This window comes from Xylocopa sonorina, chromosome 1 (genome assembly GCF_050948175.1).
Source record: "Xylocopa sonorina isolate GNS202 chromosome 1, iyXylSono1_principal, whole genome shotgun sequence".
Taxonomy (NCBI): domain Eukaryota; kingdom Metazoa; phylum Arthropoda; class Insecta; order Hymenoptera; family Apidae; genus Xylocopa; species Xylocopa sonorina.
The window spans coordinates 1,108,468-1,230,363 of record NC_135193.1 but is presented as its reverse complement, the minus strand read 5'-3'; the positions used below and the strand labels follow the sequence as shown (position 1 = coordinate 1,230,363).

Here is a 121,896-nt window from a genome sequence, read left to right as displayed (position 1 = left end):
ATAAATCAAAATCTTACATATTAGTTTTAAATAACAGTACTTGCACCCGAGAGCTACAATACCTTAAAACAAATAAGTGGTTTGGTTTGCTATAGAATAAAGCGACTACTCCCGACGGTAAGTGGACACCATATCTTATTTCTAATATCGTATCACATCTATTCCTCGATTACAAATCGGACCGTCTGACATCGATCCGTACAGCTCATTTAAAACTCGCTCATTCTCAAACCATAACAATAAAAAAAAGAGAGAATACAAGAAACACTAATCCCTTCAAAGAACCAAAAAAAACCTATTAAATATACCAAATGGATAATAAAACTCTAAAATTGTAGCCATTATAAAATAACACGTGTCTTTTACCGCTCGCTCGAAGCGGAACACGCATCGCAAACGAATCACCAACAAGACGTTAAAAGCCAACTAATTAAATATAAATATTCATTATCGGTAATTAAAATCTGCGTCTCATTTAGCCGAATGAGAAAAAGAAACCGGGACGAATACGTATAACAGCGATGCAGGCTTAGCTCAATTCAACTAAATTGCAGTTAAAATTAAAAAGAAGTAAACCCAGCTGCCGGACGTGGGAAACTATTTCATCGGGATACGCTACTCGACACCGCTAACTAAATTACAAAGTAACGAACAAGAATTGTCAGTTGAGAATTGCAAAGACGAACGTGGAAGGAGAACGCAGGAAATCCAAAATGTGGAGAGTGAAAACTGCTAATCCTAGGCCTCCAAGCTCTCAGGCGCAGAATATACCATAATATCAGTAAATGCATGTTTCTTCAGAGTAATGAGTGTACACGCGAGAATCAAATGAAAATGTGTACCAGTAAGAGGGAACAAAATTAACGATGAAAGGGAAATGATCGTTGCATAAAAAAAAGAAAAAAGATGAAACTTTGCCTCGCGATCGAAAAATGCACACGAAATCGAGAAACAAACCCATCATCATCGCTACGACGGTTAAACGATCGCTGCACACTAGCGTTTCGGGGTGTAGTCGATATCTTTTGAACTAGGCCAGTCCGATGGAACTTTCTCACGTTATTTGAATTTTTGCCACTAAGCAAATTCTCACCGTCTTCTTTTAACTCTTTCTTAAACATCCAACGCGTACACGCATACGAACAGACCTTTGAAAAGTGCGCATGTTGAACAAGCAAGCGGACATTTGTAAAAATCGCGGTTTCTCTTCAATTTCCTTGCATCTGCCGCGAAAAGTATTATGATAATATAATAGTTGCAGTAATTCGCCCTTTCACAGTGAAATACGAGAACAGAATAAATTTCATGTCTAAAATTGAATTTCACAAAGTGCAATTAAGAAACTGAGTATTTCTAAACGATTCCATGAAATCAGCCGAGAAATAATTCTCTGAATATGGCGAGCAGGAACATTCGCACTAAAGAATAGATATCTTACTCTGCTATTTATTACACTGTAAAAGGGTTATCGAGTAACTCTTTGCAAGATTATGTCGTTCGTTGTCATCAAGTACTGATGAAGATATTTCGTAATAGATTATACTCGCTACTTTCTGGCATAGTATTCCTAAGCATAGTCATAGTTGCTGTTCATCAACTATACTTACTGCGCGGTATGGTTTAATTATTGATTATTCGCAACAACGATATCAGCGTACTCGTTCGTTAAGTATTTAGAGCGAGCCATTTCTTAACACGCTGATCGAACATGACAGACGGTCTAGTAATCAGCCATTACAGCAGCTGGTTTCGCAATGAAAAAGTTAAATGGCGCGTGAAACTGATAGGAAATGATGGCAATGCCATGCGTCTCGAAACGGAAAAACGTCTTCCATCGAGGTCTTCAATCGAGCTAAACCTTACAATAGAACTCCATTTATTTCGACTCTACGAGACTGTCATCGTATCAACAGCTCGTACAGGGTTGAATTAATCCAAAAATACTAATATCTATCGTTACTATTTAAATAGTATAATATCCTTTTAATGCATACTAACAAAAGTTAACAAACTTTACACGTATTGAATATCTCTAGAAGAAATTTTCGCCCTAGATTCAACTAATCTAAACTTATATTTAGTTACTATTTCGAATATCGTAATATATGTAGAAAAAACTTACTGAAAATAGCCATTAGTCAATTAATAAGCATATAAATAAGCAGTTCTTTACTCGGTATCAAGATGGCGGGCTCTAAGACCTCGCAACGGCCCCAGGATTTCTTAAACCTGCGCCAGATCCAATCAACTAGCTCGCGATCGTATAAATGGAGTTCTACCGTACTTAAGTCTACCGCAAGGACTTGACTAATTCAAAACGATTATCATTCTACGATGTCGTAGCTGCTCGCAACGATCCATCTATTTCTCAGGCTCGGTATTAAATTCACAGCCGGTTACAATATGATCATTGGTTTCGAATGCTTAAGCATACGCCGTACACCGTCGCATAAAAAATTTGCTAAAGGCAACCGCTATTTGCGCGATCCAATACAGAATTCACTCTCGAATAGAAGGATATAACGCGTTCCCACACGTTCAAATAATTTAAATAGTCGCGGTCCTATATAATACAACGTACAATGATAATCCGTCATGCTTGCCACTGGTGTCGTAATTTAAGAGGAAAATAAAAGCGAAAATAACGAACGGATCGAAGTAGAACGCGATGAGAATAAATTAAGTGTTTGTAACATATGTAAGTATACAATATATAAGTACTTAAGCGTACGATTCTAAATAGGAGAGAAATAAACGTCGCCGGGCGTATTGGCTCCTTCCACTATTGTTTAAACGCGTTGTCTCCAGCACGATTCGACTCTGTGACGAGAAACGCGAGGAAAAACGTGGTCTCCCCTTGCGGTTAGCTTCATCGTTATACTCTTTTAAATATGACGAATGGATATACTCGCGTTTATTCTAACGTGCACGTTTGGGTGTTATGTGTGTCTATCTGTGTGTATGTTTCACCGTGCGTGTAAGGATACATTCAACAATGCTAAGCGACATACAAATGTTCACCTCTAATTTTCATCTTACCATTTTCGAACGTCGATCGAGAGAAGCTAGAGCTCGTGGAATGATTACACGTTGTCGCGTTAACGCGTGCACACATTTGCAGACGCACGCGAAGTATCTGGATGGTGGAGGATTGACCGCGATAATTCGCGACATTCTGCGAACCAAAACTGTACAAATAAAGATAAATTTTGAAAGCTATTGTTGAAAGCCATTGAAGGCTACTTACATTCCTTCTGCATCGTTTCGATATTGTATTTTACAATTTTCAAGATACTGCAATATAATTTTTATAGGTAATATACGTTAAATATATTATTATAGCGCAAAAATTGTGTTAATAGATATCCAGAAATTAAGGATTGATTAAAAGTTGCAATTTCTTCTGTGGCCATTTACAAAATTTTGGCAAAATGATGACAAGCTGCAATTAAAGCTTCTCATCTTTTTTAAATCAGCGACACACGAATGTCGTAGCAACGGGACAATCTATCAGTGTCTACAAACACGTGCACGCCTTTATGTACAACCTCCAGCATAATAGAATGATCAACGAAAGGGATATGTTTATGGAGTGATTAGATGCGTGTAGATGCACTTATGGACGCAATGTATGTTTGAGAAGAAAACTGTTGATCGCTCGTTTTTCTGTACAATGCGAGGAGAGAAGATCGGATACACCGCGGTTTTTCTTCCTTTAGCCTTCAATGTAGCTTGCAGCAGTGTGAATAGCCTTCTGTTCTTCGCGTTGAAACGAGAATGAACGCAAAGAATGTTAACTCGAACTTCTTTTCGTTCTTCCCCATTTTTTTCTTTTTTTAATTCGAATACACGTTCGAAGCACAACAGACCAATTCTCGCCTTCCTATACTTTGTACGTCTTCTTTCTTTGCATTCTATTTCCAAACGGACAGTCGCTAGCCACGAAGCCATAAATTATTGTCCCGTGTCAAGCACGAGCAGCAACATCGAGTACTTCTTTACGGTGCGTCTGATTAATCGAGAAAAAAAAGCAGCTGGAATGTGCTGTTACACGTTAAACGATCCAGATACAGTGGACGTCAGCCAATGTTTTGACCAAACAATGCAGAGTCCCGAATTTATCGTCCTGGCGTAATCGTTTCGCGGATTGTTCTTTCTCTCTCTCCCCCCCCCCCCTCTCTCCCTCCCTCCCTCTCTCTCTCTTTCTTACGTGGTACCATTTACTGTGCACGAACGTAATACTTCCGGTCCTGAAACAGAAGAGGATACACCGTTTCTAGAGAGATCGATCTGAGAAATCTTCGAAGAATCCCGTGCCTTCGATTCTGATGAGATCTGAACGATGAAATAGTTTAAACTTTAAAATTTAAATGGTAAAATTTAAGGAAAAAAAGCAGAAAATTTCGAAACGTACAAATTTAAACATAAATTTAACCCTTCGCGCATCTACGAATTTAAATGTTTGAAAGAAATTTGAATTTTTGCAAGTTGGCAAACTACAAAATCCAGTATAAACAAGTTTTTAATGGTATTTCATAAGTCTGTGGGAATTTGAAAGTGCGAAGTATAGAAATCTGAATGTTTGATTTTTAAAAAATCGCGAACGAACGTGCGAGAAAATAAGAAAGAAAAAAAGGAAATAGATGCAAATGAAGTTATTTCATATCGAAGGCACAAGATTCGCGCGAGACTTCAATAAAAATATTACGAGAGCTGAAAAGAGTGTGACATTAATTCGTATGGTACCATGGCAGGCAAAATATCGACATAACATTTACAGTAATTAATTACTGCTCGGTGGTGGTTTTAAACGTATGTACAACAAGCCAAATATTACAACGTACCATGCTAGCTACGGACTTTACACAAATGGAGCAGTAATTAATCGCCAGGACACTCGACGATAATTATCAATCGTGATCTCCGAGTTATGTTCCAAAAAAAAAAAGAAAAGAAGAATGGTAAAAATATCGTCTGCACCGTGGCAACGTCTAAAATTAAAGTGGTGAGTCGGACGATGGTGAATTGGCGATGGTACGAGAAAAAAAAGTAATTAATCATCTGTGTATCGACACAAAACATTAGGGAGGGAAAATAAAAAGTAAAAGACAAGGAATAATTGACAGAGAGAGAAGAAAAAAAAAGAAAACAAAAATTATTCTACAAAATCTACGGATACGCACCTGCTACAGAGCACCCGGTTTAGTTTCGTCCCGGTAATTCGCTTGTCCAGACGAAATCGTACTCCAGAGTGGACATCCTTTTATCTAAGTCCCGGCCCGCAGAGTACTCAAATCAAAGCGAAACAAAACGACAACGCAGATATCGAAAAAACGACTGGTAATGACGGTTAAAAAACACAAATGGCGTGCGAGGGGTAATCAACAATGCAAATGCAGTTATACATATATACGCATTCTCTGTTTCGTACAAAGGTTCCTACACATCGGTTTAGGTGGTAGTAACAAATACATCAGGTCAGTCTGAAAACTTTCGCTGTTTCCGTGTTGTGTGGATCGCAATTCGCTGGCTTTGCTGCAAGTGTGATTAATTACAATTTCTCAAGCCCCAACACATATCGCCGAATAACATTGATACGTTAAAAGAAAATCTTTCCTTCGTGCTTTTCGAAATACTCTTCCAACGTCTTGTACGTTTCACGACGTGCGTATGCTTTTCCTTAATGTCTGATGAGTCCATTGAAAAAATTCTATTAGATCGTACGCAATAGGATGATTCTAAGTTTCACTAAACAGTGTATTATGAAATTGATCGATTAATATAGCGTAGTGTTTAAAACGGTATTACAATTATATTTGTATAAAAGTCGAGTGGAAGCGATAGACGAGGGTTTCAAAGGACAGTGATCAATGTTACTCTGATGAGAAAAATGGTGTCTGAAGGAAAACTGTTTTCGAAGAAGAAACATTGAAAATGCTTTCAAGTAGCACTTCGATTTCGCAGATCATAATCATCTTTTCATCGACGAGGAATACATTTCTATATATCGTGTTGGCAAGGAAGAATATTGGCGGAATTGTACAGTTTCGTTGTTCGAAATTGCGAAAACTTTTAGCATGACCCAATAATAAGAGAGAAAGGGACACAAAGGTAGATAAAACGTGATGAGGATCCCACGGTATACCACGACCCCCCTCGAGTCGAGTAACAATCAAGATGTCCATGTTCAGTTAGAAAATAATTTATTCGTTCGCTCGTTAAAGTCTCAAGGCGTTACTTATTATTAAATAATTCATATTTCCGCAACAACTGATCGCGAGTTCGAACATTATAATTGGATAATATCGTGACATTTCGTTTATAGACAGAAAGTTCGAAGTCTCGGAACGCAATGGGAGACGAATAAAAAGTGGGATACAAGGTGCCCCGAGCACTAGTAAAAATTGTAAAAAGTACCCTTTCGTCCGTAAGTTCTTGAGATCTACTTTTTAAAATACAATCATTTGTCGTGCAAACGAGAATCGTTTAAGAATAATAATAATAGTAATAACAATAACAATAATAATAATAATAATAATAATAATAATAATAATAATAATAATAATAATAATAATAATAATAATAATAATAATAATAATAATAATAATAATAATAATAATAATAATAGTACTAATATAACATACGTATATATATATATAATATATATATATATTTATATTTATATTTATATTTATATATATAACCCATATATATATATATATATAACCTAGCGAATTGCACGGCACTGAATGCCTAATAAATATATGTAATACTTTTCCGAACGGGTTGTTTTATTATTTAAATGAATAAAATGATAAAACGTTCAAAATTTATAGACACCTCACAACGCGCTAAAGGAAACAATATGGCGGCGGTCGAATGCAACTCTAAGCCAAACAGGAGAAAGAACGAGTGTATAATTGAACGCATATGTTAATTACATAGAAATAGACGAACGAGCGTAAAAAATAACACCGATGATGACTCGAGCCCTGAAGCTCAAAAAAGACCGTGGCTGGGTCTGATTGAAAGTCAAGAATAGACAATTGTATCGTAAGAACGACCAATCGCAGAGAGAAAATTAATGGGTTTTTCAAAATCATTCGACTCGCTTATTAAATTTTCAAATCGTCACCTTTGCAAATCTATACTGTACTATATAGTTAAGCAAAAGCCGTTGCTAACAATTGTACTACTTGTAATAATAATAATAGTAATAATAGTAATAGTAGTAGTTTGTGTGCGTGGTTTCACGATGTTCTGGCTTACGAGAGAAACAGCATGAGCATTAAAAAAGGAAAAGGAGAAAGGAGTTCGTTTTAAAAACTGGTACTCTTTTCGCTCGCACGAACGATTGGCGTTATACTCTGCTCTCCAGTCAAGGGTAACTCGCGAGAAGCGATAGTGTAATTTTTGTTACGAAAATAATTGTCTGTGGAAGCTTAGTCGTTTAGTTTACTCTAATTGCTTACTACACGGTTGTGTATAATACAAGCGTACGATGTTTCGAACAGTTCTAGATGGTGATAATTACAGATAAATAAAATGCAACGAAATGCTTCGTAGAAAGCACCTCTTCAATTCGGATATCGATTCACTTTCATCGATTTGTTTTTCTCGAAAAAGAAAAGATCGACACGCAGAAATAAATGAAAAGAACGTCGTTATCACAGCTTGCGTGTAGAAGTGATCTGTAAAAAGCTGTTTTACTTTTTCTACATGTTACTCTCCAAGACGACAATTAAAAATGTATTAAAAGAAACGGATAATAAAATGGAGATAGCAACGATCGGTTACCGAAATTCTTGTACAGTAAATATAGTAAAAAACGAGTGCAGTATCAGGTGCTTTCGTCATTGTTAATCAGGGATACCTGGTTGCGAGAAAGAACGGTGAAATGCCCAGAAAAATCTCGGACCACCCAATTCCTATATCCGACGAACTATACACTCCTATAAATGCTTGCATTTTAGAGGAATCATGCGAAGAGAAAGGTACAGTTGAGGAGACACGCGTTAACTACATTTTTCTCAGTACTGAACGGACGTGCTCGAAATAACTCTTCTCTTTTTATATTTTTCTAATTTGATCGACCTATCCTCTGTCCAAACATCGTACGAACTTTAATACTATTGTAAACGACCTCCTATAAATTTGTACATTTAGGATTTTAAACCATTTTCCTGGAAATTATTGTAGTCACATTGATAATTTTTTAAAAGTCGTTTCAGAAATAAATTTATTACAATTTAATCGTTTGATTAAAGGATCAGGATCAAAATTTACTTATGTTCGAACAGAAAAACATGGTTATCGAAATTAGAATGACCAAATCTGTAGAAGGGTATTCAACAAATTCTGAATACTGGTTCAGGAGAACGGTGCAAACCTACACGAAACCTCGCACGACGCTCGAGTCGAACACATAAGAAAAATGCCAGAAAGTATATTTGTTTAAATACACGCGTCACGACTTAGCGCCGAGAAGAACGAGCAGAAACGTTAGGAACTGTGGTACAATTAACGCGTGTCATCGCAACTGTACCCGCCCTCTTCGAGAGGCTCTCGCTACGTGGAATTTAAAAATGGACACCTAAATCGTACATTTCTTTTAACTAGGCAATCCGTTCTTGTCCTAGAGGTACGTATAATAAACGCAGTCGTACACCGGAAGTACGCCGCGCGGCGACTGAGCGAATAGATCGAACGAGAAAAAAGAAAAAGAGAACGCTACGAACGAAGGATTTATCCTACATAGAAGAGTGAATCCCGAAAGCTTGGAAGATCTTGTTTTTAAAACCGTGTCTGTTAGAACTAGCGTCGTTGTGGCCGGACTGTCCCTCGTGTAGCTCCCTTTGTACCAGCGGCAGCGAGCCCTGTGATTGTGTGTCGTGTCGCCGATTCATCAGAACAGGCCGGATAACGAAAAAAGAACAAAAAAAGAAAGAAGAAAAGGATAGTAGACGAGACTAATTCGTGTGCTACGAACATGCAGTGCGTACTAAAACTGAATTGGTCACGTTTTTAATGTGAACGAGAACTTACCTCGTCGTGTTGCTCGTGTTCGCTGTTGGCCAGACTTGACCGCGAGCCGCGTCTCGTCGATCCCTTCTCCTCCCCTAGAATCTGAGCGACTTTCCCTTGTTTTACGAACTCCAATGTCTGTTTCGAGGGGAAACGGAAATGGTTACTCAAGTAATCAGTACTTCCGCGATGCTCGCGATTAACCCTATAACTACCAAGTTACCATTCCGGTTGTGAAATTTTTTTCATATAACGGCGTAAACTTAGATAAATCTTGTTCTTTCTCGCTGTGATAGCGTTTCTCACGTAAGGATGCATAACAATGCAACTATTGTCGATCCAATGAGACGAAGCGATCAATATAAAGAGAAGAGTACACGTGATGGACGCATGAACAGAATCGGTTCGCAGATTCCAGATTCTCGCGATGAGTGACAATCGATTGGCAGTCCAAGCTGCAACCGCAGCAAGTGATCGCATGAACGTCCATATTATCTACTGCCTCGTCACGTAGGATGCATTATAAATGTACTTTGCTTTGCGCAACAAGTCCTCTGAGACAGTAAAATTTAAATGGGACTGGACAGATTTGTTAGAAAATTTCAGATATTAATGCTTTGCGGAGTCTTCGTATATTTCATGTTAACACATTCGCAGTTAAATGTCTAAAGATATTTTAACATGTGTGTATTAAAACTGCAACAATTAGTTTCTAAAATTCCTCGCAAAACAAGAATTCTCGTTTCCCGATGCGAACGTGTTTAGATACTCTGATCCAGTATTTTCGTTATACTCCATTTCTAAATGGTATTGCCCATTATTTCTGCGAAACGCGTCAGCAGCGCTGCACACAATAAGTATCAGTGAGGGAAATATCTACTTGCTGTAGTATTTTGTTAAATTGAAATAATCCTGATCCCTGCATTATTAGACTACAATTGTAAGCTGAGTGTGTTACGCAAGCAATTATGAACTCTGAGGCACTTCGATTTAGAGTATGATTCAATAGTCAAAACATTGAAAAGGCTTGATAGATTTTTGACAAAGCTAGCTGAGCGCACATCAAAGGCATTAACGAAATCCTGTTTCGTATAAGACAAAACATACAAACTTATACAAACGATTATCAACTAAGTAGGATGGCTTCCACATGATGACAACTTATAACAATGAGCGCATTATATTTCAATCAGAAATGTTACAGTTCTCTCAAATCTATTCAGACGATATTGGAACTCATAATCGAGACTGTGCTTGACTATGTTTGCCAAAGAAATGAAATAAACGTTGGGATTCTTCACCGATCCTTAGTAGTTATAGGGTTAGAACGATCTTTCAATGCTTTAAACACATTCTAAGCTGATGTATTCTTCTATGTTCTTCAGAAGATGCGAATCGTTCTTGCAGTACCGATATGACTTACAAGCGTCAGCTTAAACGACTGCGATATTGCATGACTCACATGAATCATTAACGCAAGCTTCGAATGTGCTAAAACAACATCAACAACTCTCTATTCGATTTAACGATCTTGACAGGGCGCAATACATCCAAGAAACTAATCTCTTCGCATCACGTACTAGATAATTTTCTTTCTGATCGTTTTTATACGTCTTCAAGTTTCTTTCACCGTGCTATATGTTCCGTTACTTCTATCGTGAAAGTCTAGACAGTAGTTTGTAGTCTAACAATTGCTTCGCTTACCTCTCTTCGTGACCTCAAAGCGCAATCCTCAAGAGTTTCTGCCGCCTCGTATTTCCCTTGCCTTCGGTATAACGCAGCAAGATTCTTCAGGGTAGTCGTGACTGTAGGCGAGTCCACCTTGGCTGCTTTATGCCAGCCTCCATATTCTCCGTATGGAGCGTTCTCTTTATTTCTATGTTTATTCTCTTCCCTTTCTTCCGCAACCTGAAACGAGCACGTTGTTTTTCCATCACTCAGTGGATTCTAGCACCTTCCGTGTCACCGTTACATCCGGTAACCGTAAGTAACCCTCGCAATACCAGAGGAAAGGATTCGTCGAACGACAAGTCGAGAGATCGTAAATTAGAACTCGTTTCTTGGTGCAGAAGATACCCAAGTAAAAACGTTTATTATCATATATTTAACTTTGACCTTTGGTGTACACGAATTGGATTAAGCGGAAAAAAAGAATAGAAAGAACTGCGCGTAAAATGTAAAAAAACCATTGGCTACCTTATTTACAAAATATAACATACTTGAACGTCATAAAATTTTGTACAAACAAGAAATTATTTGACTTAAATGCACGAGAGCATCGTTAATTCGAAGAACGCCCCTTGGTATTGCATTGATCGGCTTTGGACTCGGTATTGCAAAGATCGGAAAGCACTGAAGGCGTCCTTACCTGCCAGATTGGTTTATTATCACTAGCAATAGCACCAAACTCCTTCTCGTGTGCTCTAGTCAACACCTGTTTGTACAAAATCTCCGCGTCCTTGTATTTGGCCTGTTTCAAGTAGCACGAGGCCAGATTATTCTTCGTCTTGGCGACGTTAGGATCGTCCGGGCCGAGTTTACTTTCGTAGATCTCCAACGCGCGCAAATAGTAGCGTTCCACTTCCTCGTACTTGGTCTGGTTCTGGCAGAGCAACGCGAGATTGTTTAGCTGCTTCGCGACGTCCGGATGATCGCGTCCGAGGACCTTCTCTCGGATATCCAGGGCGCGTTTGCACAACGGCTCCGCCTCCTTGTATTTGCCTCGCTTACCGTACAAAACGGCCAGGTTGTTCAACGTAGCAGCGACAGCCGGGTGGTTCTCGCCAAGCGTCTTTTCGCGAATCGCCAGCGCGTCGTTCAACAGGTTCGCTGCCTCTTTGTATTTGTTCTGATCTCTGTATACTAACGCAAGTATGTTCAACATCGTGGCGACGTCCGGGTGGTCGTGGCCGGAGGTCTTCTCGAGATCCTCCAACGCCTGTTTGCAGAGCGGCACGGCCACCTCGTAGCGGCCTTGGCTCGCGTATTGTATAACCAAATTGTGCAGCGTACGCAAGCGCGCGGGTATCTCGTATCCCGCGTTTACTTGTTGTGCAAATTGTGAAGGCGGTGTAGGCGATATCGCTGCAATAGAAAAACGCCGAACATTGCAAACAAAGTGACCCTTATCGCGGTGTCGTTAAGCCTGTGCGAACGCAGAATCTCTCCGCTTCTCGATTGGTACAATGAAATTCTCAATATACGATGTTGCGTATCGTTAGTCTTGTAGTATACAGAACTTTAAGGAAACGATTTAAATCGTCATCAAAGAACTTCATCGAGGTTCATCATCCTGGGAAGTTCTTCTATTCTTCATAATAAATAGTCCTTTAAGAGTTTTAGGATCTCTTCCGCGTTATTCGCACAGACTTAACGGATGAACTTCAAACACCTGCAAGAGATGCTTGATAAAACAATGAAAAAGCGAACGTACACTTACTGTTTCGATCGTCTGCATCATCATCAGGGAACAGATCAACCACAGGATCGTCTGGCTGTCTGTCTTTAGCGTTTTCATCGTCCGCGGAGGGATCCGGATCGTACTGTTTTATGCTTGCCATGAAATCTAATTGTTTCTTTTGTTCCTCCAACTGGGCTACCTGGTAAAACGTTACATGCGTTAGTCCCTTGTTTAAAAAAATGTTACATATTATCTATTGGTATGCGCCTCCGAGTGTCGTCCACACCCTTTTGAACTCCTGAAGAGCGAAGTAGCCTGAAAAGGGTGGAAAGATATTTTACACGAACGTCGTATCGTCGAAGTTCAAGTTTCGTGCACACATATGGATTGATCCTTAGGAAACGCCGAGTTTACGGCTACTGAGTAACGACTACTGAGAACGCAAAAAATCAAATTGTAATATTGAAACGAAATTGCTGAAAACATTTCACGAATGTGTAACGAACGCGACCTTCGAGGAGCCCGTGTATATTATTGCATTAGATGAACGCAACGCTATCATCCCCATCGTGTTGCGCTTCTGAAATGCTCCCGATTCAATTACTTACTGCTTGCTCGCTGGCTTGCAACTTTTGCTGCGTTCCAGCCAATTCGTCCCTCAACCAGGCGTTCTCTTGGCACAGCCTCCTCACTTGCGTCCTCAACTTCTGTTTCTCGGCCTCCACCATTTGCAAGTGGTTCGCAAGGGCCATCATGACCTGTGCCTCGCCGAGGCCCAGCTCTATCATCTCGATGTTCTTCGACAGCAAGCTAGCTTTGTCTCTCGCCACCGGCGCATCTTGGGTCTGAAGGGCCTGTAAAAGTCCGCCGTGCTCCACACGGAGGGCTTCCAACCCCTGTGCCACAATTCTGGCACCAGCCATAATTTCTTCCTGCGTCATGGCCGTCATTCTACCAATGTTTTCTATTTTTTTGCTGGAAATTAAAAACAGCCGGTTACACATACATAGTAAACATCGAATCGGACGTAAAATTAAAGAATTTCGTTAGCCATTCTTTATTTCAAGTATTACTTTGAATATTATTTTATTTTAGGTATCACGTTCTCGTTAGTACTGTTAGACAGTAGGAACATGTATCGTTCTTTAATCGAGGAAAGATGTGAGTCGAACGTGCAACGTTCTATCGCAATTTATTTCAATCGAAATCGATTGTTATGCAGTTGTCGCAACGATAACACCGCAGAGTGATAATGAGGCTGCGTTTTGCGCAGCCTTCTACGATCGCGACCAAAGGCAGAAAGCATAAAGAAAAAGGTAAAGCTAGGCGGTGTACAGGCGGTATTTGGAACGACTTGGTTTACGCGCCAATAATTAACCGCAATCAAAAATAGGCATCGCCAAGTATTTCAACCGAGGCAACCAGAACGTATCCGGCATTCGCACACGTACAGAGAACGTTTTCGTACTCAAACTGGCCGGAGTGATTCCGTTCCTACGTAAACATACGATCCCCTATTACGGCCTAACGTTCGTTCGTACGAGCGAAAATGGCTTTAGGAACACTCAAACACCGATTACCAAGTAGAGTTAATTCGAAATAAAAACTTACCCCATGTTAGGGCCACGTAAAACCTACAGAAATCAATGGTTTTGCATGGACGCGCATGCGCGGTAGTCACGGCGCTTCTGGTGTTCGTAGGTGTGACAGAACGTACCGAGTAAAAGTGAATTTTCGAGAAGGAAAGACTAATCGGCGGTATTCGCGCGCCTCGCGAATAATTATTGTCGATGGAACGAAACGTTCGCGCGACGAATCGCTGGATGACACGGTGGAGTACGAAATTCAATTGAAAATAAGATCGTTCCGATAGAAAACTTACCCCATGTCAGAACCGCGTTAAAACCCAGACGGAATCAATGGCTGGGTAATGCCGCGCAAGCGCGAATACCATGGCCTGTTCTTTTATGCGACATAATGTATATAGATGTAGAGAAGGGAGACGGTGAATTTTCAACGGATAAAGAGAGAGAGAGAGAGGGGGGAGAGGGGGGAGGAAGGGAGAGAGAGATGGAGATGGAGAAATAGAAAATTCGCGACGTCGTACTCAATCGATAAGGATGACCGGAAGTATAGATTCCTGGGGGGAAACGAGGAAATTACTGACTCGTCGGCGTGCCAGGTCAAATTCTGCATTTTAGGTTTCTACACCTGTAAACCTTGACCTCGTGCAATCGTCCCACCAAACAAGCCTTGACCTCGGCTATTACGACTGAAACGTCGCATCGTTTTAAGGGACAGATTCGAGGAAGAATGTCTCGTTCTCGTCGACGATAGTTTTCCGATGAACTGATTCATCAGAAAGACTTGGACTTAAAAGAACGATTGAACCTTGTTGCACGCAATTGTGAGCAGGGTAATCTTCACGAATCGATTATACTATATAAAGAATCTGAGAGAAGCGTGAAGAGTTAAAGCACGAATGTCTCGGGTCGTATCGACTTTTGGTGGAGCTTATATTACAAAGTACCGGTAGCGAAAATGAATATCTCAGCCGATGTTGTGAACGATGTGCTATGAAATTTGTCATGTCAAACAAATATAACATATTCCTTAATGTCGAGACATCTGAACGCTCCTCGATTTTCGAGAAGTATCATTTCGTTCCGTTCGCGCATGCAGTCGCGAGGTTTTTCTTAATGGCGCATATCGTGCTGCTGGAAAAACTGCGATGAAAAAACAGGCTGTAGGTGAGGTTTCTAATGAAAGTGCGCGGCAATTAGAGCTTGGTATGTTTACGTAAAACCGTGTAGCGGTGTAGGAATGCCTGATTCGACAAGGTGTTAATAAAAAAGGAAAAGAAATGGAAAAAACTAGATAGCAATCGAAATGGTTTGTAGAAGGATTCGTAAGTAGGGGAAACTACTCACATTCTATAAGCGTTCAGCGTTTTTGACATATCTGTTCTACCCATCGGTAATGTTGGACTCTGTTGGACCTACCTAATTTCGTGTACAAAAAAAAGTTTAACTTTCTACTATATCGATCTGTCTGTCGTTTCTTCGCGGACAGTCGCAGCCGTATTGTCACTCTCAGTCGATCGGATCTGTCGTAAAAAAGTCATTTATCCCGTGTCCAAAACCGTACAAAAATAGAATCTGTACAATATATGTATATGTATATATCTATATACACTACAGCGTGTCCCGTAATGTGATTTCTAAAGGGGGCCACCTCGCGGAATCGCGTTTAATTCTTTACTGAGAGGGCTAACGTTTGGCTTCGCACCCTCTACACGAAAGACCGACACGGCAGGGTACGGAAGGGGATGCGGTACGATTGCGCATGCGCCCACGATTTCATGGGTGTTCCTACAACTGCACAAAATAGGTGCACTGGACACCGGCATGTCGGATATACTTGCTGTGCACGACGGAATGAACGATACGTTTCTACTTTAAGAAAAGTGCTTCGTGCTTACCGTCGTTACTGCCCTATACGCAAATAAACGTCAGTCGGTCAGTAGGAATAACCGGGGGTGGATAAGGGTGGATATGCGATGAATGAACCTTCTAAGAGAGGGTGCTGCGCGTGTATGACACTTAACGCTTCGTAAAGGGCTGGGAGACACGTATCTACACGCACGTCCACCTACAATATCCCTGACCAAACTCTTTTTGGAGAAAAGAATATATAATTCGCTTGTAAAAGTACAGACTTGAAACCGATTTCGAACTACTTCCTTCCTCTACTTCTGCCCTGTTACCTTCCTTCTTTTAGTAATTAATTGCGTTAAACCGAACCGCGGTTACATGGACATAAAAGCATATCGCATTAATACAAGTAACACCGCGTAGATACGTATCATGATAGACAAACGCCGACACAGAATAGCGCCGTTAATAATTTTTTTAACCAATTAATTCGTCTGGAGTTTGTGGACCGTTTTAGGAGTTGCACGGGCAGCAGGGAACGCACATAGAGCGCGAGTTCTCGCAACCTTTCTCGTTTCTCGCAGGGGAACAGAAACCGACGATAGCCGGATGACTCACGGCATGACGACAGAACGTTACAAGTACTGTACCATGTGCGCCCGTTCGTAGAGGAGCGTACAACATGCAACCGCATCCATGCAACACCTATAAAAAATTGCCTTTCACGAATTTCATTCGACGATTCTATCGGGAAGAACGCCACGGTGTAATTAAATTAGCGATTTTTCGAAAGCTTCCACACTTTTCGATCGCATTCGATCCAGAAACTTTATTTATCGTTCAAAAAGTAACAAACAAGGCTGTTCGTAACAATACAAGACTTGGAGCATAAAAACGCTTCTGAGAAAGTAGCGCTGTCACGATTGATTAGGTAGCCTTTCAAGGATGCCATCTTATGGGTCGGGCGTGCATGTATACGTGTTAGAAATCGATAAGGCTATTGGGAAGAGCACGTGCGTGAGCATTTGACGTAAAACAGGGTGGACGATGTTTGTCTTATAGATTTAATACGATCATCTCATGTTACAAAACGCTTTTTATTTTATTAAAAGTATCCTTAATGGTATTGGTAAACGTTATAATAAAATATCTACAAATATACAAGATACAATCATTTTCGAATGCGCTCGAAGTTGTTTGAAAAGTTCGAGCTGAAGGTAGCGGTAGCGTGGCTTCGTTTGCACTCTCTAGATTAGATGCGCAAATTGAATGCTCAGCGAAGAGAATTTTTAAATTAGATTTTCGAAAGTATAAAATAGAAAGAGGTCAACGACAGCGCGGCGAAGTGCATTGCATTATTTTTCAGTCGCAAATGGTCATGGATGAGGCGAGACAATTGAAGATCTATATTTGTAAGGGGGATATAACGGCTTGGAACACTATGATTGGGATCCATATCGTATAACAATTGCATATTCGTTTTAAGTTTCACTTGTCTATAGCGGTAACAGTAAATGGGAAATGCGGTAACAGTATATAGAACGCTAGTTAGGAACTGCATGATGCGAGTTCTTGAAATATCTGAATAAATAATTCAACCAGCTCATCGAGACTATTCCATGAACGTTTCATAATTTCGTAGAGGTTAGGGATTCCAAGCACACGATAAAACAGTCGAATAAACGTCCATACAAGTATCCATTATTCCTGTTAAATGGTAAAATACACAAGGAACGGAAAAATATTTACAAATGGCAGATTTATTCAGTTTACAATTGGACGTTCCGCTTTGACGATCTTATCATCATCTGTCATCTTGTGCACAATCTTCGGTTATCTGCGCGTATTTATGTAATCACACTTAAAGAATGCACAAGGATACGCCGAACAATGATGCACCGTGAAACAATTTCTCTCGCCGCGAGTTCCGATACCATTTTTAGAAGATTAGTGAAAATTTCGATGGAACGCGCTCCTTTCTAAAGCCGCGTCAGAATAGGGATAATTATCATCACAATCATCGTCATGGTCACTGATTTTCTGTGATGGTTCCGAAGAGTCTTACAGGAACTGAATTAAAAACGATTTACTTCCGACGATCGTCTATCGAAGGCGTGGCAATTCGAGACCAAATAGATCAAACGATTTTCGACTCGCACGGGGTGCAAAAGTCGGAGCTTATATTTGAAATGCCTGGACGATCGAAAACTCACCCTTGCGAACGGTCCACGCAGGAATTTCCCCCTGTTCAGTGTATCATCCCACTTTCTTGATAAAGAACAGGATGCCTCGACGTTTCGAGGGCGAACCTTTAAGAGAATCGTTTTTCAGTGGGCAAACAGATTTCGGGAGGTTCAGCTCGTGCAATATTTGACCAAATCCGTGGAACGAAATGCAATGACACGACGGTCAGTGATACCGCCGAAAAAAACGGATTCCACTCACCGATCTCTATCGCGAATTCACTGTGAAACGACGGTCACGATGCGGAGGAACGTCGATCGAACTTTCGTCTGACTATCGTCCCCAGCGACAAGGTGGAACGCGATAAAGGAGACACTAAACTTTGTTTCCGCAGGTTTGATGACAGACTAAGATGGCGAAAACCGTGGAACTTAATAAGAGCACAGTAATCACATATTTCACGATTCGGATACCGAGTGGAGCACCGAGGGTGATTTTCACTCTCGCGACACCCTGGACGTCCGTTAAATTCCGTACGAATCGAAAATTCGTGCCTCGGAACGGATAAATTGCCGAGAAAATCTCCAGAATGTAAGTCGACCGTTGGCCGATAGTAAAACCGCGACTGAAGCGACTCTATCCGACAGCAACGCCAGTTACCGGAATTTTCTACGTTTCGTATCGATTTCTATGAAGCGACATTTTATCTTCAACTCGATTATATAGTTTTTTATGCTCGTGCAATGGTGTTGAACGATTGGTATTCAGAGAAATACGATTAGATAAAAGCCTAAGGCTTAATCAAACCTACAAAACTTACAGCAATTACAACGAATCTGCAGCTCATATGACACCAACTAGACGGAGCCAACCAATGAGAAAGATAGTTACTAGATAAAACTACTTCCCATTGGACGATCGTCGATTTATGTTTGCTCAATGTTGCACGAAACGACAGAACTTAAAAAACTATCGTATGGTTAAAATTACTAGTATGTTACAATATTTGAAAGCACAAAAGGAAAAAGAAGTGTTCATGCTTGAGGTTTTGTTGTTCCAAGGAAAGAGCTGCACCAAGGAGCCATTTTTAATTAAAGCAGAGGTTTATCCCTGTGCGGTGGAAATCAGAATACACCCACGGTATCCATCGGTAGAAGGGGGAAGAAAGGGTTAAGGAAGATGTAGATCTATCCATATACATTGTTAGTTATTAACTTGGATTAGTCACCACTATAGTCAACCTAATATTGAATTACACGTAGCGTCATCTTTATAGAAAGTACTCAAACCGGTCGCATATCATTATCGTCAAGGAAATTAATTACTGATAGACTAGCTTCAGCTCTTCAAGGAAAGCTGAAACTGAATGTCAACCAGTTTGACCATTTTCTACCGAGATGATGCCACTGATCTGTAAGTAGTTTCTCAAATATAAAATTGAATAGAAACAAATCAAATTATCAATAAATTCGGAGAAAATAGTAAAGAAACGTTGCGATGTCTGTAAAGATATTTTGTTAATTAATACGTGTTCAGTACATGTATTTTGATACATTATACGCACATACATAATGCATGCGAACTATATGATAAATTGTACGTCTTACCGCTTTGTCGCTAAGGGCATACAAGCGATTGAAGTACAGAAGATAAATCTGTGAAAAAAGTTTATCTTTTCTTTAAATCACAAACTGTCTTTTTATGTGAATCATTATTGATTCACCTATTTCAAAGGAATCGTATCAATTATGGATGGCTGAGTAAACTGTAATGGGTGTTTGTAATACCTATTTTTATTGCGTTGCTGGTACCGCGTGATTATAACTCGGAGGATACGCATACAAAATGAAAACGAAATTACTACATTGCGATAAACCATATTTATTTGAATAATTATTATTTGAATAGTAAATAGATACAATAGAGAACGCTTTCAGCAGGCCAACTTCCCAATAACGCCAGAGAACTATCAAAATCTTTTCTTTCTTCTAAAAGAGCGACGCGCATTAAGTTATAGAAGCATCGGCTCTCGTTCATTTCGAAAATCTCAATAATTAATTAGGAATAATGATATAGGTAATTCGCAAATCGCCTTATTAAAAAACAATAAAAATTATTACCGTACAGATAAATATTGTCAACTTGGGAACAGTTAAAATTTCTCATATACATATAATGGCATTTATAAATCACTTCCTTGGCCTAAAATAACAAAAAAACACTATATTATAATAAGAGATTGCATTGCGGCTCTTTGTATCATGTGAGAATAGATCGTTAGCGTCATCCTCTATCGGACATGTTCTTCCTCTAATTTTCCACGCCCGAGTATATGAGCATCTTTCTATCTTGTTTTCTTTCTAAATGGCATCGATATCAAAATCATCTTCATCACCAGAGCCTTCGTTGACTACAGCAGGCTTCTGCGCAGGCGGTGGCTGTTGCGGTTTCAGCGATTGTTTAGCTCTATCATCGTATTCAATCTACAAAACAAAAACGAAAAAACAATAATTGTAACTATACACAGTTCTAAACTTCTTATTCAAAACGCACGATCTTTACCTCCAAATCATCGTCTTCTTCCTCTGATTCAGAATCCTCTTCCTCTGCTTCCTGCAACCAGGTTAAGAACGGTGCTGCTTTCTCGTGAATTTCTTTCGATATCAAATCCTTTGATACCAAATCTTTTGATATATTTTTTCTTGTCACCTTGTTCGACCACTCGAACAAAGCTTTTTCCTCTAAAATATCAGCATCGTAAAACAGCTGAAATAATAAGCAGAAACAGTTTGTTAACTCGTTTGTGATCGATATTATATATAAACACATAGCGTTTTAACTCGCTAAGCACTGATCAAACATATTTGTATTCGTTAAAAATGGTTCAACGGTTTAAAATGTACGTACAGATAACGCGCGTACATCTTTTTAAAGATTGCTTTTAAAGCCTGCAGTTAACGATAAAGACTGTAAAGATTAGCCTGTACAGATAGAACGAACATTAAAATTGTTTTAGTGTAATTATCGCGATAAGAAGTGACGTAGATTGGCTCGTAGTATTCGTTAAGAATCAATTCAGAATCAGTGTGCCAGCAATGGCTACGGCTGCAGTAAACGATCTCACCTTCAAAATGCCAGGTACTTTCGGCATCAAAGCGTCCTTGTGCAAAGCTATCACCTGCTCGATTCCCTTGATCAAATACTTTTGCGCCTTGATATCGTCATGGGTGAAACGCAGAAGAAGCACGCGATATTTCTTCGCTTGGGCGGCGATATTCTGATCGAAGAGCAATTCAGCCAAGATCAACGGTGCTTTCGTCTTTATCTCCAAACGCTCAGCCTCCGAGATTAACTCTTTGTGGTTGTCTAATTGCCCGGCATCGCGACGACACTTCACCAGCTTGTAAAACATATCCATCCTTTCCTTTTCAGTCTTATCGAGATCGTCGCTGATGGTCATACCCTTGGCGCCCTCCGTTAGATCCTGCAGACGTGCTCTGACCGCCTCCTCCGACACGTCGACCGCCCAATTATCGTCGTCTCCGTTCTCGTCCGCCATCTTTTGAGGAGCCTCGACCACGATGTCGGTGGTGGTCGTATCGTTCTCCGGAGAACCAGATCGATCGCCGTTGGCAGTAGCGGTAGTCGTAGTGGTGGTGGTATTTGTTTCGCCGTTGGCGCGTTTCGAGCGTTTCCCACGTTTTCCCTCGGTTAATGAACTGCCTTGGACCGCAGGATTCAAGCTTGGCGGGTTCTTTAATATGTAGGTGTTCAATTTGTGATTACTTTCCAATAGACCGTGATAGCCGCACGCTTTGCATCCCTGCGAGATGGTACCCTTCTTCGAGCTGACCATCAGCTCGGTTTCAGGATTGTCGCAGGCCGGGCAAAGCACGTATTTACGGATGAACCCGTCGAGGAGGTCTTGCAGTTTGGTAGCGTCGTGCGAGCCGTTTACGATGAACCGCTCGTTTTTGAAGTCGAATTGGGTCTGGGCGCCGAGCTCGCAGCCAAAGTACTTGGTCGGGTAGGTGGCGGGCCGTCCAATCGCTTTCGCGACGTCGACCATGTTCACGATAACCGTTTTGATGCCGTTACCCTTGCCCTCCACTTTGGCCTGGATCCGCGGCATTTTATAGCGATAGAACGCATCGCTCACATTACGGTTCACGTTGACGCTCCCCATGGTGACGGCTGGCGTTTCCGTCTCTTGCACCTGGCTAACTTGATATCCCTACCGAGCGACAACAGCAATTTCTGGCGAGACGTCGTTGTGAAAATACGTTCCTGGCGAATGGTGAAAACGCGAGTGTCTTGGACTGTCGAAAGCTACCCAAAGCTTTTTTCTGGCCGTTCTACTCTTGCTCTCGTCCCGGATACAACGCGGTCCCCAGTACTTTGTTCTGTTCAAGTAGGTAACGTCTTCGTCCTCGTTCTTCTGGATCTACTTCCCACGTTTCCCAGCGGCAGTTTGATTGCTGCGCAGCGACGTTGCCAGGCAATGGCTACCCGATGGTAGCTCGTTACGTGTCGAGTCAGGGTGATTTTCGTTGTCTGCGGTAACGTGTGCCGCACTAACCACTGACGCCAGTCACGTTTCTCTGAACGGCTGTAGCTTCCGATGTCTATTACTAGAAATCGAATTTTCAATCACTGTCGAACGTGCTCAACTTTATTATTTAGATACAGCCCATTATTCTCTGGCCTCCTTAACCCTTTTCCTATTATCCGATCCTCAATTCCAGTCAACTGGATATGGAGAATCCTACAACATTCTTAAGCACCCTTTTTACCAATGGTCATAGCATCTTTCGGATTAAGAGAACTACATCTGTAGCGATTAAATTACAATTTTAGGATTACGCAAACAAAACGAGACGCCACTGAAATGAATATATTATTCACTGGGACTCTTTTTCCTCCATTTAAGGTATTCATAATCATCCAATTTAAAGACAGTCGCAGATCTATCTTAGACATACGTTAAATTTGCTTCCCTAGAATTAAAAAGGCCAACGAGTAATAAGTGTGAATCGTACGGTTGGATGGGAACCTGGAAAATTTTGAGGTCCTGTGCTTAGGCAGGACCAGGTGGTTCAGAAATCGTTGGGTGGTATCTTGATGCAAATATTGCCTCGGTTTGGTGGGCAGAGGGGGATAGTCTTCAATGATCATACACGCTGCCTGTCCGTCGCTTGTGCCCCTAATAAAGCCTGGGTACCAGGTTGGTGTGGTTAGCTCACAGGTGGCTCGTAAAGAACGATTGGACCGGCCGAAGGTGATGATGTTGCCGTTTAGAAATCGCTTGGACAATGTCCTACTACCGCCGCCTTTGCTGTACACCGATCCTTTCCCTCTGGATGATATCCTGGATGTTTCTGCAATCAAATGTACAATTATTATTATTATTATTATTATTATTATTATTATTATTATTATTATTAACCATCCACAATTAAATGCGTACAGTACATTTACATACAAACTTCATATATGTTCCACAACCTTTCCAATCTTAACGACTGAAACCTTTGAGCAAGGTCAATGTAAGAACTCTTTTTACTACTTAGAAAGGTAATAAATGATTTATTAAGTAATTACTTTTCACTAAAAGAAACAAGTATGTTCAAGAAAAGGGTTTTAAATATCAAATTAAAAAATTACAAAATTTACTAAAATAACGAATGATGATAATGTCTGATTTTAGATAATATATTACAATTAATATTAATTGTATATATATGCTAGAATGAATTTTAGTAGGAATAAAAATTAAAAGAAGCCTACAAATACTCGACTCGCTTTTAAAAAGCATTGCACAATCGATCCTCCGTCACGAAAAACCAAGCAAGAACGAACCTACGTCCGGTGAGCCTAATCATCGCAAGCCAAGGAAACGCGTGGCACGCCTCGCAGACATCGGGACCCGATTTACGTTTCACGCTCATATATAACCAATCTTGGCACGTCCATCCGCGTACGAGTAACCGAGGCGAGAGATCGAGAGAGGGTATGTCTGGACCCGCTAAAGACGCTCGCAAAACAGGAGCATCGGGGTGTGATTTTCAGCGTGCGGTTCGTGGATCATTTATATGCGTTTCGGTTGTTATTCTCTCAGTCGTTAGTGAATTTAGGATGGATTTGTAATACCATTTAGCTCGTGACGATTTAACGTTTGTCAAGCCGGTGCAGGGGGTTGCTCGACCATGCGAAAATCATGATAGTGAAAAGGGGTACGTCTCGAGGTATCACCACCGGAAACGACGCGAGGAGGACACTTCTACGAGCATCGTTCACCAGAAATGGAACAACCGAACGGCAGATAGGTGATAAAAGACGAATGTGGTTCGCGGCGAGTCGATCTACTCATCCATGGATATTTTCGTGTGCTAACTTTCATTATTCAACACGCTGACTGTGCTACCTGTATCGGCAGTGTCAGATGAGAATGTTCATTTATGTAGGAGCTTTTATTCTCGTGAAGGAAGAATCTCAATTGCCCAGCTTCGATTTCGACGAATTTTTAGTAGCTTTTCGGGAAATATTGCTGTGTATATGAAATCAGTCTGTCGAAGTCACTTTTAATTAAGTGAACCGTACGAATATTTCATTTCAAAGTTGGTAATTGTCACACATAGAAATATTAGAAATTATTGATCATAATAATAATAAAGGTATTTTATTCAATCTATATCTTGTGTGTTAATGCTTACAATATATTGTTTAAATTTTCCAAATTTCAACACAATATTCATTTACAGCATTGGTACGTGTCCAAGAGTAAGTTTCTTCAGCGGAAATATTTCAGAATGTAAATCAAGTGCTCTAGGACTTTCGAATTACTAGCCAACTGGCTGTTTTACTTTGTCACCGTGACTAGGATAAATTCATTTCATATTCATGGTATTTTTATCATGCGTGACAGCTAATATTTTATGTATCGTTAGAAACCACTACAGCATCATCTTACGAAAACTCGTTGAAATAGCAATTGATCAATCGTAATTCTTCCGTTACTGGCGAAACATTCTTTACTTCAAGCGTTGATAAAAAAAATATTTCTAGATATCCACAGGAAATTAAGAATCATCATATATCGTGATTATAGAAAAAAATTTAATTTGAAAAATAAGTACCGTTAATTATATAAGTATTATATTTAGCTAATCTTGAGTAACATTTAGAAATTCCATTTATGGTTTAGAGTAACCATTAATTCAACGTAGCGGATATAAATAATAAAACGGTTTGGGTATTTTCGCGTGCAAAGAACGAATAATTCCTCGCGATAAAGTACATATCTCACAAATAACGATTTGATTTCCCAGCAATCTTTAGACACGAGGATTAGTAAGATCCTTCGGCCAAATGAGCTTTAACGTGAGCGTGATCGAGTCACGGATATTACAATAAATACAGCCACGTTACGTAAACTAGACATGCCATTCAATCTATAGCCTCTCGAATTTTTCATATGGCCAAAATGGCTTCGCGGTTTGGCATAGAAGAGCAGACGCGGAGAGGTCCGATTTTTTCTCCATCAATATCGCGCTAAGCCACGAGTACCTCGCGTACCAATTCTAAGGCCCCGTTTCCTGAAAATTTCCTATTTAAAATTCATAAAAACTGCAGAGAAGAACATTTTTTTAAATCCTTTCGACGGAAGTATTTTTTGAGTCCTTTCGACGAAAGTATTTTCAGAATCCATTCTCTTTCGAAAAAAATATTGTCTTCGAATAATCTTTGCTACCTTTAATTTTTATTATAATCTATTATATATTGTTGTAGTATATTTCACATACACGTTACGTAAAAAGATCTATTTCCAGATGTACAACAAATTTTCAGTAATTTTCAATTTTTCCTATACATACTCTTTCATATATTTTATAAATATAGCTACAGTTTTTTTTTTCTTAACATGCAACGTTGTTACTACTAAATATTTACTATCGAAATTGAAAATTGATTTTCTCGCTCGCTTTCGCATTTGACATAAAAGCTCCGGCAACGACTCACCTGTCAAGCGTGATTGGAAAACACGGAAGCGATCGAAAACAACTATGGTTGCGTATTAGCTGTAATATCAGCGATCATTCGCGACACGAAGCCAGACAGGAATCGCTACGCCGTGAACACACTTCCGGCTACGTACATCGATTACAGACGATGAGGAGCAGAGAAATGATATTCGCGAAAGTGTTCCCATAAAATCAAACAAATTTTTTCCGATGAAATAATAGTCGACAATTATTCAAATCTAGCATTGTTTAATTTACTTTAAAAATAACTAAAATACCGAAAAAAGTAAATGAATTAATCTGGTCCTGTCGGATACAGATTTAACGTAATAATCCTGTTATAATCAGAATTTAAAATTGATCCCTTTTAATGCGGCAAAACTAAACGTTTATGATTACTACGATTACCCGTATGAAAATGGTAAATTGAAGATTATCTCGATGAAATTTTCAATTGGAGCGGCTAAGGCTGTAAACAGAAAATTGAATATTCCTGGTAAGTTGGTAATGGCGGCTAAAGTCATTTCGCTGGTGCATGCTCCAATTACGGAGCAACGTAACACGGGAATTTGGCGTTTGAAATCCTTTTGTAGAATTAATTATCTTTTCAAAATAAAACCCGTTGAATTTTCACAAAATTTACATTTGATTTGAAATCGAAACGAACGATGATATTCCAGAAATTAAGGAGGAAGGTAAAATAATAGAAGGAAGTAGTGGAACTTATTTTTCATAGATTTTATCGACCTATGCAGGGTAGAGTAGAGTATCGGTCTGGGTAGGTCGAAGAAATCCTATTATGTAAAAACAGAACGTAATCCGCTTCTAAGCTGCACACAATGCCACGACTCCTGTTGTAATCATTAAAGACGACCGATCGACGTCAACAAAATTGTGTCAATGGATAAGACATAATTGTTAAGCTTTAAAATTCACATAATACTTCAGCATCGAGAAGAATCATGAAACATGTTTCTTTTCACTTTCTATATAAATGTTTTCTTGACTGGCAGACCGTATTTTAATCTGCTTCTGGACACTATATTCACGAATGCCGAGAAAATTGTCTAAGATGAATCTACATTTTTAAAGAGAAGTCATGGTGTCTATAGAAGAGTATGGTAGCAATAGGGAAAAAGATCACAGAGTAAAGTATTTAACGAGGAGTGTTTGCAGAAATAATGTCGTCGTTAACTCGCGATGAGAAGTCGAGATACTGAGTTACAATATCTGGGTTGTAGTAATCGAGTGCAATCTAAAGTTGTAACAATGAATTGCAATAGCGACCTAAAATTGAAAATTATGGTACTAAGTTTGCTGCGTTTTGCCGTTGCGGTCAATTGAAGTCTGAAATTGTGACACCAGGTTGGAACGTTTAGCTGCAGTAGTAAATTGGGATTTAAAGTTCGCGATCTGAAAATGAAGATGTAAAGTTGTAACGGGGAACCCTAAATTAAACTCGGTCTTTATTTATCGTCAATTGCTGAAAAATCTTACTTTTTTATTAATTCAATGCTAATTTAATTAATTAATTGTTGGATCGTTTATAATAACGATGCGAGCTTCCATATAAATGAATTGCTTAAACGTGCGAATATTAAATTGAAGCACTCAAGTAAATGAGACACTCTTTTAAATATATTTAATCAGTTCAAATCTCAACCGCACGTCTCTCTACTTAATGTAAATTATAATATAATTAAAGAGAAGTAATGATAACCAGTCAAGGAACAGTGAAGCATAATAAACTTCTATTTTTAATTAACCCTCACGAGAACAACCTTTCTTTGTACGCGTGGCCTACTAAAGGAGGACAAAGAGAATATATTTTACGCTTTGTAAAAATTATTCTCTGCCTTATCTCTCTGCATATTCTTTATTTTGTGAATTTGTCTAAAATTTATACGTGACATTTTTATTCTTTTCTTCAGTCTTTAAATGACAACACATTATTTATGTAAGACGAGGTTTAAAAATGTATTGACCCACATTCACACTAGACCAATACTATGTCCGAAGAGTTGGTTCGCGGTTAAAAAATAAAAAATGTCTCCCTGAAGCCGAAATCCGCATCCTCCGGTACTGAAAAGCTCCAGCTATGTGCTTTATCAGCGGCCACCCCTTAAAATATTCACAGTTCTCACGTGTATCGAGCGGTTTCATGTCCGACACGCGGCGTAAAACAACGGCGGGAGAATTCTAACCGCGATACAGAGTATCGATGCCCGTTTATGAATACGCCAGCCGAGCCGTTAAACGAGCTCCTCCCGCATCGATCCCTTCCCGACACAGAGGGTGGATTTCTTGCCCGCCGCGTACAGCGAAACTCTAACCTCACACTCAGAAGTCTCTTCTAATATAATTTTGTTCGGATGGTAATAAGTAGCTAGTGAAAAAGAAAAAGGTAGAGTGGAGTAATTAACAGTATTATAGAACACAGTGACGTAATTAAATTTCTCGCGCGCCTCCATGACTGTTAATGAAACGACAGAGAAGACTTTTTTTTATCGTAAAGAAAATAAAGTCGTGGGTATGGGAGTAGATGGAGTGTGCTTGAATATGTACTCGAATTAGTGAGCATATTGTTAAGTTGTATGACTTAATTATTGTTGTAGTTTGTGGGATGAGTTTCAATCGTCTAAAAATGCTATTAATGGCATGCTTTGAAGTAATGATTATAATATTAGCGAAAGGCAATAACTGTGTTTATATGGGTCGAAAATCTAGTCAAACTCAATCAAATACTTTGAAATAATATTAACATATTGAATGAATTGTCTACAGACAAAAATGACTAGTTCCAGTTTTAGAATTTTTTAAATTTTAAACCAAAATCCTCGACTAATGTTTAACTTTATAAGTTTACCAATTTTCAATATCCCCCACCACAATATCTCACACTTCTTGTTTTACAAAGAATGAATTAACCATCGATGACACTCGGAAGAATCCCTAGACTTGCAAACGTACTAATCAACTTCACTTTGGATCAAGAACAGTCATATAACTCGAAGTATCCATCATCGTGAAACTTCCATGACCTGCGCAGCGCAACAAAAGAGACGATCGCATAAAGTGAACAGAATCTTGTTGCATCAAAATCTTCCTACAATAAAAGTGCTATTCATTCGACGAGCATTCAATAACACAGAGCAATGTCCTACAAATATGCAATTACGTGCATCACAGTCGGACAATGACGCAGTTCTCCACGTGTGATATTCGCAAAGTATACGAGCAACGAACGCAACAAACGCAACAGACGCAACGAACGCAACATACGCAGACACAATGGGCAAACAAGAGCAAGCCAGATATGTATTTTGACTCGACAGGAACAGCTCGAAGGGGGCATCACGTCACGTTTATCCACTTCCTTCAATCCCTATGGCGATTGTTCATTCCCCAGGCTTATCAGTCAGCGAACCAAGAGATACGCCGGGTCGAAGAGGATCGATAAAAATATTCACTAGTGAACTGATTCTCTAAACGCGACCCTTGCGCTACCTTTCTTCTTCGACTTTCGCGAAGACACCCTTCGCGGATCCCACGCAGGGTGCTTCTCGCAGGTTTCCATGTGAACTTAGTCGACTTTCTCCTGTGTGGTTAAAATATATATATATATATATATATATATATATATATATATATATATATATATTTTGGAAAGCCGAGTAAATGATTTGTGAAAAAATATGGGGGACAATATGCAACGTGAGGGGTGGCACAATGGTTTCTGTTGTAGTTGAGGAAAGTAATGATTCTATGCAATGGACTCATCGAATGAGAACAAATTAATTTTAGAACATTATGAGTTGATTTATAAAAGATTGTTTAAATTAATTAAGAAATCTATATATTAATGAGAAAAATTATGAAGCTACTATCAACCCTTTTCCCATATATACATTGAATTGGTCTGTGGAGATCAGTCTGTTGGAGTACATTTTAATTTTTGCTTATATAGAAGGGTGAAAAAGAAATTTACAATATAATAATTTGAACTTCAATAGAATTAATCTTACGAGTCGCGATGTTGTGTCATCACTTAACCAGTCTTGCAATTTTCATTCCAAGATAATTGATACATGTACCTCGCGAACCATAAGCTTCATAGTTTAATCGAGCAAATCACAGCGTTTGACGAAATTAGAGAAAATTGCAATCAAATGTAGTCAATAATTAGTACCCACTGCATACCATTGAAAGTACCCAACACTTTCAAATGGAAACGTAACCATTTCGCGTTATAATCCTAATTCTGTACTGTATATTGCAAAACGATTTACTCTCCGTTCTAGCTAGAAAAGGCATTTACATAGATCTTGAACAAAAACTTGATAATACATCTTTCAAGATATTTCGAAAAGACAGAACTTTTTAGGAAAAGCGAGGGTAATTTGATAGGACTGGAAAGAATGGTTGGCCAGGGGATCAATAGTCATTCCCCGTACGAAATTGCAGGCTGCTAGGTTACGATTATTAAAGCGACGCGCACGCACATATTGAAACCCACCGAACATAATATTAGAGAAGTCGTGGAGATCGGATCGTTCATCGAGCAGCTTTATCGACGCTGAATGTGCGAAACCACTCTCACCATAACGCGATAAAACGAAATCCGCGTTGGTAGCTGATGCGCGTTCAATAGAAACGAGACTAGGTACTACCATCGAGGATGGTGATATCATGTGAACGGTGCCTCGTAGTAGCCGTATTCAAACTCAAAAACTAAGGAGCAGGCTTGCACACGGCCACGTTGCACTGTGTCACGGAGTGCGCAAAGAGGCCACGTCAATGCACATTACGCTGACTCGTAGGAGTTGCCACGAAGAGGAGAACGCGGACTCGGAAGATTCTCGATGAATGAAAATCAACCACTATGCTGATTGCAACTGGTAATTATTGCCCCGCCACTATTTCAAAACTAAAGAATTTCGGGTCGTCGGCTTCTACAACTTTTTTCACGGTTCAAAGGCACATCCGATGGAACAGAAATTTACTCGCTGTTTGAATACTGTGAAAGCTTCAAGTTCACTTCGAGTGACATTTTAAGAAATGTTTAACAAATTTTTTCTGCCGCTTATAAAGTCTGTATTCAAAGGCTGGAATATTTTGGGGAAATAAATTTTTCAATATGCTAATATAAATAAAGTCGTAATTACATTGCTTCTCTTAAATTTCTGAGGTTAAATTTAATTATAAAGTTTGTTATACATGTGCTAAATTGTTGAAAAATATAAGTTTGCGCTGCTACGATAATTAAAATGGCAATCGTTAGAGAGAGAAACTTGTTACTATAGTTCTGGATGAATGAAGGTTCTGGACAAACGGAAATTTTCCATTACGGTTACTCTGTGTTACCATTCCCAAAGTTTTAAGATTAACCTAAGCGATTAGAAGATTGTCAGTACAGTACCTTGAAAGAGGCGCAAATCATTTTAAATCAGCATCCGTCAATACATTCTGTATAACCGAATTCCTTCAAGATAACAAAATAGAACGCAGTAATTATCTATACCATTGTTTGTAAATTAAGAACTTGTACTTCGTCATTGAACGTCTTTAAGAATCAGAAGATGCTTAACGAATGGAGCATTGCCAATATGCAACCGGAAGGAGCCATCGAAGATGGAGAAAAGTTTGGAATTTAGAAATAGATGAAGAAGAGGATAATTTACAAGAACTTAAATTTGATCGTAAGTTGCTTTCAAGATTTGAAAGTTCCTTGGTGAATGAACATCCATATCGACGCATATACTTGAATTACAAATCTGAAGCTTTAAATTCGGGATTAAGAACTTACTCTCTAACTCTATCTAGTCGATAACTTACTAATCCACATCCAGATCGGTAGAACACAACGCGTAAGCACGTCAACGCACGGCCGTTCGTTTCGAAAGATTCCGGATCAATGAACGCAAATGTGTCAGCACAACAATTGCGATTGCAATTGGTCCTACTCTGACCAACCTCCTTGCAACCTCGAAATGAAACCACCCCCAGCTCCCAATCGAACGAACCCGCACCCCCTTCCCCTCAAAAAAAGGAAGCCAAAGTATTCTACACGTTGAGGAATCTCAGATGTGTCCGGAGAATACGATCGTATCCAGCATAGTGTTTTATCAGCGTGCAATGTCTCGAGTCCCCAGGAACGGTAGTATCGAGCGGAGAGCGCGGAGAGACTAGGCAGGGCCCGGAAGATCTTTACCTGCTCGGTACAGACGCATAAGTCGTGATTTGCGACAGTCGTGGCTGCGGTTGCTGGTGGTCTCTGGTTGTCCCTAGCACGTCTCCCTCGAGACCCACAGCGGAGAGCTAGAGGTATCGCGGTAGAGCGTATCGGCCAGTTCCGATGGGCAGCCAAAAACGGTCCCCGTTCCCTTACTGGCCTCGCAGACACGGCTCTCCCTCTGTTATGGTCGCAAGTATCCGTTTGAGGATTATAAGGTTCGACTCACGGATGCGCGTTACGATCACGACGTACTGCGGACGATACGTGTGTTGTACGGTTGCTCTCTGCCGGCTGCCGTGGCTCTCCTCGATGTCCTCCTCGACGTGCGCGCCCGGATCGGCCTCCGGCCGCGCGCAAGCGTCCTCAGCGCGTGAGGATACGCCACGTATATTGATCGGATAGCGGCCCGATCCGGACGTAACGAACCTCGACGCCGAATTTCTGCATAGGTTACGCGCGCGACAGGCAAGGTCAGATCTCGTCGCGGTCCTCCGCGACAGGGGTACACCGCGGAGGACGCTACCTGGGCTGTTCTACGGACCGTTGAACCCAGGGGTAGAACGACGGTTCTACGGGTGCGCGATCGAACGTGCATATGTACTTCTTTAGTTAGTTTTTAGTGAGACCCAATCGAGAGCAGAGAAAGGGGAACTCGAGGGTGGAGTATACATAGTGATCGGAACGATCGGTGCGCGTTCGACGGTCCTGCGTACGTTATGTGCGGTTAATCAGTGTCGGATGGGATTGGGACGAATTGTGTCGTAGCTCTGGTTCGATGGAGCTGGACAATGGAGTTGGCGGTTTGATGTTGGCACGGATTTCACATTTCGATACACTTGGCAAGCTAACCGATGTTCTTTTTATTAAGAATTGATTAAAGGAGGCAAGTAGAAGACGACGGGAAAAGTAAAAACATGAATTTGAGAGATATTGAGTTCTTATTGATTTTTAAACAGTGGATTTCACTCAGTTATATAGAGAAGAAATAATATTGTACTTTTAATATAGATGGAGATAGATTTCAATTGATTAAATTACTTTAATAATTTCTAGTTCGCACAATAATTTGTAAACAAATTTCTAGACACATGATAGGGAATCGGTGTTTGAAAAAACTGTAGTAGTTTCTTAAACAGACTTGTGAAAAGATTCATAATGAATCTTTTCACATTTGATATTATTATACAGTTCATAATAAAACTATTATATTTCTGTTTAACAATAAATTTAATCTGTGCATTCTTAATTATAACATGAAACTGCATAGAATATTCAATAGATCCATTAAGTATTCCATTAAATCACAACAAACAACTATGTGCCACTTTCGCTACGATAGAAATAATGAATTTTAAGTTCATTTAGAGCATTTTACGTTATAATTTCCTTCAACATGGCCAAACAAGACGCTTTGATTGTATCACGTGGAATTTGCATTATAACCGACCAGTCCTGGATCAAATCTAATTAGAGCGGTTCTTGGTCATGGGGACCAGCGTATACTGTAGATATTTTCTCCCCAAAACAGTGGGAAACGTTTGTCGTAGCATGTATTGATCAGGGCTAACCGTCTGATTAAAGCTCGATAAGCAGCAACGAGAAATTCCCATTCTAATAGCTTATTAATTTCAAGGAAACAATCACTAGGTACAGGCTTATTTCTGTTAAGCAAATCAGTTGTTTTGCATTCTGAATAGATAATAAAGTCTTGGACAGATGTACCAGTTACGAAAGAAAAGTCTCGATTACTATAAGCTGCGTTATACTTGTTAGAAAACCTTGAATCATTACAAAAGTCAATGAGAAATAACCATAATCTATGACTAAACTAAAATTTACATTTAGTCGAAAAATGTTCAGAAACCGTAATTCTAATATCTTCAAGTCTTTCTGAAACAGTATCAAACCATTATATTTCTAATAAAATGACAATTTTTCTTAAAAATATCACAAATACGTAAATAAACTTATACCCGATAGCAGAGCTAACAGATCACTATTTCTCGAACTATTTTCTACAGTGACCTCAAAAATATTAGAATTCTTTTATTCAATCAAAATGGACACCAGAATACAAGAACCTATTCTAGCATCGTCAAATTTCTCAAACACGATCAAACCATGAAACCTGCCAAGGTGTTTCCAAAAATTCTTTTTAAAGTATCACAAAGTTTCACGAATTCTTCAATACCAACTTTACCATATCTTTCAAACTAGATGAAAAGACCTTAGTTTCTAAAGTCTTCTATTCAATCTACTTATCCTCTGTCACGAAAAACGCAAGATAACCCAAACGAACCAAACGAACCGTTTACCTCAATTAACCAAACTTTTGCTTTGGAGCACGGTTGAACAATCATCTTTTCAAACAATTCTCCACCGATTTGTTCGGAAACACCGAACACCTACCACTGACTGGAGCTACCTCTCGACGATCCAACACGGCGAGCCAAAGAGGAACGAAATGTAGCTCGAGGTCTCTTAAAGTCATCCATTGTCGGATCAAGTGTAACGTCTTTCTAACGTAACGAGGAACATCACATCGGTGCAACAGATTATGCATTATGCCGGGCGTTTATTATCCATCTAGCAGCGGTCATGCATAATGCAATTTCTGGTTACGATCAGTCGTGGGACCCGCGAGGATACGTTTCGGGCAAGTCGCGGGAAGACGTATTGCGTCCGAGACAGATCCGCGGTGATAAACCACCGCGTGCGACTCCTTATGCAAATGGGTTCCGCCTCGAACCCCGCTCGAAACGTTTCATTACAGGTGTTCCGTTACGTACTATCGTGCGCGCGCGCGCTCAAGTTTGGTCATTTCGCCGTGGGTCACGTTGTGTACACGCGAAAGGCGGATTAATCGGGGTAATAAAAAGAGGGAAGGTATAACAGGCGTACGCGCGTTTCTTCCCAAGGCTTATTTTCCATGAGGAACGTCGAAATCTGAAAAGGTGGGCAGGTCGTAAAGTGGTCTCGTGTGTACGGTATTCGTAAAGATGCGATGCTATGTTTGTGGTATGATTTGTATGTTATTCCGCCTTTGAGAGGCGGTTTGCGCAAGGTAAATTGCTATATTGATACCTTAATAATCCAAACAGTATGTAACGCGATCTGCATGTACAGGACAATCCATCTAAGGGTCGTCGCGAACTACGAAGCAACTACACGAGTACTATTGCATAATACTATAGGGCGTGTGGCATTTGGATTCGTGGATAATACAGATCGTATATTATTCTGAACACACACCGTGATACGCGTAAAACGTTAATCTTCTATGTAGAGGGTGATTCATGAAAGCTAGATATACCATCCTGTATTCCCAGTGTGAAGATAAGAGGATATTATTCCACTGTTTGTAAAATGATTTATACTCTGATGTATATTATTAACCGTAATTCCGTTCGTTGTCTTGTATTTATAGAATGATTCATACACGGCGTTGTTCGAAAAAGTAATTCGATATCCATGATAGTCTGTGATGTAAGTTTCTCATTCAATCAAGCGAAAGGGTGCAAATTCTCTAAAATAAGTGACAAACATATCGACTAGAATTATTAGAATATCCTATATCAAGCAAAATGTGTATTTCTTCGTTTAAAAACGAGAATGTTGAAATTCTTAAGAATCAACAACGATTTAAATAAAAGAATATTCGTCGAAATACTTGTTCTACATTGCCTTCTTGTACATTTCCTTGGGACAAAACGCGCCATTAATTTTCTTCCTCTGTGAAAGATAAGATACCCGTTACGAAATCCTTATCAGTCGAAAACACAGTTGCTCGCTAATTTACATTGAAATATATTTTACGGACTAATGTAGTTCGGCGAAATGGCGGAAAAAGTTTCGTAGGGAGGTAAAATCGATGCAAGCGACACGTGGCAGGAACAGGAAATGGGCAGAGACCAAGGAAACTGCAATCGATCACGGTCGGCTGCAATTTCGAGCATCCCCGAAAATGACGCAACGAAACATAGCTCTATGCTAATTCTTACGTCCACACGGAACTTCCGGTGCGCCATACAAGCGGAGCGTAAACTATTTTTGCACCGCGTTGACTACAGCCCGAGGCAAGGTCGGTATTTCCGTTTCTTTTTCGGAATTCTAACATTAGAATCCTAACAATAACCGTCCTACAACATCAGTTTCCATAATTCCTTCATTTTCCTTTACAAATTACACTTTGTCACGAATACATAAATACGATTATTTTATATAATTATCGTTCAAATAATATTAACTATAAAACTATAACGATATTGGCTAAGTCAATTTTGATTGTATAGGTGTTATGAAAGATGTTGGAGGCTTAGAATTCAACGGTACAGACTGTCTATTCGACAGCCACACTTGAAGTGTTATTGCAACCAACATAATTTATGCAATCTTTGCTCTTGAATAGTTCTGACGTCACTAATTTTACATATGTATGTAGCTTTCATTCTCGATCGTATGACACGTGAAAAAAGCTTTCTAAATATAGAAAAGAACATAAACTTATGCAGTAAATTCATATTATCAATTTTATGTTGATACATTTCTAATTAGACTAATTTATTTACAGTGAGCGACAGTGGGAGAGATATCTCATTAATACACAAAGGCTATAACTTACACGTAAATATACATATATCATAAATATTGTTCTTAAGCGAAACCGACAGAACTGTTCTAGTTAGCTAACATTGTGCTTGTCAGCGCATCATCAACATAAATGCAAATGCCCATTACATTTTCTGGAGTTCCTTGAATTCTTTATTACGGAATAATATCCGTTTCTATGTACTTAACGGAAAAATGTAATCATTCTGTAGTATCGTGAAATAAACTTCGTTCATTTGCACAAGCTGGCTTCAACCCTTTGGCAGTACAACAAAACGATGTGGAATACACAAGAAAAATTATTTTGAACATTTACTTCGTTTATTACCTAGGTCTTTTACGTTTCTTTTATGAATCAACTGAAAAAACTACGCATTTCATATTATTGATACATAATAAATTTTATCAGTCATTACATATAAATAACACATTTTAACCTGATTACATTGTTTAATTTCAGTTAACAGAATGAAAAATGGAAAAAGAGAATACAAATAAGATCAGTTATTGTTGAACTTTATTTGATGATTGAAACTTTATAGATACAACAATTATCTCTTGTTAGAATGCATGAATGACTGGTTTGATTTGTATTGCTTATATTAAGTTGTTTTTAAAAAACTTTCGAGTAAGATAAAGACACGAATCTTTCGAACGTTCTGATTAATATCAAAATAAGAACCGTTCCCAGTTTCGTTTTCTAAATGGAAATATCTAAATGGAAAAAACATTTTTAACATTTCGATATGGCCATGTTGAAGATAAAGACTTGTATGCTTTTTTACCTGGCAGAACAAACGAGTCACGGTCAAGAACTGGGATAAAACAGACGCGAGGCAAGGACAAGTTTTACAAGTTTACTGTAGCACGAGCCATAGCAATTTCGTTATCACTGCTCATGTTACACTCCTCGTTTCAGCGGCAAAACTTGAACAGTGCTCGAGCCAAGGGTCCCTTGGTGTCCACCATTCAAACCCCCTTGAAATATTCAAATGTTCGATCAAGATATGAAAATTGCAAAATATTGACTGGTAAATACAAATTCTCCATCCAAGACAATCAAATGTTTTGTTTTCCATACAAAAATCTTCAACGGTTCAAACGACAAAACTTTCTCAACATTCGAACGCTCCAAACGCGTTGCCACATCTTTCTAAATATTTAAAGCCGTTTAAAATACTGAAACATGCAATTTCAATAGACACTTCGTATGATCCAAGGAAATCTCGTAAATCGCAAAAGAGAATGTAATTCGATTAATTGTCAAGAGAAAAATTTCAAGTAATCCGTAGGAGTGGAAGGAGAGCGTAAACCAAGTAAACCGAGATGAAACAATAAAACAGTCGAATTTACCCACGGAAGGGCTCAGAGCTTAAAGATGGCAGTAACATATAGAAAACTAGGGGGAGGGAGGAGGAGAACGGAAACGGAGCAGCATGATAACACAAGATACGGTCGAATCGATTGCAATGGGTAACGCAAGAAGGGAGAACAATGCGAAATCGAGGCGCAGAAATACTGGCGCGGCCGATTAATAACGTTTCATGGGGTCGTGTTACACGAACTTGACACATACGGAAACGGTTTGCATATGAGGAATCGATCGAGATCGACCCTAATTATCTGTTCGAGGGACCATCAAATTTTCGACCGTAAAATCGTTATCCGAAACGACTTTCACTCGGAATACGAGCGTTGCATAAGAGTCAAGAATAATATGTATCTTGAAAACAGCCACGACTGGATCCCTCAATCGTTCGTTTATCCAATTTTTCAGAGTGGAACGTGATTTCTTTGTTTTTAGTCCCTCAACTACAATTTGACACTTAAATATTCTACATTCACTCCAAAAACCAATTTTTATACGAGTATACCGTTATCAACTAATTAATGTTATCTTAATTAATTAAAATATAGTGTTTACTTGACTAGTTTTTGCTAATTGCTAAAGAAATTGTATTCAATTCTTCCGATAAGAAGTGCCGTGGAAAATTTTCCCGATTAAGAAAAATTCGAAGACCAATATTTAATTCACCATCGACACAAACCACAGATTAAACATTTAGTATCGATATGTCACTGCTACCACTCAACCGAGAAAATGTATAAACACGACAGATTAAAAATGATCGAGTAGAAATCGCAAGAATGTTGTTTAGCTTCGTTATATTCCGTGTGAACAAAGATTAAAGGAGATCGACATCTGATCTTGGAACACTATTTAAGAACAGCCATGAGAATGAAAGAAACTGATTAAGAGGTATTACTTTACATCGCTATCGAACCACGATGCACGCTGAATAGTCAGAACATACAGACAGGCCATCTTAAGCCACAGATAAATGAAAAAAATAAGGCAAGCATACACGAAGGGAACGAAAGGTCGAATTACTCGAAGCCTGTTCGAAGAATCTGTTTTGAAACCAGACGCTTCGTATTCTGACGATCAAAGACTACGTAACGATGGAACAAAGTTAGACTGATAGGTTCGTTTGGCTACATTTGTGTTCCGTATTTTTACGGAAAAAATGTTTCAAAATCACGGTCATTACGAAATACTGGTACATTCTTTTTGCTATTAATAATATTGAAGCCGGGAGCATGCAGATATCTGCCTGCGTGAATAAATCAACAACCTAACCTAACTCATGTTACTCGTAAACAAATGATGTAAAATGATGCAGAGGGCATCTAATCTTTAAAACGACATTTTAATGTCACGTTAGTTAACTTTTTGTTGGTAAAAGTAAAAAATATTTAATTTTAAAAATTGCATACAAGAGAACGTAAAACATTTTTTATTACAGAATATATTTATTTTTTTTGAATCAATGAAATATCTGTACTGTTATCTAATCTCTGTCAAATTATTTATAGAATTTTTACTTATTTTCTATTCGTAATAAAGTTTCTGCAAAATATTAAATATTCTAAATCATTATGTTACAATTTTATACATTACTTTCAAATTTCTAATTTAGAAATGAAAATTGAATAAACTGTATGTATTTATGTGAAGAAAATAACGTTCAAATACTGCTTGTTGAACGAGGTCGAACAAAATTAACGTCGAAGAAAAACGTAAATATTGTACGAACAGGAAGCGACACAAATCGAGATAAATATCAACCTTTTACTATTTTGACCCAAACCAATTTAAATAGTAGCTAGTTGAATTCGAAGCAACAGTATTAATTACTTAATTTATAGATAATATTAAATAAAAATTATCCAATTTTTAAATAATAATTTTTAGATGAAAAACTGTCTTGATTCTGGGGTCTTTTAAAATTTGCAAAATTGAAAAATGATCTAAAGATATTTCCAATTACATAATTGTGTTTTACGAGAAATCTATATCCTTTGTTATATACTTAATGAAAACGGATTCAACCATGTAGTTCCGGTTCGTTGGCAAGAAAATAGGAAGCTCCATTAATCGAGACCGAACACAATCGTTACACATAAAAGCCAGATAAAGGCTTAAATTACATCAATCTAGATAATGCGAAAAATTTGAAAAAAATTAGTCTATATTCAATGAGAATGATGCGAGACAAAGATAACATGGTAATGATAAATTTCAGTACATGTTTTTTAATTGCTTAATATCCAAGGAAATATTCCACCAACTAGTACTACACCAGGTTTTTAAAGTAATAAGGGTAAATGATGTAAATAAAAGACGTCGATATATCATAAATAATATAATAGGAGAATATAAATGTTTAATCAAAGAATATGTACAACAAAAAGACGTACAAACTGTACGTACGAAGAAAAGAAGTTTCTCTGATAATTATTATTTGCCAAGCGATCTGACTCGATAATTTACAGTTTTTCGAATCTATTTCGAGAAAACACTCGATGCTCACGTCGTCGACTCTCAATCGGTAAACACTAACGATGCAAACATGTAAAAATAATAGTTTTATGCCAAGGAAACACGGTCGAACATGATAAACGTACAAAATACTAGTACTCGCCGATTCGTTGCAAGCACGAAAGTAATACAATACTTGTATCAAATTATGGATGAAAGACTGTAATCGAACTGATCGAAGATATAATACGATATGAATCTATACATTTTTATCGACAGTGTCAAAGTTTAAATGCACATTCCCAGGTAAGCCGGTCAATTTCTTCCGTGGAATATTCAAATTATTTTAATTGCTAATCGACAGATGACGTTATATTTTGCATAAAACGTAAAAATAAAAATTCAAATCAAGCTTATGCATGTGAAGTGCACAAAAAGCGGAAACAAATTCCAAACTCTACGTACACGTTATTACAATAAATAAACATTGTTCATTAACAGTGTCTCATATAATTGAACACTGACATCGTTACATCTCGATAATTTCGATGAATTTCTACATTTTTCTAGAGACAATCGTTTCACTTGTTTCCATAGTCAACGGCAAGCTAAGCATGATTCATCGAAACATCACATTATACATCTGTTATCGCAATCTCATGGTTCGACATAATCAGCCGTTTTGGGTGCGTTCAGCAAGTAATTCGGTAGAACAATATCGATTTATCGTTACGTCGCAACGGAAACGAAATACAACGAACGAGACGTGACGATGAGAAGTCAAAGAGGAATAATGTGATTATTAATCGTCGTTCGTGAAAGAGGGCGTAAAAATATGTACAAGAGACGATAGGAACGGGCAATTTCCATAGAAAACGTGCTAGTCGCGAATCGCGCACGATCTCGTGTCCAAAATGGCTGATCGCTAAAATTAGCGTCGGAAGCAAACGAAACGATACCAGATAGGACCGTCGTCGTTGCTACCATGCCCTGGCTCCACTCACCTTGACGTCGAAGAAAAGTCATATAAAATGGTATCGCCCTGCTGGACGGCCGCCTTCTAGCGTAAAAATTGAACGGGTGTCCGTGGGTGTATCGAGACAGATGGATCGCTCTGTCGGGTGCACCCCAGTGTCTCGTCTTTACGTCTTTCTACGATGGTTGCCTACGAAAGTCGGTTGGTTGAAACGGTCAGTCGCGTATACGTGACACCGTGGCCAATGTTTCTCTGCTTGCTAGCTTCCTCTTAGCTTTCCTATTCGTTGACAAGCAACCCAGCCTCACGAATGGATTATCAGCTTCGGTTGAGAATCCTCTCGCGGCTCTACGTGCTATGCGTAACTTTTTCGCCTGCGCGACGTGTACACGAAACGTTCCGGCTTCTAAGACGGCTACTGCCTGAATACAACTGCAATCGTTCCTCGAGGCCAGGGCCGTAAACGTGACTCGAGACTCCCTACAAGAGTGATAGCGGCGCCCCTATCTTCTTGTCAGTATTTATTTTTTACCCGATCGTCACATGGCCTCGCATTATCATCGACATATTATGATGCAATGGAATTTTGCGGTTTCACTTCTCTCCTTTAGTCCCTGAAGTATCGTCGATAAATCTCTTGTCCATTACCGCTGAGCATAATATTATTTCGTAAACACATGACTATTTACAAAGATAATTTAATTTTAAAGAAGTTTTAATAGGTCGCGCATGATTAGCGAATAGAAAACGATCAATCCGGCTGAAATTGCATAAAAAATCACGGCGACACGGTGGTCTTATCTAATCGTAGATTAATGGCCATATCTAAATGACGAAACCACTTGAAAAACAGATAGGAACTTTAAAAATTTCTTACAATATACTGGATACATTCTATATATATATTGTTGAATCCTTAATTGTAATTATACAAATCGTTAACTCTATACAGTGAAATTATTGCTTGCTTTGCGAACGTTTCGATACTCAATCCTCTAGCGAGCGTTTCATGAAATCACCGCCAAAATCAAATGCACTCTACTCATTGATAATTTATCAAAAGATTCCTTTATTTCCTTCAAGTTCAAGAGCATATACGAACTTTTTTCGAACGTTCTGACGTAATAGCAGAAGTCACGATAATTGTAGCAACATTGCGTTAATCGACAACATAACCTCTACCTTAGTACAAAAAATAACTGTGCACGTGATGCGTCCTAGAATTTTTATTGCGTGTACATGTATCGATTTGGACTGAGTATAATTATTAGAATTGTACAATTTATATCGAGTCAAATAAATGGTGGTAAATATCCATATAACGTGGTTAACATTTAACAACAAAAGCTTCGATAATTAAGAGAACGAATTTACAAAAATCATTAACAAAATTGAAATCTACTACGAAAAATGACCTCGCCATTCACCTGTATAACATGTCGCGTAGCGTTCAGAGATTTAGAGATACAAAGGCAACATTACAAATCGGATTGGCATAGGTACAATTTAAAAAGAAAAGTCGCGGAATTGCCACCAGTGTCTGTGGAAGAATTTCAAAAGAGGGTGATCGCGCAAAGGAACAAGGATGACAAAGAAAGAGAGGAAGAAACGATGAACTGTAAAGTATGCAGAAAGAGCTTCAATACGAGAAATCAATATGAGAATCACTTATTGTCAAAGAAGCACAAGGAAAAATCTGCAAAACAAAGTATTGCTTTTGATATTACAAGTGAAGAGTTCAACGATGATGCTGGCCCTTCACCTGATTCTGTAAATAAGAAAGCTACGAATGAAGTAGCTTCTATGAAAAGGTCAAGAGAAGATATGGAGATAGATTCTGACATAGAATCTCTTGATTCTGACGAATGGATGGAAGATGCTGAAAATCCAGTCACAAACAACAATTGTTTATTCTGTAATCATCATAGTAGATCTTTGGTACGCAATCTGAAACACATGACAGTTGCACACTCTTTCTTCGTGCCAGATCCTGAATATTGCACAGACATTAAAGGGTTGCTTGTATATCTTGGAGAAAAGATATTTGCTGGGTACATGTGCATTTGGTGTAACAATTCTGGTAAATCAATCAAAATTTTTGCTTTTATCGCGCAATTAGAAGTCTTGATTTTCTTTTATTAAAACAAAATCATGATATTTAGTTATTCAGTAGAAAGTATATCTATCTAACATTATGATTATGCATTGCATTGCTGCTGCTATATGTGTTTGCATTAATAAGACATATAAAAGCTTTTAATAATATATTGAAGTTAATAATTGAACTATATTTGTTTGCATAATTAATAGGAAGATGTTTCCAAAGTGCTGAAGCTGCTAGAGCGCACATGATTGATAAAGGTCACTGCAAAATGTTACACGAAGGAGATGCACTCGCAGAATATGCAGAGTTCTATGATTATTCGTCCAGTTATCCTGATGCAGAAATTGGTGACCCAGATGCAGAGGTTGAAATACCAGAATTGGATGATAGTGATTATCAACTGGTATTACCATCGGGAAATATCATTGGACATAGATCTCTGCTGAGGTATTATAAGCAGAACTTAAATACAAACAGAGCACTTGCAGTATCAAAAAGTGACAAATTACGTAAAGTATTGTCACAGTATAGGGCTCTGGGTTGGACAGAAACACAAAAAGAGGCTGCTATTAAGAAAGCCAGAGATATTAAGTATATGCAAAGAATACAAGCTAAATACTCCACGCAATTGCAGTTTAAAGCAAATAAGTTGCAAAAACATTTTAGACCTCAAGTGAACTTCTAGATTCCCTTATTACATGTATAAATATTGTTACAAGACTGCATTCCTCTTTTTAAATTATATATAATTTTTACAAAAAGTTTAATTGTTAGGTATGTTTGTTGCATTACATATTTATACATTTATCATTGGAATAAAGTTGTACTTATGTAATTGAATTCTGCATTTAACATAATAGTTTAAAAGTTGTTTGAAAGGATATACATATATATTATGAGGCATTAGTCATTAGTCATTAAACTGTAATATTTATTTGGCGGATACTCTTACAAAATAACTTGTAATATATTTTCATAACACGTAACACCAACAAAAATAATACTTCTCGTAACTTTGTATTTTATATTCGTATGGACCCATCCAGTAGATTCCTATAACCATGAGCTAAATCACTGTTTTTCGATAAATTTCTTAGACGCGGACCAAGAGATAGTCCGTGTTCTACTGGTCTCTCGTGATGGCTGTAAAAAAACCGTGTACACAATTGAGATTGTTGAACATTTTGTGTACTCTATACATATACATGTATACTTTCAATTTACCACCAATGGACTGTAGAATTGTACAAAGGAGTTAACAAATATCAAACTATATACAACATTTGACACACGATTTCCATCATGATACAGTATGTATCGTCGATACGTTGACATTTATTTTTTATATACGAAAACCTGAATTTCTATTTCATAAATCTTTTGCCATACAAACCAGAGCAGTTCTTTTTGTTCTGAATCAGCAGAATGCAGAACAAAAGTCCAATGAAGAAAATGTTAAATGGATTTTCATTCTTGCATTTGTCAACTCAAATACATATATATAAACATTTGTTGTTGTTCTAATAACAGCTCATCATTCAGAACACAGACAAAGGGCAGTAACCGATGCCTCGAATTATTAATACTTTTTAAGAAGAGTAACATGCGGTCCGCCCACTTTTCTTTTTCTTTGTTTATGTATATATGTATATATATATAAATGTGTCTTTGTGAGACAAATATATATATATTAGAGACTTGTTATTGTCACACAACGATACACATAGTTCATACTACTGCTCTTTCGTAAAATTTTTTATTTTTGCTGCTTGTTAAAGATTTTTCGAAATTAATGCAGAATTTACGTTTCTTAATTCAACACCTTCACCATCAGCTTTAAAGCCTGATGAGGAGGTGCCGGTCTGATTGATTCATCGAGATCCATGTACGGTATCTCTGCCTCTACCTGAAAACCATGCTTTAGACATACTTTTTGCGAAAACATTCCCGTCGCATCAGCTTTGAACACCTGCAAATACATAATCAATTGTAACATAGTATACGGAAACATCTCCGATTACACAGAAACATTTACATACATTTCGAACGAAGAATACACACTGCGTGCAAAAGTACCTCTCGGGAAAGTAACGAGTGCATTACAATTTTACATCTTGATAAACGAAAATCATCCCATGCATATTAATCGTAGCACATGCTGAAAGAAAAGCAAAATGTAAACTTTTCGCAGAACAACATTTTTTTTTACAATAGACCGTGCTTTAAACATACAAGCAGACACATAATCTATTTTTCAACAAATTCTTCTGTTCTCTTTTAAGAATATGCAAATATTAATGGACAATTTATTCGTTTATTGTTTGTATAACTGAAAATAATGTTCAATACAGACAATTTTATAAATTATAATTAAAATTTAGGTTTATGCTGTAAAGTCGAAATAAGCTACCGATATAAGAAACGATACGATTAAATCACAGAACACAGTGTTACAAAAATCTTCTATCAAACTTAAATGCATGCTCCAACGATCATTGTTTGAAACAGTTCAGGAAGTAAATCACACTCGGTGTTACCTTAAAGCCAGCGTTTCTCGCTGTTTCTATACTATCCGCCATCAGAACGTTTGCCAGACCTTTCCCGCGGAAGTTCTCATCGACGCTGAGAATTCGGCACTCGAACAGCTCGTACACATTGTACTTAGAAAAAAGATCAACTTTTTCGTTAACTTTGTAGAGGAGTCCGAATATAATTTTGAATTTTTCGTCGTCCAGTTCGGCGAGACGGCGTTCAGCCTCTTCGCGCTCTCCTTTCTTCAGGATACCGTTCAAAGCCATACCAGCTATCTGATAGGATAGTTCTTATGATCGACAATGAACTTAACGTTCAAGGTCCGTGTATACACATAACGTCGTAGGGAAACATTCCTCCGTCAATGAAATATTTATAACGCGAATATTTATAAGTCGACAAATTCAACAAAATTACAGAACGTCTTTATTGCGGAAAGAAAAGGAGTACAGAATTGGCCCTCTTTGATTCAGCTTACCATCCCATTCTGATCCACCAGCATCCTCGAGTAGCCTTGTTTTAAAGTAAGCAAGCAATGTCTCTCCAGCTCGTACTGGCTCTCACCTCTCTCGCATAGTCCTACTGCGTGGTTTAGTGGTTCATCAGAGAAAAAGTTCCATTTTAAATGGTGGATCGCGTCGTCGAAACGATTTTCTGCCACTTGCACAACCCTTAAATGACCGGACGACATCTTTGGGGTGGTCACGGCACAAATTTTCCGCGCACTGAAAGGATTTTCCATGCGCGCAACACCCTTTAGTTGGGAGACTTGACTCATATGGGAAAAGGTTCATATATTGATTGACCCAGTTCAACAAATTTAACAGCTATAATGATTATGCATTTCTCTTAATTAATTCTTAACGTTAAATCTGCGCTAATTGTATCTAAATGATATGTTCAGGATTTTGAGTAGAGAGTAAGAAATTTAGGAACACGTCGAATTGCTGTTCCTATGTATCAATAAAATTAATATTCACTCTTTAATAAAATTCTTTGATGAAATCATTAGAAATCAAAGGATACAAAAGCAATAGATATTGTCTAAGGCAGGTAGAGAGGATGCAGTGATGATGAATAAATAATATAATACAAAAGAATAAGTACATATTTATATATGTACATATTTATTCTCCATAAACTAGATAGTTCATTTTATAACCTTTCGTAATGTTTTTCTGATGTTGCAACCATTATCAATATAATAGCACGTTGAACGCGTTTAAAAATAATACGATCTCAATAAATATCAAGTCAATGCTTTGCAGCTAATGAAAGATATCATTAACATAATTAATTAATAATACAATGAGTAATTTCATATCGTAAAAATAATAAATGTTAACAGTATTATGGAATATTAACATTCGCTTATGTATATTTTTTTATATTTTAATAATAACCATATTCTTCATAACATAGCAGTACTGTGGATCAGTATTGTTTGAAGGATTTTGGAGAAATAACAAAATTTGTTTTCATGCTTCATTCAGATTCGTTCTTTAACACATTCGCTCATAATCGAAACACACTTTCGTTTTAATACTTCAGAACGTGAAAACAAATTATTTACAGCATTTAGAACAGAAGATCTTCATCCCCTTCATCTAGCATATTCGCAGCTTCCACATCTTTGCCAGCAGCTTTCATCTGCGCTCTAATTACTTCAAGCTGTAAAGAAAAGTTAAACATTACAAAACATGCTCACTAACAGTATTGAAAAATACAATGGTTTCTAGAATAGGAACAGTACTTTAGCTTTTGCTTGCTTCTTTTTGTCTTGGATCTTCTTTAATCGATAGAACTCCTCTCTTTCCAATTCATCCAGTTCGGAAATAATATAAGCAAGAGTTCTCTCGATTCTTGGAATGATAACATGTTCAATAGCATTCACACGGCGGTTTGTGATTTTAATAACTTCATCCAGAGTTACAAAACTTGTCTGCAAGGATGCTAATTCTACTAATAACTTGACTGCTTTTTGATAATTTTTTTTCAATTTTGCTAGCTGTTGGCCACCTCTCGCCAAACCTGCTAATTCATATGTATCTGTGCCGTCTTGATAAGACTCAAACACTGGAAGATTAACACCAGCAACGTTATCTTTCTTAGACCGAATTTTAATTTGTGCTTTTGTTACATTCTGAAGAACTACATGATTGAAGTCTCCGGTTGCAAACTTAGCTTCAGCTAATGAAAAAGCTGCCTCTTTCATCACTTCTCCCATAAGAGTTTTCGTCTAAATACAAAAATAGATCAAACTATTGTAAATGAGATAGAGTACATAAGTGACATATGTAATGTGAAAATTTGTTGTACCTCAATAATTTTACCCAAAATCAATCTGAAACGCATTTGCAGTGCATCTGCTTTCTTTTTTAACAATCCATGACCTTTTTGAGCCCCTTGTAAACGAGACTTCATTAGCATTTGCGCTCTGCAATAAAAACACAAATTTTAAATCTTCACCATTTTTATCATTATAAAAATTACATAAAAGTTGTACAGTTTTATACGCACAGTATATACTAATATTTTTTTCATTTTGCTGGAACTTGAAGGTTAACCAGATATCAAGGTCAACCTTGTTCTATTAAATGAAATACTACATTTTTTAGGGCATTAATTGATGCAATTCATATAAAATCACATCTTTATAAAAGAATTATTAAACTATTCATGTTAAAAGCCAATACTTCATTTTTGTATTCCATTAACCTTCCTAATAAATATAACTATCATTACTATATCTTGGACTACATAAAACTATATAACTTTTACTATATAATTTTTACGAAATTTTAATTTGTTACGAAACAAAAATATTTCAGGCGAAAAAGTGGAACTTCTTTTATATTACTGTCATTTTTAATCACTGTAATGAGATAAGTAAGCAATGTATAAACTTGATGTTTTTTGAGAACAGTGAAAAAGTTCATTACAGTTCATAACAAATAATCATGCATCGATAATATATGTATAAAATTCTATACTTAAAAACATCATTTCAATGTTTCATATGAACTAGAATAGGGTTACACCCATCTAGCGATGAATGATAATTGTTTCACTTAATGTAATGTTAATGACGAAATTCGTTAAACAAATGGAAAATAAAGCTTGATTAACAAACGAGACGAGTTTATACAGTTTAAAGAGAAAATACGCACCCCCGAGAAGGGAAAATCGCAAGTTTATCTTTCCCAGACATAACTGTAAGAACTATCAAGCAGACAGGAATAAAACTGATCAGCTGACTCGTGGGACCGGAAGTTTCAAGATATCTATACAGTTACGTAAAAGATGTGCGCGTAATTTAAATAATTGTAAATACAATCAAGAGGAAAGCACAAAAGTTTGATACGATACACCGAGTGTATAAAATAATTGAATAACAAAATGTATTAATTCCACATTGATGGCCACTAAATTAACATAACAATATAACACAAAGACAGGATGAAATGATTAAAATTGAAGGTAAAAATTCTCAATGGCACAAGAACGCAAAACTTCTTACTCATTTGAAGAAATGAAACATTGTTTTATACAGCGATTAATAAAAGAAGATCGTTGTTTTCGCGTTACTGACAACGATTCAAATAACACATTTAGAATAGATGTGCGCGCTGTCAATCCGCATAGCACACGTAGAAGTTGCTGGCAAGCGGGAATAATAAGAGCCTACGAAGATATCATCTCGAGAATGAATATTAATCATCTTTAAATATAGGTTTGTGTATATCCAACACGTAAAATGGTCAATGATTGTTAAATATGGGAACTCCATTACAGGTATACGTGTATGTTCTTTTTGCTAAATTATAATCAATTAAAGGAAAAAACATGATTCACACGCCTGATATCTCCAAAGATTTTATTCTAAATACAGCAGTTCGCGAAGCTACGAATATTTTGCTAAGGCCATATATGCCGGTAGTATTAGAGTCATGTTCAAATCCAAATGATTATGAAACTAAATACGAAACGATTAATCGTATTAAAGATAGATGGATATTACATTCGCAAGATTTTTTATTAAGGATGGCAACAATTGCCTGGGACTTCTTAAATATTTTGACCATGTTTCAAAGCAATTTGACGAAACAATGTATAGAAGAAGAGATTCCAAACAATGACATTTAACAGAATTGAGGCATTTTTTGTAATGCAGCTTCTATTGCTAATGTGAATTGGCAGCCTACTTAACAAAAGAAGAAAGAAGTATAAGATATCTCAGTGTAATTGATATAAGTATTTTTAATAAAAATATACAAGGCAACTTTATGTACAATATTTCATAACAGAGACGATTGTCCAGGTTTTAATACTTGTCTTACATTTATGTTTATTCTGGCTTCGGAAATGTAGCTTGTTGCTTTGATCCAATCATCATGATCCCATTTAGCATGCTGATAGTTATCATATAATTCTTCATTCTCCCATGTTGCATCACTGTCTAATAAAATTTTTGGTATGCCATGATATCTCAAACGAGACATCCCAGACATCACTACTATATCCCCACTCCTTAAAAACATTGCATTAGGTGTATCCTCTTGGGTAAGTCCTCCAATTAAAAATATCGCAGTTTGACCAAAACTTATTGAGAATAAGGGTGCTTCAATGTTAACCTCAGAGTGATCAGTATGACCTGCTAAGGTCGAGTTCATTCTATAATAATTAACAATTGCTGCTTCTGCTTTAAAATCATTAAAACCTAGAGCTTGTGCCAAAAATGAAGCCAACAATGACAATTCATTGGGTATTTCTGTTTTGCATGCTTCTGAATATAGTTTTGTGTCCCAGTTGTGATGATACCCCAATGTTGCCCATCTTAATTTTGATATTAAATCTTTTCTTTTATTAAATTTCCTGCAATTAGAGTAAAAATTATGTATATTATAAATGTCAACATTTCCTTTTTCTTTTTCAATACACATTTTACCTAAAACATACGTCCCACCAATCTTCATCATCATTCAAAACATTATGGGGATCTAAATTTAATTTATATGGCCTTTTTGTGTACTCTTTTAAAGATTTTATTATCCAATACCGTTGGCCATGGATAGTAAATGGATTTTTTATAAAAATCAATCCTGGAATTTCTGGAAATTCGAATATTTTCCATTCTTTCACTGGCTTTAATCCTAATTCATATTCACACTGCTGCTCGAGTAACTTTCCTCTAAAACCAATAACCTAGAAAACATCATCATTTTACTTACGTAAAATACATGATTTTATAATTTAATACGTACTCTGTTGCAATCAGGATTATTTAAATCGATTACATCTTTTAAATCAGGACGTGGGTTCCGTCTTTTGTAATATTTGAAACTATCTCTGAACATTACTTCAAACCATGGGCGACGCCATGATTGTTAATTCGTATTCACGTCGATGGAGAGCGCTGGCATAGTTCGTCAGTTGGATTCGTGCAATTTGAAAGTAGATTTTAACGCAGATTCTTATGCGAGATATGATTAAATGCTTCGAATGTTTGAATAAGAATGTCATTTTGACTCGGTTCGCGATGGTGACAATCGAAAGTACCGATCTTCCGAGTCTTGATCATCCGATTGCAACTTTCCATTGATGCCTCCCCTGTAAAAAGTACTTTCTTAGAACGACAGACCTCAGCGAATAAGTAAGCAATCGAAGATGAATTTACGATGCGACATGTGACTAAGTGCCGTGCAGAAATGATCGATAAATAGACACATGAACGGTATATTCTGCATTACGATTATTGGAGTCGTTTAGCATAATACCATCATCATCGGTTGAACATTAATAGCCAGATACGTATCGAAAATGTTTATGAGTTTCATGCATAGCTTTTTTTCTGAAACGCGCCCAAATCCCTGCACCCCTCTACCAGCGTACACACACGGTAATGAGCCGTGACTAATTTTAGAGCGTAATTTTCGCATAATAACACTGCCGGGAAATCTATGATTTCATAGAGCGAAGAGAGGCAGGTCGGCCAACTTCAAGGCTTTTCGAAAGCTTCGAGCAAATTAATAGCGCGAAGCCGCGTTAATAATCGTCCATTACATTCGCTCCTATTCTCCATAAATTCCACCCACTCGGTCAGTCGACTCACGAATGATTGTTCACCTGTGGCTCGAAGAATACGAGCAAACCTTGTTCCAGTTACTGAATTGGATCTTCGGTTCAATCACTTCATCCATCCTGCGATCTTTCGCCAATCAGATTATTTCAAATGCTTACTATCATATTACGTTGTACTGTTATCCGAGTGGAAAGGAAAATTTCAAATTTATAAACGCTAGATAAAAGACATTCAAACACATTTGTAGAGAGATAGATAATATTCGTCGTGATATTAATTACAGGCGAAGAATGCTGAAAGCATCGAGAGAAAGGGTGGAAGTTTAACACGCGGGAACTTGAGTACGCCGGTGCATTAAGGGAGCGCGTATTCTCTGACAGTTTCATGTCAACAAATGTCGTGCCCGCGAGTCGCGCCCAGCCGTAAGCCAAACTCGCTCCAAACGATCGCATCGTATTCGCGAGATCGACCAATCACGCGTATCTGTCACGTCACTGCAGACCAATCGCGTGCGTCCCCGGTGACGATAGTCGCTAAATATAGCTCGTATATATCTAGGCCGGCTGTAACCGCGAATTATCTACAGTCGTGCGCCGGCAGCCGACGGAGAAGGACGGTTTGGGGCGTATCGGGACGCTGTGTTGTCGTTCGTATTGAAAAGGTAGGACCCGTGCACGCACCGAAACAACCGTCTTCTCTGCACGTGATAAAGCTCTTTGTAGGTCGAGTCGTGTACGGCTATTCTTGTAATACAGTTCGGGGGATGCAATAAAGTGTATTAAGGCTGAAGGCACTAACTTCATTCGGACTTTCTCGTAGATTGGATTGTCAAGTATTTCCGAATTGGATACGCGCGGTTTATGTTACATTTATTAGTGACGTTTATTTATCGATTTATCTAAAGTAGCCCTTTTCGTATCTATGTCTTTGAAAAGTTATTATTTTGAATAATCAAGTGTTTTGGTTAAATATTGAACAATTTGGATTCTTTTATCTAAACTGTAAACGCAGTGAAACACAGGTGTCAAAATTATTAATAGTAATTTTTTTCGTCTAATAACACGAAAATCGGGTTCGCGGTTAGTCAAGGTCATGCGACTATCAAGTGGAGCTTTATTACGAATATGTTGCATTATTACTGCAAGAATCGAGAGAATAATATGTTAAACGTGACGTTTACGTCTCTATGTATATTTAATATTATCGTTCTTCGAGGATACATTTCTATCTCGATTCTTGTCATATATCATTTTGCTACCCAATATTTTTTAATAATCCCAGTAGATTCGTAAAAAAAATTCAGAAAATCGCACGAACGACCTTTTCACTCGTTTTTGCATACTAACTTTTTATTTTCCTCGAATTTAATTCGAAAACGATTGTTGTATGAAAAAACCAAACTAGCATCCATAAATCGCATTTTCATGAATATGAAGTTGGCTGTGTGAAGTTGAGTATTGGTTACCACGTTCACGCGATACGGGTCGGAAGAGGTGCAGCAAAATTGTTGATATATACGAAACTCGTAACGTATATCAAAGCAAGTAACGCGAAAAGTGTGTCGTTCCTGCGATTTGTCACGATACGGTGGGTCCGTTTCGAGATATTCTCAACTGGCAGAGAGTCATGACACCTGAGGATGCACCCGTAATAATGCGTGATTAGTGTCACGGAGTACTTTTTGTGTAGTGGGGAATCTTAAATATAGCAAAACAGAACATTGGCAACATTGTCATGAATCTAGTAAAGACTATATAGTATCCTCACACGGTACCAATATTCTTGATTGCACAATATCTTGCCTCGAACTAAACATTGAAGCTAGATATACAGTATTTGTTGCGACATTTTTTAGTTCTTCCAATTTTTGTCCCTCGATACGTCCGAAATATACTGGACGCTGCGTCGGTAAGAAAGAACGTCTACGGTTTCACGATCACTCGAGCATCTCTTTCATACGTACGCAAATGAAAGTATAATGTTTATATTGGCATGTAAAGTGGAGTTAAGTAGGATCACAAATAACCGTAATCATAAAACCTCATATTACGCCGGCTTAAACGCGCAGTGCGTTTATTATGAACGACTTAGTGTTTACTGGAAATGTATGCTCACAAGGGAACATATTTATCCGTGGAAAAACAAACCTCACGAATACCTTAACAGTTCTTTAATTGAATCATTTTTTTTTCATTCCCCAGATCATTTTCGAATGTAAAAAAGAGTTTTTACTCTTATCCAGAGCTTTTGTATTTAGCATTAAAGTTTTAACAATTTATAGCATAATTTGTTAATTTTATAGTTTAATAATTTATAATTTATAATTTAATAAATAATTTAATAAATAATTTATAATTTTATAGTTGATTCAAAGAGTATTTTTATGTTAATTTCCTTTTTCATTTTTATTTGCTACATTCTAACAAATAACTGCATACGTTGTTGTTAAAAAAAAGCATAGATGTTTCGCATCATCGCAATGTTTAATAAAAATACAAATGAATATTGAAAGAAGTGCAGGACAAATTAATGGGTAAATATTGACGTACCTTTACATAAACAATTTGTTATATATTGTTGAAATAGTTAACAAAATGTACATGTAACGAGTAGCCGTTGTCATAAAATAGATGCCCATTTGATACAATGTCGTCGTAGACACAAGTCGCTTAAATTGAAATCTAATCAAGGGAGTAGTTAACAAAATTATATCGAATATCTTCTATAAGTAACACGGACAGAATCTTTATTATTCACGTTTACGAAGCTACAAATCTTAAATGTTTACTTTCATTTGTAAACATCCTCTGTGCAGCTGATAACTATTATACAACAATAATCTTATCTTGGCATTCAGTATGCAAACGAGTGGATCTTCCCAAGGTACTGGGCGTGATAATTAATCACAAGGTTGGACATCGTAATAACTGTATGACTTCTCGCACATCGTTACTTTTACTTATTATTATTTTCATCAAACGTTTTACAACCATTCCCAAAAATATCCTTCCGCTAGGATCTTTGATATTTTAATTTTCACACGATACTTCAGCTTTTGAAAAAAAATTCAAACTTTCGTTCATTATACCTACTGTTTTTTTTTACTTTCATTTTTTCAAATTTTTAAGAACAGCTTCCAAAAAATTCTCTCGTCAGGATCTTAAATTTATATCTTTGCTGACCAAAATTTTAACTTTTCGTACATCTCTCTTTTCCATCACTTTCTATTCCCATTTTAATCAAGGTTTGAAAAAAATGTTTGTGAAAAAAATTCTCTCACACGGATCATCGATCTAAGAATTTTCCCAAAATGCTTCAGCCTGCGTAAAAAAAAAACTAGTTTTATTTCTTATTCAAAATCCAAGATACCCACGCCACTATTGGAATCGTTCATCTCAATGAGCATTAAATTAAATGAAAGACAAAAAGCTTTCGAAATCCACGAAAAGTTTGATTTCGCCCTTATTGAAAAGGACGAACGAAATAATCCAAAGGAACTTTGGAGCGCGTTATCACCCCACGGTTTGGAGTAATTATCGCTGGTGGGTCGACGGGGATTCCTCGCTCCTTCACGACCGTGACCTTACTGACATTTCACTCTAAGATCGTCGACGGCATCGAAACTCGCCCATACAGGATCTGCACATATGTCGGAATACCGTGCGCATTTCCATAACGCCGAAGGCCATCAAATATTGCAACTAGACGAATACCTTCGGCCTCAGTCATCTATTTATCTCGCTTTCATCGGCCATTTCTTTTTCACCAACTCTTAACGTAATTCACATTGATTTTCTAATCTTTGTCCGAGCTCATTTTCTGCGAATGATATAATATTAGCGGTTCTAGTCCCGGTGGCTTGGCTCGGATTAACATCAATCCACCACGTCAGAATTGTACGAATGGATATTTTGGAAGCATTTATCCTGTTTACAATCGGGTTATTCCAGAACTAATAGCTTGTTGCATTCTCGTAAGTTTTTTGACGGAAACATTATGAATGGAAAGATAAAGAAAGTAATTATAAGTTTGGTTTTATTCCGAAGATAAAATATAGAAGGATTTTAATGGGAGGATCTACTATAATTTATAACCTTTGCGAATTTGATAAAAACAGGACCAATGGTTAGCGATACTTGAATTAACTGTTAATAAAAACAGGAATTTCCGCAGAAGATGAAAAAGATTTGATAAATCAGCTGCGGGAAAGGAAAGAATGCAGATGCATGTTTCGTACCAAAATCAACAATTATGTCAACTGATATTGAATAAAGAATTACATAGAGCAGGGGTGGAACCTGCGCATGTGCATCACAGAAGTTTTATACGGCCTACTTGAAATGGCCAAAGTGAAACAGTGTTATGTTTGCAGCCTTAGAAGCATGCACGAAAGAATTTCTAAAATGTTAAACGTATAATAAAACGTTCGACATTCGCAGTTGCATGAAAAGTTACTCGCCTCGAGTGAATTTCGATCTAGGTCGTTCGTAATTCGAGGCACAGAAGGCGGCGAATCCACGGATCCACTATTTTAAAACCGTCGTCTCCGTGGTCCATGCGTAAATACACAGAAAAGAGCATGGCTTAATTGAATTTACCGCGGTCAAGGAAAAACGGTGGACGCGGACAAAAGCTCTCGTGCATGCGGTTGATTTATTGCCGCACATGCGCGCGCGCGCGCGCCTAGAAAGGCCGGGCGAGTCGCCTTCTTACACACAGCTGATTACAAAGTCGGGAGATGATATAACTGGATTTGCAAGTTGTCACGGTGAAAGGGTCCCGGCGGGGGAGGCCATTGTTGTTCAAGGGCGTTAATGTACCGATTTCATTTAAAATTATAATCGTGCATCGCAGAGAAATGGCGATAGGAAGGAATCGCGCGTACGCGAGCGCGCGATACTGCGTAGCGGTTTCAAAGTCGGTAAGTTTTTCTGCACGAACGATCGAGATCGGTCGAACAGATATCGAGAGAGGTATAATTATCAATTTCGAACTGCAGCCTCGCGGTTTTTATTGGCCTATATAGCGTTCGGTATTTCGGTCGCTATTCTCATATTTTTTTCAGTGCACCAGTTCCGTTGCGTCTCGCATTAAATCGCGTGTGAGATTTCCCTGTGTTATTTTTATTACGTACTTTACATACTTTTCTAATTTCATTACCATACACCTTTATTATTGGATTGGATATTTATGCAGTTTAATAGTTTGTATTTACAAATTAAATTAGACAAATGGGACTTAAAGGAACATACTACCCTATGAACATCATAATGCATGTATATTACAGGCATGCTGTATTTTTTTCCATATTTAAATTCCCTCTAAACGCATAAATATCATTCTATATTCATAAATATTTCTTTAGATTACAAAAGTCAATAGAATTTCTTGATTAGTTCTTGTTGTGAAATACACTGCTATCATCTTCCATTCGATTCCCATATGCATCTATCTTTAGAAAAATGTTTCTCAATTTCAAGAAAAATGAAATACTAATGATGCATATCACTATAACGTCAGCTTGTTTATATTTATCTTGAAATTAAGACATTTCTTTAAGGAAAGAATAGAGAAAATGATTGAATTTGGTCAAAAGTGAGCTGAGGGTTTTAGTAAACTTAGTAGTATACAATTCCTTTTTAGTATTTGATTATTGGATGTTTTTAAATGAGAATTATTGAAACTTAAGAGCTTTAATTTCAATTTTTTTTTTGTTGTATTAACAAAGGAAAGTCCTCTTAATATTGACTAATTGAGTAGTCGTCAATGCATTCCACGTTGCCCCACATTCCTTCTTAAATCAATGAATGCCTACATTGTTCGATTTTTTTCGTTCGTGGGTGGTTTGATTATCGATTCCTTTTACTCTTATCGCCAATGGGTACAGTATTTCTAGCGATAAAAATGCTCTACGTTCTTTTTACTAAATTAATTACATGTATATATGTGCTATCGTACCTAATAAAGTACATTTCTGCTACTATTAATCTGTATCTAAAGACCAATTTAATTAGTTCCAAGCAGAGCAGAAAAACAACAGCGACTTACACTTTTATTATCAAGATTGATTTATTTTACGATAGGTATAATAGTATTTACTCATGGAGAGAAATTGAAAGCTTGCTTTCTAATTGCTATAAAAATTTCGGTCAATTTACTTATGCAAATGTAAAGTCTATCCTGTGCGTAATCCAGTTACAAGAAGAAAGAGCATTGAGATTATATACTCGTAGATAATTTAATTTTTGAAAAAATACATTTGAGCTTAGTCTGTTTTACATCCTTATTTCACCCTTAAGCTGCAAATCAAATGGTTTCGTTCAAAGGGATCCACGCATGTCATTACAATTAACACGACGTTAAGCATGCAAAAACTGCAGTTATATATTCTTCCTAAGTATCTTTACTAGTTCCATGGGAAATTTGCATATTTACGTGGAAGTCTGTTGTATGTAGAATTAACCGTGCAATAGATAAGTGATTAACACAATGAGAAACTGGATGTCAGTGGGGATATATTAGTTAAATGTATCTTATCGCTGCCTATTGTCAGTAATGTATTGTAATTACGATATTATGCATTACATAAGCGCTCCCACGTGAGGAAACAATATAGCATTTTGTCCATCCCCCCTCCCCCCTCCCGGATAAATCTCGTGCTAGTTGATAATAGCAAAAAATTACGATGAACACAAACAATATATTAAAAGAATATTAAAAGTATTCAATTATTTTCGAAAGTAAAAAATTATGAATAAATTTTACCTTATTTTATTATTAATTACTTTTGTATTTTATTATTAAATTTTAATATCAAATTCTATTAATCACCAGTTGTGATTTTTTAAGTAGAAATTTCTATTGTAACGTTGTTTGCCTTAATTTGTATTTCTTTTCACTTGTGTGTTTATGTTTGTGGCTATTATAACCACGATTAAGTATTAAGAATGATACTAAAACGCAACGTCCATCTTTTCCGAGCGATTCTAATACCGAATTATCGTCGTATCTCGGCGATGGAATTTGCATGAATTAACCAGTGATTTATTCCACGGTATTAATTATACTTACATTCATGTGTACAAATTAGTATTCTTCGTTACTAAGGAGGCACTGTATTTCCAATCTAAATTCTCCAAACTGTTCGTCGGAAGTAAATATTTATAATTAAACAATCACGTCACTGTTTAGTAATTCCCTTTCGTCGTAATAATCATCTTGAATACTTGCGCGTGCGAGGAAATTGTCGTTCCTTATTTTTATGAACTTCTTGCGAGTTCCAAACGATCTGCATTATTGTCGTGATTTCAAAGTTTAATCCGATAATCTCGTATTAATCGCCCGATAAATCCAGCATTGCGTTACTCAAGAGCTTAACGTATTAGTGTTTTATTACTTAAGGAATTAACTGATTTCTTTTTATATTGTTATATCTGTATTTTATATTTGTATATCGGTATCCTTTCATCTTGGCATGTTCTCCACTTCGTTTGAAATTTTATCAATTTTTATTTCTTTCAAAGAAATAGCATTTTATTGATATTTTGATTAAAAAATAATTGTTTTAAATGATGTTACATGGAAGTACGCGTTTATGTATTAATAAAATAATAGTTTTTCTATAATAACAACTTGAACCTTGAAAAGAATATTATGACAATGAAACTAAAAATATATTGATAAAATAGATATAAATCTATATAACATACGTAATATATAAAAATAATTCAAATAATTCAAATAATGCGAAAAGTGTCGTTTGAGTGTATCAAATAATAAAATATCAGTTGAAGGTTTTTCACCAACGCAAAAATGGAAAATTAATTTTTCCTCTCTCGCGTTTAATCGCGCTTTCCATTCTGATCCCTTGGTGAGCGCGAACTTTCGAATCAGAAAGGATCGTGCGACACGGCGATTTTTTAATGACGCGAATTCTACAGGAAATCGCGTCCGATCGTGGTAAGGGCAATGGTGCACAATATTCCGCTCGTAATTCATCGGCAAGCAGCGACAGCAACAAATCCGTGTCACTTTAAAGAGATCAAAGTGAAGTCGAAGCGCGCCTCGCGGACGCGCTCCTCAAATCGAGTCTCTACGGTCGAAAGGGTGGCGTGGAACGGTTGTAAATAACGCTCGGAACGCAACTACGATTGTGCACAAGTCCATTGGGTGGACTCGCTGTTAGAACGCGAGAATTCGTTGGAATCGGGCAATTTACAATCGACGAAACGACGACGACGACGACGATAATCCTGAAGTCTCTACGGCGACGGACGTCTTTATTTCTGGACAACTTATTCCTATGTTATGAGGTCCGACGTCAACAAGATTTACTGCTCGCGCTTTGTTTCCCGTTCATTGGCTGAGACAGGTTTATGGCTGCGTGTTACTCTATGCCTCGTGTGGTGTTTTATGAAAAACCGATTTTTCAAATGGTTCTACATTGCATTTCAGTGATTCAGGAGTAGCATGCAGGGTTCGGTTGATAAATATGACTCGAGTATGTAAATTCGTTCTCTTATAATTGATTTATACTGGATGGTAGGTTTTAAATGTTTGGAGTTATTTTAATTGTTTGAAAATGACCTAAAGTGCTAGACAAAAATGAAAGAACTGTGGTGCCGATGTTCGAATTATTCTGAACAGATGATAGAAAAATTATATAGATTATCTTTTGCATTCGTTTCTAGTAACTAAGGATTTTACTAGTCTCGTTGCGTGTTGGCGATAGCGTTTCGTTTAATCAGTGCACAGCAACATGTACAGCAACATGCACATTTCTAACACGCTTCCAATTTATGCTATCAATGATCATTCATAAATGTGACTCGATGTCGTCGATTCATCTCATTATCTCTCTTGATAGGTGTTTGGAAAGTCTGCTGAGACGTATTCAAGCAATTGTAGATGCATAAGATGCTGTAAGAAATTCATTTTTTTAATTTCAGAATACTTACAATCGAAGTTATTAAGTCGTATTAAGAACAATGCTACGTATTTTGTAATAAGAAATGTGTTTATTAATTCAAGTCAGATATCGAAGTAGTAAACTAGTAGATATACATATTAATGGCCGACAGGTTGGAAAAAGACAAGGGTTCCTATTCTTTTGGAAAATTTGGAATATTTTTTTAAAATCACTAGCTGACTTAAGCTAAGTCGTAGAGATTTCGGAACGTCTAAATTCTTTATTTGATTCAGAAATTAATTTCGACTTCAAAAACCAGCAAGAGGCGTGGCGTTTTCCACATCAATTATTCAAATTTGCTTCAATCCATCTGTCCCACCAACCATCCGCAGTCACTCCCATCATTCACCGCGTCCTCGTGGTCCACGTATCGACAACGCAGGTATTAGAGTCACAACAACTGCGTAGGTATTTCTGTCAGCACCGATTACATAATCACCATGGCTCACGGGCAGAAAGAAAAGTGAACGAGGCATTGCACACGCAGGATTTCAAAGGCTTGGATCGCGCGCACGTGCCCGGTGATCCTAAAGCCTCTAGTTTGCCTCTGTCGCGAATATTTCGTAGTTCCGCGAATTTCCCTACGATCTGGGTCTTGAGGCGAACGACCAACTCTCTAAGAGTGAGGTCAATTTCCCTATTTTTATTCAAAGTGAAAAGGTATTCGTACAAAAGATGGAGTCTGTTGTAGATACATCGTAGTTTTATGAAATTTTACCGTTAATTTTGAAATAAACGAATCAATTTATTAATATAAGGGGGAAGCATTATGTTATGCGGATCAGTCCATCTCGAGGGTCGTTTTTCTCTAATTTGTACTCGATTTCTCTAGTTTTGTTGAAATTAAAAAGGTATTCGTAGAAAAGTTTAGATCTGTCGCGAGTATTTCACAATTCTATTGAAATTTCGAACCAACAGCTGTTAGGTACCCAGATATTATTTTTTTTGGTATAAGAACAGTTGATGTTTGCAAAACTCGATAAAAATTGCTAACCTACTTTACCTAAGGTTTATATTTTATTTTAACAGAGCGATGACTGAAATATCACATATTTTCGCACGTAGACAACAACGTATTTCAATTTTAGTGAAACTCCAGATATCTAGAACGCGAAAGCAATTCGTTTGGTGTGGAACGAGCCGCCACCCACTGCAGTTGTTCTGTTCAGCAGAGACCAAGATCCTCTTCTCCGTGGATTTACATACCGTTGAAACCGTCCGCAGAACCGTATTCGCCTGTTTATGACCGCCGAACGAACTGTTTTCGATGCTTCGACTGTTATCGTTTCTGGACGAAAACGAGAGATCCGTTCCGGGAAATAATAATTGTCCGCTTGATGGCGATGCAGTTGGTCGCATCGTGGTTGCCGAGCGAATCTTCCGGTTTTGAAACAGGCATTGAAGATCGAAACGCGTTCGACGGTTTCTTCTACCGGCGATTCCTGGCCTGCTGGGAAACTATTTTTAGGCGATTGTGTTTGAGCTCGTTTTAAGTGTTCTTTGACACCGAACCGGAGAGTAGTCCGAGCGTTTGTTGAAATTTGGCGAAGTTCGATGAAGATCATGGGCCTTGCTTTAAGTATGGAAGAGGGTTGCATTTCCTTCTACGGAGAGAGACGTTGAAAGGAGTAAAATTATTGCTTAAAATGTTTTCATAAACGTTTTGAAGCATTTCTATGAATATTCTCATTTTTTTTTTAATGCTAAATCTCAGAGAGTATTATTTTTAAATGCTTTGAAATAAAAGAAATATTAAGATTAGAAAGTTAGGAAAAATCGACAAAATTGTAAAATATAAATTTATAATTTTCACTAAATATGTAATTGTAGAAAACGGATGAAGAAGTGTATTTTTCTAGTATTTTCCTAGTATGATTTTCTAGTATATTAGTGTCACGATATATTGTACATGAAAAATTATTTTAGGAAAAATAAAATGAAAAAATTAGGTTACAGTGTCATGGTATTAAAAGGAAGTTTTGTAAAAGAAATTGGAGAGCTAATACAATTCTACTTGGGCAATAATATTAATATAATATATTTAGATATATGTAAAAAGGAAGCCGATCTATTATTCGAACAGCGTACATTATAATTGGTTCGAATAATGGAGGTTCCACCGCGGCATTATTCCACAAGAATTCTACACACAGTTCTACCGTCAGCGTACAGATGATAGGGAATTCCAAGTTTCTCGTGAATCCTTCAATGCCAAGAGCTACCATTCGATCCGCTATTAGATGCCTGCTCACAAAAGAGGCTTATTAATCTTTATTCCGTGAACCTTTAACCAGTGCTCAGTCTCACTATTCATAGTATTCATAGACAACAACTTCTCTAGTAACTGGTCTTATCTTAAAGTCGATCACCGACACGCTAATTGCGAAAGTTAAACTACGATCTGGAATTTCGATCAATTTGTACAAACGCTGTTCTCAGATTAATTTTACAATGAAATTCAAACGATCTCGCCAATTGCTCGTCGTACCGTGAACAACTGTTGGAAGACACCGGGTATTCTCAGTGTTTTTCAGAAATACCGCCGCTTTATATGTACATCTGGGCTTTTTCAGTGTACACGATTACGAAACAGCGCGCTTCAATACTGTGACACACGACGGAATCTCGCGAGCAATCGTCGTGCGAGCGTTAGAAATGCATTTTTCTAACAATTGCGAAAACAAACGGTGAATCGTATTGGTTGCACGAAATTCTAATTTGGAAGTTATCGTGAGGAGTACGAAAGACTTACTCGCGCTAAAATTTAATCTTTTTAACAGTAAAATATGAAGCGGTAGCTTGGAACTGTTTTTAGGAAATGAAAGAATTTTTCCTTTCTTCAACTGTTTAATAACAGAAAAGGGAGGAAAATAGAAAATACCTAGTTGTAAAGAATTCGAAGAATTGTTCCTGTTTTGAATTCAAATTTCTTCAAAAATAAAAAGGTGGAATGTAGGAATCTATATGAAGGATTGCAAACACTTGTTACCTTTGAATTTTAAGTATTTTGTTGGTATAACAATGAAAGGTAGAACTATCATAGCAGTGTCTAAAAATTTACGTATTTCCATTGACTTATAATTATTTTAAAAAAAGATTTGTTTATAAAAGTTCTTCGAATTACAACTTTTTGGATAGCGAAAAGAGAAAGCAACGTGAAACTCGTACATTTTTAGAATTTCACGTAGGCGAGTCTGCTCGTTCATGAGATACAAATTTGCGCCCGTATGTCGAGAACCGTTCCCCAAGAAGGGAACTTACACGATGCGGGCTTAAGAGACATCAATCTCCATTAATTGTTCTTTACTCGACTGTTGCTCCGAAAGATCGGTAGACCAGAGAGGGAGGTGGCATTCGTTTGTAAAGGAAATTGAAGTCTGCGAACGTTTCAATATTTCTTTCGAGGAGGAAATTATCAATGAAAGATTTATCGGTGTTGTTAAGCGCGTAGTTAACCATGTACACCGTGTCTTGTGCAAATTATGATGTAACGTGAGTATCTTGCCAGAAAGCCTGATATTAAATACTTGATAGAACTTTATTATGAATACATCGAAGATGTATTCTTGACAGTAAGTTGGTATTTTCCATGTCATTATTTATACGCACTTTCAAATCTTTCGAATTTCTCTGCGTTCCTCAAAATTTAATGAACCTTTGATAATATTTATTTTTTACAAATTTTAGTAATTTTAGATATGTGTAAAGCGAAGTGTAGCTTTTATATCGAATACTATTATTTTTAATGAGAATCAAAGTACTTCTTAGCAGAAAAGGGATGATATTTCGAAACGTTGTATTTCAGCACGTTTACTCATTAATCGATTGTCTCAGCAGCATTACTATTTATTAATATCTAGTAGTATATTGTTTGATACAATTTTTAGTTCGAACAACGAACTAAAAATTCTGTGTTTCAAAATGGTGTACAGGGATGTTATCCTTTTTCGAGCGGCGCGGTTAGGTTCGTTTCGGCGATTTCCTCATCACGACACGATCATAGCCAAAGCCCGCGCAAACCGGCAGCGTATGTAAATTACATGACTGGCAACGAGCGTGTGGTCGCATTACGGTCGGGCAGGAAGCATAAATTTCGTTACGAACGCCAAACATAGAGCGGAGGGAAGAGCGTGCGTAGGAAACGCCAGGATCGTTTCCCGTTTTCACCGATCGCCGTGTTCGATTCGTTTGGATCCTGTGAGATCCTATGACTGGACAGTCACAGGGGCCGATTTCGCCACCGAGATCGCGTCCTCTCTCCATCGTTAAGTCGTTTTGAAGTGTAGCAACCACAGATTTATGAGGTCATTTTTAATTAAAGGGTTCGACCGAGGAAAGTTGTGCAAGAGTATCGTTTACTCGAAACCGAGACAGTTATAGAAAACAATACTTATAATTTTAATTATTTCAAGAAATTCCATTTTATTTATTTTAGCTTCCGCGAATTTGATAAATTTTGTCATTTTTATCGCTTTTAATTTGGAATCCTCAATTCTGCAGTTATAAATTAAACTTTTGGAAAGATAATAATTAATATTATGATATACATCATGAGTTATTAATTTCCAATTAGTATAGTTTTTTTTACAAGAAAAACCTTTTGAATGTTTCCAAATGTGTCCTAAATTATTTCATTCTTTCCCTTCATTTTAATTCATAATATAGTTTTCTATACTAGGCACGACTGTTATCACTAAAAAGAAGGAAAACACGCAATCGTGTCGGATAAAGTGATTTACATTGCCGTATCTAACAGATTAAGTTCTCCTACGAGTACAACCAACAAAATTGCGAATCTATAGAACAAAAACTGAAAAGAAAGTTTATAATTTACACTGGTTCAACAACTATTCATAGAATAGGTGCATTAATTATAACAACAGTAAAATAGATTTCATTATGTGGTCGCTAAGCATAATTATAGGGAACATTCGCTGCACGGCGTTCCAATAGTTGCATATCTCCCCTTAGATGGTATTTACGTTAAAAATGCCATTTTACAGTAAAAGCCGGGGTACAAAATCCTTTTTTTTACTCTGCGTTTAAATGTAAACACACGGTTATTTATTACCGGTGATCTTTTCGAAGTGAATTGATTAACAGTTTGTAAAAGCAAAACGTGGCCCCTAGCCTCGTGGGTAACTCGCACTCGTTATGCTCGATGGCACCGGTAAAGTAATTTGCCCGTAATTAAAGTCGTATAATTGGGACAGATAGCGTCGTAATAGCCCCGCCGTTCCCCTTCGCGGGGCGTTTCTTTCTTCTCTAGCTCTCTTTCGCCTCCGAGCACACCTGTCACGCGCGAAGGGCCTCGTCTGTGAGTAAAGCTAATTTCGTGCTTCTTTCGAATCCGGCTCGCTTCAATCTTGATCAACCATCCCCCTCTGTTCCGTTTAATTACGGGTTTAATTGTGCGACAGCCGAGCCGCGCCGAAAGGTGAAACGAATTCGTAATGATTTTCTTTATGTGCCGCTTGACAAACTGCACCACCGATAGTGGATATTGAATGACTTCTTATTAATTTGCTACGGGGATTGGAAGAATAGGCGAGTTATGGGTGTTTTTTCTTTTTTTTTTCGTTTTATTTAATACATGATTTTAAGTTAATTTGCATTTATTTAATTTTCTTTTTTATATTTAATAAACGAGTGTACTATATATATGGTAGCAAGGGTTTAAGTAATTTTATTAGTGCTGTGGGTGTTGAAAAACTTTACAATTTTTAAAACTTAATTTGGTACAAAAGTTGAATTTCAATTTTTGTTTTCATTTATTTCAGTTGAATTTCCTGGCTAATTAGTTAGATATAGGAGAAAGTTAACGTTTGACATTAAAACAAATAAAATGTTCGATTCTATAATTAATATTAAAAATCAGGACGTTACGTTCCAAATTATTTTCTGTTCAAAAAATAGAAACGTCATTACGTATAATAATATGAAAAATACAAGTCTACCTTTCAAAATGTATAAAATAAAAAGTAGCCATTAAAAGGTTGGAACAACTCGAACAAGTACCAATTGTAGCCCCTCACTTAAAATGATCCTCGTTTAATAATAGGCACGTCGATAAATCGTTTAATATATGCATCTAGGATTTTAAGAAGTATACGATAAATATACCACCTTCCAATTTGAAGAGAGCTGGAAGGTTCTCCATCGCAAGGACCGACTGTGTTCACCGACTACGAAATTCGTGTCTTTAGAAAGTGATAGTGAGCAACAATTTGACAAGCACACCGAGTGCTCCAAGGCATTGACTTTTCGAACTCTTTTCTCCCGCGGGACGACCTCTCACCTTCCTCGCTAGTTGAAATCTCCGCTTGACTAACGTGCAGTATTGTTCCCTCGAACAGGTTCGTGCTTTATCGTCGCTTTCATTCGCGTTCGTTCTTTTTTTTACTATCGCCTTGCCTCGAATTTCACTATTCTTTCTGTTTCGAGCCCCGTTAACAAATAGTGGGTTGGACGTTTACGAAAAAAAAGCGGCTTGTAAACCCGTTGAAATCGGCGCTAAAAGGCCATAGTTTTCTGACGTGTTGCCACCGCAAACTTGTTTGGAGAATTATAAAAAATGTTGTAATATGATATCGAACACCAGCAAATATCAAGCAAATTCACTGATGGCCTATAAATTTATATACCAATGTTAAAAGCAAAGAAATATTTCAGGAAATAGTTAAAATTATAATCCTATAGATATTTAGAAACATTGTTTTTAAGAAATGGATTTAAAGGATATTATCGTAGTACTAGAGAATTTAGGAAAACAAAATAAAATTACATTTAAAAATTACAGATAAATAAGTTTGGAACAACTTTATATTCTAATTTTATTTAAGACTATTTCTTTTGTAAACGTTGCAAGGTGTTGGAACTGTCTGAAGAAATTCTTGGGTTGAAATATTGAATCAGCAGGCAAAGCGTTGATAATTGGATTAATTAGGCGTAAACAATTGGAAGTATTATACTGTCGGTCTTAATTCTTTGCATTTTGATTTATACCTGTTACCAATCAACAATAAGAAATTTGTTTGCAACTGAAGAGATTGCCTGTCGTATAAAAAAGGTATCGCTCTACTTTTCCGCTGACCCTAATCTTGTGCTTCTGAGACGTGCACGAAGTCACGATTTGAAGGTAGATTGATCGTATTGTCCGTTTTTATCAACTTTCAAGCTCGTGATTGGTTCCACCGACAGCATTTCTATCGCTTACTGCACCAGTTGCTTGGAAAATACGTATCTAAAATTATTGGTTGCACTGTTTGTAAATAATTTCATAAGGGGTTGCTTCGTCCAATTTCTCTTAGATTTTCCTGCGAAAAGACTGAATCACTGACGTGCATTTAAGTTTATTATTCCAACAGATGATTCCATCTAAAGCAGACTTTGGTCTTGGCAGTTGCACATCACGATGTATCACACTGTACCCTGTTAATGGAATTTCTAAACATTTGATCTTCTCTCATAGTCTAGTCGGCTTACTGTTTCGTAGTTGTAATATTTCTCAGTTGCTTAGCCATTTATAATTTTTTAGCTTCCCAGTGCTTTTAAATTCCTTGCTTTCGTCAGGTTTCCAAATTATTAAATTTTTAGACTCTCTGCAGATTTAGAAATTTTCAGACTTTTAAATTTTTTCACCTTCAGATTTTCCGATTTTCCAACTTCTCAACTCTTAAGTCTTCAAATTCCTTAATTCTCAGACAATGAAACTCTGAATCCAAATTATCAGAATTGCAAATATTCTAATTCTCAAGTTCGTAGATCCTCCTAGATTTTCAGGATATATTGCCAACTGTTAAATTTGTCAACCTTTTGCATTGACGGATCATTACGCTCTTGAATTCTGAGCTCGCGAACATTCAAAATCCCCCCTTCGCCACCGAGCGCCTCTCAGAGTTGGAGATCTTTCGAGCTTTCACTCTCGCCTCCTTCTACGTGTCCGTGCTTCGAACCGTCCTCTCTTAGCGCCTTGCTGTTTTTTCTCCAGGCTTGCCGTCCACGGTCGGTTCCACGCTTTCAAGGAACCGAGGCTCGTAAAGTTGGGGAAATGCTCGCGTGTTTCGTAGTAGTTTCATGTGATCCCGATCGCGACAGGGGTAAGAGCGCTCTCTCTCCCTTCCCCCGGTGACCGTTCTTTCTATCGTCGATCCGGACACATACGTTGCAGAAACGACAGCCGCGGGAATTAGGCCGCCCACGCTTATGTCGACGATCGTACCGAAAAAGCGCGATAAAAGCTTTCTAGCCAGATGGGCACCGGTTGCGCAAGCTCTCTCGCTCTTTCCCGCTTAAACGATCTCTCTTTCCTCCATCCTCGTCCGGCCCGCGCATACCACCGTACCAACGTCCTTCCTTTAGAGACCTTCGTCGGATCACCATCAGACTTCTTTCGTGTTATCGTTACATCGCGCGCTTCAGAGGACGCTGGAATGCCAGGTAATTACGTAACGTTGCAAAATCGCATTTCGCGCAATCAGTTATTTATTCAAGTATCGAGAACATTTGCGCGTACGCACGCCGCGTGTATTTTTCCGAGGGAAATCGTTTGCGATTTTTGGGGCCAGAGAAAATATATGTATATCTCGGGATCGAACTTTTTACCGTGCCACCAGTTATTTTAGCACGTAGGGCATCGTTTTTAGAGCATCGTCCATTTGCGATGTTCTTAGATCGAATTTGTAATGATAATGCGAAAAGAAACAAAAGGATTTCGATGGAAACTTTGAACTAGATCGTTGGAAAAGTTTTATGAAAGCTTTAATAAAAAGAAGCTCTAATTGAGATACTGAAACAAAAAAGAAAGGAGTAAAGCTTATGTGAAAAATTTCAAATAAATCAGTAGAGGGATTGAAATTGTCAAAACAATAACAAATACAAAATGGTTCCAGATTTTATGGAACCATCAAATAGCCAATAAAGACGGCTTAAAAAATATAAGACCAATTGTCATTAGTAATAAGAAGTTAGAAGAAATGTATTGAAAAAAATATTGGAAAAGCATCTCTGATAATGGATAGCAGAGGAAGATCGATAGAAGCTATAGAAAATTACAGAGATATGCCTCGATGAGAAAGAATTGTACGGTTAACATTTTCTTCCCCCGAATCGGTAAGCTTTGTTCCCGTCGTTCCTCCTGCAACGCGCGTGGAAGTCCCGTCACGCTTGGCGGGATTTAGGGTGAGAACCGTGGCACATGTTCGAGAGAAACGAGCTGGCCAGAGAGGATCGCGGAAAGATTAATTGCCAGCTGGTCTCGTACACGCGAAAGACGATCGCGTAGCCGGGATTTTCGGCGCGTCTCGACGGTTTTGCGGAAAAAGGGGGGCACCTTCGATATATCGTTGTGTTGCCCGGTGTATTTATGACTCGCGTTCGTTACGTGCTGTTTCGATGCACCGTATAGTACACAGGGTGTCCACTAAATCGTGCCACGATACACCTAGGAGAAACCTGATTTCTTATAAAAAATAGATTCAGCGTCTTCGTGTGAGAGCCTTTCATTATGTATGCGATACATAACAAACATTTACTTTTCGTGAAATGAAAAATATGCTTAAATAGTTATGATTAATATAGTACATTTATCATATAGTATTCTATTATTAACTGTGCCACATTTATTTTTATATACCTGCATAGTACTGTTTGCACAATACCAATTTACAATATCAAGAGAAAGTCATGTATTTTTGTAAAATTTTGTATTGAATGAAGATGAGCAATCACTTATAAAAATATTAACCAATCTTAATTTTCTTCTTTGAATAAATTTATATTATTCTTTACACGGGAAAAAGAAAGGATAGTTCGTCTTAAATTTTTGTAAAACTTTAATATTGCGTAGAGAATGTTGACAGAAGTTTAAAAATCATTTTCATCGGTATAATTATTTTCTTTATTATTAACTTCAAACATGCATACACAATCAACTCCTCATAATTATCCATAAATAAAATTGCAATCAAATTTAGCCCGTAAGTTACATATATGCACATGCATATTCTAACCCATAATTCTATTTGACACTTAATAAGTTTAAAATAAACAAAATTTATATCGCTGGAAGCTTAATTCTAGCGAACATTTCACATCGAAATTTTATAAATATCTAATTATACAAGTATGCACATATGGAATTTTATGAATGAAAAACGATTTTGCGAGGAACTATCGCCATCATATCTTCACGAAATATAGCGCTCCTCTACGTATTACGTAAAAGACCTTGAATAAGCTTCCGATAGATGACCCACCATTTATTCGGCTGCACATAGTATACAGAATAAGTTTAGATGATTAATAGGTACACGTTTGCACTACAAGTCTCTCGTAACACTGATTTATATCTGAAAGAACGTTGAGGAAGTCGAAAATGAGAGAACTCGTAGTAGAAATGTCTGCTAACGTAGTCATCCGAGGTACTGTGAAAGGAGTGATTTAGGATTGTTTCAGTGTGAGAAAATTGAAATCATGAGACTTGTGATATAACGCACACAGAAATTAAAGAAATAAAAGTAAGTTAGCAGGCTGCATGTGTCCTTAAGCGTCCAATTAGAAAAAGAAGGAAGTATAAATAAAAATATTGTTTAAATAATGTATAAAGAAAAAGAGGGAAACGCTACTTTTTTAATCTCGAGTGTTAACTTACACTGAATCGTGTAATCTGTTCACGTTTCTACAGAACGTTCTGTCTGGTCGGTTCTTAGATAATCATTGTGAATCACAAAAGGACGAACGAGATGCGGTGTTGCCCGAAATCGGTGCGAAATTTGCATAGGTTATTTACGCATGCCTCTTACACCCTTCCTTGGATCTTTTTTATCAGCAAACGCCTTGTTCCTTGGGAGTGTCAAATATTTTACCACTTCGCTCTCTTCCTTTTTAACGATATCTCTTAAATAACTGTTTTTGGCTTTTCGCATTCGGTAATCCATTGACAATTTATTCCAATGGGAACAACGTTTCACCTTGTTTTTTCTTTATTCTGACCAATAAAAATCACTCGATTTAAGTTCCAGCTAGATATATCGCCGTTTTCAAACGGCCGCGAAGAAAAATAAATCACCTTCCAAGCGATACGTTCGGATTATCGACGATTTATATTACTGCCGGAGGCTCTATTCGTTTCTACAACTTTTACCGGGCTTGCTTTATCATTTTCTATCTCTGCGAATCTTCATTTCTTGCGGCCAATATTTTTGCAGAGAAATTCTGCTGAAAGGTAAACTAAATATTTTTGCTGGTAAAGAGAATCGTTGTTGGTAAAAAATCCATTTCCAAAGAAATCTTGCTTCGGAATATCTTCTGACACAGAATTGGAAATCAACATTTATTATTCGCATTTTTTCTTTTAAAAGTTTGCCAATTTATATAACTTCTTTTGGTCTATAAACAAAAGAGTCGTTTCCATTAGATTTAATTTGTTTTTAGAACGATTTAATTGAGCCTTTGCAAAAATTTAATTTCATCCAGTGATTGTCTATTGCTTACACAGTTGCTCACAATGTTTTCTTTTTACTTTCGTCAGTTTTTGAACGACTCTGCTACGAAATAAAAACGTTTCTTAATGCAGGTTGCACTTAAAAGCACCTTACGCCCTTTTCATCGATTTTCAATGATTTTCAACAAATCAATTTCTTTTAAACAGATTATAACGCAAGTACTCCAAAAGTAAACAACTTCTTTCACGAAACTCACCCCCGAACGGTCCTTGGAGTCCTCCGCGCGGCCATTCTCGTCTTTCAATTCAACCGACAATTCCCTGAACCGTCATCAATGCCACGATCAACCCGTGATTTCCTGAAGCTTCCCAAATTCTGGCCCCGTGTACGTATGCACAGTTACCTCGGACAGTGCTGATCGAGGAGTCGAACAATGGCCCCTCTATCCAATTCCTATCTTTCTCTCTTTCGTCCCAGCAAACAGCTGACGATAAAGCCGATAAGATTACCGCGGCAAAGGTGTGTCGCTTACAAATTTGCCTTTTACCTTGCGATTATTTGCAGTGGCTACACGTACTCCTCGTTGTAGAGGAGTGCATAGCGTGACTTGTTGCGAGGCAAGTGGTCACGGAAGCGGGAAAGCGGTTTGCATCTCGCGCACGCGACAGCCACACAATACTCCCGCGACTCCCTGCGAGTCGGAAGTGAGCTTATTATTAGGCCGGCACTCTACGAATAGCCGGCACCTTGACGCGAAATGAAGCCGCTTATAAATTCCGTAAGCGTTCCGCGGCACTCTTCGACAAGTTCGATCGTGGATTCTGATGCACGATGCTTCGGTATTATTGCGTTGCGTGTCCAAGTGAATCCGTTCGGTTCGACGGCTGTATCTGTGGCCTCTTCAGTTTCCGGCGATGCTGTTCGAAAGAGAAGAGATTCGCTGTTTAGGTACAAACTCTTTATCATTCTGTATTTCACTTTTTTTTTATTTTTGCGATGATTTCGGTGAAGCGTGTTTTACAAAACGAAGTTTTATGTATGTTGCGGGACATATGAGGTATTGAGGGATGAAAAAATTGCTTATATGTTAGGAGTAGAATGGAATAAAATATGAAAGTGAATAGTTGCATTGTGTACAGTAATGAGTATTAAGAGTTGATCTTAATTATGAAAAGAAATTTGTGTATACTATTCAGGCTAATTTTATAACTGAAACTGCAGTTGAAAATTAGCTGAATTTACATTTTATTAATATTATATGAAGGGCAGATTTTTATTTAAAAATACCACAATATATAAGAATAAAATGAAGAGTAGTCAATTTATAGATACGTCGAAGTTAAAAAATTTCAAAAACCATCTTTCTTTTCTAATACTATAACGCAATGGATTTTAATTGAACAAAGAATTTTTTCCGATGCGATTGATTACAAATTCTGCGTGAGCTAAATTGGATCAAATTTGGAGGGAAATTTGAAAGAATCACCGAAGATCTTGAAGAAAATTGAGATTACCAGTGAAAGCCTCGAGGCAACCCGACGAGACGAACCGTGTGGCAACAATCGAAAGCATTGTTTCCCGAGGACCTTTCGGCGGGAGATCAGCCGAATACCAAGCCCTGTTCGTGGCATACATCAAATTCAAACGGTTTCTATTTATACGTTTTAATAGCGTGCAGAGGCGACGTGACGGCTTCGATCGGACACCTGTTCTCATTCAAACAAATTCGATTCCCCGATTATTATTTCAATCTGCTGCATTACACCCTCACGGTTTTACATAAGCCTGCCGATTACGTGTTCGATCGATGTCTTGCACTCAATCGATTATTTTTGAGAATCCACCAGTGATTCACGCACACTTGTAGAAATCTGCACGAGTTGTTCCACAGAACTTTTCATTGCAATGTTCATTGGATTTTTCTTCTTCTTTTTTTTCCTGTCATCTTTTATGCAATATTATCTTTTTATATTAAAACTGTTAATGACTGTTAATAAAAGGAGAACAAATTTTTTTATCTATATTTTTTCTTCATTTATATAAAAATTTATAAATTGGTCGTTCTTCGGTCTGTTTAGAAAATTATTTTTGTAAATATCCAAATAAATGTTAGATTTTATTTTTGTAGTCGTTTGCGGATAGAGTTCATGTTATGCGACAGAATGAAAAAGGAATTGTTCCTGGAAATTTTAAATGCGCAGAGAATATATTTTAAATAAAGGCGGTCGTTAATGCCCTCCTCTTGTCGCGATATCTTATTGTGCAGATGTTCGCGCACCAAGATATATGCTTGAAACACGTGAAATAGTTTTCTGAAAAGCGATTTATGAATATAATGAAAGAAAAAGTAAGATGAGAGTAAATTACAGTATTGCACGCTTTTTCCCCCGATAAATAACGAAGCGGTGATAGGAACATGTATTTAGGAGAGCATACGTCTCGCTATAGTTTCTCTTTGGATCTTTAAACGTTATGAAAAAATTGAAAAAGCAGAGGGATCTCATAAATTTCGTCTGTCGACAGAGATTATTTTCGAATTCGTTGAACCGTGTTTGACGAAATACAAAAATGAAAGATAAAAAGAAGAAAACATTTACAGGAGCGAATTAATGCAAATTCGAAGATGTATCGTTTTGTTTCCCGATTTCATTTCGCAGGCTATTTTCGTAGAGCTCAATTTCAAAATCTAAGCGTTCTTCCTCCTTCCGCTTCGTGGCCTCGATTCGCTGGAATCCTCGCTAGCCTCTCTATCATCTTCCCGTTTAATCAGTGTGAATAAATACACGAGAGAAAATGACAAGAGGAAATTAGATCCGAGAAGAGAAGTCACTGGCTCGTCGTTCGTGGAATACGCTCTATTTTTACCTTCAAACGATAAAGACAGTGCACATGTGTCACTTTTTATTTTACTACGATTTTACTCAAGTTTAACGACAGATTTCAATGTACGCATCTAAGCAAGGACTTTTACTTTCAATTGTTATAGAATCACCATTCCGCTTTTATTTGAAGAACGATAGAATACTATTATTTGATGAGCGACTGTTATTATTGTTATGACTTTGTTCTACATGGTAAAAAACGTTACATTTATATAGGTTCGCATATTTAATATTCTTCTTGTTTCGTTAACCGATAAACCAGTTATATTTTCTCACAAGTTCTTACGATATGCTACAAATTTGTTAAATAAGGCTTGTCTTTGTTAGTTGCAAGATTTGCGACTTATTACCCAGTCATTCAAGCTTTCAATCATTCGTTTATCTCAATCCAAGTAACTAAACTGCATCTTTCTAAGGATCAATGTGCTATCGAGGCAATGTTCAACAAGATGCTCTATGGATCATATATTTGCTCTGAAATGTGGCGGTTCTTTTAATTATCACAGATGCTGGTTAGATATTTAAACCCTAAGACTTCTCTTTTTTAACGCTCCAACCACTACTCAAGTGTCGCGATTTTGCTCAGAACTACTCTCAATGCTCTGAAATTATCAGCGTTTGGCCATTTAAACACCCAATTGTCCTCGGATAAAAACTGTTGAACGCGTCTGAGCAACCCTTACTCAAACTCTACGTTCTCTCGAGGATATTCCTAACGATTTCCCGCGTGACATATAGGTCAGTGGGTATACGTCTCGTGGCAGCACTCCAGCGAGCAGAACGAAGGTACCAGGTCCGTAGTAGAGAGATCCGGTCCGAGGAAGTCGATTTTTTGGTCGGTATCGCTCGCCTCGCGACCCACGGGCCCCGTTGAGGACCGCTCTAAAGGCGGCGGAGAGCCGGAGGAACCGTAGAAGGCTACGAAGGAGGAGTTGCAAGGGCATTAGGCTCCGAATACGGAACGATCAAATTTTTACGAAACACGCGGCTCCCTTCTCTGCTCTGCGCACCGCTCGTGTCTTGCGTATACTCGTGCACGGGACTGGCCATTCTCTCGTAAAAAGAGAGCCAGAAACGCTGGGAGACGGGAAGTCGACGGCATGAAGAGGAGCTTGGCCAACTCGCTGCTCGATTGTTACTCAAATTTGACCAACTCTGCGCTTTCTGCCTTTCCACTAAAAGCAAACGCGAAAGTTTTACTTCATATTTCGAATACTATATCGAATGCGATTCATTAAGAATTATTTTCTCGGCGAATATCTATGACGAACGTAAAATGTTCGAACTTAAAATTACTTTGGAATACAAAATGTAACTCGTGCATGCGCTCTTATGGGCGTCACTCGTATCAAGATTCCACAGATCGAAGATAAAAAAAATCGATTCAAAATTGAGTAACATCAATTAGTTTAAGTCAGTAATTGTATTTCTAAAAATGTTTCTAGTTTTACGCAGGCAAAAATGGCACTTGATCAACTCATTGCTAGCAACGTGGTATATTTGTAAAACGCAGAGTGGACTCGGTGAAGTTTACCACCGAGTCGAGCAACCGAGAGCAGGCTGTAGAATTCGATTGTTGGGAACGGACGGCTAGTCTCCGCTGGAGGACATGGCGTTTCTTTTTAGAGGACACGCCAGCCATGCGAACGGGGGCTGTTTGCACGTCAAAATGTATTTTTGACGAGAGTTTGACAAGCTTTTAACGTTCTACACTACCGTCCCCGCTTCTTCTCTCCTCTCCTCTTCGTCTTCCCTTTCGCTTCCTCCGCCGCCTGCCTGATAGATTCTCGCGCGTCCTGCGTGCCGATTATGCGCCTCGTTATTTTTGCGATCCGCGGACTGGTTACGTAAGCGTTCTGCCTCTGGAAAAGTTAACGGAAGGTGGTCGACTCTGCGCGAGAGATAATGGCCGCCTGTAGTAGAAGTCTTTTTGGATGTCGTGAAAAATAAAACGTGTCTGAGGAAGAGAGCCAGTCATATTGTTTCAGTGGAACATATTAGCGTTGCGCGTGCCATTTAACAAGTCTCCGCTTGAAAATACTATTTAAAATACAAATCTGGCTATTTTAGGGTATATAGATAATTTTTTAGTTATTTAAAATGTGATGATGCTTGTAAATTTTTATTTAAAATTAGATCGTGAGGGTCCATAGACATTCATAGGAAATTTAAGTACGTATTGAAGTAAAAGGTGCATATAATATGCAAAAATATTCAAAGCAAAGTAGATTTCTTTAGTTACATTTATGTAAGTATTAATTTGCATAAACACATGTATGACCTAATTTTGCATAATTCTATCTTATATTCGCTTATACATTACTATTTTCCAGTTATCTAACCAGTGCGATATTTATAGCATTACATATTTTAGTTTATAGTGGTGCTTGATAATTATTCCTTAAATGAAGCTGAGCTGAAGATTTGAAGTCTCTCTTTTCCTTAATAATTTAGCGTGAGATATATAAAAGATATAATATACGTTTTCGAACTGAATGGATATTCACGTGACCCTAATTAATAATATAGTAGCTGTAATTAATATTTGAAATTGCCTAATCTAACTTTCTTGTTCATCATCCTGCAAGAATTAAAATACTTCGATACTTTGTTAATTTGTAATTGTGTATCAATTATAACCACTAAATTAGCTAATAATCCTCGTCTTAGTGTTTCACGTTTTTTGATTGTCAATCAAAGGTTGTTTATTGACCGGTTGATCGATATCCATCTTCAGCTTCCGGTCTCGTTATCACCGTTTCACGATTCAGCCTGAATTCTTCTTTGTTCCCGCCACTGATTTGAGCTCAATAGCCGTGCTTTCAAAGCTGTATCAATAATCTTCTCGTTCCCCGGAAAGGAGAATGCACAATAAGGGGAATGAAGATCCAGTTAGCTCCGGTAAATCGTCATTGAAATATCAGCGAACAGCATAGAAAATTTGTCAATTCGTCTCCGTAAATTGAAAAATGATGATTCGGGCATTTTTCGTTATTCCCTGCTCAAATTTAATCAATTTGAACCAATAGTTCGTGAAGTTTCGAGTGATGCGAAAATTTTGCAATTATCTTGACACGTAGAGGAGTAAAGCTTTATTTTGTAACAAGATTAACTTACACGCGATAGAAATTGAACATTTGTCGAATAACTTGAATTAAACTGCTAATGAACGTAATTTAAAAGTAAAATGAATGACCGATCAGAAAGGGAGATCGCTTATAAAGTTCCATTCTCCAATAAAATGATTTTAGATAAGATGGAAATGGGAATCTATTATTAATAATTTAACATTTCATTTCTTAGTTGTTCGTTTATTCTGTAATCTCAGATTGAGATCAGTAAGTCATGAAAATAATTCCAATAATGCTCGAAGCATAAACTAATAAATCTTCGGGCTAAAAATAGTACGAAAAGTTTGGAGAGATAAGTTGGCGATGATCCCTCGTGAAATTTCAATCCAATCAGACGAATAAGGTCAATTCGAAGCAGCAAGTAATAAAATAAATTTCAATCGGTAAATTGTGGAAAAAGATAGTACCTTAAAGTTCGACGCTTCGTATATCTCGATTCAACGTTTATTATGAGATCTCGCGGCAACTCGCGAGGATAAGTCGAGAGACCATTCCACTATTCGATACACCAGTTACTCGCCAAACTTTAAACGAGGATGTCTTATAGACATAAATAAATCATGAATACGCGCGCGCTTCTTTCCTTTCTCTTTCTTGTTATCAGGTTCGCGTAATTTTTTCTCCATTCGTTTTTCCTCGAAGATCGTACATTTCAACACTCCGAGTCACTTTTCCGAGAATTTACGGTCGTCTAGTACCGCGAGAGGTCGCGAAAATAACAATGTAACGGTTAAAAGTAGTGAATCCGATTTCTTGTAATTAATTAAATCAACCTAGAAAAACCGCAATAGAGGATGTCTGTTATCAATAACCATTTGAAATTCTCCGACAGCTGCAGATAGAACGTGGCCATATTGCGGCGAGGTTTCGTTTCGTTTCGTTCTTATCAATCAGAATTATTCTGTGCTTCGTGTACATACATTTGATCTGAGATAAACTAGTAGAAACGGGAAGCAACTGGACCAAAAAAACTCTGGTTTCCGCTTTTTTTTCTCCATTTTAATTCGTTGAGTAACCTCACGTGGAGAGCTCGATTTTGTTTGTGGCTCGGTTTCCTTTTGTTCCCGACGGAAATAATTATTTAAAGAACGAGTCAGCATCGTTAACGTAACGAGATTCCGCGATAAGGTTTTGACAATATTGTACCGAAGAGGTGCTTGGAATTATTTGCGTCGTTCCGTGACTATTGAATAAAATGATGTTTTACTATCTACATTCGATATTTATTTCGATTTTATATGCTCTGATTCTTATATTCTTATATACATATTTAAAATCCAGACTAACTCAGGTTTAGTTTGTTACCTTCCAGCAAAGGAGAAAAGTAACAGCGATTACGTGCTTCCTTTACTGAATTTATAATTTGTAATCATAGAAAAAATTGAAAACTCTTCTTTTTATCACTATAAAAGATTTGAATCGGTCCATGCTTGAGTATATAAAGAATCCATCATTTTACAAAATAAAAAAGGGGCATCAAGATTTGGTCTGTACATTTTTCAGCGAATTCCGAAAACCTAAACACTGTAACCGTACAAATATATGATATCGTCTTTTGCAAACAACTATCAACAACTCAAATACCTTCAACATCTTTTATGTACTCTAAACATCTGCATCGAAAACTGCAAAATCCTGAAAAATTAGAAAAGAGATCGCGTACATACGTTCTCGGCGCACGCATAGCTAAAACAGCTCTGAAAGTTCAACGGGCTTTCAGGTTGGTTCGTTTCACGCGAGACGCGTTACCAGCATCCGTCACATCCGGACTCTTAATCTCTGTTCTTATTCCAGGTTAAATGGTAATCTAAACCGACCATGTACAACCTGAACGTGAACGTGAATCCAAGCCCGACGGCTGCCGCGGGTCTTCTCGGTGTCGCGGCGGCCGAGGTCACACCAAGGACACCGGAAATCGTAAACTCCCTAATCGCCATGACCAATCCCTTCGAGGGTTACACGAACGAGAGGAGCAGGGACCGTACGGACTCGACTAGCAGCGGTGAGCCGAGCCCACCGAGTGTCCAGCACACCTGTAGTCAGCTCATTAAAGAAGGTACCCATCCGGGTGGTGGCCTTGACGATATCCTACCGGGTCCTACTCGACGGACTTCTTGTCTCTTTGCTCATCTTCTACTTCTACTCCTTCTTTCTCCTTCCGTCGGATATTGCCGATCGATCCCCTCAAAGTCGCGCAGGATTTAGCTGTGACCCTGCTCTTCTAAGAACGCGACACGATTCAAGAGATCTTGGGGCTGTGACACGGAAGGTGGAAACAGTTTTTCTTGCGCGATACGAACGGGGATCCTTGATGATTTTTATTTGGCAACCAATTGAAAGTTGAATGCGTTCGATCGTATAACGTTTTGCGTTCTCGACGGCAATTTTCTTGGTGGTTAGTTTTAATGGAGGTGGAATTTGTTTGCGGAGCAAGTGTAAAGAAGTTCGATTAGTTTCTTTCATTAACGCATAAAGTTTTGATAAAGGAAATTGGAGTGTTTGGTTGTATATAATTATTAAATTGTGCAGTGTTTATTTTAACCGTAGGACGTTACAATAGTGTTCTGTATTTTTCTGTTTATTTTTAAAATATTTGATACTTGTCTGTTCGACTTTTAAAAGTTATATTGCTTTTTAACAATTTAAACTTTAGTTTCGCTTATTTTCTCGATCAGGCTATATCCTAGTTAACGGGATTACGTGTTTCAGTGTTAGTGTAACGTACACACTCAGCCTTGCAAGTAAATGCTCGTACTTTCACTTTGTTATTTGAGATTTTGCAATAAATCTTTTACGCTGTGCATTAATACGTATAAAGTGTGTTCAGACAAAATTTCAGCAAAATTGAGTGATTAATAGCAAAAATATAGCACCACTTACGAATAAAGTTCTAAGTTAGCAATTCAACGAAATTATTTTCAATATACGAAACAACAGACTAATTTGACAAGCATTAACAGCATTAATTATTCAATTTTGTTACACTCCACTAAAACATCGCACTTAAACAACACATTCGTTGAAAAACTTCGAATTAAATCAAATTTACACGACAGACAGGAATGGCACAAATATTCAGGCGGCTGGTTTAATATTTAAGATAAATAAAATCGATTCAACGACCATTCCGCCGACTGGTAGCCAGACTCCGGGAATCAGTTTAAAAATATAATTTAATCTGAGCAATATCTCCTTTTTATTCCATCAATTTCGATAATGAATCGCGTGACTAATCGCCGTGTATGCAAAAACACCGCAGGGTTGAAGTTGACGCTGCAGACAAAGAGGCGGGCGAACGGAGCCGGAGAGGACGCGAAGAAGAGGACGAAGAAAGAGGACGGGAGCGCGGACGATGAGGAGGAGGAGGAATCCGGCAGCAACAACAACCGCGGTGGAGTAAGAAAAATTCTCACATACTGTTCTCGTTTAAACGATAAAGCAGTCATAATGTCGTGCGATCCGCTATGTAAGTCTTCGTCTCATCGATTTCACGGGTTTCCGAGTCAGACCGGGCCACTCATTTCCATCCAGTTCACACAGTCACTTCCGCTCCTGGCCAAGGACCCGGACTCTCGATCATATGATAAACGGGCCGCCATATTAACCGCGATGAACGCGCTAAATAAATTTGTACAACGATGAAAAAAAAAGGTCGCTGGTCGAAATGTTATTTCACGAGTTCAATTTAACCAGTTACCATCCATCTTTTATGATATTATATATGGTGTCTGGTTCTATTTCACACTTGTTCGCCAATTTCCACTTCGAATCGCATATTCATGCTACAGTAGAACCATCGAACTACTAGTTTCGACGAGCGAACTCGGTAGATAAGAGGAATAAAACAACAAGTGTGTTTAACGCTCGGTTTTATGTGTACAATAGTTAAACAGCTAAGTAGAAGCTAAATAGAAGGAATTATAAAAAATCAATATTTCAAATTAAATTAAAATTGTTATAATAACTACAAGTTTTTCATTTAAAAAAAAATAAATACAATGTGGTGATATAAGATACACGTTTGGATGAGGAAAGTTTCGAATTTTCGTATTGTATAAGGGAGGTTCTACTGTATTAGCATGGGGTGAGGGGGTGGGAGATAAAACACCATGCGAAAGTAAAACAGCGGTTAACTTCTGTTCGAAATTTTGGTAGCTGACCCCGGAGGACGAAGAGAGACGTCGAAGGAGACGCGAGCGGAATAAAATAGCCGCCACCAAGTGCCGTCAGAAGAAGCGCGAGAAGACGGTGACGTTGGTTCAGGAATCGGAGATCCTCGAGACACAGAACCACGACCTGAAGTCGCAGATCCAGGAGTTGGAGACGCAGAGGCGTAGACTGATGGACATGCTGAGCCTCCACGGGCCGACCTGCTTGAAGCAAGGCGGCACCGACAACTCGTACCAACAGTTTGCGGAGCCGTTGCAGCTACCCAGTTACCAGGAGAACTTTGTACAGCCACCGCCGGCGTTGAACCAGCCTCAGAATTGCGTGACAGACTACCCGGTGAAGGTGGAGGAGTACGAAGGTGACTTTTACCGGCAAGAAAGTCCGTTCGTGCCCACCTCGGACGCCGGGTGCACGGTTTAGCAGGTTTACCGACGTTGCAACAACGCCTGCCGCGTCATTTTGAGGAGCACCTTCTGTTGGAAGTCCGGTTTACCAATTGGAGAGGACAGAGCTTTGTTCCGCTTGAACAACGCGGAGCCTGCAATCTTGCAGACGTTCGTTTCGCCTTTATTCTTGGTCTGAACACCTCGAACAGACATAGCGAGACGTAATCTGATCGTTTTAAAGATGTTGAGGATGCTATGTCGTTACGACGTCCGTCTTATACATCTCTAAAGCGTATTAAGATGACCATCTTGTACGGCTTTGACGGCTCCTTAGACGTAGTTAGAACGTATATTTCGTCTTCAAGCCATCGTAGGGCAATATAAAATGCCTTGAGATAGATCTGATCATAGTTTCAAACGTTGGAAACTAGTCTGATGGAAGTAAAGAACAGTCGCATGCATTCCAAGAAGACATAAGAAAGCGGGAACACCATGTCAGTCGATGATGAATAATCGTCTGGAAGACGACTTAAGGATTCTGTATGAGCTTCTCTTACCTTTCGTGGCTTCTTCTGCAATACACCCGGTAAACTGGAGCTTCTAGGCCCCCTTCCTCTGTTATTCGCAAGTCTGTAGCTCGTAAGTGGATTATTGTAATTGCAGCGCCCTCCTGTTTCTTCTTCTCACCCTGTCCTTTCATCTTCTACTTTATCCCTCCTGTTTTTAACACGCCCAATTATACTCGAAACGTTCGATTCGTAGAACGCTTGAAGACATTCCTTAACAGTAACCCTTCCTTGAAAGTAAGTTAACTGATTCCGTGAACGTAAGCTCTGTGACATTCTTAAAATGTAATTTAATGTAATCGATAAGCTTAAGGTAGAAACGGACCGCCTCTGCGACGCCCGATTTAAACTTTGTCGCACGGACGTATTGGCTACAAAAGAAACGGAATTTTCGTACCCATTTAATTTTTGTAACGCTTTCATCGTACCAAATTTCGTTCCAAAAATAAATGTCTGTGAGTAGATTCGCAAGTATTAACCGGAACTTCGAGAGTCGCAAAGGTGTTCTGTTGTTTTAAGAAGGAATCGAGATATTCTTTTACAAATAACTAGTCGCGAGACAAGTGCCGTTCATTTTTCACGCGACTGCTTCCTCTCGATTCACCAGTGAGACAACCAATCAGTGTAATTTCTAACTCGGTGTATAGCGTAACTAGACTGTGGATCTTTATGCATATCTGTCTGTGTATTCGTAGGAAATTTAAATCTGGAGAAAAAATAGAGATACTACATCTCAAGTTTCTTTGATACTGTTAATTACGAATTTGTTAGTCCGCATAAACATCCGCAGTTTAGTTTTGATCACAGCTATCTCACATGCATTGGGACGCGGTTAGAGTACGCGCTCTCAAAGGATACTTATAATTATACGAGCATTCGAAAAACGATCTATTTAATACTACGAGATGCGCATATTTTATATACAGATTCCGTATGTTATATTGTATTTACATACGCGAAGACACGCACATGTCGAGCACGTGTACACGTCATTAACAGTTAAACGGACGCACGACTACGTGACGATTAATGACAACGGCCGAACGACATACCTCAACTTCGTGGGTAGTTACCCTCCCTCGGTGTGTTTGCGCAAGAAAAATTTGCTTTTCAATTTTCTTTTACATTGTAATACCTCTGATCGTGCGATTATTGAAATTGTGTTGTTTTCTCTTTTTCTTAAACAGACGAAGATAATAGCGACAAAGGGGAAATATGCCAAAGAACCATCAGAATTATCGGTCAGAGGGAAGATTTGCTTTGACAACAGGGTTGAAATAATCGGATGGAAAGAAATTAGTAAACGCACCTTGGGGCTACGCTTACGCGTTCTCGTAATTTATGGATGCTAGTTTAATACTTGAACGCCATGGATAATAGTTAAACTGCGGATGTTTACATAATTTGAGTAAAGTTACACGTCGCGATACTTGAGTTGAGTTCCGTTCAGTTGTCATTTTTTTCTATTATCATTAAAACGTCTATAAAAATGTTAATTTGCAGAAACATCCGCAGTCCATCAATAGTGAAACGCTTCCTCGAGTCCGCAAGGGCCAAAACATGCCTTTCATTTCACTCGGAATGTTACCGTCGGTTGATTCTAAAACGAAGGGTGGAGATTTTTCTTACACTTCGTGAAACGGAAGTGAGACAAAGTCTTCCTCGTTGTTCTTCTTTCACGAGATTAAAATAAAAAAGCGTCCACGAGCAATTAAGAATGGATTTTTTTAACGCGCAGGACGAACACGTAACAGTCACACACGTGTGGTGCTATATGGACATATATATATATATGTATATATACATATATATATATATATATATATATATATATATATATTTGCTTTTTATATAAATTTTATTAAGTTGCCCGAAGAGAGTATTTAATAGTTTAATACACATGTTACAAACGTCTAATATTATCGATGTCTATTTACTAATGCAGAGTTCTAAATGTAATAGTATATCAGACAGTCTATTCAGACAGAGTTTATATTTATATACGAGTCTTTTTCTATCGTCGAGTGAGAGGAATCCGAAAACGGTGAATTAATATTATCGACGCGATGAGAAAAAGCGTGCGACAACTTTTTAATGTGCAGACTGTTCGGAAAGAAAAGAAAAGTATTGCATTTTATTTTAAAGGAGAGAGATATTGTGATGGTTTTTCGTGGAACGTGATGTTCGTAGTAAAATCGTAGACAAAATCATCGCGGTGGTACTTTTCAAAAGAAAAAATGTGTTAGAATGTATATTTCGGTATGATTACGTTTGCTATCCAATATATACTGCCATTATTCAAGTCCCAGATACTGTCGCTTATAGTATCTGGCTTATAGGTTCGTCGTTTTCGTAGAGAAGTATATTGTAACCCTTTCTGAGCTAGGGCCATTGCAAACGTACCGTTGTTAATTGCAGCTTTACGTCTTTAGGGATGGTACAATGGCACAGATTTTTATATTTATTTCGTTTTAGTAAAATCAGTTGATAATATTCAGTAGAGTTACAAAGATAAATAGAAAGCACGAGATGGTAGTGCAATTGTTAGTGATGTATTAATTTATCTTATTTTTTTATTATGAAATCAGATTTATAAGAGTTTAATGAGTGTGTTGATAGCTTGCAGAATGTTTTCCCAGTTATGGACGTGTATGTCGAAAGCTCCGAAAGGGTTCAGAATCAAAGTTTTTCTAGAGAGTAAGCACAAAAATAATTTCAATAACAAAATGGCAAACAGTATACAAGATTGTATTCATCGTAACAAAATCGTACTATTGTCTCTTATTACTGTGTACCTGGCCATGGTTTACCATGCGATACCTGTTTTTCCTTAGGGAAAAATGCATGAAATTCGAACTAGAAAAATGGCTGACAAAATTTTATCGTTGTAATCTAAGGGAAAATTTTATTCTATAAATAAAAGTGCCTTCGATACTAATACCTATTTATCATTTCGTTCGAAACTTAACGATTCGTTTAAGTGAAAAAATCTGTTGGGTTGGAAGGAAAGGAAGAACCTTGCGTCATTTCTTAAATGATTTCATTATTTCAGTAGTTTTAAGATAATAGAACAGTAATACATATTAGTTTCATTTTGAAATTGTAATGGAAACATTTCAATGAACCAATACGTAACTTCAAAAATTACTTCTTAATACATATAACGTCAAGCAATCATTTCTTCTAGAACTAGCGACATCGATTATTGGCTTGCCCGCAGCGCCGTCTGTACAAAGGGAGCTCAAACTGGTTGCACGTGGTTACCGAAGCAAAGTAAATTACCAATGTAACAGGTAGCTAACCCGTTTTACTAGACGTTTCCGTAGAGATGGCAGCACTAATAATTTTTCCAATTACGGTATTTAATAGAAATACAAGATTACCAATAAATTCTAAATAGTAAACAAGAAATGGTATTTGTAAAGATGGCTTATAAAATTTGTTATTAAGATATGTTAAGTTTCTATTTTTCTTGATAGGTTTTTGTATAGGCTAAAGATAAATTTCTACTCTTTGTTGACAATGATTCTGTGATACAGCAGAAAAACCTGGGCGTGAGTCCAGCGCGTGAACACATAATTACAAAAAACGTAATAAATGATTTGGTATTATACACACGTTTTATTATAAAATTCAATATTAATATTATGCACACACACACACTCTCTCATATCTCAATAGCAACCAATGCGAAACAAAATACATAGTTTATCTTATAAATAGAGATACCATTGGGGTATGTATAGAGTAGGGGAAACAATTTCATTGAACCTATTGGACGCGAGTTTACGAACCCCTGTAAAGGAAATGTTACAGATAAATATAATTGTTGAGAGGCAAAGAAAGTATTAAGAATCAAGTTTACTTACACAATGATATTGTTAATTGGAATATGGATTAATTTAACAAAAAATCCTATGAAGCCCATTATACAGAAACCAATGGCTGTGGCAATGGCAATTTTCTGAAATTCTAAACAATAATACGCACAATAAATCCCAGTTACATGATTCAATAGAGAAAGAAAGGCAATTTTTAGTATTTTATCATATGTGATGTTAGTAGCTAAATATTTGAAAGTATTTTACTTGAACCGTACCCATACAAAATCTTGTAGCAACATTCTAACAGATTCACAATTTAAAATGATAAACACGATAAACAATTGCATGAAGTGAAAACTTTTGATAAAAATAAAAAATGTTCTCACATCTGGTGTATGGAGTATTTATCTTTATTTATCATGAGACTATTTGTCAAGAGAAAGAAATAGCAAAGTGATCTATTGTCGCTAAAAAGATGACAATTTATTCCTTAACATTTATCAGTTTGAAATTAATTTTGCGTTTACGGTCCTTACTAGATATTTGGGTTATTGACTGAAAAGTCCTTAAAAAATCTTTTCAGAGTTTAAAATATCAGAGTAATTGTTTTTAATAACCTCCTCTTTTTCTCTCTTGATATTTAAGATAGTAAAAATTTCCAAACTTTCAGTTGGTAGGTAGCATGTAGCTAGCATGCATTTGCGGTGCATCTTAGAAAAAAAATGAATTCGTTGATACATCACCTTTTCTGTCGGGCTTCGTGCATCGTTTGATTAGACGAATACTATCTTTGGCGAACTGCCGTCCAGGTTCGGTAAGCTTCTTTACTTGATCCATTGTGCTCGTGAAACTGAAAGTGAAACGTTACATCGTTCAACTCACAATTTACGTCCGGTTCTAATTATTTGACGAAATTGACAGAGTCGAGGTAAAATGTCACAGAGCCTGTATGCGAAATCGCATATGCTTTTCAAGTTATAATCCATTTAAGAAATTGCTATATTTTACTCGAAAATTCGGTGGAATGTATATATTAAATAATGCGTCAGTTAATATGAGAAAAATGTCAGCTAATTTCCCGTAATATTTTTCTCACTTTTATCGAAGGGAACTGATCTGTAATTCACGCGTGAAAACACGATATACTCACGTTGCGTACGACTGGAGAGCGCGTAACAAAATGTTATTTCACGTACGAATAACTGCGCTCGTCAGAAGCTCTGGCGCTACGTGGACACTGTGCTGTAAGAACGTCACTTCCTGGTCACTGACGTTGGAATCGAATTGTCGTCGCGGGAATCCGTAGTTGTTCAAACCTGTTCAGAGAAGAATTACTTCGTAAAACAGTTCATTTCAAGTATTAGTGTCATGAAATAATATGTAAACAGATAAACTAGTTTCTATGCCGGAAATGGATAAATTGAATAAAAATATTAATGAATTATGTTTCTGTGGAACTGCAGCACTTCCTATTTACACTTGATATTTCTTTCTTTATACTTGTACGATATATAATTTTTAAGCTTAATGTCAGTGTATTCACCCTCTAGTTTATGAAGAAAGGTAGGAAAATTTTTGCATGGAACTGTGGACCTCACAGTTCCAGAGGTGCAGAATTTTCTCAAATTTTTGAATAAATTTTCTTTTTACAAACATGTTTGTTTCCTTTTACACAATTTTAAAAACGAAGGCTTTAAACTTTCGGGAGGAGCGGCCCCACTATAATAATCTTAGCTACAAGCCGCCACTGGTTTCTCTGTATTTGATAACAGTTATGTATTACACGTGCGAGTAAATGAAGTTTAGAATTCTTTAACATGATAATTTATAAAACATGAAATGTTACTAACGAATGCAGTGGCAAAAACTGTATTTACATATAATGATCATAAAGAGCGACACATAGAGTGACTCGAAAGTAACTCCATTAACTCCTCAACGCGGCAATTGAAAATTCGAAAGCGACACTTTTTTATTCTCTACTTTCTTAAAATAGATCATCTTCGTAAACCCGACTTAATCCGAGCGAGTGCGCCAAGAGGTTAACCTAAATAAATATATATTTAATGTTAATCAGAATCTAACAATAAATTATAGGCCATGTAGCTTTTATGCATTTATTTAAATGTGTACATAATTTTTTTCAACATATACGTATGTATATCGATATTTTCTGTGTGTTTTATTTCTTTTTTAATATTGCTAATATTCTTTTGTTTCGCAATGTACAGATAAGCACTTCTAAGGTGGCATTTCTTAATTTCATTTCTAACAGGAAGCACAATATGTTTTGTTATAATAGTTGATTGTAAAATTTTAGGTATATTATTCGAAAATTATTAGAGATAACATTATGTTCGTCATAATAACTTGTCCACCTTGTCAATCAAAGCAATGCTTCTGCGATACGCTGTATATAAGCCTTAAGATTTTCATGTAATCAGTTACCTTTGACACTTGGCGAGTAACCTGTCGCTTTTATGGCCATTTAATTTCGGCCAACGAAATTAAATATGAATTAGAACGCTGCGACCGAGTTAACACGACTGTTCGTGAGTCGAAATTGATACAATTTTTTAATCACCATACCAAAGAAAATATGGGTAACAGATCTAGCCTTTTGTTGCGCGAAGAAGAAATCGCACAAATACAAGAAGCCACGGGATGTAAGTTTTTTTATCGATTAGATTAATCAGAAACTCTCTACTTAATTACTGATTTATGATATACATTTCCATTTATATTTCCTTTAAAATATTATTACTTTCATTCCGGGTGTGTATTGGACTTAAAAACGTTTGATGAAACATTAAAAATTGAATTATGTCACTGTTGATGATAAATTATTACTTTGATTTGATTGTAGTCACACCAAATCAAATTGAACGTTTGTACAGTCGCTTTACAAGTCTCGATCGTGGGGACTGTGGAACACTTAGCAGGGAGGATTTCCTCAGGATCCCGGAATTGGCGATTAATCCTCTAGGTGATAGGATTGTGAACGCTTTCTTCGAAGAAAGCGGTAACGATAGAGTAAATTTCCTACAATTCATGCAAGTGCTGGCTCACTTCAGACCTATTAAAAAGAATAGCCCTAATAGATTAAACTCTAGACAAGAGAAACTAAAATGTAAGTCGATATTAAGCCTAAAAAATGTATACTGTAAGCTACTTTGTTATTCGTTGTTGCTAACTGAATTATTATTTCCAGTTGCTTTCAAGATGTATGATTTGGATAATGATGATTTAATATCAAAGGATGAACTTTTAGCCATTTTACACATGATGGTTGGTGCAAATATTAGGTAAAAAAATTATCATTAATTTATTAACATTAGTAAAAAATGATTGTACTAGGAATGCTTCACAAAAAATTTGTATCGCAGATTCTAGAATGTATATATGTAAAAATATTCAAAGCATGTTATTCAATGGTGGGCAAAGTACTTTATGTATATTTGCTTTTTATTCTAGCGAAGAACAACTAACTAGTATTGCGGAGAGAACTATAGTAGAAGCTGATGAGAACGGTGATGGTATGATTTCGTTTGAAGAGTTCTGCAAAGCACTAGAAAGGACAGATGTAGAGCAAAAGATGTCTATAAGGTTCCTTAGTTAATTTATTTTTCTTTTCTCTTTTAATGATGCGCAATTTGGTAATGTGATTAACTGTAAATAACAATAAATGTAACAGCTAACAGTTTCACATAGACCCTCGTTTATTTTACATTGGATGAAAATTCAACAATGTTCTGCTCTCTTTTGTTATATTCAAAGGAATGATAGTGAATTTCATTGTTTAAAAATTTTCATTAAAACATCTCTAGTTTTATACGTTAATATAAAATGGTACAATTATATAATATCTTTATCACTTACGGTATATAAGTTCTATAGTTACTACAGTGTCTGAGTTCATTACTTGTTTGTTAAATGCACTTATTGAGAAATAAGTTAAGCTGCTGTGGCGACACATTTGAAAAAATAATGGAAAACAGATATAAAGTACGCATTACGTTAATACTATGTATTTTATTTATACAGGAATTATATCTTGACTTCGGGAAAAAATATTTAAGAATTACATTGAATTAATCATAGATTTTTATTATAATATAGAAATTCTTATTGCGTCTATTTTACCCTCCTTGATAAGTTGCAATTATCGATGTCTCATTGCAAAATATTTGATTTTACCATACGTAAAATGAGATAAGACGTTTTCATTGTGATTTAGGCGGTGGATGACACGGCCAATTTTTTCAAATGTTCCATGAATACTTGCAGACTAACATCGTCAGTTAAGACAGGTGCTCCACTCTCCTAAATTACAATACAAATTAATTATAAGTTGCGATCGGTAAGTAAGCTATTCAAAAGTCAAACTGACTGACTCCACTGCAATCTTGATTACAAATATTTTTACATTTCGTATCAGAGCATATCATTTTACTGATTAGCGCGCTAACTGAAATGGGAATTTATTTTCGTTCATTTATGTAAAACAGTTGCAAATACGAAAGTTCTTTAACCTATGTTGAACATTTTAGCTTGGCAATTGTAAACTATGGTAGAGATTGAATAATAAATTTCATAGAGTTGATCAGTTTGGATTTTGAATGGCTTAATTATGGAAAAAAGAGGAAACTGATAAACTGTATCCCCAATTGATAAAGGAAAATTACAGTTAGTTATAATTCATAAAAGTGTATTTTGTGAAAAATATGCCTTGATACCAACCACCAGTGAGTTGTGACAATATTGTTGTGAAAAAACTGCTACGAGTGTACAGTATTCTGTGCTTTCTTTGTAGTAATATGTACAATTATATATGTGTAAAATTATGTTGTATAATGTGAAATAGATTAAGACGACCCAATACCAATGTTACCATGAACGTGTTAAAGATTGGTCAGTACATAATATTAGTCAATATCTAATGTTGAATATTATATTATACTTATTATTTTTAGAAATTATTCTGTGGAGAAAGAAGGAAGAAAATAAATAATCTATTTTACAATGAAGTGTAAATTATTCATGTGGCTAAATTGTTTTCACTTAAGTGTATTATCAAAGCAATGGAAAAGCAAATTGGAAAGTAATAGAAAACAAAATGAATGTATGAAAAACACACCCCACTGGGTATCGGCATCCCCTGGTTGCAGGATCACGGTCGCATAAAAAAATTATTAGTTACATATGAATAAATGCGCTGACTTAATGTTCGTTTCCGATATTGAAAATGACCAATAAATAAAACAGTCTGATATAACAGAAATTTTGACGAGATGAACCAAATGTATTATTCGAGAGAAGATTTGAACATGAAATTTACTTACCGCTCCGTAGGCATACATGTTATTGTGAGTTTGGCTTGGATTTACTTTGCTCAACAAAAACCTAGCTTGTGAGCCACCTTGTTCAGTGTCAATGTACCTCGGCGCAGGGAACCTTTCGGCCAATATTTCTGCGGCATCATCGACGGGTGCTGCCAATAATTGTCGGAAATTCTCGTATTCGGGTAAATCTTGATATTTTAATTGGCGCCACTGTGCGATAGTCTAGTAAAAAAATGGTTAAAATTTTTTCGTTCTTAAAAAATAACTTGTTTAGCGTAATTCACAATGATATTTGTGGACTAATTATTATATAAATAAATATTAATCGAATACAAGTAGTATAGCTTAAGGCAATGTTTAGATTGTTAAAATATTTGCTAAAGTTATCTTTAATGTCAAGATGAATGTTAGCGTATTTAAAATAATCCCGAATTCATCCCTTCTTCATTATAAACAACGACTATAACAACAGCAAAATTACCTCTCCGTGGAATATAAGGATTTGGAAGAAAGTGTCCATTAGTAAAATTCTATCTGGCTGGATAGATGAAGTGTCTAACAAAACTGGTTCTGGAGGGCCACTGAATCCGTAACTGTACAAGATGGGTTGTACCATTATCAAGGAATTCGTTAAATCTTCGCGCATTAACATATGTCTGCAATATTAAAAGATCGATTAGTAATGAAAGGTTATTTAATTGATTTGAGAGTAAATGCAGAAAACACGATAAATAACCTATAAAAACTAGTTTCATCGGGAGAATTATTGAATACTTGTAAGAACTGTGATCTACGCAAATGGTACATGAATTGGGGATATAAAGAAAAGTTCTCTGCAAGCCTGAAGCTATTTGGATCGTCCTTTGCGTATTCTCCGAATTTCTGACACTGTAACGAAAATATTTAACATTACAAAAATTATATATTACGTGGAAAACATCGAATATAAATTCAATAATAAATACTGACTAATCTGATAAGCATACGATCCACCCATCTGAGGACATCTGGGCCGTCGTCACTTTCTGCCCTGAAGACTGCCAAACGTGACATGAGAACTGCAGCTGCCTCTTGGTCAAATCCGGCGCTTATGTGATGTAAAGATGTTGACGCGTCTGCCCAACTGCGTTCGTTAAATGCACAGCACTTTTATTAATATTTTAGTTTCCGAAAAATCATGCATTTAAGGATTGACATGTATTTAAATATATCAACGTACTTTCTAGCGATCGTAGTGACTCTGATTCTCCGTTGGCCGCTACTATGTTGATACTGTGTGATGAACTGAACACAACCTCTTCCACCCTGAGGAATCGGTGCGGTATGTTGATTAACAACCTCAAAAAATAGTGCTGTAGTGGTAGACGGTGTGAGGGAACAGAATTTCCACTGACAAGTGCCGCCTAATCCCACTTCCTGTTCTCCGACACTAGCACCTTTCACTCCCAGAGATACACAGGGTCCAATCGCCCCGGAAACTTTAATTTCTCGCGATGTCTTCACTTCCAATGTCGCGTTAAATGCCATCTTCAAGTCGCCTTTGTGGTCCTTGGCAAACACGCGTTGGAACGTTTGTTTAAATAAAGAAGAATTAAAAGAGTCTCCCATGACCATATGACCACCGGTAGAATTGCAACATTGCCTCATTTCTAACAGTCCAGTTTGGTCGAGAGCGCACGAGTAGATATCTATTATGTGGCCATTAGTCGCAGCTCGTGACGCGAGGGAATCGTAGTGCTTGGTTGCTTTCTTCATATGTTTTGCATGATCTTTTTGGATATCGTGATGTGATCTAATAGGTTGCCTTAAGTCGTCTGTTACGACTTGACCAGGCCCTTGGGAACAAGGTCCACCGACGAATAACATTATCCTGCAAAAAACGTTGAAATACTCTTCAAGGAACAGTCAAATCAACAATAATAACTATTGAATACACTAATAGTTTTGTTCTTTGTAAAAAAATAATCGACAGTTATATAGGACACAATGATTTTAATATGTGCAAAGTATGTGTATACCTGGCTCCTGTGTTAGCATAACTGGCTTCCAGAAGACCAGTGGCAACAGCTAATGCAACGCCAGTCGATCGTAATGGTCGTTTCCCTGGACCAATTGGCCATGGATCGCGTTGCAGTTCCCCTAAAAGATCTGTTAAACTCATATCACACTTATGTACAGGTTGTAAGAAGCGATTAGCTGGCGGTAATGGTTGTCCACCTGGTCCTCTCTGTTGGTTTGGATTTTGACCCGGTATTGGTCGACCTATACCTATTATAACATGTGAAAATAATTATATGTTCCCCATTGTTCTATTTTATTATATAAAATATAGTAGTATACCCAGCATATCTTGAACTTGTTTCGGCTGTAAATCCTTGGTACCGCGAAAAACATAACTTTTACTACATCCATCACAACCCAGTTCGTGAACCTGAACCATTCTTCCAAATGTAATGAGACCGATCAAAGCATTGGGTGGAAGAAGGGACAGCGACATTTGTAGAGAATCTTTGAGTGAACCCAGTTCCTCATCATCCATGCACGTATCCACGACTAATAAGAAAATTGGTGGTAAACACTGTGCTCTCTGATACAAAAATAATAGAAATTAATATTCGATGAGCTATAAATTGGTAAAGATAAAATTATTTTATTTTAAGTAGATTGTGCATGTTCCTATAGATTCGTATTTTTATAAATACAGCCAAAGAAATGTAATCTACAGTATTACTCAAATGAAATTACTTTCTAGATTGTTTTCTAATCACTTGTCACAATTTCTTTTCTGAATCTTTACTTTTTTACATAGTTATTGTAACTGTGAACTGTAAACGTATAAACATCCACAATCCAGTCATATATCTCATTTACCATTATTGTATATTCAATTGTGGAAAACTTTGGAATTAATTCAGCTGGTTGATGTTGCTCTGAAATAGCAGCATATTGTGGTGGAAACTGAAATTATTAAATATTAGACTATGGACTAAAGTAATTTTGTAATTCTGCGTAATAAAAAATGATTCAATTCTTACAGGATTCCTCTGAAAACACAAATTGCACACCCATAGTTTGGCACGGTAATCCACTTGGCAGAGCGGATTCAAAATTGCCCTGCAAGTAGACCTCGTACAAAGCACAGGATCGTACTGTATAGGAGGAAGATCTGGTCTCTCTTTGATGGGCTGATAAAGTACCCCCAAGGGTACGACAAGTCTGGTAGCATCTATGCGCGACGATGGCCAAACATTCCAAGTGATTCGTACTCCATCGCGGTCTTCATTTTGTTGAATGAAATCTTCGTAAGTGGTCATGTTGCTGTAATCAAGAAAAAATCCACTGATACGTAATTCATGTTATACATACGGTCTTTAAATATGTGACAAGTGTGGTGTGATTTGTGGTTTTAGGTTAAACTCACCAAATTAAATCAGCGTCTGATTATATGTTATGTACCCGGCTAAGACAGTTGAGACGGTTTTAAGTGATCTTTATTATCAGGTTCTCATAATTACTAAGTTAATTTAAAATTCAATTGCAACGACACAATTTCACCGTGTAACAGCACAACTCGTGCCGTCATTGAAGCCACGTCACTTGGAGGCTTGGAAGAATCACTATGGCGCATGCGTACCATGATTTTTAATGTTATACACGCGGTATTCGAACGTGAGCTAGTAAGTAAAAATTTCAGTAACTTTTTATATTTTACACAGATCCTTATAGCAGTATTTTACGATATATCGCAATATCCTTGTTAAAATAAACTTTTTATGCGAAACGTTTAATGTACAAATGTACGATTAATAATTACAAGATTGGTATTTTTTCACATTTCATAATCATAGGATACAATTAATTTATAACTTTACAATGTTCTAAATATAGGCAGAAGCATTTACAAAAATTAAGAATAAGTCCCAGTTACAATCAGCATTTATCTATACAGATATGTACAAATCAAGATCAATGTCGAAAAGTATAATAAACAGGCGTGACAAGTTGTACTTTTGCTTACTGTTTTGATTAATGATAAATAATTAGATTGAAATTATTGAGAGCAATATCAACGTATCGAACGTTTCTCATTGCCACTTAAACAGTACGATATATGAAAGTTACGTTATTTTAGTAATAGTAATAATAATAATAATAATAATAATAATAATAATAATAATAATAATAATAATAATAATAATAATAATAATATAAGTTGAAAGTTAATAAATTAACGTTCAATTTTGGTTCCGCGCGTCAAATTGACCCAAAAGCGCGCGAAGGTTAACCGAACCGCAACCGTGCGTGACAGTAATCGTAAATATTTCCCATTACAATTCACGGTAAGATGCCCGTAACGATTAAAAATCAGTTCCCGCGGTGTCATCGTGCAAATAAACAGTTTTTGCGGTCAAGGAAATGGTAGGGATCGACACAACCAATCAGCCGCAAAGTGATAACGACCGATTCTGAATAGAGCATAGAGCGGCTCGGATCGGCTGTTTACCGTCCGTATTTACTGTTACCGTACGACTCGTGTTGTAACGCGAATTACTGCACTCGAGCTCTCCACGAATCGAAACATCTGGGTATTTCAGTGTACGCGCCACTGTTAGATATTCTGTTCGAGTCACTCCATGTCACGTACATCGCAAGTGTTGATCTACGACTAACCTCCGACACGGTGTGTAGATCGTCTATGTGAAAATGGATAAGAGGTAAGACGCAACGTTCACTCTCTTCCCCTACGGGATTTTTACGTTCGATTGATATTGTTTCTTCAATTTCGATCGGCTTTTAGTAAATTGGACACGTCGAAATCAGGTTACCGCGAAGATGTTTCCAGTCATTCCAAGAAGAGCAAGAAACGATCGAGTAAGAGGAGCAGTGTTCTTGGTTCGTGGATGAACAGCCTGCAAAATAATCAAAATAACGACATGGTTCCTGGAATGGATTATCAGCAACTTTTGTGGCAGTCTAACGTGCAGCAGAATTTCCCCAACAATGGACAGCGCCTCTTCACTACAACATCTGACCCGAGCATGTGCGGCTACGCACAGATGCCCATGACTTATACCATGGAACCAGTTTCACTGCCAACCATGTACAGGTTATATCAGCCAGTGCCATTTTCTGGTATCAGAACTGTCCATGGTAGACCCAGGAGAAATTGCAATCAAAATAATACTATGAACTTGGGTATTAACTCTATGGGCAATGGTTACACCAGTTTACAGGAGAATGGAGTGGAGTCTCCTGTGCATATTAATTATCAGAATGGAGATTACGCAAGTTTACCATCCACTGCTAATAAGAACAGTGAAATGAATGGCGATGAGTTGAATTCAGAACATCGGAGGTATTCGGATCCTGGCCTTGGATCTGCAGAGGCTCCGATTCATACTCAGAGTGAGGATTCTGATAGCATAGAGAGTGGAAGCTCTATTACTACAATTGGACGTAGTAATAAGCTCGTTTTGTCTCTTATCGAACAGGTAGGTTCATTTTTTTTTTGCCTAGGCTATAAAACTTTGTGATAATGTTATTAATTGTGTGGTTTTGCCTTTAGATGACAGAATTGAAAAAGAGCAATAGTCAATTGTTTAAAGAGTTAAACGAAACAAAATCTGAATTAGGGGGAATGAAGGCTAAACTAGCACAGTGTAAATATAGTAGTTCTTCGGATTATCAACCAGGAATGTTGTCAGGTATACGAAAGTTATTATTAGAATCATTGAATTTTACTGTTCTACTACTACTTTACTTTTTTGATTAATTTCATAATGCGATGAATTGTGATTCATAATCGAACATAAACAATGTTAATTGTTCCAGATTTCATTCGTGAAATTAGGCAAGCCAATAAGACATGCGAGGAAGAACTAGTTTCAAAAGTAAAATGCATGGTGGAGGAAAAGCTAAACCAAAGGTCGTTGGAAGTAACTAACTTAAATGTACGTATTATAAACCAATTTTATTTGAGTCTTTTTTTATACTGACTCAACAAAAGCGTAATCTTTCTTACATATATTCTGACATTACACCACTATGATTTTTAACATTTTAAATCAAATTTATTTGTTTCTGTAAATCTTAAATCGACATTGCTGTCTATCAGACTGTTTTAAAATCTTTCTTAATTATTTTTTGAATGTCGTGCGCCAGTGATTCACTTTGTTATTCAAAAGCTTGACTCATAGTTGTCATTGCCTCTCATGAAGGTTTTCCATAGCAAATGAAATGTTTCATCTTGTCACAGTAATTTTCTTGTTTACCACTCATGCATAGAAAAGTTTTGTTTCTCTGAGGAGAGATTGAGATATTTGTGGTACTAGATTTTATATTTGTACGAAATTAAAAATCTTTTTAAGTGTAGATAAGAATAAAAATAAAAATATAGTTTTTGATGGATTTGGAGTTTTGACAAATTTTTAAATGAAGAATTTTGAATTTCCTCCAGTGAAGAGTAGAACTTAGGTTCTTTTTATAAAGTCAGGGCTACACTTGAATTCTATAAAAAGTAATAATGAAATAGAAATTTTATCAGGCCAGCATAATGCGAGCAATTTCTAGTTAACAGAAATTTAAACGCGAAAAGATTTGTTTAGTGAAAGAAGAGCAGGAAGAATAGAAGTTTAGCGGATAGAAAACGTGGGAATGGAAAACAAAGCGCTTAGTGGGAAAAAGAGCTCTCTTTCTCTTTCTTTCTCGACTTTGCCAGTTAGGCTACAGTAATGTGCCGCTTTCGACCAACGCTTTCGGCATTTCCACGATGTGGTCATGGACATATTGTTTGCGTAGCATTCGTACGTTCTGTTTGATTAGGACGGCCAGGTGATCTCCGCTTCCCCACCTCTCGCCTTCCTCCCCCTTTTTCCCGTTCCTTACAATTTCCCTCCCTCGATTATCATCCGCATGCGAATTTTCATCGATCAAGTTTGTCCGCACACGCTTCCGGGGACTCCCTTTTCCCTTTTTTGTTCGACTATTTATATGTGTTTACATTGGAATTTTTATATAGTGCTCGTTAAATAAACGCTCTCCTCCGTTTTCGCGATATTTATGTCGACTGTCTGGCTTGATACTAGCAGGAAGAATAACTAGAGTACATTCATATTCATGCTTTGCGAAGAGTTAGCAATCCAAGGGAATAATTCATGCTTAAATAAGTAGCTCCTTGTGTGCTGGTACAATTTTTCACAGGGAACTGTTTAATGGTGGTCTTACGCTGAAGCGGGTCAAAAAGTTATTTATTGTTCCTGGGAAAGCATTTAATTTTACTCCATATCAGAATCTGAATCGCTATTCTTGTTTAATTAATTGTCTGCTAAACAGTAAGGAGATCTGGAAATGGGAAACAATGCACCGCTTGAAGTTTGCTATGTAAAGAACATAATTGAAGAAGTTTTCATTAATTATAGAAGAATATCTATTGCAGTTTCATTTTTTATTCATACGTCTTTAAAAAATGATACAAGTAAATACAAGGCAACTGTACTTTATATCATATGAGAAGCTATAGAAAATTTTCGAAAATAAAACAGTGTGAAATTATAGAATATACAGAGAAGTTTGGAATCAGTCATTTTGATTGCTTTAGTAGTTCTAGTGGTAAATTCGTGTAACATAATGGAGCCCAAAGCTCACTTCGCTGTACTTTATATCTAATTACTAAACTGCTGAATGACATTACTCATTTTTATGTCAAAAAAGAAGTATCAATTACTCCATAAACATTCAGATAAAATGAATTTATCATGAATAACGAGGTGTGAACCATTTGAGACTGTTTGCCTCACCACGATCAAGTAGGTTTTATTACACTTTCTAAAAGGAATATATTTTTCAAACCGTTCTAAAAAAAGGTGTGCGGTATTAAATAATTATTGTTCAGCATCGCTAATCTATACAGAACTGGTTAGATTGTATTTCCGCGCTGTCGTGACTCGAAAACGACCGACTTCATCCCCTAATTGGTTACCCCACCGAGTCAAAGGCAGCTTCTCGATAAAACTTGGCTGACACCGGAGAACCTAATGTAGACGTAATACGAAATATCCGTGACGCTTTGGTAAAAATGATTAAGTTTCACATGAGGGTGGCACCTATCGTGGCAAGGGGGAAGGACAGAGAGGAAGGACGTTCTCCCCCGTGCGTACGGGTCGCGGCAGAGGGACGCGGAAGGGTGAAGGATGAGGCACTTAGCGGCTGTCACGGCCTCTCCCTTAGCCTCTTTCCTTTCCCTCTTTCCTCTCCCGTCTTCTCGGGTTTCAACCATCCATTAGCCTCATCAGCCGAAGCGATGGCCGCCCCTGCGCCATGCTTGTTTCGCCACGGCGCGTTGCCAGTCTCCGTAATTGAACCTTCGGGACCTTCCACTTTCGAGCATGTAAATTTCTGTCCAAGCGCGTAGCGTTTCGACGCGTGGAAATGCGGACCAAGTGACCGTCGCGACGGGACCACTTGTGTTCCTCGCGCCTTTTGCGATTTCGCTGATATTGGGTACGTTTACAAGCAGTGACCATTTCATTTCCGGAATGCATCTATAAAAATATATTTTCCAATTTATACACTAATCCTGCTTAGAAATAGTTCGATTTAAATTTCGGATTTGTGGATTGAAAGAGCTCCTTCCTTAAAGTTTCCATTTTTGAATTTTCCATTTTCTTTCTAACAGAATCTTTTCAATGATCTTGAAACTTGTTTCCTGGAATAAGCTTTTTTATCACGTTATCTTAGGCTTCACACAATCTTCGTCCTTTCTGTGCCTTCATTAATTTTGGGCATAGCTAGAAGCTACATGTAGCTGAGTGAGAGTTGGATTAATAGTCAAGATGATCTAATTAGATGGTTGACTTTAGGTCAGAAAGTCTCTCACGAGGAACTCATTTTCATGTTACAGTTCTCACCAAGTGTGCCACAACGTAATCTTAATTATTTCCATAACCATGCATATTATTTCATTTAATTAGTGTGTTACGATATTGGCGAGTACAAGTTACAGATAATTGTAACGAAGCAAATTTATTAATCAGAATAGAATCGTGCATTCTCAATTATAAATCAGCTATTTGGAAAGTACGTCAAATAGCCAATTAATGCCGTGTGTTGAAATATATTATCATTCTACAATATCATTTTGATGTATCAAATATTTAGATATTCGTCGATAAAAAGAACCTCTAAGTATTTAGAATTTTACCTTCGAGATATTTAATTATAATTAAAATCACATTAATTAACTCTCATACAGAATGTATCAGATTTATTATACTTTTATGTATTTATTTCGTTTCCATTTACAATACTTCAACTCTGAATTATTATAATTTTTCAAAATTAATTACCAAAGCAAATCAAATTTACGTGAGATTTACACGAGAAGACGTTTATATAGAGTATTAAATTTTAGAACTTCATGTAATTTTTTGGTAGAAAGCGAAACACAGTACTCAATTGGAGTTATGTAAAATTTGATCGGTGTAAAGGACTGTACTAGTCACTGAGTGAGCTGGGAAAGAATTAATAGTAGGTATAATTTTGTGATAAAGGTAACTAAAAATTGATAATACGTACAATTTCGAAATAAAATTCAGCAACTGAGAATCTATAGTATAATTTTAAAGTAATGAGAGGAACAATTGAAGTTCCAAAAATATAACGCCTCTTCCATAATTATTCTTGTTAACTGCGCACTCCGCGGAATCGCTCACGGGCAAAGAGTGCTAAGCCAGTAAAACGTTATCTCGTGAAAAATTGCAGGTTACTATGTAAATTGTTTGATTTCTTTTGAAACGAGCCGAGCCATCTTATCTGCACGTCGGATATTATTGTCTCCCTTATCTTTTATCTTTATCTTCGTTTTCTTTCGACGAGATGAAACTTCGCGTGGAACGTTGGACAAAATCTTAGCCAACCGTCCTTCCCAAAATTCAAATTAAATCTCCGTTATTAAAAATCTCTCGTTTCCCGACCAGATCGTTGTAAATTAAAATTGCGAATGATAAAAGTTCTCGTTCCTTTCTTTCTTTCCAGAATCAAATAATGAAATTAACGGAGGAGAAAGAGGAAAGCGATAGGAGAATCGCGAAGCTAGAAGAGGAAGTAACTCTGTTAAAGTTGAACGTAAAGTGAGTACCCATTTATTATAATTTTGCATAGTTGTTGAACACTCTTCTAACAAGCTTCGACTACTTTATCTCTAACTCTTTCTGTTTCTGTCGATATACATTGTCTCGTGAACCATTTCATCCACGATTCTTCGTCTTGCACTGGGCACAACTGATTTCATGTGATTCCGTAAATTATCGTTGGAATTATGTAAAATATTTTTGATCCAAAGGAACACGCGTGATTCATATTAATTTGTTATTTCGTAAAGTGCAATCAAGAGTGACGGGTGTCGAGATTCGTGGAAAAATCGTATTGTTTGTAAATATTTATTTTTACGTATGGATTGAACGGGAAGATGTTTCGGTTTTTATCCGAGTATTTGCTGTAATATATGTATTTACTTTTATTTATTACACGTGTTTCGCTGGATTCTTTTTTTTTTTTTCGACAGGGATTGTATAAACTGTTAACACTTTTCGTTAGAAATGGTATTTTCACACTTTCTGTTTATCCCGCTTTATTTTTCCTTTTATGCCGTTTTTCTGTAGCCTGGCAATAGGAGAAAAGTTGTGATACTTTTTACAATGGCAATAGAAGGGAGAATTGTCATTTTTATTTCCAGTTTCAATAATATTCATTGCTCCAATATATTTTTCTGCCTAACACGTTGCGGAAACCTTTCTACTTATATTTAACTCGTTCTGGGGAATCCTAACATTGTTACTGATTATTTAATTTCATCAGCCATGGATTTCATGGAACTGACTATTTTTTTCAAATAGTACACAAACATTTAACATTAAAAAAATCTAATCAAACCAGAAAATTACTGTTAACGCGTAGCAATTTTTTTAACATCAACTTTCGAAGGTTTACATATATTTACCATTAATAATCTAAATTAAATATTAGGAAAGTAGTTTACTTTAATAAATGAAGTCGGTTAAAGTATGCTTCTAGATCTGTTCGTTTGAGAACTTCCAAGCAATTGACTATTGAAAAATTATTGATGCATATTGCAAAATTTCCCTCTTAACAGTATTACATTGTTATCCAGGTACAACCGCAATGACATCCTTCCATTTCCACTCAAACCTATTCAAACCATTGTGCTTTCTGCAAACTGCATTTTAACCTCTCCAACAGATACTTACCACTGTATAAATAACCATTTCAAACCACGGAAAATAACTCAGTACTAAAACTCTACTCATAAACTTCTCACATATACGAAACTTAACCCTTTCTTACTGAGGACAACAAACATTAAACAAGTGTAAGCTACTATAACCTAAATATTAATATTATATCAAGAGATGGCAAAGTCATAGCAAAGTCAAATACCCCAAAAACTTCATATTCATTTAATATTATTAATACTAAACATTCAATATTATTAATACTTCGATTCGATTCTGAAGTCCGACTAGTCATCAAAGGGTTAAAAGGAACGCATCCAAGTACTAAAAGCACGTTCTTTGAACTTCCTAGAAAAAAAAACTATTCTCCGCATGTCATGGACCATACATATACAGCATGTTAAAGAACCATCCGTACAGGCATAATCTCCATAGAAACATAAAACATGAAACACAAAAATGATAGTCGAGTAGTAGAGACGTTTGCGATCTTCGGGAGCTGACATTGTATATAAACTGGTGGTACTTGTGTGTTGATTGGCACATAGCAACGAAGGCCGCGAGATTGCCGCGTTCGAGGAGGAGACGTTGGCGCTGCGACGGGAGCTGCAGGAGGCCCGGGCGTCGAAGTGCCAGGGCGAGAATCACGTGGCAAAGTGCGTAAACGCAACATCAGTCACGTCTGTTGCTACTTTCGATACTACGCAATCCTACGTAACCAGCACCCCCGTGCGTACCGTTCTATCCGACGCCTCTAGCCCGATCCCAGCACCGCCATCATCGATATCCTCGTTCTCATCCCTGCCCAGACAGTTCACCTCGTTACTGCGTTCCCGAACCGCGGAGCTGGCTCACCATTTCGTCACGGACAAGTCATCGAACGTTTATAGAAACGCTGATTGTAGCAGCCCGACATTTACGGATGCTTCGTGGACCATGGACGAGCAGGGGCCGGTGTCTATCAGCGCGAATCAATCGTCCATTGCGGAGACGAACAGCCTGGACCATCAGGATGCTACCTTCGAAGAAAATTGTAGCATCACCGGCTCGGAAGTCTCTTTCGACAACAAGATAACGGAGAACTCTGACCAACAGAAAGAACTACTTCTAGAAGACAGTAGCGAGGCAGAAGACATCAAGAAAGACAAAGAGAAAAACATTTTATCGCGGGACGAGACCAAAATGGATTCCATCGTGGAAAATGAGTCGGGACCGGATCATGCAACGATGTCCTCGAGCGTGTCCGAGAAGAACCAACTGAGGTCTATCAAGAAGGACGAAGATTTGTTACGCGGACATCATCAGAGGGCAGGCTCAAAGAAGTCCAGAAAGAAGAAGGGTAGCTGCCAGTCGAAGCGGTCGTTCAGCGAGGCGGACAAGATGGCCGCTGGGAGGAACGAAGTGGCGACTGGCGATGTCCGGAGAACGGTGAGCGAGGACGAGGATCGGGGTCGTCTCGATGCTGATGACGTCGCCGATGAAACGAGCCGAGCCATCACCGAGATCCCGGAAGTGACCGTAGTCGGTGGTGGCTCCTTCGTGCGGAAAGATCTCTGCTCGACGAGAATCCTGACCTCCAGAGTCCTGACAGCACCTTCACGCGCCACCTACACCACTGCCTACATTTAGGCTACGTACGCGCGGGGCCCCTGCGATACCAAACGCGAGCCGACGGTCGCCGTTGAGCAAAGGGGGCTTCAAGGGCTTGCTAGAGGCTACTACTATGTACATGTCGAATAGCACGTAGGTCTATCCGTTGATCCACTCTGGTCCCTTCTCTGACACTTCTCTTGTTTTTGTACTCAGAGCTGTCCAGTTTTTCTTCCGCTCTTCTTCCTTTCTACGTGGACACACTTCGCGCGATTCTGCCTTGACACATTGGGGACTGGGAACTCTGCGCGACGTTTCCCTTATGATCCACCCATGATTGAATACTAATGCAGTTGTCATTCAGAAAATGTGCATACATTTCGATACAACATTTTAATGGAAGATTTGTATTTAAGTGGACGGTTTTGAAAGTACCTTATGTCACTTGCCATTTTTATATTTTTGGGGTAGAGAAAATGAAACGACATGTCTCGCAATCGGTCCACAATGTGTTAAGCTCTTCGAATGAGCTTTCGCTTGGTTCACGATGATGGTGTAGGTGTTCAGTTTTCAATATGGGTGGACTTTTATTGGGAGGATCAGTCGGTGGTTATTTGATGAATAGTGATCGCCTAAAGAGTTTTTTGAATGTCTGATAAATATTTGTAAAGAATGTGTTTAACGTACTTTATCTTACTTGTTCATGACAATTATATAAATGAATTTTTTAAGATCTGCCAAAAGATCTGAACGTAGGCTGTAGTTTTTATCATTTTAATACTACAATACAAGGGAAATATTTAGACTTTTTTATAATAAGAAAAGGAATGCTATCAAATTAAAGGTGGGAATAAAATTTAGATCAAGAAGGAAAGTGTGAACCAGGTATAAGGTTGTTCGAAGAACAAACTGCATTTTTCTTAAATGGCTTTTCAGAGGTATGAGAAGAGTATTCGGAAAAAATCTTTGTTTCCAGTTTTATGCAATTATTTATCCACGTTTGTGTTTTTGAGATCTATTTTGTGGACTCTTCTACTACTTACACTGTACAGTTTCAATGTCCCCAGGGTAAAATTGAAAGAAACTAGTAGATCCAATGTTGAACATTCTTGGCCAACAATTTCATATAAAAGATATGGTATGCTGTTTGTTTTAATATTTTTAAGTTCTCTCAGTTTTACTTGTGATAGCTGTAATTAATTAGACGTAAGACGCGTGTATATTTAAACAGTGTAAATTATGTCCACGTTGGCATGGCTTTGCAGCTTATGTAGCATGCGTTTAATCTTCGAATTATTATTTCTTTTTATTTATTTATTTTTTTTGTGTCGAGTGTAGATTGCGCGTGTTTTAAGCCTGTATCATGTTTTTACTTTAATTCGCGCGTTGTATATAAGTCTCCGAACTTTTCAACTGGTTCAATTTTTTTTATTATCGAGTTAGACAACTATTTTTTAGATCAACTTAAAAATATTTTATTATATTTTTATATAATTTCTCTTTAAAACATATTCACGTTTTAACTTATGGAAGTAAGTCATCTGTTCGGTTGGTTGTAAAATGATGTTAGGGATTTTTATTTAATAGCATAAATTCAAAATTTGTTTTTAAATGTAGAATTTAATTTAATATTACTGTAAGTGATATTCTAGAAGAAAAATACGCTTCTTATGCCCGTAAGATTATCTTCGATTAATTCACATTGACTGATTGTTTAGCAATACAACACTTTTCAACCTATTCGATGATGCCAGTTAAAGAGTTCTACTACTGCCCTAAACATGTTTATTTTATCGTCTAGTATTAAACAACATCATCTACTGTCATGCTCAGTTTAAACGTTCCAACTCTCGTGCTTTGCATCAACAGAATTATCTGTGAAACGATTATGTTTGCAGAGTTCTAAAAATTATAACAGTGCATTCTATCTTTGCTTAAAAAGGCGAAGAACCACGTAGAACGGCAAGTATTAAGAAAACAAGTCTCGAGAAAAGAGAAAAGAGAAATCGATAGATAGGACATTTCAACCAAGCAAGCCAGTGCATGCAACGATGTCCCTCGTTTCTCCATCGCAGTGAATAAAAATAAAAAATAAAGCATTTCCTCGGAGGTGGTCGACGTGATCGAAAGAATCAACGTATCATTATTGACTATACCAGTTGTACCTTGCTGTTTCGTTCGAATATCATAAAAGTCGCGGTGTGTACAGTTTAAACAAGTAGAGTCAATTTTTATCTTTCGATCCCGTCCGTTCGGTGGGAACGCAACGACAGGCCGCTTGCCCGCGTCCTTTCGTTTTTCCATCTCCGTTCCTTTGCATCGAGCTTGCGCGAGAGCACGGCAATTGAATAAATGATCAAATATTATATTAATTTAATGTTTTCAAGCCCAGCTCCCGCGCGGTGCGTGTTTGCGAGAGCGCGCGCGCGCGTAAAATTGATATTTTTCTGTCTTTTACAATTTCCGCGGCAAACAGTCGGCGTGAAATCCCCGTCAGCGGCAAACAACAAATTAATTCGTTTGAACAGTTGCCGTGGCTGTTTATTGTTGGTAAACGCATTTAACACTGCTGACTGCGAAGAAACCCGCTCGATTCGGGAACGGACCCCCTAATTCGTCTAAGATTCCGATTGTGTGTGTTATGTGTGTCGTATACAGGTGCTTATTGAAGAAAGATTTGGAAGTTTTCGGGTAGATGGTGTGTAGTGCGCTAAGGGAACGGTAGGTTGAAGATATTAGTAAACGGGGGTTGACAAAGCAAACCTGTTCGAAGTAGTAAACGATTTTTAATTCTCTGAACACCAGTTTCTTTTCTTTTTTAATTATCAGTTCAATAAATTTCTGCCGAAAATTCACAAAAACTTCAAAGAACGAACTGATAAAGAAGGATCTGTCTTAGCAATAGTAGGAAATACTTATTTACACATATCACACCCAATGAAATTGCAGTAAAATATCAAACTTGTATCTATAGTGTATATTTATAAAACAATTTTATTTAACTACACCTTGCAAAAAATACCTTACAAACATATTTCCGCTTGAAGCGTACTCTACGTATCCGCCAACACACCCCATAGAATGTTGCTCGAAACGCTATTGAATAGGGGAGATCCGCGAGTGACCGGGTTTGGTCGTATGTATTCTTTTTCTTGTTCTTATAGCTGGCAGCATGGCTTTTGGTTTCTGACCTTCCCGTTGCTTTTGCCGCTTCTAAAGAAAGCATTACAAAGGTTTCGTTGGGTCGAATAGCGGATGATAGATGCGGGAGAACGCATGTAACGTGACTTGTCTCGTCATTTGTCAGATTGGAGAAGCTACTGGGCATACTGCATAATAAGATGATCGGCACCGCCGACGCGAAACGCGCGAGGAACGCTTTATCCTCGTCCGTGGATGAAGAAGATGATGTGGTGGAACGCGGAAAGGGAAAGCAACGAGACGAGGAAGAGGACGATGGTAACGTGGACATCGACGCTAGGTCAACGTGCAAGGAAAAGCTCCCTGAATGGTTCTCCATGATCGAGAACGGTATCAAGCTGTCCGGACCTGTTACTGACCTGTAGAATTCCCATTTTGGAGTACTGGAAATTTTAGATTTCAGTTTGAATCATGGAATCGACGAGATCTGAGTTGAGTTTTTTTTTTTATATTTTGAGACGGCTTTAAATGCTGATGGATGGGTTTGAAAGCGTTTGAAAACGTTTGAAATGATTGGAGGTTTGAAAGATTGATTCAACGTTTAAATTTTTATGCTTGACTTTTACACCAGACATTTTTGAGCGCGCATGTGAAAATATGCGGTCGAAGTTTTAATGGTGGAAGAAAAATTTGAGTTGTTAGAGAATTTAAATCTATAATGGAGTGGTTAGAGATTGAAAGAATGGTGGTAAATGATGTACTTGAAAACGGAAACTATGAAACTTTAAACTGATCATGTGCAATTGAAGCTTGAATGACAAAACAGGTTTGAATGGTGTAAAAAAATAAATTCGAAGTTGAATTCTTGGAAACTCCAAAAGATTGTTGAACTCAAAAGAAGTTGAATGTTTTATATTGGTTCGGAACGATTCGAGAAGTTTAGAGAGGTCTAGACTAGCCTAAGATTATAATATATAGTATTGAACTCCCCGAACGCGCAACTAAATCTTTTTTAAATTGCACGTCCAGAAATGTAAACAGCTTGCCAAGAATTTAAGATGGTTTATTAATAACAGAGGGCGAGATGAGTATTTCTGCATGGAAGGGGTTAGAACTAGTGGTATAAAAAGTCCTATGGTTCCATGACGGTAGGCTAATTCTTCCGAGGAAGAGTTTCGGATCACTTGGTGGTTTGAACGTTGCAATATTTTCTACATCCAAAAACAGTAGCTAAAGATCATCACGAATAATGTTAAGCTTTTTGCATGTGCGTTAGTTACGCCAAATCTTTTGGAAACGAATTTTGAAGTAAGTTTGAAGATGTTCGAAGAAGAAAGAAAGTTGATAGAACATGATATCGATCTTTTGAGGTAGTATTTTCAATTAATAATGAATTTAAAGAATACCAGCAAATTTTTTTTCTGCTATAACAAATCTATTAAATAAAAAATTTTATGATCGTTCCTTTTATGGGAAATTAAATAGTGAATACAAAAATTTCTATGGTCAGTTTCATAGTATAAACTGTAGAAATTTAAATATTCTTCGAACAGGATTGAATATTGATTGCTACTTAAGGGTTAACAATTTTTCGTTAAGAATTAGATAACATTGTAAATACCTATGATTAGCGTTCAAAATTCACGTTGAAAAGCCACTCTTGTTTTAACCCTTGAATAATCATAATCTTATTGGTTTAAAAATTATCTGTTACATTTCTTGTGTCATAAATTACATGAATGGTTCATGCTTTAAAATAACGCAGGGATAATGATTACGGAAGGCTTGGTAATAAGCGTCGAACACCGGTTCGTAACCTTACCTGTGATTGTTCATTCGTCCCTATTTTTTGAAAATATAGTTCCTTAAGATTCTTATTATGCTGTCGTATGTGCCTGTCTAGTTTGCTAGATTTATTAAGTAAATTTTCGCTACAAATTACGTATTTTCATCCCTCCTAATTGAAACTTATAATCAATCAGAAATGAAGAAATAATTACTTCTAAACTGCATTAAAAATCAAGTGGTTTAATTATTATTCTCAACATGCAATAATATAAAATAATAATTGCATAAATGCAATAATTAAATAATAAATATCCATTTCATTCAGGATCGTGAGAAGGGGATGAAAATACCGCACGATTGTTGCTGAATTATATTTTTTGCCGATTAGCGCTCGCAATGGAGGAAGCTGATCGGTAAGTTCGCATGTCTGATCGAAGCTGATCGGAGATTAGCGATGCTAGTGTCTAAGAGCGAAGTTGACGTAATTGGGTTAACGTGTTCATGTACCTTTTATTTCGGTCGAACCAACAGTTTAGATGGTATTCGTTGTTTTAATTTCCTCCTCGCAGGAGTTTCTCGGTGATTCTAGATGGCGACCATCAGAAGTAGAAAATCTAGTGATCAGAAGTAGAAAATCGTTCGATCAATTGGTGGGTGGAAAAATCAATTTGAAAATGAATTCCTTTATTTTAAATGCCCACTGATTTTTCAGATAAAGTTTGATCAATGTTGGAGAAAGAAGCTTGTTATTGTTAAATATTACTAGGCACTGTATTGAATTTATTTTGTGTCTCTTGCTTAAAGCGGAAGTTGACAACATTAGAATGTTATGCGTTAAACGTAGAATTCGCACGTCACAGAAGTCTTGTTGATGGGAATGGGGATCTAATTGGTCAGATTGGATGTTTCATTTCGGTTTTAGTGTACCATTGGTTGAACCAGCCATAGATACTAATTAGGGATCTTAGTACTATGTAGCGCATGAATAGTTTAAAAGTGTGGACCGTAGGAGCTTCAAAGGTGGGAATAGGTAGACCCAAAATTTTTTTCAAAAACCGCTTTTACCCCTGTGCAAAGGGGTTGTCTCGCGAGACTTCTTGTGCCGTGTGAACAGTACACAGCCCGCTATGTGTATCGATAATTATTAAAAATTGGTAACACGATTTTTGTATAGGTTTTTGGTAATTTTCAGAAACGCCCTGCTTAAGGATCGGTAGTTCGTAGTAGTGGAAAGATATATTTTTTTATGAACTAAGTAGATACAATTGTTGTACATAAATAATCGATACTTGGAAGTGATCAATCCCTTTGCTGTAGTTTTAATTGTTCTCTCTATCGTTTCTTAGTTAGACTATATAAATGTTTCAGAGACGTGGTAATTGTCATTTGTATTCAAATGTGTTTACACGACGAGGGATCGTAGGATCGTCTTTTTGCAACTGATTTCTATCTGCTTAGAAGTTAGTGGTTTTCGTCTAAACAGAAGTTAATCAGTTAACGTTTAGACATGTGCATGCACGTAAAATAATTTGAAGTCGAATTACTCGAGTTTTTCTTAGGACCGCAGCTCTTCGGAAAGGCAGTATTTTGATAAACGAAATGATATTTCTTTCGTCCCTGAGCGTTTGCGGATATTTCGCGAAACTTACTTTCTATTTTCCGATATCCTATACATAGAAATAAGTGAGTCTATGTCTGTAATAAGCCAATCGCGATGACAAACAATTATAGTGCTCGAAATAATTAGGATATTGTCTAATGCTTTGTCAATTCTACAGCAAGACGATTCTTTATACAGAAGGGAGTCGAGAAGTGTTTTACTATTTTCCTCCATCTATTCTCCTTTTCAAAATACAAACGATCGAAGTTAAACGCGAAAGTGTACGTTGACGCCACACTAGGGGAGTCGTTTTAACAAAAATTTAGTCACTCGTACCTTAAGTACGATGTGTCTCGGATTAGACAGTGGTATAGAGATTTTTGGTTTCTTTTTTTGCAAAGATTTTCGCTTCATAGAAAAAGATCATTTCATTTTATCAATCATTTCATTGTTTTCAAGATTTCTTGTTCTTAATTGTTTTCTGATTGTTTCGAGCAATTCGAATGCGATTTGCGCCACACAATATTGTAAATAAGCTGCATCATTCACTACGGAACATTATATCTTAGTATCTGATCGAGTGAGCGGACAATACAGTCCTCTATGTCTAAGACTTTGGACGTGAATAATCATTTGGAGTGCAATAATAGTAGCATGTTCTATTTTCGTAAGACATTTTACGAGTTCTAGCAGAAGATACGAACACTGTAACTCTTAGATTCATAAGAACCAGACTCGAAAAAGTTCGTACGATTTGATAAATCGTATAAGAATCCGGAATATCATAAACTGGTACATATTTAACCATGATACGTCATGGTTCGATGAGAATGATGGATCATTGTCAATATATTTAGTATTAATTAATGGTAACATAAGTAATTAATTCCTTTTAATTTTTGTTTCGTGTATTTTAATAATGAATTATTGTTATGGATTGTTAGTTTGTAAACACTAATTGGTGCGTGAAAAATTGAATATCGTCGAGTGATTATTTTATACAAATCCGTTCGGATTCGGTTCACGTAATCAATGGCTGCTTTTTCAGGCAATTTTTTAAACGAACGCTGCTTTTCTCTATTTCATCATCCGATAATAGTTTAGAGCATCATAACTTTTTCTAGAATAATTCTCATTCCATTGTACGTAATGAATAATTGTTTACAAAGTTTCACGTTCATTGCTACGTTTGAGATTCCTATAATAAAATATGTTTAAAATAAACCATTTGCTTGCATGAACACGGTTAGCCGCCTGTAATTCAAAATATCGTATTGTAGATTCTTAAGTACTTATTAAAAATCTTGGAAAAAAAATGAACAATTTTTCCTTGAAGCAAAAACAGAGTTACAGAATTATTCAATATTATGTTATGCTTAATTCGAAGGATCAGGATACTTCCGTATTGGAAAAAAGGGCAAACATTAATACTTCTCACAAATTAATAAAAAGAAAAAAGGAAATACTCTGGAATTTTTTTTGGCTAGTTTTCAAGTAGCATGATACCTACACATTTATCATAATATAGTGCTAACAGCGTATTAAAAAGATTTAATTACACCAATGAAAAAATAATTAGATGAAACGTTGTGCACAGTGGATTACAGCGAATGGTTTGTAAGTAATATATACTTCGTAGACTAAATAACGATAATTCATGTATACTTAATTAGTGTACTTAAAAATCGTCAGAAACGCACGGCGCAACCGTATATAATTATTCGATGGGCTAATCTCGAAGTGCCATTAAGAACGCGCTGAAACGCTCAGGTTTCCATTAATATTTTTTTATCGAGGCAACCGACTGCAAGTAATTTCGCACGAAAAGTGTCCTTTGTATCGAACAGCTCTAACGTTAAGTTAAGAACCACACCGTAGGATATAAGAGTCTGGCAAAAATTTTTCGTTACTGATACTAAAAATTCTTACCGTTCATTCTACATATGCGTTTCCATCAATCGCAGAAACATCGTCGTTGGTTGATGTTGAGTTAACGAGATGATTGAACATAGTTCGTTGAGTACCGATACTACACATTTTCGAATGATTTGTTTTAATAAATAATTATATGTATACCTACGTATATTCTTGAGACTTTAATAAAATAAAATGCACACGAACGAAGTACTTTAGCTTGATTTATCGCGGATGTATCGTGAGTAATTATGAAAATCCTTTTTGCTCTGTCCTCCCGTAATACGTTTGTGATTAGTACACTCGACAGGTTACCAAGTATGTCAGTTGGATGGTGTCTCTGGAAGACTTGACAAATTATATAATTTTTCGGTCGAATCAAAGTTTATGCTTCAATTATTGGTAATTATATAAAGAATATCAGTGATCAAACAATTATTACAATTTTATCAAATATTTCTTGCAGTTTTGCAAAATTATAGTGGCTAATAAAAAGAAATAAGCAAAACTCTACCCTTATAGAGTAGAATTCAAAATCAAATTCCTAACTATGCAATGATATGGTCACAATTACGTTCGAGTACTTTTGTACGAAAATCATTCTCCTATGGAGGTGCCACTTCATTAACCCCCGAATAGGGTCTATAATTTTTCTAGCAGCTCCAACGATGGCGATGTTTTTTTATCGTTGCCTTCTCGGCTGTGTACAGGCCGCTCCGAGTGTTGTGATTAGCGGAATGCGAAAGATGTTATTCTTGTGTATGGCTGTTTGTCTTCGCTGCGTCGCGTCCCACGAAGATCGTCTGAAACAGTAGAAGGCCTGGATATATGGATACCATCAGTGGTGGCGATGATAGCAAAACATTGTTCCGATGTTGCCTCGGATAGAAACCTGGGAATGTATCCTGATAGAATGAGCGATCTGTTGCCATCGAGCTACCCTTTCTTTTGACCGCAACTTTATCGCAGCTTTTCTTAAGTTATTTTCAAAATGTCTCGATAGAAGTTTTTGAAAAATGTAACTTGTAATTGGTTTTAGAGAACGAAGGTTTCATGTTAGAAATATCACATTCAATTTCGAGTAAAAATAACATTTTCCTAACCTGATTAAAAGCTTGAAACGTCCGCACTTCTAGAGCCTCCGTATTTATCACGTAATGCTTCATTAGATACCATTCCATTTTGTGTAATGGAATTTTTATGTATTTTAACTTTTATCGTTTTAAAATTGTAGTGTGGCCTAATTACTAAGCTTACCCCCTATACTGATACTCTACATTTTTTTTTTTTAAATAAGAGTAAATTTTATTCATCATAGTGGGTTAATAGCTTAAAAAAAGAAAAAAAAAACACAATAAACAGTTACATCATAAAACATTATACCTGAGGTATGAAAGCCATACTGAATCTTTCACTCGTTCTTTGCATACACTTTCGTATCACCGCGCGCGCGCAGCATCATCACGAATATCCCGTGCAAATTGCAACGGCAACAATCCCCAGTCACACGACCATAAAAAACGCCGTCCTTTTTTTATTACAGCCGCTCGCTGGTTGCGTCACAACCACCTTTATTATCCATCCAAACGAAAGAAGAAAAAAAGGGAATAAAAAAGAAAAAACAATCCACGTCTCCCCGATTTTTTCCTCTTTTTTTCCCTTTTTCATCCTCCCTTGCGCTTCGAGGGATGAAGGATAGTGCTAAAGCGCCGCCATCGTAAATCGATTATCGTTTTATGGTAGGATTTTAGGTTAGGATGGTCGTTCGCACGTTCCTCTATCGGAAAACCGTCCGCCAGGCCCTCTTCCGCTACCTGACGCGGGCAGGTACCTTTTACCAACTATGTTTTATTACACGTACACGGGCCGTCGTTGAAACCTATCTCATTTCGGCGGGGCTCTATCGTAATGCGGCGATTATCTGTTAGCAATATGGCGGACCGCGATCCCTGTCCATGTGTCGCGATCGCTGACGTCATTTTCGTATTTTACGCAGCGCGGGTATTATTACGGTTTAACTATCCTAACTATGGCCGCTCCTCCGGGAGCGCAAACAAACCTGCGCCTCAGTCTTGATCGATAATGCTCCGCTGGCTCGCACGTGTTGAGCCGGGCGATCGAGCCAGGACCAAGACGATTACAAAAGGAGGGACCTTACTTTAGTAGGTCTTTTTAAGTTTTTCGTTGCGTCGGTAGCTTGATTGCCGAAGTTTCTTTCTTTTTTTTTTGTTCTTAAAGACGATGAATATGCATGATTAGGTTCGTATGTGAGTCGTATTTTTCGAGAAAGCGGCTGGCGAAATGGAATGGTGAATTGAGGGTTGGATGTAGATTGGGATTATACATTGTAAATTTAGTATTCTCGGAGGTGGTTATTGGTGTGAGATGTTGTTTGTTCAGAGCCTGTTTAATTAATTTAGACTTTAGTTAATGAGTAAAATTATATGGAAATAATTCGAGACGATTCTATATTATTGAATGATAAATAGAATGGAAATTATTGTCCATAAATTAAAGGAGAAATAATAGTAAAAAAAGAAAGTAACTTGATATCGGTCGGATAGTCTATCCCATTTCTTTGTTGAGATATTTCATAAAAATGGCAGAGACCAAATGGAGAAGCCTACACCTAAAACGTTCTCTACATAATTTTTAAAATAACTAGAGCGATAACATTCTCGTGATAACATTTTATAATTTCTATCTTCCGTTTTTCGCTTGTAATATTAACAAAAAGAAAAAAAGATGTTAGATTTCTACGTTAAATAGAGCATTCCATAAATAACCATTAATCCCTCGTTTCATTCTAATAAGCTTCTCCGACTGTACATTACGAACTTCTCTAATTTTACACCGTAAATTTCACGGATGTGTACACGTACGTTTTCGAAAAGTGCAGTAACGATTGTCGCCAGGTCTCGCCTTCGTAACGTAATTTCTTGTTCCACCCACTTCCGACAGCTACGCAGTCGAGAGCACTGGGATCGATATTTCGCGGGGGCAGCGGCCTGTGGGAGTATGGTTCCGCGGATAATTGAAAGCCGTCGAAAAATCATGCGAATCATCGTGCACGAAGGCGTACCAGAGGGGGTGATATTATTAAAATTGACGGAGACAAAGGGTGGAGGGTTGGTAGTCGAGAAATCGGTGCCAATTCGTAGCGTTTGATCGCCCACGCTCATCCAACACCTGCCATCTCTTTCGACGTTCTTATCGATCGTTGTTACTTTCCTATGTGATACACCCTTTTCAAAGCTTTACGTGAACAATGAATATTTAATTCTAATGTGTCTGCACCTGAAAGGTAAAAAAATGAACTCGAGTTAACCTGGCTTTCAGGTTACAGATGTATGTTGGAGTTTTTAGGTATACAAATTTTATTAATTTATAATTGAATAAATTTTTAGTAATCTGTTTTCGTGTTATAAATTTTTATTAACATAGTACAGAATTTTCGGGTACAAAAACAGAGATTGTATGCTCGAAGAATATGTAGCTCTCCATTTAACGCACGCGATATTAAAGCGTACAAATATCATTTAAATTATTGGATTTTTGATTTTATGATCATTTCAACACGGAAGAACAGTTATAATAATTCTGAATCCATTAAATACTTCTCAGTCCATTTAAAATAATATTTACCGAGCAATTAATCGTTTTGGAATAAAATATCTAATTACTACCCTATTCGTTACAAAAGAATGCCCTGAAAGACTGGAAATTTTATAAATACTCAACGACCCAACAATAAGATGTTTCCAATTCTACATAAAATCGACAATATTTATACTTCGTGGTGACAAAATAAATAACATAATAAAAGGCAGACAAAATACCTCTTCTACCTCTCAAAGTAAACTCCAACGAAAGAAACAGTAGGAAATAAAAAAATGGAGCGTTTCACGTTTCGTTTCTACTCATTTCTCACCAATTAAATAGAAACGTGTTTTCGACCGGTCGTAGGAAGTATCGGTGTGTCCGGGGGGGAGGGGGGGGGGGTGCAACCGGGGGTTTTGTTCTCGGGACGAAAATCAAACGCTTTTCGGTTGGCCTGATGGCCTGCTTAAAACTTCTACCTTTCGCGGAACGTTTGCACGGGAACGATGAAACGGAAATTTAACGAAAGATCGGCAGAGCCAGGGACTGAGGGTGCACGAACACGTACATACGTACACAACGCACGTTCTTGTTTGTACAATCGATTCCGAAGCGTGCTGCTTTTATACGCGTTCGCCTGGCGAGAAGAGGATCGTCCTTTCCCGTAGGAAAATATCGAAAAATCTTCGAACATTCGTTTCCTGCGACAAAAATCATATTGTAACACGAATTTAATTAGACTTACCACCGGTAGTCGTTTCATTTACTTTCCTTGATTATTTAAAATATGGCAGTTATTGGAAGATGTCTATTCAACACACTTTTTTTTGTTAATAAAATGTTACTTTTTTAGCGGATGCAAAGTATTAGAACAGTTCCATTACTATGATAATAAAAACTTTGTCATAGGTGGCTCTATATTAACATCGTTATATGTGGTAGGTGTAAAATAAAAGGAGATAATTGGTTAGACCTGGTACACGTGTGTATAAACTTCGATGGAGTAACGTGCTTTGTGGTTGTAAGCGTTTGGAAAATGACGCGTTGCAAATTGTTATACTATTCGAGTTGTGTAAATATTAGGTGAAACCTGTAAGTTGATCGACTAAAGGCACTCGCGACTTGTTGAAATAAAAATGCGTGACATGAAACTAATGAAGATGGAACATTAAACATGTCCAATATTAGCTATCAAATATTTATAAAGAAATGTTTACTGGAACGTATGTACAGATTATTTTGAATCGATGTTTGCACTGGTATAGACATGTTTTCTTAACCTGTTAAGGATATATCGCTGCGATTTTTCTGTTCGTTTCACTTTTCACCTGGCAAATAAACTATTTCACTACTTTTGTAATTCCTATGAATTAATTATTAATTTGTAATAATACAGGTAGAGGAAACATTAGCTCGATTAATGTTTGTTTACTAGATATGTCTTATTTGCGCAATACCAACCACTATGATCATTTTTGTCATAATAATCAAATATATATAATATAATACAGGAATATAGAATTGAAATTATAGAATTATAAAATTTCATCAAATTTAATCATCCATTAACGTCCATACTTAACGTCAATTAAAGAATTATTCACAAACAGATAGAAATATTTGCAGTTGTACAGTGGAACTTTTCTATTATTCGAACACCTGTTATCAGAACGTTTCATTATCTAAAAATTCTCTGTCTCATATGAATATCCTTACACGAATAGCAAATTTTCTATTAGAACACTACGTTCATTTTATTTTCAGTATATTTTAGTGTTATGTAAAAATTCTGTTGTCGCCTTACTAGTTCATATTAAGAGATTCTATTATCCCTCAGGAGAAAGATTTTAGAGTAAAGAAACTAAAAAAAAAAGAAAATTGAAATTTATATCCTAGAAATACTCCAAGCGTAGATTGTGCTTTTCAAACATTGTTTGTGAAAAATGCAGAAGATACTGAAAAAGAATTCACTACTGTTTCTCCAATCTAAAATCGTCTACACAAATATACGAAACAGATGAGAATGTCTAATTCATTGATATATCCATTTAACGTTTACCCGCTATAACTCACCCCCATTATCAACAACGCGGGTCCAACATCAATTATCAGTAGCACTAAAGAACTTTCTCTTAGGGAAAACGATGACAATGTTCACCTACAACTGCGAAAAAACAAAATTCCCATCGTAGTGACTAACGCTCGCTATGGTACTTTGGCATTAAACAAGATAGTACTGCTTGCGTGTAGCGACAGGATCTTGGATACGAATTTCCTGTTGACTAATCGGTACAATCGAACCTTGTAAATAGGATCGTAAAGGAAAACATCTGTCACTTTCAGCAGGTTACGCTACCAGCCGAAACCTTTGGCCCTTTGACTCACTTACGATTTACAACACTCTTTATCCTGGAGACAGGGCCCATTGCCCGTTAACGAGTCGCATCTTGCGTCACTGTGCTCCACATGGCCACATTGCTACATAAATTTTCAACGATGATTCATAGACTAGCGATTTTGCGAGGATTCATTGTTCGGTTCAGTTTGACCATTGATCAGAAGCCGGAAATTACCTGTTGTCTCAGAGATACTATTTTTTGCTCGCGTTATTGTTTTTTACGTCATTGAGCGATTAACGCTTTGCTTTAAGATGAAGGAACAGGTTAGTTTTGAGAATTAGGCTTAATTATTGATTTAAAACAGGGGTGGAAGACGTAGATATAATTTCGGGGGATACATCTAATGCACGTATTGGATGCGGAAGTGAAGGTGTGTCAGTGGTTTCAAAGTTACCACCTGTTAAATGCACCAGCTTTATTTCTGTGCGATCATCTTGGCAATTATTAATTCCTGTATCATTAACGTGGTACTTCTGCAAATTCGAATAATAATGACCGATGAGATTATTCTATTTATTTCATACTATTTCCCTCTTATGTCATTACATTTTTCTGACAAAATGATAATGCTCATGTTTTTATGAAGCTATGTTCTTATCAATTCTTGAAACGCTTGAAAGATAGTTCATCGAGCGTCCTTAAAATTATTTATCAAACTCACGGCGAGCTGCCCCTCGAAGGATAAGTACAGACAAATCGCGGAACGATTTCGCTCGGTGTACAGTATCGGGCGCACCGTTTACCGGTTAAAAAGTTTGCGCAAACGATTCGGGGGTACAATTCTCGAGGTCTGGCAGACGTCGCCGCGCAATTGTGCTCTACTGATCCTGCCTGCGACTCGGTTATTACTTGCAAATATTTACCGATTTGCCGCGATGACAAACAAGCGCCGCAGCCCACGATGCGACGGCGAGCTTTGCCCGCGCTTTTCAGCTATTTATACTTTCCAGCCACGGCGTTAATTCCGTTTCAGAATATCGCTACCTCGTTTGGAAGCTAATTGTAAGATAGCAAGAAGAAGATAACGTTCGGCAAATACGAATGAATAATCGTGCGGTATCTATGTTCAAATTGAATTACTTTTATCGAAGTTGTTTCGAGTATATATTTCTGTAGCTGAACGCGAGGCTATCCTAAGTCTATTATCGTTACTTTTCAGTAGAACAGAGAAACAACAGCGATTACGAAAAATCGAAAGCTTTTCTTTTTACTTCAGGAAGTAGTTTTCAAACAGATTTGTAGTTGAACATTGAAGGGTAAAAGTGTTTCAAGTTTCAAAAAAGGTTTCCTTCCTTCGCGAACAACAGCGAATTAGACTCATGGTGTACGACCGAAGCCAAACTGTGCATTCATATGATTCTTTTTTGAGTCACGCGATTGTTTACTATTATTCGCAACGTGTTCGTTTCATTACGTTAAGATCATTCGCCGTTAAAGTGTTAATGCCTGTTACATATTAAAGGAATTTGTCACCTACAT

The 121,896-nt window shown here is 37.3% G+C and overlaps 13 protein-coding genes across 25 annotated transcripts in view; 4 read left to right on the top strand and 9 right to left on the bottom strand.

Moving 5' to 3' along the window:
- Positions 1-3,845: 3,845 nt before the first annotated feature.
- Positions 3,846-18,672, bottom strand: Klc (kinesin light chain). Of its 6 annotated transcripts, XM_076908347.1 has the most exons (8): positions 18,304-18,672; positions 18,072-18,167; positions 13,033-13,399; positions 12,458-12,623; positions 11,393-12,108; positions 10,729-10,932; positions 9,046-9,162; positions 8,573-8,876 (listed from the first exon to the last, which is right to left on the bottom strand). In XM_076908347.1, exons 3-8 carry the CDS (start codon positions 13,372-13,374, stop codon positions 8,751-8,753), a joined length of 1,671 nt encoding a protein of 556 aa, XP_076764462.1. In that variant the 5' UTR covers positions 13,375-13,399; positions 18,072-18,167; positions 18,304-18,672; the 3' UTR covers positions 8,573-8,750. The 6 variants fall into 6 exon arrangements, with proteins under 6 accessions (XP_076764471.1, XP_076764426.1, XP_076764462.1 ...); XM_076908356.1 differs by lacking the exons at positions 8,573-8,876; positions 18,072-18,167; positions 18,304-18,672 and adding exons at positions 3,846-4,250; positions 15,355-15,671; XM_076908311.1 differs by lacking the exons at positions 18,072-18,167; positions 18,304-18,672 and adding an exon at positions 15,355-15,670 and having other exon boundaries at positions 8,444-8,876.
- Positions 18,673-19,903: 1,231 nt separating this feature from the next.
- Eif5 (eukaryotic translation initiation factor 5) lies at positions 19,904-22,228 on the bottom strand. Its single transcript, XM_076908471.1, has 3 exons — positions 21,167-22,228; positions 20,605-20,808; positions 19,904-20,525 (listed from the first exon to the last, which is right to left on the bottom strand). Exons 1-3 carry the CDS (start codon positions 22,226-22,228, stop codon positions 20,403-20,405), a joined length of 1,389 nt encoding a protein of 462 aa, XP_076764586.1. The 3' UTR covers positions 19,904-20,402.
- Positions 22,229-22,535: 307 nt separating this feature from the next.
- On the bottom strand, positions 22,536-42,011 carry LOC143431653 (uncharacterized). 2 transcript variants are annotated; one of them, XM_076908579.1, is made up of 3 exons: positions 41,734-42,011; positions 23,096-23,420; positions 22,536-22,673 (listed from the first exon to the last, which is right to left on the bottom strand). In XM_076908579.1, the coding sequence occupies exons 1-3, from the start codon at positions 41,753-41,755 to the stop codon at positions 22,634-22,636; spliced, it is 387 nt and encodes a 128-aa protein (XP_076764694.1). In that variant the 5' UTR covers positions 41,756-42,011; the 3' UTR covers positions 22,536-22,633. The 2 variants fall into 2 exon arrangements, with proteins under 2 accessions (XP_076764694.1, XP_076764701.1); XM_076908586.1 differs by lacking the exon at positions 41,734-42,011 and adding an exon at positions 32,275-32,308.
- A 643-nt stretch (positions 42,012-42,654) lies between these two features.
- LOC143424112 (cytoplasmic 60S subunit biogenesis factor ZNF622) lies at positions 42,655-44,810 on the top strand. The gene is made up of 2 exons (XM_076895979.1): positions 42,655-43,785; positions 44,016-44,810. Exons 1-2 carry the CDS (start codon positions 43,116-43,118, stop codon positions 44,492-44,494), a joined length of 1,149 nt encoding a protein of 382 aa, XP_076752094.1. The 5' UTR covers positions 42,655-43,115; the 3' UTR covers positions 44,495-44,810.
- Positions 44,811-45,464: 654 nt separating this feature from the next.
- LOC143424117 (arylalkylamine N-acetyltransferase 1) lies at positions 45,465-47,135 on the bottom strand. The gene is given in 4 exon segments (XM_076895992.1): positions 45,465-45,778; positions 46,347-46,616; positions 46,820-47,089; positions 47,091-47,135. Coding segments are annotated over 4 exon segments (744 nt in total). The 3' UTR covers positions 45,465-45,619.
- Positions 47,136-47,448: 313 nt separating this feature from the next.
- Vha36-1 (V-type proton ATPase subunit Vha36-1) lies at positions 47,449-49,596 on the bottom strand. The gene is made up of 4 exons (XM_076898488.1): positions 49,512-49,596; positions 48,661-48,778; positions 48,095-48,580; positions 47,449-48,012 (listed from the first exon to the last, which is right to left on the bottom strand). Exons 1-4 carry the CDS (start codon positions 49,550-49,552, stop codon positions 47,920-47,922), a joined length of 738 nt encoding a protein of 245 aa, XP_076754603.1. The 5' UTR covers positions 49,553-49,596; the 3' UTR covers positions 47,449-47,919.
- Positions 49,597-50,577: 981 nt separating this feature from the next.
- Alkb (alpha-ketoglutarate-dependent dioxygenase AlkB) lies at positions 50,578-51,757 on the bottom strand. Its single transcript, XM_076901813.1, has 3 exons — positions 51,606-51,757; positions 51,290-51,546; positions 50,578-51,216 (listed from the first exon to the last, which is right to left on the bottom strand). The coding sequence occupies exons 1-3, from the start codon at positions 51,696-51,698 to the stop codon at positions 50,640-50,642; spliced, it is 927 nt and encodes a 308-aa protein (XP_076757928.1). The 5' UTR covers positions 51,699-51,757; the 3' UTR covers positions 50,578-50,639.
- A 1,254-nt stretch (positions 51,758-53,011) lies between these two features.
- On the top strand, positions 53,012-83,617 carry Atf3 (Activating transcription factor 3). 3 transcript variants are annotated; one of them, XM_076908552.1, is made up of 4 exons: positions 53,012-53,084; positions 80,643-80,850; positions 82,108-82,244; positions 83,004-83,617. In XM_076908552.1, exons 2-4 carry the CDS (start codon positions 80,667-80,669, stop codon positions 83,436-83,438), a joined length of 756 nt encoding a protein of 251 aa, XP_076764667.1. In that variant the 5' UTR covers positions 53,012-53,084; positions 80,643-80,666; the 3' UTR covers positions 83,439-83,617. The 3 variants fall into 3 exon arrangements, with proteins under 3 accessions (XP_076764667.1, XP_076764650.1, XP_076764658.1); XM_076908535.1 differs by having other exon boundaries at positions 80,643-80,904; positions 83,004-83,616; XM_076908543.1 differs by lacking the exon at positions 53,012-53,084 and adding an exon at positions 73,663-73,783 and having other exon boundaries at positions 80,643-80,904.
- Positions 83,618-87,571: 3,954 nt separating this feature from the next.
- LOC143423135 (protein transport protein Sec61 subunit gamma) lies at positions 87,572-89,093 on the bottom strand. Its single transcript, XM_076894235.1, has 4 exons — positions 88,945-89,093; positions 88,538-88,644; positions 87,840-87,942; positions 87,572-87,766 (listed from the first exon to the last, which is right to left on the bottom strand). Exons 2-4 carry the CDS (start codon positions 88,629-88,631, stop codon positions 87,757-87,759), a joined length of 207 nt encoding a protein of 68 aa, XP_076750350.1. The 5' UTR covers positions 88,632-88,644; positions 88,945-89,093; the 3' UTR covers positions 87,572-87,756.
- A 1,074-nt stretch (positions 89,094-90,167) lies between these two features.
- Positions 90,168-91,885, top strand: Elm (calcineurin like EF-hand protein 1 elm). The gene is made up of 4 exons (XM_076909230.1): positions 90,168-90,460; positions 90,661-90,924; positions 91,006-91,099; positions 91,269-91,885. Exons 1-4 carry the CDS (start codon positions 90,394-90,396, stop codon positions 91,411-91,413), a joined length of 570 nt encoding a protein of 189 aa, XP_076765345.1. The 5' UTR covers positions 90,168-90,393; the 3' UTR covers positions 91,414-91,885.
- Sec23 (transport protein Sec23) lies at positions 91,807-96,850 on the bottom strand. Of its 2 annotated transcripts, XM_076909228.1 has the most exons (12): positions 96,558-96,850; positions 96,172-96,454; positions 96,008-96,094; positions 95,477-95,723; positions 95,155-95,404; positions 94,356-95,006; positions 94,106-94,259; positions 93,873-94,024; positions 93,618-93,792; positions 93,137-93,358; positions 92,932-92,952; positions 91,807-92,117 (listed from the first exon to the last, which is right to left on the bottom strand). In XM_076909228.1, exons 2-12 carry the CDS (start codon positions 96,448-96,450, stop codon positions 92,028-92,030), a joined length of 2,328 nt encoding a protein of 775 aa, XP_076765343.1. In that variant the 5' UTR covers positions 96,451-96,454; positions 96,558-96,850; the 3' UTR covers positions 91,807-92,027. The 2 variants fall into 2 exon arrangements, with proteins under 2 accessions (XP_076765343.1, XP_076765344.1); XM_076909229.1 differs by lacking the exon at positions 92,932-92,952 and having other exon boundaries at positions 96,558-96,840.
- Positions 96,851-97,382: 532 nt separating this feature from the next.
- Positions 97,383-109,334, top strand: LOC143431497 (uncharacterized). Of its 3 annotated transcripts, none has more exons than XR_013102710.1 (7): positions 97,383-97,851; positions 97,935-98,628; positions 98,703-98,841; positions 98,969-99,087; positions 103,169-103,263; positions 104,934-106,128; positions 109,283-109,334. XR_013102710.1 is itself a non-coding variant. In XM_076908286.1 (7 exons), exons 1-7 carry the CDS (start codon positions 97,841-97,843, stop codon positions 106,012-106,014), a joined length of 1,890 nt encoding a protein of 629 aa, XP_076764401.1. In that variant the 5' UTR covers positions 97,383-97,840; the 3' UTR covers positions 106,015-106,278. The 3 variants fall into 3 exon arrangements, 2 of the variants coding, with proteins under 2 accessions (XP_076764401.1, XP_076764388.1); XM_076908286.1 differs by lacking the exon at positions 109,283-109,334 and having other exon boundaries at positions 104,934-105,041; positions 105,291-106,278; XM_076908273.1 differs by lacking the exon at positions 109,283-109,334 and having other exon boundaries at positions 104,934-106,278.
- Positions 109,335-114,970: 5,636 nt separating this feature from the next.
- Positions 114,971-121,896, bottom strand: part of LOC143426099 (uncharacterized) — an 18,903-nt gene continuing 11,977 nt past the window's right edge. The window contains exons 1-2 of one of the 2 annotated variants that reach the window (XM_076899270.1): positions 118,498-118,714; positions 114,971-115,221 (exon numbers count right to left, since the gene is read on the bottom strand). In XM_076899270.1, coding sequence (XP_076755385.1) covers positions 115,101-115,221; positions 118,498-118,712 — 336 coding nt within the window. In that variant the 5' untranslated portion in view covers positions 118,713-118,714 and the 3' untranslated portion in view covers positions 114,971-115,100. Of the gene's footprint in view, positions 115,222-118,497; positions 118,715-121,896 lie in introns of those variants that run through there. The other variant, XR_013102114.1, reaches the window with a different exon arrangement.

Excerpts from the sequence above, each read along its gene's own strand:
- Klc (XM_076908311.1), bottom strand. The coding sequence starts at position 15,398 with ATGGGTAGAACAGATATGTCAAAAACGCTGAACGCTTATAGAAT. Across the intron at positions 12,109-12,457 it reads AGACGATCGAAACAGTAAGT|CGATATCGCCTACACCGCCT; the intron begins GTACGTTCGCTT and ends TTTCTATTGCAG. Across the intron at positions 8,877-9,045 it reads AACACGAGCAACACGACGAG|GGCTCGCTGCCGCTGGTACA; the intron begins GTAAGTTCTCGT and ends ACACAATCACAG.
- Eif5 (XM_076908471.1), bottom strand. The coding sequence starts at position 22,228 with ATGGGGAGCGTCAACGTGAACCGTAATGTGAGCGATGCGTTCTATCGC. Across the intron at positions 20,809-21,166 it reads AAGTACCTGGCATTTTGAAG|CTGTTTTACGATGCTGATAT; the intron begins GTGAGATCGTTT and ends TTATTATTTCAG. Across the intron at positions 20,526-20,604 it reads AAGAAGACGATGATTTGGAG|ATTGAATACGATGATAGAGC; the intron begins GTAAAGATCGTG and ends TTTGTTTTGTAG.
- LOC143431653 (XM_076908579.1), bottom strand. The coding sequence starts at position 41,755 with ATGACTTTTCTTCGACGTCAAG. Across the intron at positions 23,421-41,733 it reads GACTTTTCTTCGACGTCAAG|AAACATCCAGGATATCATCC; the intron begins GTGAGTGGAGCC and ends ATTTGATTGCAG. Across the intron at positions 22,674-23,095 it reads AGGACCTCAAAATTTTCCAG|TAATAGACATCGGAAGCTAC; the intron begins GTTCCCATCCAA and ends TTCGATTTCTAG.
- LOC143424112 (XM_076895979.1), top strand. The coding sequence starts at position 43,116 with ATGACCTCGCCATTCACCTGTATAACATGTCGCGTAGCGTTCAGAGAT. Across the intron at positions 43,786-44,015 it reads CATTTGGTGTAACAATTCTG|GAAGATGTTTCCAAAGTGCT; the intron begins GTAAATCAATCA and ends CATAATTAATAG.
- Vha36-1 (XM_076898488.1), bottom strand. The coding sequence starts at position 49,552 with ATGTCTGGGAAAGATAAACTTGCGATTTTCCCTTCTCGGGG. Across the intron at positions 48,779-49,511 it reads GCGATTTTCCCTTCTCGGGG|AGCGCAAATGCTAATGAAGT; the intron begins GTGCGTATTTTC and ends TTTTTATTGCAG. Across the intron at positions 48,013-48,094 it reads AGAAGCAAGCAAAAGCTAAA|CTTGAAGTAATTAGAGCGCA; the intron begins GTACTGTTCCTA and ends TTTTCTTTACAG.
- Alkb (XM_076901813.1), bottom strand. The coding sequence starts at position 51,698 with ATGTTCAGAGATAGTTTCAAATATTACAAAAGACGGAACCCACGTCCT. Across the intron at positions 51,547-51,605 it reads ATAATCCTGATTGCAACAGA|GTTATTGGTTTTAGAGGAAA; the intron begins GTACGTATTAAA and ends GATGTTTTCTAG. Across the intron at positions 51,217-51,289 it reads TGGTGGGACGTATGTTTTAG|GAAATTTAATAAAAGAAAAG; the intron begins GTAAAATGTGTA and ends CTCTAATTGCAG.
- Atf3 (XM_076908543.1), top strand. The coding sequence starts at position 80,667 with ATGTACAACCTGAACGTGAACGTGAATCCAAGCCCGACGGCTGCCGCG. Across the intron at positions 80,905-82,107 it reads TAGTCAGCTCATTAAAGAAG|GGTTGAAGTTGACGCTGCAG; the intron begins GTACCCATCCGG and ends AAAACACCGCAG. Across the intron at positions 82,245-83,003 it reads GCAACAACAACCGCGGTGGA|CTGACCCCGGAGGACGAAGA; the intron begins GTAAGAAAAATT and ends AAATTTTGGTAG.
- LOC143423135 (XM_076894235.1), bottom strand. The coding sequence starts at position 88,631 with ATGGATCAAGTAAAGAAGCTTACCGAACCTGGACGGCAGTTCGCCAAA. Across the intron at positions 87,943-88,537 it reads CACGAAGCCCGACAGAAAAG|AATTTCAGAAAATTGCCATT; the intron begins GTGATGTATCAA and ends ATTATTGTTTAG.
- Elm (XM_076909230.1), top strand. The coding sequence starts at position 90,394 with ATGGGTAACAGATCTAGCCTTTTGTTGCGCGAAGAAGAAATCGCACAA. Across the intron at positions 90,925-91,005 it reads TAGACAAGAGAAACTAAAAT|TTGCTTTCAAGATGTATGAT; the intron begins GTAAGTCGATAT and ends TATTATTTCCAG. Across the intron at positions 91,100-91,268 it reads ATGGTTGGTGCAAATATTAG|CGAAGAACAACTAACTAGTA; the intron begins GTAAAAAAATTA and ends TTTTTATTCTAG.
- Sec23 (XM_076909228.1), bottom strand. The coding sequence starts at position 96,450 with ATGACCACTTACGAAGATTTCATTCAACAAAATGAAGACCGCGATGGA. Across the intron at positions 93,793-93,872 it reads GATGAAACTAGTTTTTATAG|ACATATGTTAATGCGCGAAG; the intron begins GTTATTTATCGT and ends TTAATATTGCAG. Across the intron at positions 93,359-93,617 it reads TCCTTATATTCCACGGAGAG|ACTATCGCACAGTGGCGCCA; the intron begins GTAATTTTGCTG and ends TTTTTTTACTAG.
- LOC143431497 (XM_076908273.1), top strand. Across the intron at positions 98,629-98,702 it reads TTTTGTCTCTTATCGAACAG|ATGACAGAATTGAAAAAGAG; the intron begins GTAGGTTCATTT and ends TTTTGCCTTTAG. Across the intron at positions 98,842-98,968 it reads TCAACCAGGAATGTTGTCAG|ATTTCATTCGTGAAATTAGG; the intron begins GTATACGAAAGT and ends TAATTGTTCCAG.